Here is a 144179-nt window from a genome sequence, read left to right on the forward strand (position 1 = left end):
AAACCCGGAATACTGACAATCAGTTGATGTTACATTTCCTTTCTGAGAGAAAACAGATGCAAAATAGGAATTTAAAAGTTCAGCCTTCTCAACATCCTTTCTTACTATTTCATCATTTTCATCCTGTCAAAATCCTATTGCTTCTTTGACTTTTCTTTTACTTTTGACATATCTCCAAAATCCTTTTTACTGCTTTTGACGTCTCTTGAAAGCCTTAATTCATTGTCCCCTTTAGCTAATCTGATTTGTGCCCTTAAGGTTCTGCAGACAGCATTATATTCATCTTTAGATATGCCTCCCTCTTTCCATTTGATAAATATTTCTTTCTTCCTTTTTAGCATGTGTTTAAGTTCTGTGTTCATCCATCCTGGTTTCCTTAAATGCTTGGAATTCTTCTCTCTTTTTGGAATTGTTAACGATTGTGCTTTGTAAATCTCATTTTTCAAGATTTCCCATCCTTCCTGGGCATTTTTGTCCTTAGGGATATCCATCTATTGGATCTCTCCGATCCTCTTTCTGAGTCCCTTAAAATCTGCATTTCTGAAATCTAACTCCTGGGTATAAGGTCGGGCAACTAATATGAAACTAGCTGTCCTGCCGGTCTCTGGAGCCAGGCTTGGAGACGATGACTCCCTCGGTGTTCCGGCTACCAGCTTCTGCGCCTTCGAAGGAGGCAGCCTTTTACAGGGCAGAACTCCTTCTGGTTTCCTCTCCTTTTGCTATGACTTCGTTTCTCACTCTCAGCAACGCAATTCCCTTCAATGTCTCTTTTTTTGGATGCTGCTGCATGTGGGGCAGGCACAGCTCCGTGGCCCTCTGTCTAGGCCCACCCCTGTCAGGGACCCACTACCCTGTCAGGGACCCACTACCTGAGCGAAGCCCAGATAGCAGCTCCCTGGGTGAAGCCCAGCCAGCGTCCGCCAGACTGGTGCTGCCTGGGTGAAACCCAGCTCGCTTCTCCCTATTTCCTATCCAGCCCACCAGTTTTACCTGATTGTGAGGAGTGCCCTAATAGATAGGAGCATAGCTCCCCCTGGCAGACTGGAGTGTGAAGTGTGTTGTGTGGTTTGTGATACCTGGTAAAGTGATCTCCTTTATTGCCTTCAGATGTAACATCACTACCCCTGGTGGAAGAATGACATTACTGCAACGACCTGGATCCTGGGGCAAAAATCCAGTACTCCGGGACTGGGAAAAGAAAACAACAATACATTAGCAGAAAGACATGCAATTTTTGAAATGCTATAAAACAAGTTAATTTAACTTTGCTTCCCTTTATGGGAGGTGAGAACACTTGAACGTTGCAAACAATAATATATTTACATTATGCACGCGACTTCAAATCAAGTAGGAAACAATTATTAACTAGCTATGAAACACGATTACCCGTACAGGTATACTATCTACTAAGTGCAAGTACCCTCTAAGAGTATACTATAAAACCTCAAAGTGCAAATCAACATTTTCTTTATTCTTATACACATGCAGGACTATCTATCAACCCCCACGGGCTCACTGCATCTTCCTTCAATTTATTCTACCCATCATTCATCTTAACCTCAATTTTATTCAAAGTACATCATTTCAAACTATGTCCTATTCTACATACTATCGGCTATGTAAACGTTATTACTATCTAAATTTAAATTAATTCTTTCTCTTTATTGCATAGTGAGTTACACATATAGTGAGTTACACTATCACATTACTTCTACAATATTTCAACTTTTTAGCAAAGCGCAACGAATATACATGCCGTTTAAGGGCAAAGTCAAGTCTTTTTCTGAGGTAGTGCAAAGCATTAATCACATCATCAATATTCAAGTCAATTTAACCCCTTCATGACCCAGCCTATTTTGACCTTAAATACCTTGCCGTTTTTTGCAATTCTGACCAGTGTCCCTTTATGAGGTAATAACTCAGGAACGCTTCAACGGATCCTAGCGGTTCTGAGATTGTTTTTTCGTGACATATTGGGCTTCATGTTAGTGGTAAATTTATTTGTGATAAAAACGGAAATTTGGCGCAAATTTTGAAAATTTCGCAATTTTCACATTTTGAATTTTTATTCTGTTAAACCAGAGAGATATGTGACACAAAATAGTTAATAAATAAAATTTCCCACATGTATACTTTACATCAGCACAATTTTGGAAACAACATTTTTTTTGCTAGGAAGTTATAAGGGTTAAAATTTGACCAGCGATTTCTCATTTTTACAACGAAATTTACAAAACCATTTTTTTTAGGGACCACCTCACATTTGAAGTCAGTTTGAGGGGTCTGTATGGCTGAAAATACCCAAAAGTGACACCATTCTAAAAACTGCACCCCTCAAGGTACTCAAAACCACATTCAAGAAGTTTATTAACCCTTCAGGTGCTTCACAGCAGCAGAAGCAACATGGAAGGAAAAAATGAACATTTAACTTTTTAGTCACAAAAATTATCTTTTAGCAACAATTTTTTTATTTTCCCAATGGTAAAAGGAGAAACTGAACCACGAAAGTTGTTGTACAATTTGTCCTGAGTACGCGGATACCTCATATGTGGGGATAAACCACTGTTTGGGCGCACGGCAGGGCTTGGAAGGGAAGGAGCGCCATTTGACTTTTTGAATGAAAAATTGGCTCCACTCTTTAGCGGACACCATGTCACGTTTGGAGAGCCCCCGTGTGCCTAAAAATTGGAGCTCCCCCACAAGTGACCCCATTTTGGAAACTAGACGCCCCAAGGGACTTATCTAGATGCATAGTGAGCACTTTGAACCCCCAGGTGCTTCACAAATTGATCCGTAAAAATGAAAAAGTACTTTTTTTTCACAAAAAAATTCTTTTAGCCTCAATTTTTTCATTTTCACATGGGCAACAGGATAAAATGGATCCTAAAATTTGTTGGGCAATTTCTCCTGAGTACACCAATACCTCACATGTGGGGGGTAAACCACTGTTTGGGCACATGGTAAGGCTCGGAAGGGAAGAAGCGCCATTTGACTTTTTGAATGAAAAATTATCTCCATCGTTAGCGGACACCATGTCGCGTTTGGAGAGCTCCTGTGTGCCTAAACATTGGTGCTCCCCCACAAGTAACCCCATTTTGGAAACTAGACCCCCAAGGAACTTATCTAGATGCATATTGAGCACTTTAAACCCCCAGGTGCTTCACAGAAGTTTATAACGCAGAGCCATGAAAATAAAAAATAATTTTTCTTTCCTCAAAAATGATCTTTTAGCCTGGAGTTTCCTATTTTGCCAAGGGTAATAGGAGAAATTGGACCCCAAATGTTGTTGTCCAGTTTGTCCTGAGTACGTTGATACCCCATATGTGGGGGTAAACCACTGTTTGGGCGCACGGCAGGGCTCGGAAGGGAAGGCACGCCATTTGGCTTTTTAAATGGAAAATTAGCTCCAATCATTAGCAGACACCATGTCACGTTTGGAGAGCCCCTGTGTGCCTAAACATTGGAGATCCCCCAGAAATGACCCCATTTTGGAAACTAGACCCCCAAAGGAACTAATCTAGATGTGTGGTGAGGACTTTGAACCCCCAAGTGCTTCACAGAAGTTTATAACGCAGAGCCATGAAAATAAAAAATAAAAAAATATTTTCTCAAAAATGATCTTTTAGCCTGCAATTTTTTATTTTCCCAAGGGTAACAGGAGAAATTTGACCCCAAAAGTTGTTGTCCAGTTTCTCCTGAGTACGCTGATACCCCATATGTGGGGGTAAACCACTGTTTGGGCACATGCCGGGGCTCGGAAGTGAAGTAGTGACGTTTTGAAATGCAGACTTTGATGGAATGCTCTGTGGGCGTCACGTTGCGTTTGCAGAGCCCCTGATGTGGCTTAACAGTAGAAACCCCCCACAAGTGACCCCATTTTGGAAACTAGACCCCGAAAGGAACTTATCTAGATGTGTGGTGAGCACTTTGAACACCCAAGTGCTTCACAGAAGTTTATAATGCAGAGCCGTGAAAATAATAAATACGTTTTCTTTCCTCAAAAATAATTATTTAGCCCAGAATTTTTTAATTTTCCCAAGGGTAACAGGAGAAATTTGACCCCAATATTTGTTGTCCAGTTTCTCCTGAGTACGGTGATATGTGGGGGTAAACTACTGTTTGAGCACATGCCGGGGCTCGGAATTGAAGTAGTGACGTTTTGAAATGCAGACTTTGATGGAATGCTCTGCGGGCGTCACGTTGCGTTTGCAGAGCCCCTGATGTGGCTAAACAGTAGAAACCCCCCACAAGTGACCCCATTTTGGAAACTAGACCCCGAAAGGAACTTATCTAGATGTGTGGTGAGCACTTTGAACCCCCAAGTGCTTCATAGAAGTTTATAATGCAGAGCCGTGAAAATAATAAATACGTTTTCTTTCCTCAAAAATAATTATTTAGCCCAGAATTTTTTATTTTCCCAAGGGTTACAGGAGAAATTGGACCCCAAAAGTTGTTGTCCAGTTTCTCCTGAGTACGCTGATACCCCATGTGTGGAGGTAAACCACTGTTTGGGCACACGTCGGGGCTCAGAAGGGAAGTAGTGACTTTTGAAATGCAGACTTTGATGGAATGGTCTGCGGGCGTCACGTTGCGTTTGCAGAGTCCCTGGTGTGCCTAAACAGTAGAAACCCCCCACAAGTGACCCCATTTTAGAAACTAGACCACCAAGGAACTTATCTAGATATGTGGTGAGCACTTTGAACCCCCAAGTGCTTCACAGACGTTTACAACGCAGAGCCGTGAAAATAACAAATAATTTTTCTTTCCTCAAAAATTATGTTTTAGCAAGCATTTTTTTATTTTCACAAGGGTAACAGGAGAAATTGGACCCCAGTAATTGTTGCGCAGTTTATCCTGAGTATGCTGGTACCCCATATGTGGGGGTAAACCACTGTTTGGGCACACGTCGGGGCACGGAAGTGAGGGAGCACCATTTGACTTTTTGAATACGAGATTGGCTGGAATCAATGGTGGCGCCATGTTGCGTTTGGAGACCCCTGATGTGCCTAAACAGTGGAAACCCCTCAATTCTACCTCCAACACTAACCCCAACACACCCCTAACCCTAATCCCAACTGTAGCCATAACCCTAATCACAACCCTAACCACAACCCTAATTCCAACCCTAACCCTACGGCTATGTGCCCAAGTTGCGGATTCGTGTGAGATTTTTCAGCATCATTTTTGAAAAATCCGCGGGTAAAAGGCACTGCGTTTTACCTGCGGATTTTCCGCGGATTTCCAGTGTTTTTTGTGCGGATTTCACCTGCGGATTCCTATTGAGGAACAGGTGTAAAACGCTGCGGAATCCGCACAAAGAATTGACATGCTGCGGAAAATACAACGCAGCGTTTCCGCGCGGTATTTTCCGCACCATGGGCACAGCGGATTTGGTTTTCCATAGGTTTACATGGTACTGTAAACCTGATGGAACACTGCTGCGAATCCGCAGCGGCCAATCCGCTGCGGATCCGCAGCCAAATCCGCACCGTGTGCACATAGCCTAATTCTAAAGGTATGTGCACACGCTGCGGAAAACGCTGCGGATCCGCAGCAGTTTCCCATGAGTTTACAGTTCAATGTAAACCTATGGGAAACAAAAATCGCTGTACACATGCTGCGGAAAAATTGCACGGAAACGCAGCGGTTTACATTCCGCAGCATGTCACTTCTTTGTGCGGATTCCGCAGCGGTTTTACAACTGCTCAAATAGAAAATCGCAGTTGTAAAACCGCAGTGAAATGCGCAGAAAAAACGCGGTAAATCCGCCATAAATCCGCAGCGGTTTAGCACTGCGGATTTATCAAATCGGCAGCGGAAAAATCCGCAGAGGACCAGAATACGTGTGCACATACCGAAACCCTAACCCTAGCCCTAACCCTAGCCCTAACCCTAGCCCTAGCCCTAACCCTACCCCTAACCCTAACCCTAGCCCTAACCCTAACCCTACCCCTAACCCTAACCCTATTCTGACATTAGTGGAAAAAAAAAATTCTTTATTTTTTTATTGTCCCTACCTATGGGGGTGACAAAGGGGGGGGGGGTCATTTATTATTTTTTTTATTTTGATCACTGAGATATAATCTATCTCAGTGATCAAAATGCACTTTGGAACGAATCTGCCGGCCGGCAGATTCGGCGGGCGCACTGTGCATGCGCCTGCCATTTTGGAAGATGGCGGCGCCCAGGGAGAAGACGGACGGACCCCGGCAGGATCGGTAAGTATGATAGGGTGGGGGGAAGCACGGGGGGGGATCGGAGCATGGGGGGGTGGATCGGAGCGCGGGAGGGGTGGAACGGAACACGGGGGTGGAACGGAGCACGGGGGGTGGAACGGAGCACGGGGGGGTGGAACGGAGCACGGAGGGGGGTGGATCGGAGTGCAGGGGGGGTGATTGGAGCACGGGGAGGGTGATTGGAGCACGGGGGGAGCGGACAAGAGCACGGGGGGAGCGGAGCACAGGACGGAGGGGAGCCGGAGCAGTGTACCGGACAGATCGGAGGGCTGGGGGGGCGATCGGTGGGGTGGGGTGGGGGCACATTAGTGTTTCCAGCCATGGCCGATGATATTTCAGCATCGGCCATGGCTGGATTGTAATATTTCACCAGTTATAATAGGTGAAATATTACAAATCGCTCTGATTGGCAGTTTCACTTTCAACAGCCAATCAGAGCGATCGTAGCCACGGGGGGGTGAAGCCACCCCCCCCTGGGCTAAACTACCACTCCCCCTGTCCCTGCAGATCGGGTGAAATGGGAGTTAACCCTTTCACCCGATCTGCAGGGACGCGATCTTTCCATGACGCCACATAGGCGTCCTGGGTCGGATTGGCACCGACTTTCATGACGCCTACGTGGCGTCAAAGGTCGGGAAGGGGTTAAAGGCGACGTGATGCGAGGGACCCGTGACGAACCCCCAACGTTGGTCTTGGGTGGGCTACAAGACGTGTATCCTGACCCGGAATTCTGCCACACCAACGGGTTTTTCTTCAGGTCTGTAAAGCAAAGTAATTTTTACAGCAAGTTTAACAGCAGTTTCTGCTAAGAGGCAGTCTCTGTAAAAGCCCCCTTTTGTAAAACCAGTAGGAAGCACCTTTAAGAAGGTGCAAACTATTTACAAGCAGTTCAGGAATCATTCACAGTCCATGATCCTGCAGTCTTTAAGGCAACGATGAACTTGTGCAAAACTTAGGATCCCCCTTTAAGTAGGAGATCCCTTTAAAAGTTAACCCTGGACGGGTTCAAAGGCAGACAAAATAAATGATTTTAAGAACTATTTACAATCTTCAGTGTTCTTTTATAGTAGGTTTCAAGGCATCAGTCGGTAGCGAACACTTCCTGGCCTGGGAAGGCCTGTATCATAGTTCTCATCTGATGCTGTATCGACGTCATTGGTTTGTCTCTCAGGTGTGGTCAAGTCATTATTTGTCTAGGTACGAGTGTCAGCATCTGCTACCGCGGCAGGTCCAGTAGCAGAAATGATGCACACAGTAGTAGTAGTTTTGGTTTGAGGACCCACTAGTTCAGGGACTGGGGGAGTAATGTCATTAGTCTTAGTTGTGGCAGCAGATGGCGCTACTGCAGGTTCACATCGTTTAACATCCTTGGCGTATAGTCCTTTTTCTTTAATAAAGCCCCATCCTCCTTGGAGTTTAAAGGCTGCTACTGTGTCCTGCTTACGCGGGGCCTGGTTAGTGGTGCGGTCCTTGCGGGCCTGGGCTTTGACTGCTAGATCACGCTTATCAAAAGCTTTGCGTTGGGCCTGATGTCTCTCCTCCTTTTCCTCCCACTTGTGGGCAAGCTGGGCCTGATAGTCCTCCAACTCAAAACTTCCACAGTCTCTCCTTTCTTTTTGTCTTCCCCGGGGAACCCCATAAAGTCTGATCCGGGATTCACCCAGCGGTACACAGTCCGCTCTGCATATACCTCACCCGGCAGGGTGGTGGGCGCGATTGGGGCCTGCAAGAACTGCTCCATCCCCGTGGCCCGGTCCCAAGGTTCCAGATGCTGCAGGCGGTGGGTACCGCGAGGAGGTGGTGCTGCTACGGGGCCTATCAGCAGGTCTTCTGTCACCGGGGCAGGGTCAGCGTTCTTACCTGCCGCAGCAGTGTCCTCGATGTCGGCTAGCTCTGCTGGCGGCGGCGTCTGCAGCGGTGCTGGCAGCGGCTCCTGGAGCAGTGTCGGTGGCGGTGCCGGTGGGTCATCCGCAGGCACTGTCCGGTGTGCGGCCTTGGTATTTACCCGCAGCTGTAGGAGCTGGTCAATCAACTCTTCAATCCCAGCCTGCAGGAAGTCAGCGCCAACTGTGCCTGGTCGCAGTGCCTCTCCAGGTGGCTGGGGGAGTCCTCTGCTCCGACCTCACGCTCTGGTTCCGGGCAGCTGGCCATGGCGTCCTCCACGTGGCTGGCTCTTTCCTCATCCTTTTCCCGCTCTCTCCTCCGTGGGCGGTTTCATTTTTTTTTTCTCTGCCCGCTATTGAGGATCAGGAGGCGGATCTTGGCTGCCGACGGACATGTCCTCATGGTACAGAGATATTTAGACTGGGCGGCCATTATTTTTAGCGCTTCTCAGTTCGTTTACGCCCACAATGCCACGCCCTTCTTCTTCTCTTGCACTCCTCGTGGTGCTGTAATGGCGGCAGTTTTGGAGGGAATTTTGGCGGCAAATGGCAATACACAGTCCTTAAGTAAATCACAGTTCAAATACAGTTCTGGCACAGTTCTTAGGCGCACATGACCCGATTTTCAGGCTTAAGTAGATCCTGTTCGTGACGCCAAAGATTGGAGCTCCCCCAAGGGCAAGGGGATACTCGATACCGGGCCCTTCATTTCTCAGGGGGATGTCACGGTGGCTGACCCGGTCCGTGGCCCTAGGGGCATCCATTGTTAAAGGGGAAAGGTCTTTAAAGGGATCCTGTTCGTGACACCAAAGTTCAGAGCACCCCCGTTAGGGCAGTGGGGTACTTGGAGCCGGGCCCTTCGGTTCTCAGGGGGATGTCACGGTGGCTGACCCGGTCTGTGGCCCTAGGGGCGTCCGTTGTAAATGGGGGAATGGTCTTTAAAGGGATAATATTCGTGACGCCACCTGTGGTATTCTGTCAGGGTGACCGACGCTACTTAGGGGTCCGTTGGGGTGATGTTATGGCAGCTGGATGGTATACCTTCCCACAGGTGAAGTATGTCCCCAGGACTTCCCAGTGTGTGGAGGGTGGATGGTGTGAGGTGCAGTGAAGAACGAGGACACAAGGTTGCAGTCTCTTTATCTTTACTGAAGGCTCCAGCGTTCACAGTCCAGAGCACTAGATCACAGGGCAGGCAGAGTCCGGCCGGTCTGAAGGCAAATCCAGAGTCCCCTTATTCAGATGGAAATCAGTAGCCTTCCTCTAGCGCTAAGGTGTTGTAGTACCTCCCTGCTGTGCGTCTCGGTAAGGTCCTCACAACTGTTGTAGATGTTCTAGATGTTATGTCTCTTTCTCTCTCTGTCCCCGTGATGGATAGGATAGGACAAACCCATATGACTGATGGCCTGAGGCTTTTTACAGGGACTCTATCACGCCCCGGCCCCCACAGTTGCCACCGTGCCTCCTGGGTATAAGGTCGGGCAACTAATATGGAACTAGTTGTCCTGCCGGTCTCTGGAGCCAGGCTTGGAGACGATGACTCCCTCGGTGTTCTGGCTACCGGCTTCTGTGCCTCAGAAGGAGGCAGCCTTTTACAGTGCAGAACTCCTTCTGGTTTCCTCTCCTTTTGTTATGACTTTGTTTCTCACTCTCGGCAGCGCAATTCCCTTCAATGTCTCTTTCTTTCTTTGGATGCTGCCACACGTGGGGCAGGCGCAGCTCTGTGGCCCTCTGTCTAGGCCTCTGACAGGATCCCACCCCTGTCAGGGACCCACTACCTGAGCGAAGCCCAGATAGCAGCTCACTGGGTGAAGCCCAGTCAGCATCCGCCAGACTGATACTGCCTGGGTGAAACCCAGCTCGCTTCTCCCTACTTCCTGTCCAGCCCACCAGTTTTACCTGATTGTGAGGAGTGCCCTAATAGATAGGAGCATAGCTCCCCCTGGCAGACTGGAGTGTGAAGTGTGTTGTGTGGTTTGTGATACCTGGTAAAGTGATCTCCTTTATTGCCTTCAGACGTAACATCACTCCCCCTTGTGGAAGAATGACATTAATGCAACGACCAGGACCCTGGGGTTCAGAGGCGTAGCTAGAGCTTTTGCCGCCCGGGGCTGTTCCCGAGTTTGGCGCCCCCCCCCCCCCCCCCCCCCCCCGGCTCAATACACACAAAGGTTACCAAAAACGGTTTTCCTGTTTTGTAGAACTTAAACTGGGCCTAATGGTGTCACCCCCACATGCCACACCTGTGACTTAATACCACCACACCATGACCAGGCCACATAGTGACCGAATAATACTACATACAAGGGACAAATACCACAACACCATTTCCAGACCACATATTACCACCACATAGTGACTGAATACTACAATACTGATCAGTAATAAAAAAAAAACCACAATACTATCACCATAAGTGCCAGTATTCACAGGAGATCTGTACTTAGTATGCAGTGTCTGTGTAGAGGTAATACAGAGATCACTGGTGACATTATACACAGGACCTCTATATAGTATACAGTGTATAGTGTCAGTGTATAGGTAACACTGACTCACCAGTGACGTCTCTAGGTGAAGTCCTTCATCTTTCATCCAGCACAGACCGCCATCATTCCTTCCAGCCAGGACTCGTTTCTGCAGGAAATAACACAGTTATCTCGAGCTCCGCTTGCAGAACACATTACTTAATTTTTCACAACTTCTACATTACATCACATGAAGAAAAAAAGGTGATATAGTGTCACTCTGCACAGTAACAGGACCGCCCCCCCATTTAAAACAGTATACTCAAAAAATAAAATAAATACATCACTGCAGTAATAATATCCCTTAATTAGCCCCTATGGTAATAATATTCCCCACCCTGGCCCCGTTTCTCATTCCTGGCTCCAGCCATGTGTTCTCGCATCCTGCCCTCATGAGTATCCATTCTACCCCATATGATCTCCACATCCTGCCCCACCAGCCTCCATCGTATCCGTCCTGCCCCATGATCCAATCCTGCCCCGTGTCTCCAATCATGCCCTGTATCTACATTCTGCCCATGCCTCAAGTCCTGCCCCCAGTGTGTCCAGCATATTACCCCCATGTTGTCCAGCAATCTGCCCCATGTTGTCCAGCAATCTGCCCCAGTGTGTCCAGCATATTACCCCCAGTGTGTCCAGCAATCTGCCCCAGTATGTCCAGCACTGCCCCCAGTGTGTCCAGCAATCTGCCCCAGTGTCCAGCCTTTCCCCAGTGTGTCCAGCAGTCTGCCCCAGTGTGTCCAGCATATTACCCCCAGTGTCCAGCATTGCCCCAGTGTGTCCAGCATATTACCCCCAGTGTGTCCAGCAATCTGCCCCAGTGTCCAGCATTGCCCCAGTGTGTCCAGAAGTCTGCCCCAGGGTCTCCAGCATTGCCTCAATGTGTCCAGAAATCTGCCCCAGGGTCTCCAGTATTGCCCCAGTGTGTCCAGCAATCTGCCCCATGGTCTCCTGTATTGCCCCAGTGTGTCCAGCATTCTGCCCCATGGTCTCCAGTATTGCCCCGGTGTATCCAGCAATCTGCCCCATGGTCTCCTGTATTGCCCCAGTGTGTCCAGCATTCTGCCCCATGGTCTCCAGTATTGCCCCGGTGTGTCCAGCAATCTGCCCCATGGTCTCCAGTATTGCCCCAGTATGTCCAGAAGTCTGCCCAGGGTCTCCAGCATTGCCTCAATGTGTCCTGAAATCTGCCCCATGGTCTCCAGTATTCAGTGTGTCCAGCAATCTGCCCCATAGTCTCCTGTATTGCCCCAGTGTGTCCAGCATTCTGCCCCATGGTCTCCAGTATTTCCCCAGTGTGTCCAGCATTCTGCCCCATGGTCTCCAGTATTGCCCCAGTGTGTCCAGCAATCTGCCCCATGGTCTCCTGTATTGCCGCAGTGTGTCCAGCATTCTGCCACATGGTCTCCTGTATTGCCCCAGTGTGTCCAGCATTCTGCCCCATGGTCTCCAGTATTGCCCCAGTGTGTCCAGCATTCTGCCACATGGTCTCCTGTATTGCCCCAGTGTGTCCAGCATTCTGCCCCATGGTCTCCAGTATTGCCCCAGTGTGTCCAGCAATCTGCCCCATGGTCTCCTGTATTGCCCCAGTGTGTCCAGCAATCTGCCCCATGGTCTCCTGTATTGCCCCAGTGTGTCCAGCATTCTGCCACATGGTCTCCTGTATTGCCCCAGTGTGTCCAGCAATCTGCCCCATGGTCTCCTGTATTGCCCCAGTGTGTCCAACATTCTGCCACATGGTCTCCTGTATTGCCCCAGTGTGTCCAACATTCTGCCCCATGGTCTCCAGTATTGCCCCAGTGTGTCCAGCAATCTGCCCCATGGTCTCCTGTATTGCCCCAGTGTGTCCAGCAATCTGCCCCATGGTCTCCTGTATTGCCCCAGTGTGTCCAGCATTCTGCCACATGGTCTCCTGTATTGCCCCAGTGTGTCCAGCAATCTGCCCCATGGTCTCCAGTATTGCCCCAGTGTGTCCATCAATCTGCCCCATAGTCTCATGTATTGCCCCAGTGTGTCCAGCAATCTGCCCCATGGTCTCCTGTATTGCCCCAGTGTGTCCAGCAATCTGCCCCATAGTCTCCTGTACTGCCCCAGTGTGTCCAGCATTCTGCCCCATGGTCTCCAGTACTGCCCCAGTGTGTCCAGCAATCTGCCCCATGGTCTCCAGTATTGCCCCAGTGTGTCCAGCATTGCCCCAGCCCCAGACAGTCAGACATAAAGAAAAAAAAAAAAAAGTAAAATCCTCACCTCTCCCGTTCCTAGCGCAGGTCCGGTGCAGCCAGTCAGCGTCTCTCCGGCTCTGCGACGCTCAGGACAGAGAGGCAGAGCGGCGCGCACAGTAGTGACGTCATCGCGCCCTCTGCTCTGAGACGTCGCAGAGTCAGAGGACGCTGCAGCTGCCGGCGCCGCAGGAACCAGGAGAGGTGAGTATAGAGCGGGGGGCGGGGTCCGGTGGTGGGGGGAGCTGGCCCTGGTCGTGGCGGCGGACGGCGCCGCCCGAAGATTTAAAGGGGCGTCTTTTTTTTTTTTTTTTTTTTCTTCTCCTGCAGCGCCGGCCGCCCCCCGCATTGTGCCGCCCGGGGCGGACCGCCCCCCCCGCACCCCCAAGTTTCAGTGATTCAAATGACATCATATTTCTTCTCCAGTGCTAGTAGTTCCAATTCTCCTTGCTTGTTGCCCATGCTTTGTGCATTTGTATAGAAATATTTTAGTTTGCGATTGGTTTCTCTTCCTCCAATAGTTTTATTATTTAGATTTTTTTGTCTTTGTTCTTCCTTTCCACGTCTAATAGCAGAGTTCTCAATAGTATTTGTCAGGTGTAAGACTTTTTCTGTCCTTTTGCTTCCCTTCCCACATTGTTCTAGTTTAAAGCCATAAGAGGATCTGTCCTATGTGGTGTAGTATATAGAGGATGTGTCCCGTGTTGGGTAGTATATAGAGGATCTGTCAGCTTTCCTGTGTGGTGTAGTATAGGGAGGATCCAGGGGCGGATTATCAGAGGGTCAATATGGGCGGTAGCCCAGGGCCCTGTGGTCTGGGGGGGCCCTGGGCTACCGCAGAGATCGACCCTCTGCTAATCATCTGTGAATGCCGTCGCCGGCATTTATGTGCTCATGCCGTAACCGGTGGGCAGAGAGAGGGGGCCCGCATCGGGCCCCTTCTCATCTGCTCACCGGGCCCCTTCCGGCGCTGCGGCGGTTTCCTATTGACGTGCGGGCGCGCGCCCGCACGTCAATAGTTAACACCAGCCGCCAGCCAATTGGAGGCTGGCGGCTGATGTCGGCCGCGCGCACACGTCGCCGGCGTCTGACGTCATTGTCAGTCGCCGGCGAGTGTGCTCTGTTGGAGGGAGCTCACCGCGGCGCTGGAGCGAGGACAGGTGAGGAGTTTTTTTTTTTTTTTTTTATAACGGCGGACACACACTGAGGGCAGATGGCTGGAGGACGGACACGGAGGGCAGATGGCTGGAGGACGGACACTGAGGGCAGATGGCTGGAGGACGCACACTGGGGGCAGATGGCTGGAGGACGCACACTGGGGGCAGATGGCTGGAGGACGGACACTGGGGGCAGATGGCTGGAGGACGCACACTGGGGGCAGATGGCTGGAGGACAGACACTGGGGGCAGATGGCTGGAGGACGGACACTGAGGGCAGATGGCTGGAGGACGCACACTGGGGGCAGATGGCTGGAGGACGCACACTGGGGGCAGATGGCTGGAGGACGGACACTGGGGGCAGATGGCTGGAGGACGCACACTGGGGGCAGATGGCTGGAGGACAGACACTGGGGGCAGATGGCTGGAGGACGCACACTGGGGGCAGATGGCTGGAGGACGCACACTGGGGGCAGATGGCTGGAGGATGGACACTGGGGGCAGATGGCCGGAGGACGCACACTGGGGGCAGATGGCTGGAGGACAGACACTGGGGGCAGATGGCTGGAGGACGCACACTGGGGGCAGATGGCTGGAGGACGGACACTGAGGGCAGATGGCTGGAGGACGGACACTGGGGGCAGATGGCTGGAGGACGGACACTGGGGGCAGATGGCTGGAGGACGGACACTGAGGGCAGATGGCTGGAGGACGCACACTGGGGGCAGATGGCTGGAGGACGGACACTGAGGGCAGATGGCTGGAGGACGGACACTGAGGGCAGATGGCTGGAGGACGCACACTGGGGGCAGATGGCTGGAGGACGCACACTGGGGGCAGATGGCTGGAGGACGCACACTGGGGGCAGATGGCTGGAGGACGGACACTGGGGGCAGATGGCTGGAGGACGGACACTGGGGCAGATGGCTGGAGGACGGACACTGGGGGCAGATGGCTGGAGGACGGACACTGGGGGCAGATGGCTGGAGGACGGACACTGGGGGCAGATGGCTGGAGGACGGACACTGGGGGCAGATGGCTGGAGGACGGACACTGGGGGCAGATTGCTGGAGGACGGACACTGGGGGCAGATTGCTGGAGGACACACTGGGGGCAGATTGCTGGAGACAGTGGGGCGGATTGCTGGAGACAGTGGGGCGGATTGCTGGAGACAGTGGGGCAGATTGCTGGAGACAGTGGGGCAATGCTGGAGACATTGGGGCAGATTGCTGGAGGACACACTGGGGGCAGATTGCTGGAGACAGTGGGGCAATGCTGGAGACAGTGGGGCAGATTGCTGGAGGACACACTGGGGGCAGATTGCTGGAGGACACACTGGGGGCAGATTGCTGGAGGACACACTGGGGGCAGATTGCTGGAGGACACACTGGGGGCAGATTGCTGGAGGACACACTGGGGGCAGATTGCTGGAGGACACACTGGGGGCAGATTGCTGGAGGACACACGGGGGCAGATTGCTGGAGGACACACTGGGGCAGATGATTGCTGGAGACACTGGGGCAGATGATTGCTGGACACACTGGGGCAATGCTGGATACACTGGGGCAGATGATTTCTGGACACACTGGGGCAATGCTGGAGACACTGGGCCAGATTGCTGGACACACTGGGGGTAATATGCTGGACACACTGGGGGCAGGACTGGAGGCATGGGCAGAATGTAGGCACGGGGCATGATTGGAGACATGGGGCAGGATTGGATCATGGGGCAGGATGGATACGATGGAGACAGATGGGGCAGGATGTGGAGATCATATGGGGTAGAATGGATACTCATGAGTGCAGGATGGGAGAACATATGGCTGGAGCCAGGAATGAGATAAACGGAGCCAGGGTGGGGAATATTATTACCATAGGGGCTAATTAAGGGATATTGTTACTGCAGTGATGTATTTATTTTATTTTTTGAGTATACTGTTTTAAATGGGGGGGCGGTCCTGTTATTATGCAGAGTGACACTATATCGCCTTTTCTTCTTCATGTGGTGTAATGTAGAAGTTGTGAAAAATTAAGTAATGTGTTCTGCAAGTGGAGCTCGAGATAACTGTGTTATTTCCTGCAGAAACGAGTCCTGGCTGGAAGGAATGATGGCGGTCTGTGCTGGATGAAAGATGAAGGACTTCACCTAGAGACGTCACTGGTGAGTCAGTGTTACCTATACACTGACACTATACACTATATACTATATAGAGGTCCTGTGTATAATGTCACCAGTGATCTCAGTATTACCTCTACACAGACACTGCATACTAAGTACAGATCTCCTGTGAATACTGGCACTTATGGTGATAGTATTGTGTTGTTTTTTTTATTACTGATCAGTATTGTAGTATTCAGTCACTATGTGGTGGTAATATGTGGTCTGGAAATGGTGTTGTGGTATTTGTCCCTTGTATGTGCTATTTGGTCACCAAGTGGTAATATGTGGTCTTGACATGGTGCGGTGGTATTTGTTCCTTGTATGTGATATTATTCGATCACTGTGGTTGTAATATGTGGTCTGGTCACGGTGCGGTTGTATTTGTTCCTTGTATGTGATATTATTGGTCAAGCTATACCTAAATTGTATTGCAGATTTTAACAAATATTTAATAGGTTACAGTAGAGTAGGGCCCGGCCATTTTTCTGGTATAATCTGGTTCGGGTATATCATGACCCCCGTCACATGACCCCTGTCACATGACCCCCGTCACATGACCGGGGGGGCACACAGTGTGTGAACAGCCCGGGGCCCTGGCTACCCTTAATCCACCCCTGGGAGGATCTGTCGGCTCTCCTGTGTGGTGTAGTACAGGGGTGTCAAACTGCATTCCTCGAGGGCTGCAAACAGGTCATGTTTTCAGGATTTCCTTGTACTGCACAGGTGATAATTTAATCACCAACTCATTATTTGTGTAGGTGATTAAATTATCACCTGTGCAGTACAAGGAAATCCTGAAAACATGACCTGTTTGCAGCCCTCGAGGAATGCAGTTTGACACCCCTGGTGTAGTATATAGAGGATCTGTCAGCTCTCCCGTGTGGTGTAGTATATAGAGGATCTGTCAGCTCTCCTGTGTGGTGTAGTATATAGAGGATATGTCAGCTCTCCTGTGTGGTGTAGTATATAGAGGATCTGTCAGCTCTCCTGTGTGGTGTAGTATATAGAGGATCTGTCAGCTCTCCTGTGTGGTGTAGTATATAGAGGATCTGTCAGCTCTCCCGTGTGGTGTAGTATATAGAGGATCTGTCAGCTGTCCTGTGAGGTGTAGTATATAGAGGATCTGTCAGCTCTCCTGTGTGGTGTAGTATATAGAGGATCTGTCAGCTCTCTTCTGTGGTGTAGTATCGTATATAGAGGATCTGTCGTCTCTCCTGTGTGGTGTTGTATACAGAGAACTTATCAGCTCTCCTGTGTGGTGCAGTATAAAGAGGATCTGTCAGCTCTCTTGTTTGGTGGAGTATACAGAGGATCTGCCCTGTGTGGTGTGGTATTTTTACATAACTGCATGGTGGGCCCCAAGAATGATTTTTCTCTGGTGGGCCCAAGGTAGTCCAGTCCGACGCTGCACACAGGCAAAAGAAAAACCATAGATGTCCATGAATTGTTATGTGTAAGAATGATATGCAAATTGCCTCTTCAGAGAAGGCTATGTGCACACGATGTGGATCCGCTGCGGATGCGCAGCAGATTTTTCCGCGCAGAAACGCTGCAGATCTGCACTGTGATTTACAGTACAATGTAAATCAATGGGTAAAAAAAACATCGTGCAGATGGTGCGGAAAAATCAGTGCGGAATTGCTGCGGATGTAAAAGAAGTGCATGTCACTTCTTTTGTGCGGATCTGCAGCGTTTCTGCACCCCTCCATAATAGAAATCCGCAGTGGCAAAAACTGCATAAAATCCGCACAAAATCCGAGGCAAATCCGCACAAAATCCACAGCAAATTCGTAGCTGCGGATTCTGCCAGGAGATGCGGATTTTGTGCAGAAAATTCTGCACCACATTTCCTACGTGTGCACATAGCCAAAAAGAGGACTTGAACTCTATAGTGCCACCTGTTGGAAGTAGCGATCCTACAAGTCACAATCAACCTTCTAACAAGACTTGCAATGTGACCTCTTACCCCTTGGACTTCAGTCCAGAGCCTCCAGAGCCTCTCACCTAGCCAAATTCGTTCTCATGCTTCGCACTGACGACTGAACAGCCCGAAACATCGTGTCTGCGAATTGAGATACTGATTTGGCTTTTATCCTAAGTCATATTGCAAGACTCGTTAAAGGGTTGATTGTGACTTGTAGGATCGCTACTTCCAACAGGTGGCAATTTGCATATTAAATTTCCCAGAGGAGCATTGCACTGCGAATAAGCCTCCTTACCTTGACAAGCCAGAGCTGGTATGTCACTCTCCACAGGAAGAAACCTTACCCCTGAGACCTGAGTGTAATAATGAGAAATGACACAGGGAAAAAGTATTGAACATTACACACTAACTGAAATGTAGTTAACACTTTTTTACAAAAGCCTTTGTTGATGACAGCTTCAAGATGCCTCCTGTTCAGACAAACTAGTTGCAGGCATTACTCGGGTGTGATTTTTCCCCATTCTTCCACACAAACTCTCTTGAAAATCCTGAAGATCCCGTGAGCTCATTCTACGAACTCTGCGCCTTTAGTTCCTTCCATAAATTTTCTTTTTGTTCAGCGATGGAGTCTTAAGTGGTGAGCGTGCATAAAGGTTTCGAGGCTGAGGTCACTACTTATAGTTTTAATTTAAACAGTTGTAGTTGTTCATTCTAGGTCTTTCTGTAGCTTTCCCCAGGTGGTCCTTGGCTCTAGAACAGACAGTTGAAACCAGAAGTTTACTTACACTATGTAGAAAAAATATATGCATGTTTATGTAAATATCTGACAAGAAATCAGAATAAACCTTTCCTGTTTTAGGTCAATTAGGATTACCATAAGCTTTCTATATTATTTCAAAACACTCTTTTTTGGTGATTACTTTGTATCTCCATTCATACTGCACCCATACACTCAAATGATACACCATTTGAAAGGTAAACTTGCCCCCTTCAGCAAGAAAATAACCAAACAAACCACACATCCACGATGTGATCACAAAATAGACTTTAAACACAAATTTTCATAAACCTGTAGTAAGGAAAAATGACCTGCAGGTGGCACCACACTACCCCAAACATACTAATACAAAGCTGAAACAAATCCTAACATTTGCCTTTTAGGCTTTCCAGCTTGCCGAACTCATTGCCCAGCCAATTTCAGGCAGGTACATATAAAATATTTGCTACATATGTGGAAGTAGAATAAAAGTAAAACTTTACCTGTTTAAGACTTCAGCTTGAAAACTGAAGATATAAATGAATGCAGCCTAAGGCTATATGCACACGTATTTTGGAGGTCTGCGGATTTTTCCGCAGTGGATTTCAAAAATCCGCAGGTAAAAGGCACTGCGTTTTACTGCGGATTTTATGCTGATTTTGTGCGGATTCCACTTGCGGTTTTACACCTGCGGATTCCTATTATGGAGCAGGTGTAAAACGCTGCGGAATCCGCACAAAGAATTGACATGCTGTGGAATGTAAACCGCTGCGTTTCCACGCTTTTTTTTCCGCAGCATGGACACAGCGGTTTCTGTTTTCCATAGGTTTACATGGTACTGTAAACTCATGGAAAACTGCTGCGGACCCGCAGCTGCGGATCTGCTAGCGAGCCGCAGCAAAATCCACAACGTGTGCACATAGCCTCAAAGGGACTGGACAGGTTCTGAACCATTAGATTTTCCGTATTATTGGACAGTCATTGAAAAGTCTATCTTCCTTCTAAGGTTATACACCTATAAGTTGAAAAGAGCATAGGGCCCCATAATAGACCAAGTCTAATTAATTCAGATAGAAATATAAAATAGATAAACTTTATTAAGCAAAAAAATATAATACACCACAAGTACAATAATAAGTAATAAGGATAGAGTATGTGACGACACTAAAGGACAGACACACTGGAGTACGTCCATACATCAAAGTATAGGCGCAGCAAGAGCACATGGGGAAGATAATAAATAGCATCAACTAGTAATAAGGTGCCAAGAGTTCAAATGTATGTAAACTGGGTAAATGATACAAAAGACAAGGGAAGAGTGAACAGCCCTAGTGGGTATGCCCCATGTCCCTGGATACACTCACCCACATAACAGCCTGCTCATGCACTATAGCACACAAAACATAGCCCTAGATCCGCTGATTGCTTACCCATGAACGTAACCTCCAATGTGCGCTGTCCCACCGAAAGCCCCGACGCGCGTTTCGCGTTTAAAAGTGCTTCCTCGGGGGGCTGTGTGGTTTATGGCAAATATCCGGTTTTTATATCATGCCCGCAGCTGAGGCAAATGAGCCGCAGGAGCACTACGGCGCATGCGGGCGGGTCCGGCGGTCGGCAACGCGCCACTTCCGGCTTTCCCAGGGATGCCCAGAGAGGAGGGAAATCCCTCTTGACGTCACCAAGTCTGGGCGTCCCTGTTACGGAAGCCTTACAGAGGCGCGGCTCGGCCGAGGGCCCACAGCGCACGCGCACCACCCCGGCGGAAGAGGGAAAGTGTACTGGCAACATGACAGCAGGTAACTGGAACCATTTACAATAATAAAAAACAAAGCAAGTGTAGGTGGACCGCGTCCAGCAGGGCGGTGTTGTCCCAAAGGATGTGGATATGTCCGCAACAAGTCTCTCATTGTAATATTCTAGATAGCCTTTTCAGACGTCCACACCTCACCATAAAAGTGCTGCCTCAATAGGATGACGCTGTATATCTTTCAGATGGTGCCTTCCAAAGAAAAACGTCAGCTGCACGAATGTCTGTATTATTGGACAGTCATTGAAAAGTCTATCTTCCTTCTAAGGTTGCAGCTTATTGGTGACCTGGAGTCACCTCTGGTTCCAGGTGAAAAACTGCAGTGTTGACATAACTCAGACTGTATATTGTTTCCCGAAGGGAGAGATTGATAGAAACAACTTTGCAAAAATTGAAAAAAAAATCCAACCGTAGGGGAAAAAAAGGTCAAAATTATCTGCAGATATTACTTTTTTTTTTTTAATGGGATATTCCCAATTATTATACAATTGTGTAAATATGCTCAGTTATGGGGTCAATTCTCCATCATTTTTACTGTCAAAGTGGCACTGCTGTACAGGGAGCTGCTCCGTTCACATACATATGGCTGTGTTGGGCTATGTGCACATGTTGCGGATTTTGCTGCGGATCTGCAGCTGTTTTCCATGCATTGTACAGTACCATGTAAACGTATGGAAAACGCTGCCGAAAAAAATGTGCGGAAATGTAGCGTTTTTTTCTGCAGCATGTAAATTCTTTGTGCGGATTCCGCAGCGGTTTACACCTGCTCCGAAATAGGAAGTCGCACGTGGAATCCGCACAAAAACTACGGTTTACCTGCAGATTTTGAAAGAACAATGCGGAAAAATCCGCACGCCAGTCCGCAACGTGTGCACATAGCCTTACATTTCCCTACACTGCAGAAAAAATGCTGCTTCCCCTGTTCTTTTGCAAGGTCCTGACAATCAGACCTCTTCTGATCAGAAAGTAAAATACCATTATGTTTAACCCCTTCATGACCCAGCCTATTTTGACCTTAAAGACCTTGCCGTTTTTTGCAATTCTGACCAGTGTCCCTTTATGAGGTAATAACTCAGGAACGCTTCAACGGATCCTAGCGGTTCTGAGATTGTTTTTTCGTGACATATTGGGCTTCATGTTAGTGGTAAATTTAGGTCAATAAATTCTGCGTTTATTTGTGATAAAAACGGAAATTTGGCGAAAATTTTGAAAATTTCGCAATTTTCACATTTTGAATTTTTATTCTGTTAAACCAGAGAGATATGTGACACAAAATAGTTAATAAATAACATTTCACACATGTTTACTTTACATCAGCACAATTTTGGAAACAAATTTTTTTTTTGTTAGGACGTTATAAGGGTTAAAATTTGACCAGCGATTTGTCATTTTTACAACGAAATTTACAAAACCATTTATTTTAGGGACCACCTCACATTTGAAGTCAGTTTGAGGGGTCTATATGGCTGAAAATACCCAAAAGTGACACCATTCTAAAAACTGCACCCCTCAAGGTACTCCAAACCACATTCAAGAAGTTTATTAACCCTTCAAGTGCTTCACAGCAGCAGAAGCAACATGGAAGGAAAAAATGAACATTTAACTTTTTAGTCACAAAAATTATCTTTTAGCAACAATTTTTTTATTTTCCCAATGGTAAAAGGAGAAACTGAACCACGAAAGTTGTTGTCCAATTTGTCCTGAGTACGCTGATACCTCATATGTGGGGGTAAACCACTGTTTGGGCGCACGGCAGGGCTTGGAAGGGAAGGAGCGCCATTTGACTTTTTGAATGAAAAATTGGCTCCACTCTTTAGCGGACACCATGTCACGTTTGGAGAGCCCCCGTGTGCCTAAAAATTGGAGCTCCCCCACAAGTGACCCCATTTTGGAAACTAGACGCCCCAAGGAACTTATCTAGATGCATAGTGAGCACTTTGAACCCCCAGGTGCTTCACAAATTGATCCAAAAAAATGAAAAAGTACTTTTTTTTCACAAAAAAATTCTTTTAGCCTCAATTTTTTCATTTTCACATGGGCAACAGGATAAAATGGATCCTAAAATGTGTTGGGCAATTTCTCCTGATGACGCCGATACCTCATATGTGGGGGTAAACCACTGTTTGGGCACATGGTAAGGCTCGGAAGGGAAGGAGCGCCATTTGACTTTTTGAATGAAAAATTATTTCCATCGTTAGCGGACACCATGTCGCGTTTGGAGAGCTCCTGTGTGCCTAAACATTGGCGCTCCCCCACAAGTGACCCCATTTTGGAAACTAGACCACCCAAGGAACTTATTTAGATGCCTAGTGAGCACTTTAAACCCTCAGGTGCTTCACAAATTGATCTGTAAAAATGAAAAAGTATTTTTTTTCACAAAAAAATTCTTTTCGCCTCAATTTTTTCATTTTCACATGGGCAGTAGGATAAAATGGATCATAAAATTTGTTGGGCAATTTCTCCCGAGTACGCCGATACCTCATATGTGGGGGTAAACCACTGTTTGGGCACACGGCAGGGCTCAGAAGGGAAGGCGCGCCATTTGACTTTTTGAATGGAAAATTAGCTCCAATTGTTAGCGGACACCATGTCGCGTTTGGAGAGCCCCTGTGTGCCTATGCATTGTAACTCCCCCACAAGTGACCCCATTTTGGAAACTAGACCCCCCCAAGGAACTTATCTAGATGCATATTGAGCACTTTAAACCCCCAGGTGCTTCACAGAAGTTTATAACGCAGAGCCATTAAAATAAAAAATAATTTTTCTTTCCTCAAAAATTATTTTTTAGCCTGGAATTTCCTATTTTGCCAAGGATAATAGGAGAAATTGGACCCCAAATATTGTTGTCCAGTTTGTCCTGAGTACGGTGATACCCCATATGTGGGGGTAAACCACTGTTTGGGCGCACGGCAGGGCTCGGAAGGGATGGCACGCCATTTGGCTTTTTAAATGGAAAATTAGCTCCAATCATTAGCGGACACCATGTCACGTTTGGAGAGCCCCTGTGTGCCTAAACATTGGAGATCCCCCAGAAATGACCCCATTTTGGAAACTAGACCCCCAAAGGAACTAATCTAGATGTGTGGTGAGGACTTTGAACCCCCAAGTGCTTCACAGAAGTTTATAACGCAGAGCCATGAAAATAAAAAATAAAAAATTATTTTCTCAAAAAATGATATTTTAGCCTGCAATTTTTTATTTTCCAAAGGGTTACAGGAGAAATTTGACCCCAAAAGTTGTTGTCCAGTTTCTCCTGAGTACGCTGATACCCCATATGTGGGGGTAAACCACTGTTTGGGCACATGCCGGGGCTCGGAAGTGAAGTAGTGACGTTTTGAAATGCAGACTTTGATGGAATGCTCTGTGGGCGTCACGTTGCGTTTGCAGAGCCCCTGATGTGGCTTAACAGTAGAAACCCTCCACAAGTGACCCCATTTTGGAAACTAGACCCCGAAAGGAACTTATCTAGATGTGTGGTGAGCACTTTGAACCCCCAAGTGCTTCATAGAAGTTTATAATGCAGAGCCGTGAAAATAATAAATACGTTTTCTTTCCTCAAAAATAATTATTTAGCCCAGAATTTTTTATTTTCCCAAGGGTTACAGGAGAAATTGGATCCCAATATTTGTTGTCCAGTTTCTCCTGAGTATGCTGATACCCCATATGTGGGGGTAAACCACTGTTTGGGCACATGCCGAGGCTCGTTATTGAAGTAGTGACGTTTTGAAATGCAGACTTTGATGGAATGCTCTGTGGGCGTCACGTTGCGTTTGCAGAGCCCCTGATGTGGCTTAACAGTAGAAACCCCCCACAAGTGACCCCATTTTGGAAACTAGACCCCGAAAGGAACTTATCTAGATGTGTGGTGAGCACTTTGAACCCCCAAGTGCTTCACAGAAGTTTATAATGCAGAGCCGTGAAAATAATAAATACGTTTTCTTTCCTCAAAAATAACTATTTAGCCCAGAATTTTTTAATTTTCCCAAGGGTAACAGGAGAAATTTGACCCCAATATTTGTTGTCCAGTTTCTCCTGAGTACGGTGATACCCCATATGTGGGGGTAAACTACTGTTTGGGCACATGCCGGGGCTCGGAATTGAAGTAGTGACGTTTTGAAATGCAGACTTTGATGGAATGCTCTGCGGGCGTCACGTTGCGTTTGCAGAGCCCCTGATGTGCCTAAACAGTAGAAACCCCCCACAAGTGACCCCATTTTAGAAACTAGACCCCCCAAGGAACTTATCTAGATATGTGGTGAGCACTTTGAACCCCCAAGTGCTTCACAGACGTTTACAACGCAGAGCCGTGAAAATAAAAAAATCATTTTTCTTTCCTCAAAAATGATGTTTTAGCAAGCATTTCTTTATTTTCACAAGGGTAACAGGAGAAACTGGACCCCAGTAATTGTTGCGCAGTTTATCCTGAGTATGCTGGTACCCCATATGTGGGGGTAAACCACCGTTTGGGCACACGTCAGGGCTCGGAATTGAGGGAGCACCATTTGACTTTTTGAATACGAGATTGGCTGGAATCAATGGTGGCGCCATGTTGCGTTTGGAGACCCCTGATGTGCCTAAACAGTGGTAACCCCTCAATTCTAACGCCAACACTAACCCCAACACACCCCTAATTCTAATCCCAACTGTAGCCATAATCCTAATCACAACCCTAACCCCAACACACCCGTAACCCCAACACACCCCTAACCCTAACCACAACCCTAATTCCAACCCTAACCCTAAGGCGATGTGCCCACGTTGCGGATTCGTGTGAGATTTTTCAGCATCATTTTTGAAAAATCCGCGGGTAAAAGGCACTGCGTTTTACCTGAGGATTTTCCGCGGATTTCCAGTGTTTTTTGTGCGGATTTCACCTGCGGATTCCTATTGAGGAACAGGTGGAAAAACGCTGCGGAATCCGCACAAAGAATTGACATGCTGCGGAAAATACAACGCAGCGTTTCCGCGCGGTATTTTCCGCACCATGGGCACAGCGGATTTGGTTTTTCATATGTTTACATGGTACTGTAAACCTGATGGAACACTGCTGCGAATCCGCAGCCAAATCCGCACCGTGTGCACATAGCCTAATTCTAAAGGTATGTGCACACGCTGCGGAAAACGCTGCGGATCCGCAGCAGTTTCCCATGAGTTTACAGTTCAATGTAAACCTACGGGAAACAAAAATCGTTGTACACATGCTGCAGAAAAACTGCACGGAAACGCAGCTGTTTACATTCCGCAGCATGTCACTTCTTTGTGCGGATTCCACAGCGGTTTTACAACTGCTCCAATAGAAAATCGCAATTGTAAAACCGCAGTGAAATGCGCAGAAAAAAACGCGGTAAATCTGCCATAAATCCGCAGCGGTTTAGCACTGCGGATTTATCAAATCCGCAGCGGAAAAATCTGCAGAGGACCAGAATACGTGTGCACATACCGAAACCCTAGCCCTACCCCTAACCCTACCCCTAACCCTACCCCTAACCCTACCCCTAACCCTAACCCTAACCCTACCCCTAACCCTAACCCTATCCCTATTCTAACATTAGTGGAAAAAAAAAAATTCTTTATTTTTTTATTGTCCCTACCTATGGGGGTGACAAAGGGGGGGGGTCATTTATTATTTTTTTTATTTTGATCACTGAGATATAATCTATCTCAGTGATCAAAATGCACTTTGAACGAATCTGCAGGCCGGCAGATTCGGCGGGCGCACTGCGCATGCGCCCGCCATTTTGGAAGATGGCGGCGCCCAGGGAGAAGACGGACGGAGCCCGGCAGGATCGGTAAGTATAATGGGGTGGGGGGGAGCACGGGGGGGGGGATCGGAGCATGGGGGGGGATCGGAGCATGGGGGGGAATCGGAGCGCGGCAGGCGTGGAACGGAGCACGGGGGACGTGGAACGGAGCACGGGGGGGCTGGAACGGAGCACGGGGGGGTGGAACGGAGCACGGGGGGTGGATCGAAGTGCAGGGGGGGTGATTGGAGCACGGGGGGGTGATTGGAGCAAGGGGGGAGCGGACAAGAGCACGGGGGGAGCGGAGCACTGGACGGAGGGGAGCCGGAGCAGTGTACCGGCCAGATCGGGGGGCTGGGGGGGGCGATTGGTGGGGTGGGGGCACAGTAGTATTTCCAGCCATGGCCGATGATATTTCAGCATCGGCCATGGCTGGATTGTAATATTTCACCCGTTATAATAGGTGAAATATTACAAATCGCTCTGATTGGCTGTTGAAAGTGAAACTGCCAATCAGAGCGATCGTAGCCACGAGGGGGTGAAGCCACCCCCCCTGGGCTAAACTACCACTCCCCCTGTCCCTGCAGATCGGGTGAAATGGGAGTTAAGCCTTTCACCCGGCCTGCAGGGACGCGATCTTTCCATGACGCCACATAGGCGTCATGGGTCGGATTGGCACCGACTTTCATGACGCCTACGTGGCGTCATGGGTCGGGAAGGGGTTAACATTGGGGGATCTCCTTTAGGCTATGTGCACACGTTGCGGATTAGCCTTAGGAATTTCTGGTGCGGATTCTGCCTCTCCTGGCAGAAAACGCAGCTGCGGATTTGTCGCGGTTTTTGTGCGGATCTGCATAGTTTTTTGTGCGCTTTTACTGCGGTTTTTGTGCGGATTTACTGCGTTTTTTACCCCTGCAGAATTTCGATAATGGAATGGGTACAAAAACGCTACAGATCTGCAAAAAAGAAATGTGTCATGCTACTTCTTTTAATCTGCAGCGTTTCCGCACTGGATTTTCCGCAACGTGTGCACAGCTTTTTTTTTTTCTCATTGATTTACACTGTACTGTAAATCAATTGCGGATCTGCAGTGTTTCTGCAACTCAAAAAACTCTGCGAATCCGCAGAGATCCGCAACATGTGCACATACCCTTAGGCTGGAGTCACACACAACTTTTAAAACTTTTCTGTTTTTTTCACGGACGAGAATCGCAGAAATGTTCCCTGAACAGTGATCCGCATGTCATCCGTGTGCAATGCAAGGATACGATTTTCTCGCATGTAAGCATCCGTGTGACATCTGTATGGCCAGCTTGCAAAATGGACATAAAATGGATCCATGGACTCAAATATTCGTGAAAACATATATATATATATATGTATATATATATATATATATATATACATATATATATATATATATACTGTATATATATATATATATATATATATATATATATATACTGTATATGTCAGTGACACACATACCTCTCTATTCATCATCTCATTAAATACATTTATATTTGACTAGCTTAATTTTCCTGAAATTGCCTGCGCCCCCGACAACCAATGTGCGAAAATATCCCACGGGCCACCTAGTTATTAATATTTGCCATATGACAATAATGAGAATGTTTTAAGGCATTTTTATTACTTACTGCAAAGTCAAAAGTTTACATACACTAAGATTACTGTGCCTTTAAACAATTCTGGACTGCCCATATAATGATGTCATGTGTTTGGAAGCTTCTTTTTTTGGCAAAATCTGAGTTAATTAGAGACACCTGTGGATGTATTTTAATGCACACCTGAAACATACTGCTTCTATGTGTAGCTTCATGGGAAAGTTTCAAGAAATCAGCCAAGATATCAGGAAGAGAATTGTGGACTTAAACAATTCTGGCTCATCCTTGGGTATAATTTGAAGATACTTGAAGGTGCCTCGTTCAGCTGTACAAACAAATATATGTAAGTACAAACAAGATGGGAATGTCTATCCATCATACCTCGCAGGAAGGAGGTGAGCTCTGTTTCCCAGAGATGAACATGCTTTTGTCCGACATGTGCATATCAACCCAAGGACAAAAGCAAAAGACCTTGTAAGGTGTTGTGCACACTTTGCGGATTTTGATGCGGATCTGCAGCGTTTTTAGATGCGCGAAATTGCATCAAATCCGCAGTATAGTGCACAAGCAATGTTAGTCTATGTGAAATTGACATTTGGTGTGCACATGCTGCGGGAAAAATTGCAGCTTTTTTTTCCCGTAGCATGGCAGTTCTTTTTGCGGATCCGCAGCGTTTCTGCACTTCCATTGTGTCAGACCAATCCGCAGGTTTAAAAAATATCTGCGGTTTTGCTGCGGATGTGCCTTGCGAGAAATGCTGCAGATTGGGAGGGGGAAGAGTGTGTGGGTGGAGTGTGGGCGGATATGGAGAGCCCATTCAGGGCAGTGGGGTACTTGGTACCGGGCCCTGCGGTTCACAGGGGGATGTCACGGTGGCTGACCCGGTCCGTGGCCCTGGGACGTCTGTGTAAAAGGGAAAGGTCTTTAAAAGGATAACGTTTATGTTCGTGATGCCCCCTGTGGTACTCGGTCAGGGTGACCGACGCTGCTTTAAGGGGTCCACTGGGGTGATGTTATGGCAGCTAGATGGTATACCTTCCCACAGGTGAGGTATATCCCCAGGGCTTCACCGTGTATAGATGGTGAATGGTGAGTGGGGCAGAGAAGAACGAGGACACAAGGTTGCGGTCTCTTTACCTTTACTGAAGACTTCAGCATCTACAGTTCAGAGCACCAGACCACAGGGCAGGCAGGGTGCGGCCGGTTTGGTGGCAAGTCCAGAGTCCGCTTGTCCAGGTGGAGAATAATAGCCTTTCCTCTAGCGCCATGGTCGTGTAGTCCCTTACTGCTAAGCTTCTCATAAGGTCCTCACAGATGTTCTCTCTCTCTCTGTCCCCCGGTTTGAATAGGACATACCCGTATGACTGGTGACTTGAGGCGGTTTATAGGGACTCTAGCACGCCCCAGCCTCTAAGGTTGTCACCGTGCCTCCTGGGTGTTAGGTCGGACAGGTAACGTAGAGTTCAGCTGTCCTGCCGGTCTCTGATGTAAGTCATAGAGGTCCTTACAAGCTCGGTGTTCCGGCTACCGGTCTCTGCGACTCAGAAGGAGGCAGCCTGCTCGGGGCTGGTCCCCTTCTAGTATCCTCTCCTGTGCTTCCTCTCCTGCATGCTCGCTGCAAACAATTCGGCCTTCAAAATGTCTCTTTCTGGGAGCTGCAGCTCTGTGGGCATGCACAGCTCCGTGAACCCTCTCTTCTGTCCTCTGACAGGAATTCGCTCCTGCCAGGAACAGCTTCTCTCAAGGACTGACTGACTTTCCCTACAGACTACCAGTTATACATATCTGGGGAGTCACCTAGTAAATAGGATCAGAAGCTCCCCCTGGTGGCCTGGAGTGTGAAGTGTTGCATGTTTGTGGTACCTGGATGCAGTTATCCTTCCTTGCCTCCAAACGTAGCATCACTCTCCCCGGGAGGAAAGCTGCACTACTGCAACGACCAGGACCCTGGGCCACCGCAGATACTGTGTGTGTGTGGGCAGAGACTGTGTGGAGAAGATGTGCGGGTGTTTGTGTGTGTCTGCGGGGATCGGCAGGGGTCTACGGGACTGTAAGCGTTGGTCTGAGGGGCTGTGTGCGTGTGCGGGGCTATATGTGTGTGTGTGCGGGGCTATGTGTGTGTCTCTATGTAGGCACGTATCGTCCGATGGGACTACTAGTCCCATCTAGCAATGCCTGCTACAGTGACAGGTAGCCAGATGATGGGACGGCAGTAGTCCCATCATCCGACTACTGTGTTCAAATGTGGAAAAACAAAAACAAAACACATACACACATATACAGTACATACATGTAGACATACAGTACATGTAACATATAGTACATACTCATCATACAGCTAATCCCCGAAGCCCTCGATCACCTGTAAAAAAATTAAAAATAATAAACCAACAGTATACTCCCTGTTCCGATGTAATCCATTTAATAACGAATGTCCCACGACGATCTCCCGTGGAGAGCGGTCACATCGGCAGATGCGAACACTCTTCAGGGGCTCCAGGATACAATGATGGAAGGTATCCTTCCGCACTGTATCCCTCCGCTGCTGTGAGTGCAGAGTTCATACTGTCACTTGCGGCACCGCTGCGTGGGAAAATTCTCACGAAGCAGTGCCATAAAGTGAACCCTCAGTGATAACACTGCAGGAGCCATTGTCTCCTGTCAGTGTGTCACTGGAGGCCTATAGAGCTGTCACATCTCCTCTATAGGGGAGATCGTCGTGGGACACTTGTTATTATATGGACTGCGTCGGACCAGGGGGTATTTGTGTTGGTTTATTATTTTTTTCTTTTTTTTTTCCAGGAGATCAAGGGCGTTGCGTGGATTGGCAGAAAAATAAAGATGACAAAACTGTGTGGTGTTTTATTTCATAAAAATACTTCATTCTGCATGTGTGTGTTTATTTAACCAATTAACAACTATAGGATTAGTAATGGATCGGTGACTTATTGACGCCTTTCCATTACTAAGCCGGCTTGATGTCACCTTACAATTCAAAGGTGACATTAACCCCCTATTACCCCATATACCACCTCTATAGGGCAGTGGGAAGAGAAAGGCTAAGTGCCGGAATTGGACCATCTTACAGAAGTGCCATTTCTGGGGTGGCTGAGTTCTGGTGTTTTTTTAGCCGGGGGGGGGGGCAATATCCATGGTCCCTTCCTAGGCTATGAATATCAGCCTGCAGCTGTCTGCATAGCCTCTTCTGGCTAATAATTATAGCAGGACCACACATCGTTATTTGGGGGGGTCCCCCTATTTTAATAGCCAGTAAAGGCTAAAAATACAGCTGTGGGCTGATATTCATAGCCTGGGAAGAACCATCGGTATTAACCCCTTCCCAGGCTATAAACATTGGCCCCTAGTCGCTGGCTTTTCCATTCTGGCGCAGAAAATTGCGCAATTTTTTTTCAATCTTTTTTATAACTTAAACAGATATTGCGTTTAAGGCCAGGGTCACACTTGTGAGAAACTCTGTTGTGAATTCTGCTCTTGGGTTCCCTCCAGTGGTTGTAGGTGGGAATGCAGTTGTCTCTGAGTCACAGTCCTGGCCAGGTGTATCTGCTGATTGCTGTTCTGACTGGGATATTTAAGTGTGCAGGATTCATTAGCCCTTGCCAGTTGTCAATGTTTCTTCTGAAGTGTTGGATCACTTTCTGGCTTCTCCTGCTCAGCTGTCAATTCAGCAAAGATAAGTGTCTGGTTTTTGTTCCTGTGGCACACATGCAGTGTGCTTAAATTCTGTGCTATTCATTTGTTTTTCTCTTGTCCAGCTTAGACTGTGTCAGTGTTTTCTCGGTCTTGTTGGATTCTCTGGAGATGCAGATATACGCTCCACATCTTTAGTTAGATGGTGGAGTTTTTGTATTTTCTGCTGTGGATATTTTTGGGAGGATTTTTAATACTGACCGCTTAGTATCCTGTCCTATCCTTTCCTATTTAGCTAGTGTGTGCCTCATTTGCTAAATCCTGTTTTCTGCCTACGTGTGTCTTTTCCTCTACTACTCACAGTCAATATTTGTGGGGGGCTGCCTATCCTTTGGAGTTCTGCTCTGAGGCAAGGTAGAAATTCCTATTTCCATCTATAGGGGTATTTAGTCCTCCGGTTGTGTCGAGGTGTTTAGGTTTTGTTAGGTTCACCCCACGGCTACTTCTAGTTGCGGTGATAAGATCAGGGTTTGCGGTCAGTATAGTTACCACCTACTCCAGTGAAAGTTTTCATGCTGCTCCAAGGTCACCTGATCATAACAAAGCTCGCACGAGTCTCTCGCATCAATACCCAGCACTGCCGCCGGAGCTCAGGACCGGAGCGTGCGGCTGCATGTATTTCTATGCAGCTGAACGCTCTGTGTTATGACCTGGTGGTCAGGACAATAATGGACCTGGTGGTTAAGAGCACACGGAATGACCTGGTAGTTACTGATAATAAGGACGAGCTCTGGGACGTGGGAACTCTGCTGACCGCAATCCCTAATCCTATCACACACACTAGAAATAGCCGTGGATTGCTCCTAACGCTCCCTATGCAACTCGGCACAGCCTAAGAAACTAGCTAGCCCTGAAGATAGAAAAATAAAGCCTACCTTGCCTCAGAGAAATTCCCCAAAGGAAAAGGCAGCCCCCCACATATAATGACTGTGAGTAAAGATGAAAATACAAACACAGAGATGAAATAGATTTAGCAAAGTGAGGCCCGACTTACTGAACAGACCGAGGATAGGAAAGGTAGCTATGCGGTCAGCACGAAAACCTACAAAAAGACCACGCAGAGGGCGAAAAAAGATCCTCCGCACCGACTCACGGTGCGGAGGCGCTCCCTCTGCGTCCCAGAGCTTCCAGCAAGCAAGACAACAACAAAATAGCAAGCTGGACAGAAAAATAGCAAACCAGAGAAAAACAAGCAGGACTTAGCTTCTACTGGGAAGACAGGTCACAAGAACGATCCAGGAGTGAACAAGACCAATACTGGAACATTGACAGGTGGCATGGAGCAAAGATCTAAGTGGAGTTAAATAGAGCAGCCAGCTAACGAATTAACCTCGTCACCTGTGGAAGGAAACTCAGAAACACCCACAGCCACCAGAGGAATTCCATGGATAGAACCAGCCGAAGTACCATTCATGACCACAGGAGGGAGCCCGACAACAGAATTCACAACAGCTCTGGTCCCGAGTGCGGATTTTGTGTGTGTGTATGTGTCTTTATTTAACTCTTCATGTACCATTTTATTATGTTTATTACTAAACATCGGGCTTGGAATTTATCTATCTACAGATATACAGTATCTATCGATAGATATATCTAGATAGATGGATATCTATAGATAGATATAGAGAGAGATAGATAGATAGATAGAAATAGAGAGCTACATGTAAATATAAACATCCGAACATTACAGTGGAGGAATCTAGAGCATTGAAGGAGCTTGTCCATGATGGCGACATCATCATTAAACCCGCGGATAAGGGTGGTGCTGTCGTCATCATGGACAGGCATAAATATGTTGCAGAGATTGAGAGTCAATTAGGAGATGATAAAGTATATCACAAATTGGATGGTGATCCTAAGTTCAATATTATGGCTGAAATTAAAAAATGTCTAGAAGAAGCGGTAAAAAAGAATGTAATAGACCAAGAGCTTATGGACTATTTATATATAGAATTTCCGAGAACGCCTGTAATGTATACGACCCCAAAAATCCACAAAACACTGATGAACCCCCCAGGACGACCCATAGTGTCAGGGGTGGACTCAGTGTTTAGTAGGATGGGAACATTCCTTGACAAGATCCTTAACCCGATTGCCAAAAAAAGCAAATCTTATATCCAAGACACAACAGATTTTTTAAAAAAATTGGAAGGCGTAAAACTAGAGGGGGAGGTGATTTTGGCATCTTATGATGTCGTTTCACTTTATACGTCAATTGAACACCAGACCGGATTAAAAGCTGTAGAAAAGAAACTGGATACAATAGAAGTGTCTATGGAAGGAAAAAAAATTGTATTAAAATTATTGGAAATTATTTTGGGGCGGAGCTATTTTCTTTTTGGGGATACGTTTTATTCACAACAACGCGGTACAGCAATGGGGGCCAGCATGGCCCCCGCCTATGCAAATCTTGTAATGAGCGTCCTGGAGGAGGATCTTGTCTATGTGTCCCACCACTTCCGGCATGTGCTGGTGTGGTGGCGATACATAGACGACATCTTCCTCCTATGGACAGGAACAGATAAAGAACTTGAGTATTTCCATGAGTACTTAAATATAATAGATAGAACCATTAAATTTACATTAATCTCTTCAAGGTCAAGTATACAGTTCTTAGATGTTTTGATAAAACAGGAAAATGGGGAACTTAATACAACTCTATTTGTAAAAGAAACGGACAAAAATAACCTCCTAATGTTCAACAGCCAACATCCCCGCGTGATGGTGAGGTCTATACCCCTCAGCCAAATGCTGAGGATACGTAGAATAGTAAAAGAAGAAAATGAAATTGGGGGAGTAGTAGATAATTTGGCAAAAAAATTTCTACAGAGAGGATACCCGAAGGAATTACTTAACAGAGTGAAACACAGGACTCTCAGTATAAATAGAAGGGCACTAATTGAGAAAAATACAGAGAAAAAAATGTTAAGTAGAATCCCGTGTGTAATGACATATACGGAAGAGAGCGGACCAGTCTCGGAGGTGATTAGGAAACATTGGGGCATGCTGGGCAAATGCCTACCAAATATTAAGGAATTTAGGGAACCCCCACTCTTCTCATACCGCAGAGATAAAAATCTTGGCGACCATATGGTAAAATCAGATATTGGTTCCTTTAAAAACATTGTTCAACCCACAATTACAGGTAATAAACAACATGGTTGTTTTCCATGTCTATCATGCGTAAATTGTAAACACATGCTGAAGGGATCTAGCTTTAACCATCCAGTTACGAACAAACAATATACAATCCGGGATTACCTTACGTGTAACTCGGACTATGTCATATATTTATTGGAATGTCCATGTAAATTGTGGTATGTTGGGGAAACGACATGTGAATTCAAAACCCGTATAAACAACCACCGTCACTCAATTAGGAAGAGAAGACAAGATCTTCCGGTCTCGAAACATTTTCTAGACTTTAATCATACGGAAAAAGATCTAAAATTCAGAATAATAGATAGAGTTCCAGCCCAAAGAAGAGAGGGAGACAGAATGAGTCTTTTAAAGAAATTGGAACTCCGTTGGATCTATGAGTTAGACACACTAAAGCCGAAAGGCTTAAATGTAGAGTTTAAGATCCATCCACTAATGGTCCTACCTTAAAGGGGAATGCTCATTTGAATTCGTTGTATATACACTCCGGTTGTTATTACGGATCATGCAGAATGAAGACTGTTCTACTGCTCCTATTTTAATAAGTGTTATGTTTGTATTTTTTTAGATGTATCTCCACTCCCAGTGAAAAGGTCCTTGCCCTGCTGTTAATGGATTGGAAGCTCACAGAGGAGGACACAGTTATGAATATACTTTAATTTCTACATATATTCTAGTTTTTTTATATAAAATTATTTTTCCCATATTCACTTGATGTAGTTTTGCTGGCCAGTTGAGATTGTCTATATTTGAATAAATAAATATGAAATTAGCATTTAACTCTGTGTATATTGGAAGGAAGTTTCTTTCTAATAGAGATACTGGGCATAATAAGAGTACACTTATATGGGTCTTACTACGGAGACTGTGTGATCTGAATAGGTCACAGGTCAAGGTAGAAGCCCATCAGCAGCAGGAGACAGCCTGAATAAGGTGTCGTCCTGCTAGCTGAAAGTGGTTTATAATAATGACCCAATGAGTATCCATATACATAAAAATAACTTAACATAAAAGCGCTGAAGAACATTTATGAAAGAGCTCCGCTGTATAACACAGAGGTCGGCGCTGCCACAACTAAGATGGAGGTGTGGGGCAGACATAGCTCCTATGCGCACGCGCAGGTAGAAGGAAGTAACGCTTGTAGTCTCACTGGCTGGCTCCACACCACGTGGATATGGGAGGTTCTGACATGCGCAGTAAACTTTAGAGAACGCCGAATTTAGCCGCGATACAGTCCTCCATGTGACTCAATCTGTCCAGCGGGGTAAGCGCTATGTTTTATTAATATCAGCAGATATGAATCATTATATATATATTAGAGAATGAAATATAAACAGCCGTAAAAGCAGAAATATCAATGGGAATGTGGAAGTAAGAGGAGTCTTAAGCACTTTAGCACATTGCACTTTTATACACCAAGGTAACACATGGAGCGTTTATTAAGTATAATGTAAAATTATCACAATGACTGTAAACATATATATGGCTATTTACTATGTAAATGATTGAATGGTATATGTATATAAGGACACAATTTGTTACCACCCACTGCTTGAGAAAGGCTCAATGCGAGCCGAAACGTCGCGAGATGTGGGTCTGAAATAAACTTCACAGCTTTTTCACCTTCATAATCTATTGGAGTGCTGCCTTCCTTTTTTTGTTTGATATAGATAGATATAGATAGATTTATCTATCTATAGATCTAGCTGTCTATAGATCTATCTATCATCTATCTATAGATCTATCTATCTTTCTGTGTGTGTAAACATTATTCTTCAATGGAGTATGTAAATGAAGAGGTTGGACAAGAAATGGCATCATAATTCTTTTTTTTTTTTGTTCAAAAATAGGTCTTCATTTATGTCACGGATCCCTTCTCCGTGGTGTCACTTATTCGTCACGTGTCCGCTCTCACATGTGACTTGGGGTTGTGCCTGCAAGGGTTAATCTATCTCCCCACTCTCAGTCCAGCATTCAATCTCTGTCCTATGCTGTAATGGGAGCATAAATCACACACCGACCCAGGCCACACACCCGCTCATACACGCTGCCACCACTCACCGAATACACGGGCGATGAGTCCTGGAACTAACAATACTAATAAAAATATGTCTATCACTCATAAGGCTCACACACCTTAGGCTATGGATTCTTTTAGAACATTCAAGGTTCAACTTGTTAAAGTTTTATACTTTAATAACAAAAGGTTCAATGCTTACAATAAGAAAAAGGTATAAAAATATGATCATAAAAAGACATGCAAAACAGTATCAAAATAAACAGGAGAAACTTACAGAAATTATCTAACTGGTAGTTGCTTCTGCTCCCTGAGGGTAGGACGAATGTAGATTGGATCACACCAGCTTCTCAGGCTGCCCCCATCATGTGAACACAATTCTCTGTCTGCAGCCTAAATTTACAACTTTGGTCTGAGGTCAGGTTTCTAGACCGGCCCCCCCAGGTTAATATCATAATTGCGGTCTGTTTGATTGGGCACGGCCACTCTACTAATGAATATATATTATTTTCCTCTGGAGACCCTTGTGAGATGGTTCCCAGGAATAGCTAACCTCAGGCCGCAATTAGCATCTCCCCTCCAAGCACTAGGGGGTGTCAAGTGTTCCTTTCTTCTTGGCCTTAGCTAGACCTCCTAGTGAGATATGGAGACACAATTTCTACTAGTCCCAAGGAAGTACCTATTAACACCTAGGTGCGACTTGCCTTCAGGACAGATGTTACATTATCACTAGTCACACATATAACCCTAGACATATGTCACTACACACATATAGATATATATACACATATTTCATCACACATTATCACTAGTCACACATATAACCCTAGACATATGTCACTACACACATATAGATATATATACACATATTTCACCACAATTTAGCTTTCAAAAACGCATACAAAGCCGCATGAAAATCCGCATAAAAAACATGCAGATTTTTTCCTGCATTTTCTACATACAGTAAAGATGATGACGGAAGCTGGTAAGATTGTGTCAATCAGGGCTGCCACTAGAAATTTCGGGGCCCCATACTGGAAAAATTTTCGGGGCCCCTTTGAGACTCCGCCCATAGTCCACCCCAGCCCCGCCTCCACGCTCCACCCCTCAAACTGTCCACAGTCCCACCGCTCTCTCTTGGAAAAACTCCACTTCTCACCTATCACACATTAACAGTTCCCATCACCAGATCATATACATAGCCAGCAGCTTTTGTTTTGGCCAAAAGATTTTTTAAGCCGCCACCATAACACGGTAGACACTTTTGGCCGGGCCATACTCTACTGTAACCTATTAAATATTTTTTAAAATATGCAATACAATTTAGGTATATTTTTATTTATTTTTCAATTTTTAAAATGACCAATAATATCACATAAAAAGAACAAATACCGCTACACCATGACCAGATGACATATTACCACCACAGTGATCGAATAATATCACATACAAAGAACAAATACCGCTACACCATGACTAGATGACATATTACCACCACAGTGATCGAATAATATCACATACAAAGAACTAATACCGCTACACCATGACCAGACCACATATTACCACCACATAGTGACTGAATACTACAATTCTGATCAGTAATTAAAAAAAGCACCATACGATCACCATAAGTGCCATTATGCACAGGAGATCTGTACTTAGTATGCAGTGTCTGTGTACATATAATACAGTGATCACTAGTGAAATTATACACAGGAGCTCTGTATATAGTATACAGTGTATAGTGTCAGTGTATAGGTAACACACTGACTCACCAGTGACGTCTCTAGGTGAAGTCCTTCATCTTTCATCCAGCACAGACCGCCATCATTTCATCCAGCCAGGACTTCTCTCTGCAGGAAATAACACAGTTATCTCGAGCTCCGCTTGTAGAATACATTACTTAATTTTTCCCAACTTCTACATTACACCAGATGAAGAAAAAGCGGCAACATAGTGTCACTCTACACAGTAACAGGACCGCCCCCCATTTAAAACCGTGTCCTCAAAAAATAAAATAAATACGGTACATCACTGCAGTAATAATATCCCTAAATTAGCCCCTATGGTAATAATATTCCCCATCCTGGCCACCGTGTGTCTCATTCCTGGCATCAGCCATATGTTCTCCCATCCTGCCCTCATGAGTATCCATTCTGCCCCATATGATCTCCCCATCCTGCCCCATATGATCGCCCCATGTGATCTCTCCATCCTGCCCCATCTGTCTCCATCATATCCATCCTGCCCCATGATCCTGCACGATCTGTCTCCAATTCTGCTCCCAGTGTCTCCAATCATGCCCCATGTCTCCATTCTGCCCATGTCTGCAATCCTGCCACTTGTCTCCAATCATGCCTCCTGTGTCTCCATTCTGCCCCATCTGTCTCCAATCCTCCCCCATCTGTCTCCAATCATGCCCCGTATCTCCATTCTGCCCCGTGTCTCGCATTCTGCCCCAATGTCCAGCATTCTGCCCCAATGTCCAGCATTCTGCCCCCGGGTCTCACAGTCTGCCCCTGTGTCCAGCATTCTGCCCCTGTCACTGTGTCCAGCATTCTGCCCCTGTCACTGTGTCCAGCATTCTGCCCCAGTGTCTCCAGCATTCTGCCCCTGTGTCTCCAGCATTCTGCCCCTGCGTCTCCAGCATTCTGCCCATGTGTCTCCAGAATTCTGCCCCCAGTGTCTCCAGCATTCTGCCCCCAGTGTCTCCAGCATTCTGCCCCCAGTGTCTCCGGTGGTCCCCCGCGGCCGCTTGCCTCTTCTCCGCCGTCTGGTCCTCCGCCGATCCCCCTCTGCCGCCTGTCTCTTCTGCTCCCTCCGCCGTCTGCTCCTCCGCCATCCGCAGGCGCAGCCACGTGGTGGCACATCGCACGCTGCTCTGCTCCGGAATGAGGAAGTGGAGCAGGGCAGCGTGTGACGTCACAAACTTGCGACCCATGATGCACCGCGGGCCCGGCCGCCTTAAAGCTACAGGGCTCATTTAGGCACAGTGGCAGCCGCGCAGCTGCAGCCTGAATAAAAATGTCAGGGGGGGCCCGAGCAGAGCGCGGACCGGACCGGCTGCCAGCGTGCTCGCTCGGGCCCCCCTTTTTGCTCCTCATCACCGGGCCCCATACTGCAGTGATGCCTGTAATGGCGGCCCTGGTGTTAATATCCACAGTGAAACGAGTACTGTATCAACATGGGCTGAAAGGCCATTCTGCAGGGAAGGAGCCATTACTCCAAAATAACATAAAAAAGCCAGATCAAAGTTTGCAAATGGACACAGGAACAAAGACCTTAATTTTTGGAGACCTGTCCTGTGGTCTGATGAAAATAAAATTGAACTTTTGGGGCATAATGACCATCGTTATGTTTTGAAGAAAAAGAAGCTTGGAAGCCTAAGAACACCATCCCAACTGTGAAATACGGGGGTGTCAGCATCATGTTGTGGGGTTGTTTTGCTGCAGGACGGACTTGTGTACTTCACAAATAAGATGGCATCTTTAGAAAACAAGATTATGTGGCAATACTGAAGCAACATCTCAAGACATCAGCCAGGAAATTAAAGCTTGGACAGAAATGGGTCTTCCAAATGACCCGAATCATACTGCCAAAATTGTAACAAAGTGGCTTAAGGATATCCTAAGGATAGGTCATCAGTGTAAAAGTAGTGGATAACATCTTAAATTTATGGACATCTATGGTTTGATATCTTTGCCTGTGTGGATTGGATTGGTTATTATCAGCATCTGGTGACAATTTCAGAAAATTGGCGACGTGTTCAATACTTATTTCACCTACTGTGTATATGTATGTGTGTGTATGTATATGTGTGTTTATACCGACTTGCCAAGTGACAGCCTCAAAATCTTAATGATTTAGAGATGATCTGCAAAGAGGAGTGGACTAAAATTCCCCCTGACATGTGCGCAAACCTCATCATCAACTACAAAAAACGTCTGACTGCTGTGCTTGCCAATAAGGGTTTTGCCACCAAGTATTAAGTCTTGTTTGCCAGAGAGATCCAATACTTATTTCTCACTGCAAAATGCAAATTAATTTATATAATTTATACAATGTGATTTTCTGGATATTATTTTTAATATTCTATCTCTCAATGTTAAAATTAACCTACCCTTAAAATTACAGACTCTTCATGTCTTTGTCAGTGGGCAAACTTACAAAATCAGCAAGGGATCAAATACTTATTTCCCCCACTGTATATGAACACACACACATGCACTCCATGTCCTGGCGATCTGCATGTAGTGCTGATTGTATTGTGGGTATTATGACATTATCCCCGCATTACTGCACAACTCTCTGAAACTGAATCTATTAAACTATCTAATCCTGCTATTCTCCTTCTGCGATAATAGCATTCCCCTCTCTCTTGGGGTTATGTATGATTTGCCTCTATTCTCCCACCTATGCTCTAAAATGAATATCCTACACAATCCAAACCTCCTACTCTTGTATTGAAATTTTGTGCTGCACCAGTTCTCTAGAATGCTCTATCCCAGGAAATTAGATTTATTTTCTTCAGGTTTTTAGCCTTTAGGTGCTTACAAGAATGTTTCCATTCACTGACAGCAGAACTTTTCATTACACGATGCTTCACATGCTGCCACCATGCAGAGATTTGTCATGTAAATTGCCGAATACAGTCGTCTAGCAGCAGTTGCTCCCATTTGATGCACCCTACCCCCCAAACAGTTGGTGACTGGGTTGACATCAGTGCTTGGCGCCTCCACAGTTCAGGCAGATGGTGGTAATAATAACACAGTTCTGCGGTCCTTGCAATTCATGATGCCACATAATTTCACATGCTTCGCTTCACCATAGAGCCATTGTTCTAAACCATGTTGTGTTTTCCTTGTCCAAGTCCAGCATGGTCTTCTCAATGCCAACAGCAGAAGCAGGAGGCCTGAGGGGTGAACAGGAGGTAGAAATCTGACTTGTCCTTCTGAAAATATATATTTTTGTATTTATTTGTTTCTGGGAAAGCTGGGTGACCATCAAGATGGCAGTCACCCAGATTTTGGTGCAGAGTTGTATCACAGCCTTAATCGAGCAAATTAGTCATTCGGGTTACAGGAAAAATGTGAAAAATGATCTTGCCCAATGATGGTAATTGGAGAATGTGTGAGGATTGAAGGGTGGAATTGGGGCTGTAATGTCAGCAGATCAACAGCAGGGGGCAGTGTCATGCAGTGAACGGTCAGCTGAACATTTGCAACCAGCAGGGGGCGGTGAATGTGTTGCAGAGCTGACATCTAATTCTGTGAGCAGTAATTCAGTGCAATGTCTATGACTAGCTCCTAAAGCTCACAATCTAGCAATGTTTTTACAGATGCTTCTTCAAATGAAAGACATATATCCAAAAGCTCATGAGCTATGGAACAAAGGTTTAGCCTGTGTCGGTCCACCTCTACCGTGCATGAGTGGTGTATCAAAATGGACAACATACACTAATATTACCAGTAATACTAGTGTACAAGGCCCAGATGATGTCGCCATAGTGTGACCACTATATAGTGACTCTATAATATTACCATACAGATACTGTACAAAATGCACTATATATTGGACATGACCAGCATCATACAGGGTCTGTATAAAGGAGGGGTATGGTGTGGGGTCTGGTCTGCAATATTTATAAAGGTGTGGTCTGGTTTGTGATCTTTATAATGGAGAGGTCTATGTAAAGGAAATATTTGGTTTGGGGTCTGTATATAGGGAGTCTGGTCTGATATCTTTGTAAAGGAGGGGTTCTGGCTTGGGGTCTGCATAAATGGTCTGATCTTTGATCTTTATAAAAGGAGGAGTTTGTGTAAAGGAAAGATCTGGTTTGGGGTCTATAAAAAGGAGTGTCTGGATTGAGGTGTAAATAAAAGGAGAGATTTGTGTTCGTGTAAAGCAGGGTATCAGCTGGTCTGACCGCCATCAGGGCATTATTGCTCTTACTGGTGTCTGGGTCCTGGTGAGCAGAAGCAAACAGGGGGAACCAAATCCAGTCTGAGTCCACCACCTCTTTTGTTCTGCTCACTGGGTCCCAGGGGCAGGGGTGAGTTGTGGCGCAGAAACCGGCGAAAGGAGCTTTTCTGGAGCTCCATGGTGGTCAAATCAGAACGGCAGCACAGTTCCAGTGGAGCTCCATCCTCATCATCTGTGACGTGCTGGTGACCGCCCCTATGCTACCAGAAGTGGAGCTGCAGGGGATCGTATGAGAGGTAAGTAGGAAAAACATTCATTTCATTAAAGGGAACCTGTCAGCAGCATTGTGCTCAGTAACCTTACACACACTGTCAGGTCGGCACCGTTATACTGATTACAATGATACCTTGGTTGATGAAATCCGTCTTGTGCTTCTTTTTTTAATCCTTATTTATAGTTTTTAGTTAATGAGATTCTCGTGCCCAAAGGGGGGGGGGGGGAAGAGGGGCTGTCACCTCAAACTATAAGTGACATGCTGTGGCAGAACAGGGAGAATCGATCTCCCTGCACTGCTGCCGGCTGCTATGGGGCCCCAAAGCAGGCGGTGGGGGGGGGGGGGGGGGAAAGGTTTTGGGGGGCGGTGCCAGCAGTGGGCCCCTTGCCCGTCAATCGCAAATTCAACTGTATCGGCTAGATGCCAAAACAGCTGGCTGCATTCATGAGAGAAGGAGCGTTATGCTCCATCATCCCCCATCATCCCCCTCTCAGCGTCTGACATCACCGACGCTGACACTGACAGTGGGCGCAATGACTTCACCACTACTTGGCGCCTGCGGTCTGGAAATGTGCGGGTGCACGGAGCAGCGGAGGAGCCAGGAGGAAGAGAGGTGAGTATTTTTTTATGGGGGTGCATTATGCTATAGAGGCTGACTATGGGGGTGCATTATACAATATAGAGTCTACCTATGGGGGTGCATTATGCTATACAGAGTCTACTTATGGGGGTGCATTATATTAGGGCCACATTACACTATAGAGTCTGCTTATGGGGGTGCATTGTACTATATAGTCTGCCTATGGTAAGTGCATCATGCTATAGAGTCTGCCTATGGGGAGTTCATTACACTATAGAGTATGCCTATGGGGGGTACATTATACTATAGAGTCTGCCTATGGGGAGTGCAGTATACTACATGGAGACCTATGGGGAGTACATTGTACTATAAATAGAGTCTTCCTATGGGGAATGCATTATACAATATAGTCTGTCTATGGGGAGTGCATTATACTATATGTAGACCTATGGGGAGTGCATTATACTATATTGAGGACTATCTGATGTATTATGCTATATGGAGGCTATCTAGGAGGGCCATCATACAGTGTGGAGATTACAGTGAGATGTCCATCATACAGTGTTGGAGCCATTAAACAGTTTGGGGGATATTAAGGGGTCAGTATATATAAAGTGAGGGGGCATTATACTGTATATAAGAGAGCATCATACTGTGTATATGGGAGCTGTACAGGGGGAGACTCGGGACATTATTAACTGTAAAGAGGACACTTATTGTTATAGAGGAACTCAGCTTACTGTGACTGTCAAAGGGGCGCACAGAGGGCATCATTACTTTTTAGGGGACAAAATATGGGCACTGTTTTCTAGGGCACTTGCACCCAGCATTACTATATTCTAGAGGGATACTTAAGAATTTAGAGGGCACAGAGAACAACACAGCAGGGGCAGAAATAGGGACACATATGGTGGCAGCAGCTGCTCAGTATTGGGGTATCAGCAGGATGAGGAGTTTGTGCAGGTTGGGAATAGTTCCATTGGGGACACTGCTAAAAATATAAGAAATGAAATGTATCTTTGTTGTATTCTCTGCAGCCAGTCCTGGGTGGAAGAAGTTGTCATGTCGGTCTGGGCCAGATGGAAAAGACGGGAAAAGTGACGATTCCATCATAAAGAACGTCAGCAGTAAGTCATTATCTGTAACTGTGCTGTGATCTCGTATATGTTCTGTAGGACTGGTATCTACCACTGACCAAATGGCGGTAATATCCATGTTGGTAGGTGTGATTGATTTTGGACATGGTGCAGAAGTGGAGTTTTTCTATGAGTGGGCAGTGGGACTGTAGAAGGTTTGAGGGGTGGAGCCTGAGCAAAGTGTCAAAGGGGTCTGAAAATATTGCCAGTATAGGGCTCTGACATTCCTGACAGCCCTGGTTGTAGGTGTGTTTTGCATATTTAGTAGAATAGTGACCTCGTTGTATCAGGCTGTTCTTAATCTCCCTGGCATGTGTGATGATGTCATGTCTCCGTGATGTCAGACACTACATTACCACACATTATAGGTGTAGGCCGGAGTGTCTCACCCCTGCCACCCATACTGGCAGTAAAGACATGATTTGCTTTTTCTGCAGCTACCAGCAGAGGGCACCATCACTGCACAGTGGACAGCAGATGGTGTCAGCACTTTGATGTGGGCAGCCAGTGGGTATTGTAAACACTATATCGGCAATGTGCTTCTATATTGGTACAGTATTGCATAGTGACCACGCTGGCATTATGTGGACATATATGACACTAATTTAGTACTAGGTATGCACAGTTTGGCACTATATGGGCCCTATGCTGGAAAAGTATGGCACTTTTTGAGCAATGTTGCCCTACAACCCTCCCCTTTATTGATATTGCATGATACTAACAAGACAAGGTATTAGACTCTTGGCACTGTAATATTCATGGTAATAACGTATGGCATTTGTGGGTGTGGTCTGGGCACAATATAAGGTACTAATGGATGCTGTCTGAGCACCTTAGTATATGAGGCATTAACATATGGCACTGATGAGTGCAGTCTGAGCAATATGTTAACAGATGAAACAGATGGGTGCAGTTTGTGCACTTTAATATTTGTGGTACATAAGGCACTGATAGACGCAGATACAGTACCAGGGCCCAGGGTGTAACATGCACCCTGATTAAGCTACGCTGAAACGTGCGTTGGGCACCTGGGCCACACAGCAACTATCCAATTTCTTTATGACTAGATGCAAGTGTTGTCTGTAAAACCAGCATGCTATTTTATTTTGTAGTGTTCATAGGCATATACCCTGTAGGCACTGGCATACATACCTATCTACTTAATAACTTCTATTACCTTTGGTACTCATTTGCTTTTGGTGTTCCTCCATGGGGCTACTCTGCCTTGTTATTTTATGGTTGTTTATACTTGAGTCAAATAATTGTATCTGAGACTTTAAAGCACTGTTTTATTTGGTTGGTATTCATAGTTATCAGGTGTAACTCATTGATTGTTTATTGTTATAAGCTCAGCTTTTTGTTAGTATTAACCCCTTAGCGACCGCCGATACGCCTTTTAACGGCGGCCGCTAAGGGTACTTAAACCACTAACGGCGCTGTGGAAAAAGTGAATAGCGCCCCCCAGAATCGGATTTTCTCCGGGGTCTCGGCTGCTGGGGTAGCCGAGACCCCAGAGAACATGATTCGGGGTTTTTTTTACCCACCCCGCATTTGCGATCGCCGGTAATTAACCGTTTACCGGCGATCGCAAAAAAAAACAAAAACGCGATCTCTTTTTAATTTCTCTGTCCTCCGATGTGATCGCACATCGGAGGGCAGAGAAAAGGGGTCCCAGGTAGCCCCCCAATACTCACCTATCTCCCCCGGTGCTCCTCGTGGCTCCCGGTGGGCGCCGCCATCTTCAAAATGGCGGGCGCATGCGCAGTGCGCCCGCCGGCCGGCACCGGGGGAATCTTTGGGGTATCAGCTGCCGGGGGTAGCCGAGACCCCAAAGAACATGATCGGGGTCGGTTTTACCGACCCCTGTTTTGCAATCGCCGGTAATTAACTGTTTACCGGCGACCGCAAAAAAAAAAAAAAGTAAAGTGTAATTCTCTGTCCTCTGATGTGATCGCACATCAGAGGACAGAGACATAGGGGGATTCGGGGACCCTAGCATACTCACCTGTGTCCCTGGGTCCTCCTGCTGCTCCTCCTGGCTGCCGGGGAAAAGAAAATGGCGGGCGCATGCGCAGTGCGCCCGCCATCTGTCTCCATCTGCTGGCCGGCAGGAGAACAGCAGTTGGGGCTAAAATTAGGGGTAGGGTTAGGGGTAGGGTTAGGGGTAGGGTTAGGGGTATGGCTAGGGTTAGGGGTAGGGTTAGGGGTAGGGTTAGGGCTAGGGTTAGGGCTAGGGGTAGGGTTAGGGGTAGGGTTAGGGCTAAATTTAGGGTTGGGGCTAAATTTAGGGTTAGGCTTCTTTCACACTTACGTCGGTACGGGGCCGTCGCAATGCGTCGGCCCGAAATACTGACGCACGTTGTGAAAATTGTGCACAACGTGGGCAGCGGATGTAGTTTTTCAACGCATCTGCTGCCCAATCTATGTCCTGGGGAGGAAGGGGCGGAGTTACGGCCACACATGCGCGGTCAGAAATGGCGGATGCGACGTACGGGCACATTTGCAGGATCCGTTTCCTGTCCAAAACTACGGATAGCGACGGATGCCAAACGACGCAAGTGTGAAAGTAGCCTTAGGGCTAGGGTTAGGGTTGGGGCTAAAGTTAGGGCTAGGGTTGGGGCTAAAGCTAGGGTTAGAGTTGGGATTAGGGTTAGGGTTGGCATTAGGGTTACGCTTGGGATTAGGGTTAGGATTGGGATTAGGGTTAAGGTTAGGGTTGTGATTAGGGGTATATTGGGATTACGGTTAGGTTTGAGGTTAGGGTTGAGATTAGGATTAGGGGTGTGTTGGATTTAGGGTTTTGATTAGGGTTATGGTTAGGGTTGACATTAGGGTTGTTTTGGGGTAAGGGTTGTGATTATCGTTAGGGTTAGTGATTAGGATTATGGATCAGGTTGGGATTAGGGTTAGGAGTGTGTTGGAGTTGGGTTGGAGCTAGAATTGGGGGGTTTCCACTGTTTAGGTACATCAGGGGGTCTCCAAACACAACAGCCAATTTTGCGCTCAAAAAGTCAAATGGTGCTCCCTCCCTTCTGAGCTCTGCCGTGCGCCCAAACAGTGGGTTACCCCCACATATGGGGCATCAGCGTACTCAGGATAAATTGGACAACAACTTCTGGGGTCCAATTTCTCTTGTTACCCTTGTGAAAATAAAAACTTGGGGGCTACAAAATCTTTTTTGTGGAATTTTTTTTTTTTTTTTTTTTTTATGACTCTGCATTATAAACTTCTGTGAAGCACTTGGGCATTCAAAGTTCTCACCACACATCTAGATAAGTTCCTTGGGGGGTCTAGTTTCCAAAATGGGGTCACTTGTGGGGGGTTACTACTGTTTAGGTACATCAGGGGCTCTGCAATCGCAACATAATGCCCACAGACCATTCTATCAAAGTCTGCATTCCAAAACGGCGCTCCTTCCCTTCCGAGCTCTGCCGTGCACCCAAACAGTGGTTTACCCCCACATATGGCACATCAGCGTACTCGGGATAAATTGGACAACAGCTATTGCAGTCCAATTTCTCCTGTTACCCTTGTGAAAATAAAAACTTGGGGGCTACAATATCTTTTTTGTGGAAAAAAAAAATATTTTTTATTTTCACGACTCTGCATTCCAAACTTCTGTGAAGCACTTGGGCATTCAAAGTTCTCACCACACATCTAGATAAGTTCCTTGGGGGGTCTAGTTTCCAAAATGGGGTCACTTGTGGAGGGTTTCTACTGGTTAGGTTCATCAGGGGCTCTGCAAACGCAACATAATGCTCGCATACCATTCTATCAAAGTCTGCATTCCAAAACGGCGCTCCTTCATTCCGAGCTCTGCCGTGCGCCTAAACAGTGGTTTACCCCCACATATGGGGTACCAGCATACTCAGGACAAATTGGACAACAACTTTTGTGGTCCAATTTTTCTTGTTACCCTTGTGAAAATAAAAACTTGGGGGCTAAAAAATCTTTTTTGTGGAAAAAAAAAAATATTTTTTATTTTCACGACTCTGCATTCCAAACTTCTGTGAAGCACTTGGGCATTCAAAGTTCTCACCACACATCTAGATAAGTTCCATGGGGGGTCTAGTTTCCAAAATGGGGTCACTTGTGGGGGATTTCTACTGTTTAGGCACATCAGGGGCTCTCCAAACGCGACATGGCGTCCGATCTTAATTCCAGGCAATTCTACATTGAAAAAGTAAAACGGCACTCTTTCTCTTCCAAGCTCTGCGGTGCGCCCAAGCAGTGGTTTACCCCCACATATTGGGTATCGACGTACTCAGGAGAAATTGCATAACAACTTTTGTGGTCTAATTTCTCCTGTTACCCTTGTGAAAATAAAAATTTGTGGGCAAAAAGATCATTTTTGTAGAAAAAATGCAATTTTTTTTTTCAGGGCTCTACGTTATAAACTTCTGTGAAGCACATGGGGGTTCAAAGTGCTCACCACACATCTAGATAAGTTCCTTAAGGGGTCTAGTTTCCAAAATGGTGTCACTTGTGGGGGGTTTCCACTGTTTAGGCACATCAGGGGCTCTCCAAACGCGACATGGCGTCCGATCTCAATTCCAGCCAATTCTACATTGAAAAAATAAAACGGCACTCCTTCTCTTCCAAGCTCTGCGGTGCGCCCAAACAGTGGTTTACCCTCACATATGGGGTATCGACGTATTCAGGAGAAATCGCACAACAACTTTTGTGGTCTAATTTCTCCTGTTACCCTTGTGAAAATAAGAATTTGTGGGCGAAAAGATCATTTTTGTGTAAACATTTTATTTTCACGGCTCTACGTTATAAACTTCTGTGAAGCACTTGGGGGTTCAAAGTGCTCACCACACATCTAGATAAGTTCCTTAAGGGGTCTAGTTTCCAAAATGGTGTCACTTGTGGGGGGTTTCCACTGTTTAGGTACATCAGGGGCTCTCTAAACGTGACATGGCGTCCGATCTCAATTCCAGCCAATTCTGCATTGAAAAAGTCAAACGGCGCTCCTTCACTTCTAAGTTCTGCGGTGCGTCCAAAAAGTGGTTTACCCCCACATATGGGGTATTGGCGTATTCAGGAGAAATTGCATAACAAAATTTATGGTTACATTTCTGTTTTTACACATGTGAAAATAAAAAAAATGGTTCTGAATTAAGATGTTTGCAAAAAAAAGTTAAATGTTCATTTTTTCCTTCCACATTGTTTCAGTTCCTGTGAAGCACGTAAAGGGTTAATAAACTTCTTGAATGTGGTTTTGAGAACCTTGAGGGGTGTAGTTTTTAGAATGGTGTCACACTTCGTTATTTTCTATCATATAGACCCCTCAAAATGACTTCAAATGTGATGTGGTCCCTAAAAAAAAATGGTGTTGTAAAAATGAGAAATTGCTGGTCAACTTTTAACCCTTATAACTCCCTAACAAAAAAAAAATTTGTTTCCAAAATTGTACTGATGTAAAGTAGACATGTGGGAAATGTTATTTATTAACTATTTTTCGTGACATATCTCTCTGATTTAAGGGCATAAAAATACAAAGTTTGAAAATTGCAAAATTTTAAAAATTTTCGCCATATTTCCGTTTTTTTTCATAAATAATCGCAAGTAATATCGAAGAAATGTTACCACTAACATGAAGTACAATATGTCACGAAAAAACAATCTCAGAATCAGCGGGATCCGTTGAAGCGTTCCAGAGTTATAATCTCATAAATTGACAGTGGTCAGAATTGCAAAAATTGGCTCGGTCATTAAGTACCAAATTGGCTCTGTCACTAAGGGGTTAATGCTGTCTGTGTACTGCAGCATACTCGTACATGGTACTAACATATGTCACTGATGGGTGCAGTCTGGGTATTGTAGTGTGTGACACTGGTGGGTGCAGTCTGGGCACTGTAGAATGTGGCACTGATGGGTACAGTCTGGGTATTGTAGTATGTGACACTGATGGATACAGTCTGGGCACTGTTTAATTTGGCACTGATGGGTTAAGAATGTGGCACTGATGGGTGCAGTCTGGGCACTGTAGTATGCGGCACTGATGGGTGCAGTGGCGGCACTGTAGTATGTGGCTCTGATGGGTACAGGCACTATAGTATGTGGCACTGGTTGCCGTCTGGGCACTGTACAATGTGGCACTGATGTGTGCAGTCTGGGCATTGTAGTATGTGGCACTGATTTGTGCAGTCTGGGCACTGGGTGAAATCAGGGATCTAAAGTGTGGCATTGATAGATGTAGTCTGGACACTATAGTATGGGGAACTGTTGGGTGTAGTCTGGGCACTGGAGAATGTGGTAGTGATGGAATCTGTGCACTGTAATATGCAGGGCCGGCATTGTGGGCAGACAGACTAGGCATCTGCCTAGGTCACCCACTATGGGGCTCGTGAGTCAGAGGGGCCCGGTGCTAGCGCCTCCACCTGCATCACACATTCAACTGTATGCAACTCAAAGCAATGATAGAGGATAGGGCGTCACCTCCCATTATCCCCTCTGCCTCTGATGCAGCTGACACAATGACGTCACTTCATCGCGCACCACGCTGTGTCGGGCAGTTGAGCTGCTGAGTCATGCTGCAGCAAGGAAACGAGTGAAAGTGAGTATTGTATTTATTTTTGCTTTAAATCAGTGAGTATGTGGTGGCCATAATACTGTAAAAATGGGGGGCTGCATTATACTCCTATGGGGGGCAGAATTATACTCCTATGGGGGGGCTGCATTATACTCCTATTGGGGGCTGCATTATACTCATATGGGATAGCTGCATTGAACTCCTATAGGGGGACTGCAATATACTACTATGGGGTGGCTGCATTATACTCCTATGGGGGACATCATTATAATCCTATGGGGTGGCTGCATTATAATCCTATGGGGTTATTGCATTATACTCCTATGGGGTGGTTGCATTATACTCCTATGGGGTGGTTGCATTAAACTCCTATGAGGCGGTTGCGTTATACTCCTGTGGGTGGCTGCATTATACTCATATGGGGGACTGCATTATACTCCAATGGGGGAGCTGCATTATGCTCCTTTTGGTTGCTGCATTACACTCCTATGTAGGGCCTGTTCTATACTTCTATAGGGTGGCTTCATTATATCCCCATGGGGTGCTGCATGATACTCCTATGGGTGATGCATTATACTCCTATAGGGTGACTGCATTATACTTCTGTGGGGTGGCTGCATTACACTCCTATGGGGTGGCTGCATTACACTCCTATGGGGTGGCTGCATTCTACTCCTATATGGTGACTGCATTCTACTCCTATGGGTTGCTGCATTCTACTCCTATAGGGTGACTGCATTATACTCCTATGGGGGGCTGTATTATACTCCTATGGGGTGGTTGCATTATACTCCTATGGGGTGGTTGCATTATACGCCTATGGGGTGTCTGCATCATACCCCTATGGGAGGGACTGAATTGTAATCCTATGGGGGCTGCATTATACTCCTATGGGGGCAGCATTATATTCTTATGGGGAATGCATTATACATTATGGAGGCTGCAATATACTCTATGGGGAGGCTGCATTATACTTTTAATAGAGTGGCTGCATTATAATCCTATGGGGGATTGCATTATACTCCTATGGAGGGTGCTGCATTATACTCCTATGGGGGCTGTATTATACTCCTATGGGGGTTGCTTTATACTCCTGTGGGGGCTGCTCTATACTCCTATGGGGTGGATGCATTATTATCCCTATGGGGAGCTGCATTATACTCCTATGGGGGCTTCTTTATGCTCCTAATAGATTGGCTGCATTATACTCCTATGGGGTGGCTGCATTATACTCCTATTGGGGGACTGCCAGTAGCATAGCTACCAGGGGGGCAGAGGGTGCGGCTGCCCCGGGCCCACCACTCACAGGGGCCCACCTGGAGCTACACTACACTTAATTATATCAGCGTGCACAGCCCGCTGATATAGTTAATCCCCATGCTCCCTTGTAGTGCAGGGAGACACAATCTCCCTGCACTACCGCGGGCAGTGATCGGGGAGAGCCAGAGGAACTCATGCACAGGGCTGCCACTAGAAATTTCGGGGCCCCATACTGGCAAAATTTTCGGGGCCCCCTTGAGACTCCGCCCAGGCTCCACCCCAGCCCCGCCTCCAGGCTCCACCCCACGAACTGTCCACAGTCCCACCGCTCTCTCTTGGAAAATCTCCACTTCTCACCTATCACACATTGACAGTTCCCATCACCAGATCACACATATAGCCGGCAGCTTTTGTTTTGGCCAAAAGATTTTTTAAGCCGCCACCAGAACACGGTTGACACTTTTGGCCGGGCCCTACTCTACTGTAACCTACTAAATATTTGTTAAAATATGCAATACAATTTAGGTATATTTTTATTTATTTTTCAATTTTTAAAATGACCTATAATACTACATACAAGGAACAAATACCACAGCACTATGACCAGATGACATATTACCACCACAGTGATTGAATAATATCACATACAAGGAACAAATACCGCTACACCATGACCAGACCGCATATAACCAACAATGACTGAATACTACAATACTGATCAGTAATAAAAAAAAAAAAACCACAATACTATCACCATCAGTGCCATTATGCACAGGAGATCTGTAATTAGTAAGCAGTGTCTGTGTACAGGTAATACAGTGATCACTGGTGACATTACACACAGGAGCTCTGTATATAATATATAGGTAATACAGTGATCACTGGTGACATTGTACACAGGACCTCTGTATATAGTATACAGTGTATAGTGTCAGTGTATAGGTAACACTGACTCACCAGTGACGTCTCTAGGTGAAGTCCTTCATCTTTCATCCAGCACAGACCGCCATCACTTCATCCAGCCAGGACTCGTCTCTGCAGGAAATAAAACAGTTATCTCGAGTTCCGCTTGTAGAACACATTACGTAATTTTCCCAACTTCTACATTACACCACATGAAGAAGGCAACATAGTATCACTCTACACAGTAACAGGACCGCCCCCCCATTTAAAACAGTATACTCAAAAAATAAAATAAATACATCACTGCAATAATAATATCCCTTAATTAGCCCCTATGGTAATATTCGCCATCCTAGCCCCCATGTGTCTCATTCCAGGCTCCAGCCATATGTTCTCCCATCCTGCCCTCATGAGTATCCATTCTGCCCCATATGATCTCCCCATCATGCCCCATCTGTCTCCATCGTATCCATCCTGCCCCATCTGTCTCCATTCTGCCCCATCTGTTTCCAATCCTGCCCCATTTATGTCCAGCACTCTGCCCCATCTGTGTACAGCACTCTGCCCAGCACTCTGCCCCATCTCTGTCCAGCACTCTGCCCCATCTCTGTCCAGCACTCTGCCCCATCTCTGTCCAGCACTCTGCCCCATCTCTGTCCAGCACTCTGCCCCATCTCTGTCCAGCACTCTGCCCCATCTCTGTCCAGCACTCTGCCCCGTGTCCAGCTTTCTGCCCCCCATGTGTCCAGCTTTCTGCCCCCCCCCGTGTCCAACTTTCTGCCCCCTCTGTGTCCAGCTTTACTGCCCCCTCTGTGTCCAGCCTTCTGCCCCCCGTGTCCAGCTTTACTGCCCCCCTGTGTCCAGCGGCCTTCTGCCCCCCCTGTGTCCAGCTTTACTGCCCCCTCTGTGTCCAGCCTTCTGCCCCCCCTGTGTCCAGCTTTACTGCCCCCCTGTGTCCAGCCTTCTGCCCCCCCTGTGTCCAGCTTTACTGCCCCACTGTGTCCAGCGGCCTTCTGCCCCCCTGTGTCCAGCTTTACTGCCCCCTCTGTGTCCAGCCTTCTGCCCCCCGTGTCCAGCTTTACTGCCCCCCTGTGTCCAGCTTTACTGCCCCCCTGTGTCCTGCGGCCTTCTGCCCCCGTGTCCAGCTTTACTGCCCCCTCTGTGTCCAGCTTTACTGCCCCCTGTGTCCAGCCTTCTGCCCCCCGTGTCCAGCTTTACTGCCCCCCTGTGTCCAGCGGCCTTCTGCCCCCCCTGTGTCCAGCTTTACTGCCCCCCTGTGTCCAGCGGCCTTCTGCCCCCTCTGTGTCCAGCCTTCTGCCCCCCCTGTGTCCAGCTTTACTGCCCCCCTGTGTCCAGCGGCCTTCTGCCCCCTGTGTCCAGCTTTACTGCCCCCCTGTGTCCAGCGGCCTTCTGCCCCCTCTGTGTCCAGCTTTACTGCCCCCCTGTGTCCAGCGGCCTTCTGCCCCCCGTGTCCAGCTTTACTGCCCCCCTGTGTCCAGCGGCCTTCTGCCCCCCCTGTGTCCAGCTTTACTGCCCCCGTGTCCAGCGGCCTTCTGCCCCCGTGTCCAGCTTTACTGCCCCCTCTGTGTCCAGCTTTACTGCCCCCTGTGTCCAGCTTTACTGCCCCCTGTGTCCAGCTTTACTGCCCCCTCTGTGTCCAGCCTTCTACCCCCCCTGTGTCCAGCTTTACTGCCCCCCTGTGTCCAGCGGCCTTCTGCCCCCCCTGTGTCCAGCTTTACTGCCCCCCTGTGTCCAGCGGCCTTCTGCCCCCTCTGTGTCCAGCCTTCTGCCCCCCCTGTGTCCAGCTTTACTGCCCCCCTGTGTCCAGCGGCCTTCTGCCCCCTCTGTGTCCAGCTTTACTGCCCCCCTGTGTCCAGCGGCCTTCTGCCCCCTCTGTGTCCAGCCTTCTGCCCCCCCTGTGTCCAGCTTTACTGCCCCCCTGTGTCCAGCGGCCTTCTGCCCCCTCTGTGTCCAGCTTTACTGCCCCCCTGTGTCCAGCGGCCTTCTGCCCCCCCTGTGTCCAGCGGCCTTCTGCCCCCCCTGTGTCCAGCGACCTTCTACCCCCCCCTGTGTCCAGCGGCCTTCTGCCCCCCCTGTGTCCAGCCTTCTGCCCAAACCCCCCCCCCCACCCCCCGATCGCCGCTCTCAATAAAAATAAAAAAAAGTTCTACTTACCTGCCGCGCTCCTCTCTCCACGCAGCTGCACCGTGCACTCGCCGGCAACTGACAATGACGTCAGACGCCGGCGACCTGCACGCTGCGGCTGGCGGCTGTTAACTATTGACGTGCGGGCGCGGGCCCGCACGTCAATAGCGTACAGCTGTAGCGCCGGCCACCGCTAAGGGCCCGGTTCAGCCTGCGGCTGCCGGTAGGGGCCCGGTGAGCAGGTAAGAGGGGGCCTGATGCGGGCCCCCTCTGCTCACCGGGCCCCTTACGCCAGTCACGGCTGTAGTGCCCTGATGGCGGCCCTGCTCATGCATGAGGGAGGAGGATAGGTGCCGGCACTGTACCTGTCTGCTGGCTCCAGTATACAGCAGACAGTCACGCCCACATTGCACGCTGTGTGTGTCTGCTCTGCTGCAGAGAGGTCAGGAGGACTATGGCACTGCTTCTGTGAGTGTCCAGAGAAGAGCAAGAGAGACAGTCACAGGACAGTGGTGCTGTTAGTAACAGTAGCAGTACGGATTTCTGCAGGTACTGGCCGGAGATGTCTGCACCGTGCAGTGAGGATGTGGCAGGACACGGCTCCCCTCCTGATAAGACCCGGCCTTGTGCTGTATATCTGCAGTCTATATCTGAGGCACTGTAGATTTATGGCGGCTGCTGGAACTAGGGGTCAAATCTATAAGTGCACATTACTGACCTGTCTTGTCAGTATATATACACCCTGCATTCACTGATATGAGATCACACAAACACTCGTCTGATTGGACCCTGACCCCGGCTATAAGATATCTATCCATCCATCCTATAGCAAAGGTCAGGATCCTATCAGTACAGTGTCTGCGTGATCTCATATCAGTAAATCCAAGGTAGTAAACATGAAAACCCCATTATGAATCCTTGTATTAAAAATAAAAAAGTTGATGCTGAATATATATGAGATATAGAAAGACAGAAGAAAATAGAAACAGCAAATAGGTGCGTATAGGAGATCATATATCGGTGCAGGACCCTGAACAAATACTCTGTCTACACAGCAAGACCCCCAAAGGGGGAAAAGCAACAGACTAACCAGGGGGTGTACTTCTTTAGATTGGTAATATTCTACCTCCCTCTCTTTCTTCTGGTTGCCTTCCTTTCCGTTTCCCTCTCTGGGTTCTTGTCCAGACAAGAGTATTCCTTTAGGGTTACCTGGATACATTCAGGGAGCTATGCCCATATGCTGGACTCTCTACGGACCCACTGGCTCTTTCTATTTTCTTCTATTTAGCTCTTTGTCATATATATCAGAGCTGTGCAAGTATTAGCCCACAGAATCCAAAGAGTGGGAGCTATTGCGAGGGTCATTATACAACATGAGAGCTATTGCGGGTACCATTATACAGCATGGGAGCTAATACGGAGTCATTATACAGCGTGAGAGCTAATACAGAGTCATTATACAGCGTGAGAGCTAATACAGAGTCATTATACAGCGTGAGTGATAATGCAGGGGTCATTATACAGCATTGGAGCTAATACGGAGTCATACAGCATTGGAGCTAATACGGAGTCATTATACAACATGGGAGCTAATACGGAGTCATTATACAGCATTGGAGCTAATACGGAGTCATTATACAGCGTGGGAGATAATGCAGGGGTCATTATACAGCATTGGAGCTAATACGGAGTCATTATACAGCATGGGAGATAATGCAGGGGTCATTATACAGCATTGGAGCTAATACGGAGTCATTATACAGCATGGGAGATAATGCAGGGGTCATTATACAGCATTGGAGCTAATACGGAGTCATTATACAGCATGGGAGCTAATACGGAGTCATACAGCATTGGAGCTAATACGGAGTCATTATACAGCATTGAAGCTAATACGGAGTCATTATACAACATGGGAGCTAATACGGAGTCATTATACAGCATTGGAGCTAATACGGAATCATTATACAGCATGGGAGCTAATACGGAGTCATTATACAGCATTGGAGCTAATACGGAGTCATTATACAGCATTGGAGCTAATACGGAGTCATTATACAGCAAGGGAGCTAATACGGAGTCATTATACAGCATTGGAGCTAATACGGAGTCATTATACAGCGTGGGAGATAATGCAGGGGTCATTATACAGCATTGGAGCTAATACGGAGTCATACAGCATTGGAGCTAATACGGAGTCATTATACAGCATGGGAGCTAATACGGAGTCATTATAAAACATGGGAGCTAATACGGAGTCATTATAGAGCATTGGAGCTAATACGGAGTCATTATACAGCGTAAGAGCTAATATGGAGTCATTATACAGCATGGGAGCTAATACGGAGTCATTATAAAACATGGGAGCTAATACGGAGTCATTATAGAGCATTGGAGCTAATATGGAGTCATTATACAGCGTAAGAGCTAATACGGAGTCATTATACAGCATGGGAGCTAATACGGAGTCATTATACAGCATGGGAGCTAATACGGAGTCATTATACAGCATTGGAGCTAATACGGAGTCATTATACAGCATGGGAGATAATGCAGGGGTCATTATACAGCATTGGAGCTAATACGGAGTCATTATACAGCATGGGAGATAATGCAGGGGTCATTATACAGCATTGGAGCTAATACGGAGTCATACAGCATTGGAGCTAATACGGAATCATTATACAGCATTGGAGCTAATACGGAGTCATTATACAGCATGGGAGCTAATACGGAGTCATTATACAGCATGGGAGATAATGCAGGGGTCATTATACAGCATTGGAGCTAATACGGAGTCATTATACAGCATTGGAGCTAATACGGAGTCATTATACAGCATGGGAGATAATGCAGGGGTCATTATACAGCATTGGAGCTAATACGGAGTCATTATACAGCATGGGAGATAATGCAGGGGTCATTATACAGCATTGGAGCTAATACGGAGTCATACAGCATTGGAGCTAATACGGAATCATTATACAGCATTGGAGCTAATACGGAGTCATTATACAGCATGGGAGCTAATACGGAGTCATTATACAGCATGGGAGATAATGCAGGGGTCATTATACAGCATTGGAGCTAATACGGAGTCATTATACAGCATTGGAGCTAATACGGAGTCATTATACAGCATTGTAGCTAATACGGAGTCATTATACAGCATGGGAGATAATGCAGGGGTCATTATACAGCATTGGAGCTAATACGGAGTCATTATACAGCATGGGAGATAATGCAGGGGTCATTATACAGCATTGGAGCTAATACGGAGTCATACAGCATTGGAGCTAATACGGAGTCATTATACAGCATTGGAGCTAATACGCAGTCATTATACAGCGTAAGAGCTAATACGGAGTCATTATACAGCATGGGAGCTAATACGGAGTCATTATACAGCATTGGAGCTAATACGGAGTCATTATACAGCGTAAGAGCTAATACGGAGTCATTATACAGCATGGGAGCTAATACGGAGTCATTATACAGCATGGGAGCTAATACGGAGTCATTATACAGCATTGGAGCTAATACGGAGTCATTATACAGCATTGGAGCTAATACGGAGTCATTATACAGCATGGGAGCTAATACGGAGTCATTATACAGCGTAAGAGCTAATACGGAGTCATTATACAGCATGGGAGCTAATACGGAGTCATTATACAGCATTGGAGCTAATACGGAGTCATTATACAGCATGGGAGCTAATACGGAGTCATTATACAGCGTAAGAGCTAATACGGAGTCATTATACAGCATTGGAGCTAATACGGAGTCATTATACAGCATGGGAGCTAATACGCAGTCATTATACAGCGTAAGAGCTAATACGGAGTCATTATACAGCATGGGAGCTAATACGGAGTCATTATACAGCATTGGAGCTAATACGGAGTCATTATACAGCATTGGAGCTAATACGGAGTCATTATACAGCATTGGAGCTAATACGGAGTCATTATACAGCGTAAGAGCTAATACGGAGTCATTATAAAACATGGGAGCTAATACGGAGTCATTATACAGCATTGGAGCTAATACGCAGTCATTATACAGCGTAAGAGCTAATACGGAGTCATTATACAGCATGGGAGCTAATACGGAGTCATTATACAGCATTGGAGCTAATACGGAGTCATTATACAGCATTGGAGCTAATACGGAGTCATTATACAGCATTGGAGCTAATACGGAGTCATTATACAGCATGGGAGCTAATACGGAGTCATTATACAGCATGGGAGCTAATACGGAGTCATTATAAAACATGGGAGCTGATACGGAGTCACTATACAGCATTGGAGCTAATACGGAGTCATTATACAGCGTAAGAGCTAATACGGAGTCATTATACAGCATTGGAGCTAATACGGAGTCATTATACAGCGTAAGAGCTAATACGGAGTCATCATACAGCATTGGAGCTAATACGGAGTCATTATACAGCATGGGAGCTAATACGGAGTCATTATACAGCGTAAGAGCTAATACGGAGTCATTATACAGCATGGGAGATAATGCACGGGTCATTATACAGCATTGGAGCTAATACGGAGTCATACAGCATTGGAGCTAATACGGAGTCATTATACAGCATTGGAGCTAATACGCAGTCATTATACAGCGTAAGAGCTAATACGGAGTCATTATACAGCATGGGAGCTAATACGGAGTCATTATACAGCATTGGAGCTAATACGGAGTCATTATACAGCGTAAGAGCTAATACGGAGTCATTATACAGCATGGGAGCTAATACGGAGTCATTATACAGCATTGGAGCTAATACGGAGTCATTATACAGCATTGGAGCTAATACGGAGTCATTATACAGCATTGGAGCTAATACGGAGTCATTATACAGCATGGGAGCTAATACGGAGTCATTATACAGCGTAAGAGCTAATACGGAGTCATTATACAGCATGGGAGCTAATACGGAGTCATTATACAGCATTGGAGCTAATACGGAGTCATTATACAGCATGGGAGCTAATACGGAGTCATTATACAGCAAGGGAGCTAATACGGAGTCATTATACAGCATTGGAGCTAATACGGAGTCATTATACAGCGTGGGAGATAATGCAGGGGTCATTATACAGCATTGGAGCTAATACGGAGTCATACAGCATTGGAGCTAATACGGAGTCATTATACAGCATGGGAGCTAATACGGAGTCATTATAAAACATGGGAGCTAATACGGAGTCATTATAGAGCATTGGAGCTAATACGGAGTCATTATACAGCGTAAGAGCTAATATGGAGTCATTATACAGCATGGGAGCTAATACGGAGTCATTATAAAACATGGGAGCTAATACGGAGTCATTATAGAGCATTGGAGCTAATATGGAGTCATTATACAGCGTAAGAGCTAATACGGAGTCATTATACAGCATGGGAGCTAATACGGAGTCATTATACAGCATGGGAGCTAATACGGAGTCATTATACAGCATTGGAGCTAATACGGAGTCATTATACAGCATGGGAGATAATGCAGGGGTCATTATACAGCATTGGAGCTAATACGGAGTCATTATACAGCATGGGAGATAATGCAGGGGTCATTATACAGCATTGGAGCTAATACGGAGTCATACAGCATTGGAGCTAATACGGAATCATTATACAGCATTGGAGCTAATACGGAGTCATTATACAGCATGGGAGCTAATACGGAGTCATTATACAGCATGGGAGATAATGCAGGGGTCATTATACAGCATTGGAGCTAATACGGAGTCATTATACAGCATTGGAGCTAATACGGAGTCATTATACAGCATGGGAGATAATGCAGGGGTCATTATACAGCATTGGAGCTAATACGGAGTCATTATACAGCATGGGAGATAATGCAGGGGTCATTATACAGCATTGGAGCTAATACGGAGTCATACAGCATTGGAGCTAATACGGAATCATTATACAGCATTGGAGCTAATACGGAGTCATTATACAGCATGGGAGCTAATACGGAGTCATTATACAGCATGGGAGATAATGCAGGGGTCATTATACAGCATTGGAGCTAATACGGAGTCATTATACAGCATTGTAGCTAATACGGAGTCATTATACAGCATGGGAGATAATGCAGGGGTCATTATACAGCATTGGAGCTAATACGGAGTCATTATACAGCATGGGAGATAATGCAGGGGTCATTATACAGCATTGGAGCTAATACGGAGTCATACAGCATTGGAGCTAATACGGAGTCATTATACAGCATTGGAGCTAATACGCAGTCATTATACAGCGTAAGAGCTAATACGGAGTCATTATACAGCATGGGAGCTAATACGGAGTCATTATACAGCATTGGAGCTAATACGGAGTCATTATACAGCGTAAGAGCTAATACGGAGTCATTATACAGCATGGGAGCTAATACGGAGTCATTATACAGCATGGGAGCTAATACGGAGTCATTATACAGCATTGGAGCTAATACGGAGTCATTATACAGCATTGGAGCTAATACGGAGTCATTATACAGCATGGGAGCTAATACGGAGTCATTATACAGCGTAAGAGCTAATACGGAGTCATTATACAGCATGGGAGCTAATACGGAGTCATTATACAGCATTGGAGCTAATACGGAGTCATTATACAGCATGGGAGCTAATACGGAGTCATTATACAGCGTAAGAGCTAATACGGAGTCATTATACAGCATTGGAGCTAATACGGAGTCATTATACAGCATGGGAGCTAATACGCAGTCATTATACAGCGTAAGAGCTAATACGGAGTCATTATACAGCATGGGAGCTAATACGGAGTCATTATACAGCATTGGAGCTAATACGGAGTCATTATACAGCATTGGAGCTAATACGGAGTCATTATACAGCATTGGAGCTAATACGGAGTCATTATACAGCGTAAGAGCTAATACGGAGTCATTATAAAACATGGGAGCTAATACGGAGTCATTATACAGCATTGGAGCTAATACGCAGTCATTATACAGCGTAAGAGCTAATACGGAGTCATTATACAGCATGGGAGCTAATACGGAGTCATTATACAGCATTGGAGCTAATACGGAGTCATTATACAGCATTGGAGCTAATACGGAGTCATTATACAGCATTGGAGCTAATACGGAGTCATTATACAGCATGGGAGCTAATACGGAGTCATTATACAGCATGGGAGCTAATACGGAGTCATTATAAAACATGGGAGCTGATACGGAGTCACTATACAGCATTGGAGCTAATACGGAGTCATTATACAGCGTAAGAGCTAATACGGAGTCATTATACAGCATTGGAGCTAATACGGAGTCATTATACAGCGTAAGAGCTAATACGGAGTCATTATACAGCATTGGAGCTAATACGGAGTCATTATACAGCATGGGAGCTAATACGGAGTCATTATACAGCGTAAGAGCTAATACGGAGTCATTATACAGCATGGGAGATAATGCACGGGTCATTATACAGCATTGGAGCTAATACGGAGTCATACAGCATTGGAGCTAATACGGAGTCATTATACAGCATTGGAGCTAATACGCAGTCATTATACAGCGTAAGAGCTAATACGGAGTCATTATACAGCATGGGAGCTAATACGGAGTCATTATACAGCATTGGAGCTAATACGGAGTCATTATACAGCGTAAGAGCTAATACGGAGTCATTATACAGCATGGGAGCTAATACGGAGTCATTATACAGCATTGGAGCTAATACGGAGTCATTATACAGCATTGGAGCTAATACGGAGTCATTATACAGCATTGGAGCTAATACGGAGTCATTATACAGCATGGGAGCTAATACGGAGTCATTATACAGCGTAAGAGCTAATACGGAGTCATTATACAGCATGGGAGCTAATACGGAGTCATTATACAGCATTGGAGCTAATACGGAGTCATTATACAGCATGGGAGCTAATACGGAGTCATTATACAGCGTAAGAGCTAATACGGAGTCATTATACAGCATTGGAGCTAATACGGAGTCATTATACAGCATGGGAGCTAATACGCAGTCATTATACAGCGTAAGAGCTAATACGGAGTCATTATACAGCATGGGAGCTAATACGGAGTCATTATACAGCATTGGAGCTAATACGGAGTCATTATACAGCATTGGAGCTAATACGGAGTCATTATACAGCATTGGAGCTAATACGGAGTCATTATACAGCGTAAGAGCTAATACGGAGTCATTATAAAACATGGGAGCTAATACGGAGTCATTATACAGCATTGGAGCTAATACGCAGTCATTATACAGCGTAAGAGCTAATACGGAGTCATTATACAGCATGGGAGCTAATACGGAGTCATTATACAGCATTGGAGCTAATACGGAGTCATTATACAGCATTGGAGCTAATACGGAGTCATTATACAGCATTGGAGCTAATACGGAGTCATTATACAGCATGGGAGCTAATACGGAGTCATTATACAGCATGGGAGCTAATACGGAGTCATTATAAAACATGGGAGCTGATACGGAGTCACTATACAGCATTGGAGCTAATACGGAGTCATTATACAGCGTAAGAGCTAATACGGAGTCATTATACAGCATTGGAGCTAATACGGAGTCATTATACAGCGTAAGAGCTAATACGGAGTCATTATACAGCATTGGAGCTAATACGGAGTCATTATACAGCATGGGAGCTAATACGGAGTCATTATAAAACATGGGAGCTGATACGGAGTCACTATACAGCATTGGAGCTAATACGGAGTCATTATACAGCGTAAGAGCTAATACGGAGTCATTATACAGCATTGGAGCTAATACGGAGTCATTATACAGCATTGGAGCTGATACGGAGTCACTATACAGCATTGGAGCTAATACGGAGTCATTATACAGCGTAAGAGCTAATACGGAGTCATTATACAGCATTGGAGCTAATACGGACTCATTATACAGCATTGGAGCTAATACGGAGTCATTATACAGCATGGGAGCTAATACGGAGTTATTATACAGCGTGAGTGATAATGCAGGGGTCATTATACAGCATTGGAGCTAATACGGAGTCATACAGCATTAGAGCTAATATGGAGTCATACAGCATGGGAGATAAGGCAGAAGTCATTATACAGCATGGGAGCTAATACGGAGTCATACAGCATGGGAGATAATGCAGAACTCCTTATACAGCGTAAGAGCTAATACGGAGTCATTATACAGCGTGGGAGCTAATACGGAGTCATTATACAGCATGGGAGCTAATACGGAGTCATTATACAACATGGGAGCTAATACGGAGTCATTATACAACATGGGAGCTAATACGGAGTCATTATACAGCATGGGAGCTAATACGGAGTCATAAAACATGGGAGGTAATACGGAGTCATTATACAGCATTGGAGCTAATACGGAGTCATTATACAGCATTGGAGCTAATACGGAGTCATTATACAGCATGGGAGCTAATACGGAGTCATTATACAGCATGGGAGCTAATACGGAGTCATTATACAGCGTGAATTATAATGCAGGGGCCATTATACAGTGTGGGGGCCTGTAAAGAGTTTGGGGCTACTGTAAGGGCATAAAGGAGACATTTTCCTATGTAAGGGCACAGTGGTGGTATTACTATGAGAATCAGTATGAGGAGCATTGCTGTTGTTCCACACAGCAGGTGCAGTAATAGGGACACATACGGCAGCGGCTCAGTATTGGGGTGACACAAGGATGAGGAGTTTGTGCAGGTTGAGAATAGTCCCATTGGGGACACTGCTGAAAATGTGAAAAGTGAAATGTGTCTTTGTTGTATTCTCTGCAGCCAGTCCTGGGTGGAAGAAGTCATGTCGGTCTGGTCCAGATGGAAAAGACGGGAAAAATGAACGATTCCATCAAAAAGAACGTCAGCTGTAGGTCACCATCTACAAGTGTACTGTAATCACTTGTATGCATTGTACCACTGGTATCCACCACTATATGGTCACTGTATGGTGGTAATATCAGTGATGGTCTTTTTGGAGATGTTTTTTTACCTACAGCAAGATCATCTGCTGACGTTCTACTATACCCATGATTAGAGTGCACCATCATAGTTGTAATCAGGGGTTAGGGGCCCACTGAGAAGTTTCGCCCCCCCTGAGCTGAACCCCTAGCTACGCCTCTGGGGACTGCAGTTTAATCCTTGACTTTTGGATATGGGATGGACCCCACTCCTTCTTAAAACCACCATAACTACTGTAAACCTAGGTACTAAAATAAATACACAAAACACATTATTTTGGTTGTCAAAATGGCCACAGCTTTTATTCAAATCACAGGATTAAATAATCACAGTAGGAGTCAGGTGGAGTGCTAGTACATTGGGATTCACAAGTACTGCGATATCCCCAGCTGTCTGACATACAGCACCAGGACAGACAGCCATAAAGGGGCGGCACGCACTGGCTTGCCATTCAAGCAGAGCCAGTAAACTTTCAGGGCACCAATGACCCTATTATCCTCACCCTGTGCTTAACCACTGTGCCCGCCCCTGATTGATGTTACCATTACAACGTCCTTGAGGCTGGCCACCAAAGCCGAGCCTGCTCACCACCATGAGGTTTTACATCCTCTATTAGTTAAAATGAGTCCACCTTAACTTGTCTGCAACTTCCACCTGACTCCTAAACCGCAAAGCCGTGACGGGTTATAAATTCCAAGTCTCATTTGACACTTTTTTTTTTTTTTTTTTTTTTATAATTAAATCATTTTTGCAAACTTAAAAATTAGGAGTCCCTGCAAAAGCATTAAAGGGACTCTGTCACCTGAATTTGGCGGGACTGGTTTTGGGTCATATGGGCGGAGTTTTTGGGTGTTTGATTCACCCTTTCCTTACCCGCTGGCTGCATGCTGGCTGCAATATTGGATTGAAGTTCATTCTCTGTCCTCCATAGTACACGCCTGCGCAAAGCAATCTTGCCTTGTGCAGGTGTGTACTATGGAGGACAGAGAATGAACTTCAATCTAATATTGCGGCCAGCATGCAGCCAGCGGGTAAGGAAAGGGTGAATCAAACAACCGAAAACTCCGCCCATATGACCCAAAACCAGTCCCGCCAAATTCAGGTGACAGGTTCCCTTTAATGGGACTAAACATGGCAAACCCCCGACTCACAAAGAGTCATCCTACAGCGCTCAGGAGAGGAAAAACCCCCTGTGGAGGAAACCTCCAGGGAACCATGGCTGAAGGATTGCCCTTCCCTTGGGCTTAGAAGGTTGCCACAAATAATAACTCTTTATAGCCAATATACAATTGAACCTGGTACAAGATATACAATGACAAATTCAAAAATACAATAAAGCATTTATCATTATACAAGCAATAATTAAAAAGTGTAAGGACAGAGATTATAAACAGGGCGGGAGGGCGGGTAATGTTTCCTCCTGTCCATCTTGTGAGAGAAAGAGGGAGAGCCAGAGTTGCCTCCCCTATATAAGCCCCACCCTCCTCACAGTAATACACCAGGCACAAACATCTAAACTCCTTCCTCTTAAAGCAACATCACTCTTGTTTTAAATCTACACTGCAATACAAACAAAGGCTGCAGGAGTTCTCAGTCCACCCCTCCCCAAGTCATGTCCACCTCCGTCTAGTCTCCGGTGGTTTCTTGACTTTTGGATATGGGATGGACCCCACTCCTTCTTAAAACCACCATAACTACTGTAAACCTAGGTACTAAAATAAATACACAAAACACATTATTTTGGTTGTCAAAATGGCCACAGCTTTTATTCAAATCACAGGATTAAATAATCACAGTAGGAGTCAGGTGGAGTGCTAGTACATTGGGATTCACAAGTACTGCGATATCCCCAGCTGTCTGACATACAGCACCAGGACAGACAGCCATAAAGGGGCGGCACGCACTGGCTTGCCATTCAAGCAGAGCCAGTAAACTTTCAGGGCACCAATGACCCTATTATCCTCACCCTGTGCTTAACCACTGTGCCCGCCCCTGATTGATGTTACCATTACAACGTCCTTGAGGCTGGCCACCAAAGCCGAGCCTGCTCACCACCATGAGGTTTTACATCCTCTATTAGTTAAAATGAGTCCACCTTAACTTGTCTGCAACTTCCACCTGACTCCTAAACCGCCACCAGCGAGGCCATTTGACACCTTGAATGGACTCGACCCCCATCACCCATGCCTAATAAAGTCATCAACCAGATCTGCATGCTATGGAAAGACTGTGCATATAAGGAACAAAATTCCAGGACTGCAACAGATTAATTTTAACAATGCAACACTACCAAATTATGATCGATAATATGGTAACTACAGCAAAATAACAGCCGCTAAACACCCTGCAATGTGGATCCTATAATAGGGAATGCAGAAACTAAACCATAACAAAGGGGTAGCCACAGTCTGACTACCTGTATAATGACATCTGTGATGCCTCAAAAACTATTATACTGCATGTATTGTAGCCAGCTCTAATAACTCACTAATTCACAGATTTCAGTTCAAGAAACCACCATTACATACAGTAGCTGGGCTGTGCAGTAACCAATTCTTAAACCCACTTACTATTACTACCCAAAAAGTGATGAGTGTATATAAAGAGAAAGATACTATAAACAAGGAGTAATTAAAAGCCATACACAATATAAAATCGACATTATAACCGATCATTAAATAATTTAAATAATTTCTGCAATATTTGGACATGGTAAATGAAATAAGCCTATTGCAGAAAAGTCTACAAAGACATTATTAATAACCTTGCCACGCCATTGTTAATTGCTTTACAGGCACTTGATAACATATACCATTAACCTTCTCCAACTGGGACAAAGGCATTGGGAATAGGCACATTGCCCTTCGTGTCAATGCACTTGATGTCTTCACCCCTAGCCGCTCCCACTGGCTAAAGGGCATCGGGATGCATTTTATTACTTTTCTCTTAGTCACTCCCACTGACTCCAGGGCATCCATATTAGGTACATTGCTCTTCAGTTTGATGCCCCAGATTACTGCATTCTCCAGACAACAACCTTGAAAGAAATAGGAGTTGGTCAATATAAACAGTCAAAATCAGTGCCTCAGCATTCTCAAGTCACAGGTACTATTCAGGACCTCGTCCAACACACCAGGCATATGACCTGTCCAGGTGCTATTCAGGACGTCAGTCCAACACCCCAGGCATATAACCTGTCCAGGTGCTATTCAGGACATCAGTCCAACATCCCAGGCATATAACCTGTCCAGGTGCTATTCAGGACATCAGTCCAACACCCCAGGCATATGACCTGTCCAGGTGCTATTCAGGACGTCAGTCCAATACCCCAGGCATATGACCTGTCCAGGTGCTATTCAGGACGTCAGTCCAATACCCCAGGCATATAACCTGTCCAGGTGCTATTCAGAACATAGTCCAACACCCCAGGCATATGACCTGTCCAGGTACTATTCAGGACCTCGTCCAACACCCCAGGCATACTAACCCAATTTGTATGCATGTAGAATATGATTGCCATGACCACAGGGACTTTACCCTAACAGGGTCTTGTAAGATATAAATGCTTCTGGAGACCAGGGGGCCATACCGTGATGGTCACTACTCCACACCAGGGGGCCATACCAAAGATGGTTACATCTCCATTCCACGGGGTCATACTATGATGTACACCCCTCCATCCAGGGGCCACACCCGAGATGTTTACTCCTCCACACAAGGGGTGATACTATGATGAACACCCCCCCCTAAACAGAGGGTCCATACCTGAGATGGTTACCCCTACTGACCAAATTATAATTAGCTTCAAGGACCCACTAAAAAAAGAAACAAATAAGTGCTTTTTTTTTTTTTTTTTTTTTTTAATACACACCTTTATTAATACAAACATACAATAACCCAACAAAGCATAAATAACCTTAGCTAGCTGGGAGGAGTCCTTGAAGCTCATAAGATCTGGAGATTACCAAGCATAAAGTGAACATAAAATGTACCAACAATTACTCCCAGCCGTTACCCCACTGGCTCGGGAGCACCATAACCACAGGGTTCCAATGTTCACTTGAACTTCCTGAGGATCCGACAAACCTTTGCCGAAACTCCCCTCCACATTTCACCAGATCAGAACCATATTTAATACCAAAAGGAAGAATCCATATCCCAATGGATCCCCCAGACCAATTTGTAACGAACTTCAAGGAACCCCCCAACTGCCCGGCTCCAGGTAATCCACTTAGTCTGTGCTATCCACCATCTTAGGTAATATAAAATTTAGCACTCAGTGGATATACACCATTCCTGCAAATATATGAAGGGGACAATATAAGAATTAAAAACAGCATACAATAAAACATCAAAGCATAAAGAACATTAACATGCTGGGAGGAGTCCTTGAAGCTCATAAGATCTGGTGATTACCAAACAAAAAGTGAACATAAAATGTACCAACAATTACTCCCAGCCGTTACCCCACTAGCTCGGGAGCACCATAACCACAGGGTTCCAATGTTCACTTGAACTTCCTGAGGATTCAACAAACCCTTGCTGAAAATCCCCTCTACCATTCACCAGATCAAGAACCAAATTAAATTCCAAAAAGAGGAATCCATATCCCAATGGATCCCCCAGACCAATTTATAACCAACTTCAAGGACCCCTCCCCCCCAACTGCACAAGATGTGGGATAAGTGAAGATGAAAACACCATGTAAGTTTACAACCAAGGTATATTACAGGTTGATCCTGGAAAATGTCCCATCATAAGGTCAGATACATTCGATGATGGGCAATGCTGTTATATGCTGTAACAATAAAGAAGCCGCCTGCTCCTCTACAGCAGTTACAGACAGGCTCTCTAACCACCAGCTGCACATACATCATAAGAAAATATAATATGTAGATCTAGTATAAGCTGCCTGCAGCCATAAGTGTATGTGCAGAAAATGGCAAGGTCTGTGTCCCCAGTCAGTCACACTACCTACATACAATAGACGAGAGACAGGGCTGAAAACTGGGCCCATGATGTGTTCTCCAGAGCAAGGTGCAGCATCACACTAGGAGTGCCCACTCACTGCCCGCCATGTGCTGAGTTATTAGTGCCCACTCACTGCCCCCGCCATGTGCTGAGTTATTAGTGCCCACTCACCACCCCACCATGTGCTGAATTACTCCCCGAATAATTATTGACACCTGATAAAATATATATAGTAAGGCTCCAGGTAATCCACTCAGGCTTCAGGCTTGTGATAAGCTGCCTGCAGCCATAAGTATATACAGAAAAAGGGGTGGATATATCAGGCAGGACAGCATGCAACATAATAGGACTAAAGGCTGCCTTATCTCCAGAAATAAAGCACGGATTTGGAAGTCATGTACAGATTATATGTGCAGCAAGGAAAATAACCTGGAGACCCAGGATCTAACATGTACTCAAAGTCTGTATACATGATAAGCATGCTGCGCAGAGATGGAGCCTTTTCTCATATATCACATATAGATAGTGAGAGTAACCTGGTTATCACCCAGCATCATCAGACTGTACTGCAGCAGAGATGAGGTCACATGCAGGTCACCAGACTCCATAAATGGGAAGGGGGGAATCAGCAGACAGCAGCATGCAATGCACAGACAAGAAGTGCAGCCTCTTACCCTCATATATATATAAGGTATATATATACCATCCCTTTACTGCTCCCTCTCACCAGTGACTAGTCCCTGCAACTGTCCAGCTCCACGCTCCCAATAGCAGACACTGTATGTGTCAATGCTCTGACCCATCACACAGATACACAAAACTCATGAAGACTCTGCACAATACAGCAGAAATAAGACACAACAGCCATGTCTGTAAGCAGGTCACACAGGAGCTGTCTCTGCAGTGTGTGAGGCAACTTGTAACAGACCCATGAGGGAACATGGCAGCTACATGAATCTCTGAGGTAATATTACTCCCAAATAAGATGTAAGAGCTGAGACTACACTAATACATAATGAATGTGGATAGTATATCAGCCATGTCTGCAGGGAGGTACACATTAGGGAACATGGCGGCTACATGAATTTCTGAGGAAAAATTGATCCCATATATGATGTAGGAGCTGATACTACACTAATATATGATGTGTGAAGTGAATGTACTCCTATCAGCTATAATGTGAGGCGATAACCCCAGTATTATACTCCCTGAGACTGCAGACATGTTTCCTCCTGTCCATCGTGTGAGAGAAAGAGGGAGAGCCAGAGTTGCCTCCCCTATATAAGCCCCACCCTCCTCACAGTAATACACCAGGCACAAACATCTAAACTCCTTCCTCTTAAAGCAACATCACTCTTGTTTTAAATCTACACTGCAATACAAACAAAGGCTGCAGGAGTTCTCAGTCCACCCCTCCCCAAGTCATGTCCACCTCCGTCTAGTCTCCGGTGGTTTCTATAGGGTGGCTGCATTATACTCCTATGGGGTGTCTGCATTATACTCTATGGGGTGGCTGCATTATACTCTATTGGGGGGCCGCTTTATATTCTATGGGAGGCTGCATTATACTCCTAATAAAGTGGTTGCATTTTACTCCAATGGCGTGGCTGCATTATACTCTATTGGTGGGCCACTTTATACTCTATGGGAGGCTGCATTATACTCCTAATAAAGTGGTTGCATTTAACTCCAATGGCGTGGCTGCATTATATGCTATGAGGTGGCTAAATTATTCTCCTAATAGTGTGGCTGCATTATACTACTATGGGGGGATTGTATTATACTCTTATCGCGTAGTTCCATTATACTCCTACGGGGACTGCATTATAGTCCTATTGGGTGGTTGCATTATACTGCTATTGGGTGACTGCACTATACTCTGTGAGGACCGCATTGTACTCTATGGGGTGGCTGCATTATACTCTATTGGGGCTGCTTTATACTCCTAATAAAGTGGCTGCATTATACTTCTATAGAGGGGCTGCATTATATTATACTCCTATGGGATGGCTGCATTATACTCCTATGGGGGGCTGCATTATACTCCTATGGGAGGCTGCATAATATTCCTTTGGAAAAACTGCATTATATTCCTGTGGAGGGCTGCATTACACTCCTATTGTGGAGCTGCATCATACTCCTATGAGGGGCTGCATTATACTCCTATTGGGGAACTGCTCTGAATAGAGTGGCTTCATTATAGTCCTATGGGGGGCTGTATTACACTCCTATGGGGGGCTGCATTATACTCCTATGGGGGGCTGCTCTATACTCCTATGGGGTGGCTGCATTATACCCCTATGGAGGGCTACATTATATTCCTATGGGGGCTGCATTATATTCCTATGGGGGCTGCATTATAATCCTATTATGGGCTGCATCATACTCCTATCCTTCTGACGAAGGACTAAAGTTCCGAAATGCGCGTCGGGGTGTGCACCGCACTGTAAACTTGGGACCTCCACTGGACCACCATCAGGTAACAGCCTCTGGTCACATACTATCCTTATATATATTTCTCATTATTTCATTCTTGAGATTGTGGCCATTCCTGGTATTTATGGGTGCATAGGTGTCAGTATTTGGCCTCATTTTCTCTTGGTACTACACTATGTTCCAAATTATTATGCAGATGACATTTTTCTCGGATTTTCCTAAATAGTCGGTGCAAATGACAGTCAGTCTAATAAAAGTCATCACCCGTTGGAGTATACATCAAATTTTATTGATGAAACCTCCCAATGATAACAGTATAATCTCCAAAATGAATAAAAACTCAAAATGCACTGTTCCAAATTATTAGGCACAGTAGAATTTCTAAACATTTGATATGGTTTAAAGAACTGAAAATGCTCATTTGTGGAATTTGCAGCATTAGGAGGTCACATTCACTGAACAAAAAAGCGATTTAACGCCAAAACATCCTAACAGGCCAAGTTACATGTTAACATAGGACCCCTTCTTTGATATCACCTTCACAATTCTTGCATTCTTGAGTTTTTGGAGAGTTTCTGCTTGTATTTCTTTGCATGAAGTCAGAATAGCCTCCCAGAGCTGCTGTTTTGATGTGAACTGCCTCCCACCCTCATAGATCTTGTGCTGGATGATACTCCAAAGGTTTTCTATAGGGTTGAGGTCAGGGGAAGATGGTGGCCACACCATGAGTTTATCTCCTTTTATCCCCATAGCAGCCAATGACTCAGAGGTATTATTTGCAGCATGAGATGGGGCATTGTCATGCATGAAGATGATTTTGCTCCTGAAGGCACGTTTCTGCTTTTAGACCATGGAAGAAAGTTGTCAGTCAGAAACGCTATTTACTTTATAGAGGTCATTTTCACATCTTCAGGAACCTTAAAGGGCCCCACCAGCTGTTTCCCCATGATTGCGGCCCAAAACATGATTTCTCCACCTCCTTGCTGACGTTGCAGCCTTGTCGAGACATGGTGGCCATCCATCAACCATCCACTACTCCATCCATCTGGACCATCCAGGGTGGCTCGACACTCATCAATAAACAAGACTGTTTGAAAATTAGTCTTCATGTATGTCTGGGTCCACTGCAACCGTTTCTGCTCATGAACACTGTTTAGGGGTGGCCAAATAGTAGGTTTATGCACCACAGCAAGCCTTTGAAGTATCATACACCTTGAGGTTCGAGGGACTCCTGAGGCACCAGCAGCTTTAAATAACTGTTTGCTGCTTTGCAATGGTATTTTGGCAGCTTCTCTCTTAATCCAATGAATTTGTCTGGCAGAAACCTTCCTCATTATGCCTTTATCTGCATTAACTCTGTCTGTGCTCTGTTTCAGTCACAAATCTCTTCACAGTATGATGATCACAAAGTTTTTGTGAAGTATCTAATTTTTTCATACCTTGTCCAAGGCATTGCACTATTTAATGCTTTTCAGCAGCAGAGAGATCCTTTTTATTTCTCATATTGCTTGAAACCTTTGGCCTGCTTAATAATGTGGAACATCATTTTAAAGTAGTTTTCCTTTAATAAGAATCACCTGGAAAACTAATTATCACATGTGTTTAAGATTGATTTGAGTTATCTATTGAGCCCTGAGACACAATACCATCCACAAGTCTATTTGAAAAACAAAACAATTAAATCTTTATGACACTTAAATCCAATTTGCATTATAATTTGGAACACAGTGTATATACACCATGTTAGGCTAATTACCATTTTGCCTTTCATTGTATATCATATGCCAAAGATGTTTAATTACTTGATTTTTTGTAACTATATTATGCAATTGTTGAGCATTAGTTTACAATTTGATGCAGATATTCTAGTATATTATTTTTTACAAATTTTTGTACATTACTCATTATGAGAATAATGATTTTGCACCCATGGATATAGATTTTCCAATGTAATAAGGTTCATAAAATTTTCTATCGAGGTCGCCTTTTCTGTTCTACTCTTATGTTGTATGTTGTATGTTGTCATGATTTTATTGCTCTACATTTTTTAACCATTTAGCGTGTGGGCACTGTTGCATACAGTGCCTATTGTTGGCATTCACTGTCAATAAAGTAATTTTTTTATCATCTATATTGTCCCTATATTGATTTTTTACTTTTATCCATTTTTGTAGGTTTTATCGGTTCTCCTATGGGTGGCAGCATTTTATTACTTTGGGGGAACTGCATGATACTCCTATGGGGGGCTGCATTATACTCCTATGAGGGGCTGCATTATACTATTATTGGTGGCTGCATTATACTCCTATTGGGTGGCTGCATTATACTTCTATTGGGGGGGCTACATTATACTCCTATTGGGGGGCTGCATTATACTCCTATGGGGTGGCTGTATTATACTCTGTGGGGTGGCTACATTATACTGCTAATAGAGTGGCTGCATTATATTCTATTGGGGGGCTGCATTATACTCCTAATAGAGTGGTTGCATTATACTCCTATGAGGGGCTGAAACATACTCCTATTGGGTGGCTGTATTATACTCTATTGGGGGGCTGCATTATACTCCTAATAGAGTGTCTGCATTATACTCCTATGGAGGGGCTGCATTATACTCGTTTTGGGGGGCTGCATTATACTCCTATGGGTGGCTGCATAATATTCCTTTGATGAACTGCATTATACTCCTATTGGGGGGCTCTGCATTATAATGGTGGGGGGCTGCATTATACTCTATAGGGGCTGCATTATGCTCTATGAGGAGGCTACATTATACTCTGAATAGAGTGGCTGCATTTTACTCCTATGGAGGGGACTGCATTATAGTTATATGAGGGCTGCTCTATACTCCTATAGGGTGGCTGCATTATACGCTTATTGGGGGCTGTATTATCCTCCTATAGGGTGGCTGCATTATAATTTATGGGGTGGCTTCATTATACTCCTATAGGGTGGCTGCATTATATTCCTATGGGGGTGGGACAGCATTATACTCTATGGGTGGCTGCATTATACTCTATTGGGGGCTGCATTATACTCTATTGGGGGCTGCATTATACTCTATGGGGGGCTGCATTTTACTCCTAATAAAGTGGCTGCATTATACTCCTATTGGGGGCTGTGTTATACTCCTATGGGGTGGTTGCATTATAGTCCTATTGGGTGGATGCATTATACTCTATGGGGGCTGCATTGTACTCTATGGAGTGGCTGCATTATACTCTATTGGGTGGATGCATTATACTCAATGGGGTGGCTGCATCATACTCCTATGGGGGACTGCATTATACTCCTAATAGAGTATAGAGTAACTGTATTATACTATGGGATGGCTCAATTATACTATGAGGTGGCTGAATTATGTTTATATTAGGGGGCTGCATTATAATCCTATAGGACGGCTGCATTATACTCATATGCGGTGGTTGCATTATACTCTATGGGGTGGCTACATTATACTCTAAGGGGTGGCTACATTATACTCCTGATAGAGTGGCTGCATTATACTCCTGGGGGGGCTGCATTATACTCCTATTGGGTGGTTGCATTATACTCCTACTGGGTGGTTACATTATACTCTCTGGGGTGGCTGCATTATACTGTATTGGGGCTGCATTTTACTCCTAATAAAGTGGCTGCATTATACTCCTATGGGGCTGCATAATACCCCTATGGGGGATAACGTTATACTCCTATGGAGGGGCTGCATTATACTCCTATTGGATGGCTGCAGTATTCTCCTATAGTGGGCTGCATTATACTCTGAATAGAGTGGCTGCATTTTACTCCTATGGAGGGGGCTGCATTATACTTATATAGGGGGCTGCTCTATACTCCTATAGGGTGGCTGCATTATATGCTTATTGGGGGCTGTATTATCCTCCTATAGGATGGCTGCATTATAATTTATGGCAGTGACATATTCCTGTACATCATGATTTACCCCAGACCACCAAAAACGCCGAATGAGAAGGTCTGTAGTAACTTTACTTCCAGGGTGTCTGGCCAGGACTGAATCATGATGTTCATTAATGACCCTAAGACGAAGATTAGCAGGAACATAAAGTTTACCTAAACGACAGGCTGTTGGGGCGTCCCCCTGCACCTCTAGGACCTCTCTCTCAAGATCCGAATTAATTGCAGCGACAATTACACCCTTCTGAAGTATAGGACCTGGCTCACAATTATCCCCACCCCCTGGAAAACAACGGGATAACACATCAGCCTTGACATTCTTGCTTCCTGGTCTACACGTAATGTAGAAATTGAAACTGGCGAAAAACAGAGACCACCTAGCTTGCCTAGGTGTGAGACGCTTCGCAGATTCTAGATACAACAGATTCTTGTGATCTGTGATCACCATGACTGGGTGAAGTGCTCCCTCCAAAAAATGGCGCCATTCCTCAAATGCCCATTTAAATGCCAACAGCTCCCTGTTACCAATATCATAATTCCTCTCAGTAGGAGATAATTTTTTTGAGAAAAATGCACATGGACTCCACTTACACTGAGAAATCCCCTGAGACAATACAGCTCCCACTCCCACCTCAGAGGCATGCAACTCTACCACAAATGGCTGCGTGATGTCAGGCTGTATTAGTATGGGTGCAGTGGAAAAACACTTCTTCAAAGTCTCAAAAGCCTGGCAGGCCGTACTGGACCAGACAGAGAAGTCCGTGCCTCTCTTGGTCATGTCTGTTAAAGGTTTGGCTACTACTGAAAAGTATTTCATAAATTTGCGATAGTAGTTTGCAAAACCTAAAAACCTCTGTAAGGCCTTAAGGTCCTCAGGACACTCCCACTCCAAGACCTGTTGTGAATTCCGCTCTTGGGCTCCCTCCGGTGGTTGTAAGTGGCACTTTTGTGAGTTCTGCTCTTGGGCTCCCTCTTGTGGTTTCTAGTGGTATGGCTGGTCCTTGGAGTTAGTTGTCATCAGCTGCCTCCACTTATCTTCTCCTCTGCTCGGCTATTTAGGTCTGGCTCTGTCTTCAGCCAGTGCCACTTGTAAATGGTTCCTGGTTGGATTCACATCTCTTTGGAGTTCCCTGTTATCCTGACCAGTTCAGCTAAGCTAAGTTTTTGCTTGCTCTTTTCTGTCCATAGATTGTGGACTTATCCATTCTGTGCTTTCTATGTTTGTCCAGCTTATCAGTGTGTATTAATTCTGTCTTGCTGGAAGCTCTGGGAGGTAGATTTGCCGTCCACACATTTAGTCAGGTGTGGAGTTTTTTTTTGTAAACTCTGCGTGGATTTTTGTAGTGTTTTATACTGACCGCACAGTATTCCATCCTGTCCTATCTATTTAGCTAGACTGGTCTACTGTGCTCATCCTGGTTTCATTCTGTGTATGTCTTTTCCCTCTCCACTCACAGTCATTATTTGTGGGGGGCTAATCTATCCTTTGGGGATTTTCTCTGAGGCAAGATAGTTTTCCTGCTTCTTTCTTTAGGGGTAGTTAGCTCTTAGGCTGTGACGAGATGCCTAGGGAGAGTTAGGAGCATTCCACGGCTACTTCTAGTGTTGTGTTGAGCTTAGGGACTGCGGTCAGTACAGTTACCACGTCCTTCAGAGCTCGTTCCATGTTGCTCCTAGACCACCGTATCATAACAGTACAAGTGGCCAAAAATGAATTAAATGCATCTCAAAAGAAGGAAAAGAAAGTTCTGAACCATTTTTTTTTCTGTGCTTTGGTTTTCTTTTTTTTTTCCTCTTGATATCTGGGTGGTTCAGGATATATGCTTTGGCATGGATGTTCAGGGTTTGTTTTCTCGTGTGGATCAACTTGCTGCAAGAGTACAGAGTATCCAGGACTATGTTGTCCAGACTCCGGCTTTAGAGCCCAGCATTCCTACTCCTGATTTGTTTTTTGGGGACAGATCCAAGTTTTTGAACTTTAAAAATAACTGCAAATTGTTTTTTTGCTTTGAAACCACGTTCTTCTGGTGATCCCATTCAGCAAGTAAAAATCATCATATCCTTGCTGCGTGGTGACCCTCAAGACTGGGCTTTTTCTCTTGAGATAGGGGATCCGGCATTATTGAATGTAGATGCATTTTTTCAAGCGCTCGGATTATTGTATGATGAACCTAATTCTGTGGATCATGCAGAAAAAACCCTGTTGGCCTTGTGTCAAGGTCAGGAAGCAGCAGAGTTATACTGACAGAAATTTAGAAAATGGTCTGTGCTCACTAAATGGAATGAAGAGGCTCTGGCTGCTATTTTCAGAAAAGGTCTTTCTGAAACCCTTAACCCTGCTGTTCTGTTGGTCAAAAATGACCGACTTTGAACTTCAATATTCTTTAAAATATTCAAGATGTGGCTCTGAAACCCGTGGCCGACCAACCCATCCTCATTTAAGTCAATCAACCACAAGTTTCAGAACCGCATCTTGAACACCCCAAAAAATACCAAAGTTCAAAATAGGTCTCCCCAGACCGAACAGAACAGCAGGGTTAAAGATGTTATGGTGGGCTTTCCCACGCCTGCCGGTTTGAGCGAGTCTATGTCTCTAGCCATTCAGATTGATCGGCGTCTGTGCGAGCGCAAAGCTGTGCACCATATGGCAGTATCCTCTGAGCAAAGTCCTGAACCTATGCAATGTGATAGGATTTTGACTAGAATAGAACGGCAGCAATTCAGACGTCAGAATAGGCTGTGTTTTTACTGTGGTGATTCGGCTCATGTTATCTCTGATTGCCCTAAGCGTACTAAGAGAGTCGCTAAGTCTGTTACCATTAGTACTATACAGCCTAAATTTCTCTTATCTGTGACCCTGATTTGCTCATTGTCGTCCTTTTCTGTTATGGCATTTGTGGATTCAGGAGCTGCCCTGAACTTAATGGACTTAGAATTCGCCAGGCGTTGTGGTTTTTCCTTGCAGCCTTTGCAGAGCCCTATTCCTTTGAGGGGCATTGATGCTACACCCTTGGCCAAGGATAAACCTCAGTACTGGACACAGATGACTATGTACATGGCTCCTGCACATCAGGAAGATTGCCGTTTTCTGGTGTTGCATAACCTGCATGATGTTGTTGTACTGGGATTTCCATGGTTACAGGAACATAATCCGGTGCTGGATTGGAAAACTATGTCGGTGACTAGTTGGGGTTGTCGAGGAGTACATAGTGACGTTCCTTTGATGTAAATTTCCTCTTCCCCCACTTCTGAGGTCCCTGAGTTTTTGTCGGATTTCCAGGATGTATTTGATGAGCCCAAGTCCAGTTCCCTTCCTCCACATAGGGACTGTGATTGTGCTATTAACTTGATTCCTGGTTGTAAGTTCCCTAAGGGCCGACTTTTCAATCTGTCTGTGCCAGAGCATGCCGCCATGCGGAGCTATGTTAAGGAATCTTTGGAGAAAGGGCATATTCGGCCCTCTTCGTCACCATTGGGAGCGGGTTTCTTTTTTGTTGCTAAGAAGGATGGCTCCTTGAGACCCTGTATTGATTATCGTCTTCTTAATAAGATCACGGTCAAATTCCAATACCCCTTGCCTTTGCTTACTGATTTGTTTGCTCAGATTAAGGGGGCTAGTTGGTTTACTAAGATTGACCTCCGAGGGGCATATAATCTTGTTCGTATTAAACAGGGTGACGAATGGAAAACTGCATTTAATACACCCGAAGGCCATTTTGAATACCTAGTGATGCCATTTGGGCTCTCTAATGCTCCATCTGTGTTCCAGTCTTTCATGCATGATATTTTCCGCAATTATCTTGATAAATTCATGGTCGTATATTTGGATGATATTTTGATTTTTTCCAATGATTGGGAGTCTCATGTGAAGCAGGTCAGGATGGTGTTCCAGATCCTTCGTGATAATGCTTTATTTGTGAAGGGGTCTAAGTGCCTATTCGGAGTTCAGAAGGTCTCTTTTTTGGGTTTTATTTTTTCTCCCTCGTCTATAGAAATGGATCCTGTTAAGGTCCAAGCTATTCATGACTGGATCCAACCCACATCTGTGAAGGGTCTTCAAATATTTTTGGGCTTTGCTAATTTCTATCGCCGTTTCATTGCCAATTTTTCCAGTGTGGTTAAGCCCCTTACTGATTTGACGAAGAAAGGCGCTGATGTGACTAATTGGTCCCCTGAGGCTGTTGAGGCCTTTCAGGAGCTTAAACGCCGATTTACTTCTGCCCCTGTGTTGCGTCAACCGGATGTTTCTCTTCCTTTTCAGGTGGAGGTTGACGCTTCTGAGATTGGGGCAGGGGCCGTTTTGTCTCAGAGGGAGTCTGATGGTTCTTTGATGAAACCGTGTGCTTTTTTTTCCAGAAAGTTTTCGCCTGCGGAACGCAATTATGATGTCGGCAATCTGGAGTTGTTGGCTATGAAGTGGGCGTTTGAGGAGTGGCGACATTGGCTTGAGGGAGCTAAACACCGTGTTGTGGTCCTGACCGATCATAAGAATCTGATTTACCTCGAGTCGGCCAAGCAGCTGAATCCTAGACAGGCTCGATGGTCCCTGTTTTTCTCCCGTTTTGATTTTGTGGTCTCGTATCTTCCGGGATCTAAGAATGTTAAGGCTGATGCCCTCTCTAGGAGTTTTTCGCCTGATTCTCCTGGAGTCCTTGAGCCGGTTGGCATTCTTAAGGAAGGGGTGATTCTTTCTGCCATCTCCCCTGATTTGCGGCGGGTGCTTGAGGAATTTCAGGCTGATAGGCCTGACCGCTGTCCAGTGGGGAAGCTGTTTGTTCCTGATAGATGGACAAGTAAGGTGATTTCTGAGGTCCATTGTTCAGTGTTGGCTGGTCATCCTGGGATTTTTGGTACCAGAGATTTGGTTGCTAGGTCCTTTTGGTGGCCTTCCTTGTCGCGCGATGTGCGTGCTTTTGTGCAGTCCTGTGGGACTTGCGCCCAGGCCAAGCCTTGCTGTTCCCGCGCTAGTGGGTTGCTTTTGCCTTTGCCGGTCCCTGAGAGGCCATTGGACGCATATTTCCATGGATTTTATTTCGGATCTTCCTGTTTCCCAGAAGATGTCTGTTATCTGGGTTGTTTGTGACCGGTTCTCTAAAATGGTCCATCTGGTACCTTTGCCTAAGTTGCCTTCCTCCTCAGATCTGGTTCCATTATTTTTTCAGCATGTGGTTCGTTTGCATGGCATTCCGGAGAATATTGTGTCTGACAGAGGTTCTCAGTTTGTCTCTAGATTTTGGCGGGCCTTTTGTGCTACGATGGGCATTGATTTGTCTTTTTCTTCGGCGTTTCATCCTCAGACTAATGGCCAAACTGAGCGAACTAATCAGACCTTGGAGACTTATTTGAGATGCTTTGTGTCTGCTGATCAGGATGATTGGGTGGCTTTCTTGCCGTTGGCCGAGTTTGCCCTTAACCCCTTCATGACCCAGCCTATTTTGACCTTAAAGACCTTGCCGTTTTTTGCAATTCTGACCAGTGTCCCTTCATGAGGTAATAACTCAGGAACGCTTCAATGGATCCTAGCGGTTCTGAGATTGTTTTTTCGTGACATATTGGGCTTCATGTTAGTGGTAAATTTAGGTCAATAAATTCTGTGTTTATTTGTGATAAAAACGGAAATTTGGCGAAAATTTTGAAAATTTCGCAATTTTCACATTTTGAATTTTTATTCTGTTAAACCAGAGAGTTATGTGACACAAAATAGTTAATAAATAACATTTCCCACACGTCTACTTTACATCAGCACAATTTTGGAAACAAAATTTTTTTTTGCTAGGAAGTTATAAGGGTTAAAATTTGACCAGCGATTTCTCATTTTTACCATTACCATTTTTTTTAGGGACCACCTCACATTTGAAGTCAGTTTGAGGGGTCTATATGGCTGAAAATACCCAAAAGTGACACCATTCTAAAAACTGCACCCCTCAAGGTGCACAAAACCACATTCAAGAAGTTTATTAACCCTTCAGGTGCTTCACAGCAGCAGAAGCAACATGGAAGGAAAAAATGAACATTTAACTTTTTAGTCACAAAAATGATTTTTCAGCAACAATTTTTTTATTTTCCCAATGGTAAAAGGAGAAACTGAACCACGTACGTTGTTGTCCAATTTGTCCTGAGTACGCTGATACCTCATATGTGGGGGTAAACCACTGTTTGGGCGCACGGCAGGGCTTGGAAGGGAAGGAGCGCCATTTGACTTTTTGAATGAAAAATTGGCTGCACTCTTTAGCGGACACCATGTCACATTTGGAGAGCCCCCGTGTGCCTAAAAATTGGAGCTCCCCCACAAGTGACCCCATTTTGGAAACTAGACGCCCCAAGGAACTTATCTAGATGCATAGTGAGCCCTTTAAACCCCCAGGTGCTTCACAAATTGATCCGTAAAAATGAAAAAGTACTTTTTTTTCACAAAAAATTTATTTTCGCCTCAATTTTTTCATTTTCACATGGGCAATAGGATAAAATGGATCCTAAAATTTGTTGAGCAATTTCTCCCGAGTACGCCGATACCTCATATGTGGGGGTAAACCACTGTTTGGGCACACGGCAGGGCTCGGAAGGGAAGGCGCGCCTTTTAACTTTTTGAATGGAAAATTAGCTCCAATTGTTAGCGGACACCATGTAGCATTTGGAGAGCCCCTGTGTGCCTATGCAATGGAGCTCCCCCACAAGTGACCCCATTTTGGAAACTAGACCCCCCAAGGAACTTATCTAGATGCATACTGAGCACTTTAAACCCCCAGGTGCTTCACAGAAGTTTATAATGCAGAGCCATGAAAATAAAAAATAATTTTTCTTTTCTCAAAAATGATTTTTTAGCCTGGAATTTCCTATTTTGCCAATGGTAATAGGAGAAATTGGACCACAAATGTTGTTGTCCAGTTTGTCCTGAGTATGCAGATACCCCATATGTGGGGGTAAACCATTGTTTGGGCGCACGGCAGGGCTCAGAAGGGAAGGCACGCCATTTGGCTTTTTAAATGGAAAATTATCTCCAATCATTAGCGGACACCATGTCGCGTTTGGAGAGCCCCTGTGTGCCTAAACATTGGAGATCCCCCACAAATTACCCCATTTTGGAAACTAGACCCCCAAAGGAACTAATCTAGATGTGTAGTGAGCACTTTGAACCCTCAAGTGCTTCACAGAAGTTTATAACGCAGAGCCATGAAAATAAAAAAAAAAAATTATTTTCTCAAAAATGAATTTTAGCCCGCAATTTTTTATTTTCCCAAGGGTAACAGGAGAAATTTGACCCCAAAAGTTGTTGTCCAGTTTCTCCTGAGTACGCTGATACCCCATATGTGGGGGTAAACCACTGTTTAGGCACATGCTGGGGCTCGGAAGTGAAGTAGTGACGTTTTGAAATGCAGACTTTGATGGAATGCTCTGTGGGCGTCACGTTGCGTTTGCAGAGCCCCTGATGTGGCTAAACAGTAGAAACCCCCCACAAGTGACCCCATTTTGGAAACTAGACCCCGAAAGGAACTTATCTAGATGTGAGGTGAGCACTTTGAACCCCCAAGTGCTTCACAGAAGTTCATAACACAGAGCAGTGAAAATAATAAATACGTTTTCTTTCCTCAAAAATAATTTTTTAGCCCAGAATTTCTTATTTTCCCAAGGGTTACAGGAGAAATTGGACCACAAAAGTTGTTGTCCAGTTTCTCCTGAGTACGCTGATACCCCATGTGTGGGGGTAAACCACTGTTTGGGCACACGTGGGGGCTCAGAAGGGAAGTAGTGACTTTTGAAATGCAGACTTTGATGGAATGGTCTGCGGGCGTCACATTGCGTTTGCAGAGCCCCTGGTGTGCCTAAACAGTAGAAACCCCCCACAAGTGACCCCATTTTGGAAACTAGACCCCCAAAGGAACTTATCTAGATGTGTGGTGAGCACTTTCAACCCCCAAGTGCTTTACAGAAGTTTATAACGCAGAGCCGTGAAAATAATAAATACGTTTTCTTTCCTCAAAAATAATTTTTTAGCCCAGAATTTTTTATTTTCCCAAGGGTTACAGGAGAAATTGGACCACAAAAGTTGTTGTCCAGTTTCTCCTGAGTACGCTGATGCCCCATGTGTGGGGGTAAACCACTGTTTGGGCACACGTGGGGGCTCAGAAGGGAAGTAGTGACTTTTGAAATGCAGACTTTGATGGAATGGTCTGCGGGCGTCACGTTGCGTTTGCAGAGCCCCTGGTGTGCCTAAACAGTAGAAACCCCCCACAAGTGACCCCATTTTGGAAACTAGACCCCCCAAGGAACTTATCTAGATATGTGGTGAGCACTTTGAACTCCCAAGTGCTTCACAGACGTTTACAACGCAGAGCCGTGAAAATGAAAAATCATTTTTCTTTCCTCAAAAATGATGTTTTAGCAAGCAATTTTTTATTTTCTCAAGGGTAACAGGAGAAATTGGACCCCAGTAATTGTTGCGCAGTTTGTCCTGAGTATGCTGGTACCCCATATGTGGGGGTAAACCATTGTTTGGGCACACGTCGGGGTTCGGAAGTGAGGGAGCACCATTTGAATTTTTGAATACAAGATTGGCTGGAATCAATGGTGGCGCCATGTTGCGTTTGGAGACCCCCTGAAGTGCCTAAACAGTGGAAACCCCTCAATTCTACCTCCAACACACCCCTAACCCTTATCCCAACTGTAGCCGTAACCCTAATCACAACCCTAACCCCAACACACCCCTAACCACAACACTAACCCCAACACACCCCTAACCCTAACCACAACCCTAATTCCAACCCTAACCCTAAGGCTATGTGCCAACGTTGCGGATTCGTATGAGATTTTTCAGCATCATTTTTGAAAAATCCGCGGGTAAAAGGCACTGCGTTTTACCTGTGGATTTACCGTGGATTTCCAGTGTTTTTTGTGCGGATTTCACCTGTGGATTCCTATTGAGAAACAGGTGTAAAACGCTGCGGAATCCGCACAAAGAATTGGCATGCTGCGGAAAATACAACGCAGCGTTCCCGCGCGGTATTTTCTGCACCATGGGCACAGCGGATTTGGTTTTCCATATGTTTACATGGTACTGTAAACCTGATGGAACACTGCTGCGGATCCGCAGCGGCCAATCCGCACCGTGTGCACATAGCCTAATTCTAAAGGTATGTGCACACGCTGCGGAAAACACTGCGGATCCGCAGCAGTTTCCCATGAGTTTACAGTTCAATGTGAACCTATGGGAACCAAAAATCGCTGTACACATGCTGCGGAAAAACTGCACGGAAACGCAGCGGGTTACATTCCGCAGCATGTCACTTCTTTCTGCGGATTCCGCAGCGGTTTTACAACTGCTCCAATAGAAAATCGCAGTTGTAAAACCGCAGTGAAATGCGCAGAAAAACCGCGGTAAATCCACGATAAATCGGCAGCGGTTTAGCACTGTGGATTTTTCAAATCCGCTGCGGAAAACTCCGCATAGGACCAGAATACGTGTGCACATACCGAAACCCTAACCCTAGCCCTAACCCTACCCATAACCCTACCCCTAACCCTACCCCTAACCCTAGCCCTAACCCTACCCCTAACCCTACCCCTAACCCTAACCCTACCCCTAACCCTACCCCTAACCCTAACCCTAGTTCTTACCCCAACCTTAGTGAAAAAAAAAAAATTCTTTATTTTTTTTATTGTCCCTATCTATGGGGGTGACAAAGGGGGGGGGGTCATTTACTATTTTTTTTATTTTGATCACTGAGATAGGTTATATCTCAGTGATCAAAATTCACTCTGGAACGAATCTGCCGGCCGGCAGATTCGGCGGGCGCACTGCACATGCGCCCGCCATTTTGGAAGATGGCGGCGCCCAGGAAAGAAGACGGACGGACCTTGGGCGGCCAGGTAAGTATAAGGGGGGGAAGATCAGGGCACGGGGGGGGGGCGTCGGAGCACGGGGGGGTGGATCGGATCATGGGGGTGGGTGGATCGGAACACGGGAGGGAGGATTGGAGCACGGGGAAGGATTGGCGCACGGGGTGAGGGATCGCTGTGCGGGGGGGTGGATCGGAGCACGGGGGGGTCGCTGTGTGCGGGGGGGGGATCGGAGTGCGGGGGGGTTTGATTGCAGCACAGGGGGTGTGATTGGTGCACGGGGAAGCGGACAGGAGGACGGGGGAGCGGAGCACAGGACGGAGGGGAGCGGACCACAGATCGGGGGGCTGGGGGGGCGATCGGAGGGGTGGGGTGGGTGCACATAAGTGTTTCCAGCCATGGCCGATGATATTGCAGCATCGGCCATGGCTGGATTGTAATATTTCACCAGTTTTTTAGGTGAAATATTACAAATCGCTCTGATTGGCAGTTTCACTTTCAACAGCCAATCAGAGCGATCGTAGCCACGAGGGGGTGAAGCCACCCCCCCTGGGCTAAACTACCACTCCCCCTGTCCCTGCAGATCGGGTGAAATGGGAGTTAACCCTTTCACCCGGCCTGCAGGGACGCGATCTTTCCATGACGCATATGCTGCGTCATGGGTCGGAATGGCACCGACTTTCATGACGCAGCGTATGCGTCAAAGGTCGGGAAGGGGTTAATAATCGGGCTAGTTCGGCTACTTTGGTTTCGCCTTTCTTTTGTAATTTTGGTTTTCATCCTCGTTTTTCTTCTGGGCAGGTTGAGCCTTCTGATTGTCCTGGTGTTAATTCTGTGGTGTACAGGCTGCAGCAGATTTGGACTCATGTGGTGGACAATTTGACGTTGTCTCAGGAAAGGGCTCAACGTTTTGCTAACCGCTGTCGGTGTGTTGGTCCCCGGCTTCGTGTGGGGGATTTGGTTTGGTTGTCTTCTCGTCATGTTCCTATGAAGGTTTCTTCTCCTAAGTTTAAGCCTCGGTTTATTGGTCCTTATAAAATTTCTGAAATTATTAATCCGGTGTCTTTTCGTTTGGCTCTTCCTGCCTCTTTTGCCATTCATAATGTTTTCCATAGATCTTTGTTGCGGAGATATGTGGTGCCCGTTGTTCCCTCGGTTGACCCTCCTGCCCCGGTGTTGGTTGAGGGAGAGTTGGAATATGAGGTTGAGAAGATTTTGGATTCTCGTTTTTCGAGGCGGAGGCTTCAGTATCTTGTCAAGTGGAAGGGCTATGGCCAGGAGGATAATTCTTGGGTTGTTGCCTCCGATGTCCATGCCACCGATCTGGTTTGTGCTTTTCACTTGGCTCGTCCTGATCGGCCTGGGTGCTCTGGTGAGGGTTCGGTGACCCCTCCTCAAGGGGGGGGGGGGTACTGTTGTGAATTCCGCTCTTGGGCTCCCTCCGGTGGTTGTAAGTGGCACTTTTGTGAGTTCTGCTCTTGGGCTCCCTCTTGTGGTTTCTAGTGGTATGGCTGGTCCTTGGAGTTAGTTGTCATCAGCTGCCTCCACTTATCTTCTCCTCTGCTCGGCTATTTAGGTCTGGCTCTGTCTTCAGCCAGTGCCACTTGTAAATGGTTCCTGGTTGGATTCACATCTCTTTGGAGTTCCCTGTTATCCTGACCAGTTCAGCTAAGCTAAGTTTTTGCTTGCTCTTTTCTGTCCATAGATTGTGGACTTATCCATTCTGTGCTTTCTATGTTTGTCCAGCTTATCAGTGTGTATTAATTCTGTCTTGCTGGAAGCTCTGGGAGGTAGATTTGCCGTCCACACATTTAGTCAGGTGTGGAGTTTTTTTTTGTAAACTCTGCGTGGATTTTTGTAGTGTTTTATACTGACCGCACAGTATTCCATCCTGTCCTATCTATTTAGCTAGACTGGCCTCCTGTGCTCATCCTGGTTTCATTCTGTGTATGTCTTTTCCCTCTCCACTCACAGTCATTATTTGTGGGGGCTAATCTATCCTTTGGGGATTTTCTCTGAGGCAAGATAGTTTTCCTGCTTCTTTCTTTAGGAGTAGTTAGCTCTTAGGCTGTGACGAAATGCCTAGGGAGAGTTAGGAGCATTCCACGGCTACTTCTAGTGTTGTGTTGAGCTTAGGGACTGCGGTCAGTACAGTTACCATGTCCTTCAGAGCATGTTCCATGTTGCTCCTAGACCACCGTATCATAACAAAGACCGCCTTGACCTTAGCCAGATCCATACGAAATCCTGTGGAGGATAAGAAATAACCCAAAAACGGAATCTCTTTGACCGCGAACATGCATTTCTCAAGTTTGGCAAACAGTTTATTGTCCCTGAGTACCTGAAGGACCTGCCGTACATGATCCTGATGGGACTCGAGGTCAGGGGAATAAATTAAGATGTCATCGAGATATACCACCACAAACCTACCTATTAGGTGACTAAGTATATCATTGACAAAGTGTTGAAACACAGCAGGAGCATTACTTAACCCAAGAGGCATAACCAAGTTCTCGTAATGTCCCTCTGGAGTATTAAACGCCGTCTTCCATTCATCCCCCTCCTTCATCCGAATGAGATTATATGCCCCCCTGAAATCTAATTTGGAGAACCATTTAGCCCCCACAATTTGATTAAATAGGTCTGGAATAAGAGGGAGCGGGAAAGAATCCCAGACTGTAATTTGGTTTAATTCACAGAAGTCTAAGCATGGGCGTAAACCCCCGTCCTTCTTCTTAACAAAGAAGAACCCGGCAGCAATGGGTGATGACGAGGGTCTGATATGACCCTTGGCCAGACTCTCCGTGATATAGTCCTTCATGGCCTGTCTCTCTGGGGCAGAGATGTTGTATAGCCTACTCTTAGGCAGTTTAGCACCAGGAATGAGATGTATGACGCAATCATAAGGACGGTGTGGAGGTAGCTCTTGACTTCCCTCCTCAGAGAATACATCCTCAAAATCTGAGATGAACTCTGGCAAAACCTGAGAACTCAAACCGGCCAGCCGAGTGCCCAGGCAATGTTCCTGACATAACTCACTCCATCTAGTAATCTCCCGAGTCTGCCAGTCTGACACCGGGTTGTGTAAAGTGAGCCATGGTAAACCGAGAACTCTCAGGCGACGGCAAACCCCCCCAACACATAACAATCTATTGACTCAGAGTGCAATGCCCCTATTTGTAGGCTCACCCCACGGACGATCTGAGTGAAAGTCCCCTGGCTCAAAGGTGCAGAATCAATAGCAATTGTAGGTATGTGTCTAGACAACTCTTGCGATTTAAGCCCATCTGCCTGAACAAACCCAGCAACAATTAAATTAAACCCTGCCCCAGAGTCCAGAAAGGCAGAGATATTGAACCTACTTTCACCAAGACAAATCTCGGCTGGTAGGAAAAATTGTGGTTTACCTAAGGGGGAAACTAGTACACCCGAGTTGCCAACCTCCCCACAACCCGGGCTCAATAGTTTTCCAGCGGTTGTCTTCTGCCACAAAAAAACATGCACTTCCCTTACGCCGTACTACTGCAGCCCCCTTAGAACGAGAAGCGCCACCCAACTGCATAGGTTCTCCCAGAGACTCAGATTCTGGTGAGTCCAAATCTGAATTACCCTTGAATAGCGGCGATTCATTAAGTCTCTGGTGCAGGCGGCGGTCCACACGGATCGCAAGAGACATAGCTGCCTCCAGTGTGGTTGGTGTCTCGTGTAGGGTGAAGGCATCTTTTGTTTTATCAGATAGGCCCTGATAAAATTGACTGCGGAGTGCAGAGTCATTCCACATTGTGTCAGTAGCCCGTCTCCGAAACTCAGAGCAGTACTCCTCCACTGGCCGGTCTCCCTGTGTAAGATGGCGTATTGTGGATTCAGTGAGGGAGACGCGGTCAGGATCATCATACACTTGACCTAAGGCTCGAAAAAACTCCTCCACAGTCCGTAACGGCAAAGGGTCAGCAGGAAGTGAAAATGCCCAGGCCTGAGTATCACCTTGTAGGAGCAATACTACAATTCCAAACCTCTGCTCCTCTGAACCTGAAGTGTGAGGACGCAACCTAAAATACAAATTACAGGCCTCCCTGAATGTAACAAATTTGTTGCGCCCCCAGAGAACCTGTCATGTAACGCAATTTTAGGCTCCAGCGAGGCATGTGGAGGTGTAGCAACCCCTGCAGTGGCCAATGGAGTGCGCTGTACAAGCGCCAAGCGGAGGTCAGCCACCTCTAGACTGAGTTGCTGCAATTGTCCAGCTAAAGCAGCAATGGGGTCCATATTGGACCAAGAAAATGTTTAAGGTCAGTGATACTGTCACTCCGCACCTGTCCCTGCCACTATAATGGCGCCCTGGCTTTCCCTTATCTCAGGGGTACCTATAATGGTTAGGAGGCCTGAGCCGCCGGCATATCCCTGTCTCCTGTGCAGACCCTATCAGTGGCCCCCTCTCCCCCCAAGGGAGGTGGACTGCACCAGTGTATAAATACGATAATTAAACAGGGTATGCAGACAAGGTAACTAAAAAGTCTCAAACTCACCAAATGCTCACACAACCACAGAGGGAACACAGAGAAGGGAAGAGAAGGAAAAAACTAGGAAGGAAAACAGGTTAAACATGCAACCAAAACAGCAGATACCAATCTCTGTAAATAAACCTCCAAGCTCCTAATACTACGCTCCTTCTCACTCCAAGCCAGGCAGCAGAACTGATCACTGACAACAGTTGTAGACAAAGCTGAGTCTATATAGGAGCAGAGATTACCGAAACCAAATCAGCTGAGAGACATAGCTCTCAGTAACTTCAGTAACAAGGTTTAACTCCTGCCCTGCTGGCAAGACAGCCAGGTCAGAATTCAGGAGAAGAGCTTCTGTTCATCGTGTTTGAACGAGGCCCAGAGCGTTGCGGTTCTCTGGAACCTCTCTGTTGCGGTAGCCCTGTGACAGCTGCATTATACTCTATTGGGTGGATGCATTATACTCCTATGAGGTGGCTGAATTATACTTCTAATGGGTGGCTGCATTATACTCTATGGGGGGCTGCGTTATACTCCTATGGGGTGGTTGCATTATAGTCCTATTGGGTGGATGCATTATACTCTATGGGGGGCTGCATTGTACTCTATGGAGTGGCTGCATTATACTCTATTGGGTGGCTGCATTACACTCTATGGGGTGGCTGCATTATACTCCTAATAGAGTATAGAGTGACTGTATTATACTATGGGATGGCTCAATTATACTATGAGGTGGCTGCATTATACTTCTATTAGGGCGCTACATTATACTCCTATTATGGGGCTGCATTATAATCCTATAGGGCGGCTGCATTATACTCCTATGGGGTGGTTGCATTATACTCTATGGGGTGGCTGCATTATACTCCTATGGGGGCTGCATTATACTCTTATTGGGTGGTTGCATTATACTCCTACAGGGTGGTTGCATTATACTCTATGGGGTGGCTGCATTATACTCTATTGGGGGGCTGCATTTTACTCCTAATAAAGTGGCTGCATTATACTCCTATGGGGCTGTATAATACTCCTATGGGGGATAACATTATACTCCGATGGAGGGGCTGCATTATACTCCTATGGGATGGCTGCATTATACTCCTATAGGGGGCTGCATTATACTCCTATGGGGGCTGCATTATACTCTTATTGGGTGGTTGCATTATACTCCTACTAGGTGGTTGCATTATACTCTATGGAGTGGCTGCATTATACTCTATTGGGTGGCTGCATTACACTCTATGGGGTGGCTGCATTATACTCCTAATAGAGTATAGAGTGACTGTATTATACTATGGGATGGCTCAATTATACTATGAGGTGGCTGCATTATACTTCTATTAGGGCGCTACATTATACTCCTATTATGGGGCTGCATTATAATCCTATAGGGCGGCTGCATTATACTCCTATGGGGTGGTTGCATTATACTCTATGGGGTGGCTGCATTATACTCCTATGGGGGCTGCATTATACTCTTATTGGGTGGTTGCATTATACTCCTACAGGGTGGTTGCATTATACTCTATGGGGTGGCTGCATTATACTCTATTGGGGGGCTGCATTTTACTCCTAATAAAGTGGCTGCATTATACTCCTATGGGGCTGTATAATACTCCTATGGGGGATAACATTATACTCCGATGGAGGGGCTGCATTATACTCCTATGGGATGGCTGCATTATACTCCTATAGGGGGCTGCATTATACTCCTATGGGGGCTGCATTATACTCTTATTGGGTGGTTGCATTATACTCCTACTAGGTGGTTGCATTATACTCTATGGAGTGGCTGCATTATACTCTATTGGGTGGCTGCATTACACTCTATGGGGTGGCTGCATTATACTCCTAATAGAGTATAGAGTGACTGTATTATACTATGGGATGGCTCAATTATACTATGAGGTGGCTGCATTATACTTCTATTAGGGCGCTACATTATACTCCTATTATGGGGCTGCATTATAATCCTATAGGGCGGCTGCATTATACTCCTATGGGGTGGTTGCATTATACTCCTATGGGGGCTGCATTATACTCTTATTGGGTGGTTGCATTATACTCCTACTGGGTGGTTGCATTATACTCTATGGGGTGGCTGCATTATACTCTATTGGGGGGCTGCATTTTACTCCTAATAAAGTGGCTGCATTATACTCCTATGGGGCTGTATAATACTCCTATGGAGGATAACATTATACTCCGATGGAGGGGCTGCATTATACTCCTATGGGATGGCTGCATTATACTCCTATAGGGGGCTGCATTATACTCTATGAGGGGCTGCATTATACTCTGAATAGAGTGGCTGCATTTTACTCCTATGGAGGGGGCTGCATTATACTTATATGGGGGGCTGCTCTATACTCCTATATAGTGTCTGCATTATACGCTTATTGGGGGCTGTATTATCCTCCTATAGGATGGCTGCATTATAATTTATGGCGTGGCTGCATTATACTCCTATGGGGTGGCAGCATTATACTCCTATGGGGTGGCTGCATTATTCTCCTATGTGGGTGGTACTGTATTATATTCCTATGGGGTAGCTGCATTATACTCCTATGGGGGGTTGCATTATACTCCTATGGGGTGGTTGCATTATACTCCTATGGGGTGGCGGCATTATACTCCTATGGGGTGGTTGCATTATACTCTAATGTGGGTGGGACCACATTATATTCTTATGGGGTAGCTGCATTATACTCCTATGGGGTTGCATTATACTCCTATAGGGTGGTTGTGTTATACTCCTATGGGGTGGTTGCATTATAGTCCTATTGGGTGGATGCATTATACTCTATGGAGTGTCTGCATTATACTCTATGGGGTGGCTGCATCATACTCTATGGAGCTGCATTATACTCTATGGGGGGCTGCGTTATACTATTGGGGGGGCTGCATTATACTTCTAATAGAGTGTAGAGTGACTGCATTATACTACTATGGGGTGGCTCAATTATACTCCTGTGGTGTGGCTGCACTATACTCCTTTGGGGAGCTGCATTATACTCTATGGGTTGGCATCATAAGACTCTAAGGGCGTCAGCATTATACTCCTAATAGAGTTTCTGCATTATAATCCTATGGGGGTCTGCATTATACTCCTATTGGGGTACTGCATCAATCTCCTATGGGGAGACTGCATTATACTCCTATGGGGTGCCTGCATGATACTCTATGGGGGTACTGCATTATAGCATTATACTCTATGGGATGGCTGCATTATACTCTTTGGGTTGGCTGCATTATACTTTATGGGGGGCTGCATTATACTCTATGACAGTGTTCCCCAACTCTGGTCCTCGAGAGCCACCAACAGGTCATGTTTTCAGGATTTCCTTAGTATTGCACAGATGATTGAATGCTTGCCTGTCCAGGTGATGCAATTATCACCTGTGCAATACTAAGGAAATCCTGAATACATGACTTGTTGGTGGCTATTGAGGACCAGAGATGGGGAACACTGCTCTATGGGGAGGCTGCATTATACTTCTATAGGGTGGCTGAATTATACTGCTAAAGGGTGGCTGCGTTATACTCTATGGGGGCTGCATTATACTCCTTTTGGGTGGTTGCATTATACTCCTACTGGGTGGTTGCATTAGACTCTATGGGGTGGCTGCTGTCACGCCATTTACGACGATAAAGGGGCAGGATGGCGTACTGGGACCCGCACCTGTCCCTGCCACTATAATGGTGCACTGCATCAATCTCCTATGGGGAGACTGCATTATACTCCTATGGGGTGCCTGCATGATACTCTATGGGGGTACTCCATTATAGAATTATACTCTATGGGATGGCTGCATTATACTCTTTGGGTTGGCTGCATTATACTTTATGGTGGGCTGCATTACAGTATACTCTGACAGTGTTCCCCAACTCTGGTCCTCAAGAGCCACCAACAGGTCATTTTTTCAGGATTTCCTTAATATTGCACAGGTGATTGAATGCTTGCCTGTCCAGGTGATGCAATTATCACCTGTGCAATACTAAGGAAATCCTGAAAACATGACCTGTTAGTGGTTATTGAGGACCAGAGTTGGGAACACTGCTCTAAGGGGAGGCTGCATTATACTTCTATGAGGTGGCTGAATTATACTGCTAATGGGTGGCTGCGTTATACTCTATGAAGTGGCTGCATTATACTCTATGGGGGGCTGCATTATACTCCTAATAGAGTGGCTGCATTATACTCCTATGGGGTGGTTGCATTATCCTTATATGAGGTAGCCGCATTATACTCCTAATAGAGTGGCTGCATTGTACTGCTATGGGGTGGCTGCATTATACTTAATATGGGGTGGCTGCATTATACGCTTAATAGATTGGCTGCATTATTCTCCTATGGGGCTGCATTATACTCCTATGGGGTGTTTGTATTGTACTCCTATGAGGTGGCTTCATTATACTCCTATGGGGGCTGCATTATACTTTTATTAGGTGCCTTCATTATACTTCTATGGGGTGGCTGTATTATACTTCTATGGGAGACTGCATCATACGCCTATAGGGGGCTGCATTAAACTACTTTTGGGGGCTGCATTATGCTCCTATGGGTGGGTCTGCATTATAGTCCTATGGGGGCTGCATTATACTCCTATGGGGGGCTGCATTATACTCCTATGGGATGGCTGATTTAACACTAGGACTACTGGACTCGTGACCCTGACTAGAACTACTGAAGTGCAAGTAGTCAAAATGACTATACCAGTAGTCCTAGTGTTATAGTCCTATTGAGTGGCTGCATTATACCCCTATGGGGGGCTGCATTATACTCCTATGAAGGGCTTCATTACTTCATTATACTCCTATGGGGGGCTGTATGATACTCCTATGATGTGGCTGCATTATTCTTCTATTGGGCGGCTGCATTATACTCTATGGGGTGTATGCATTGTACTCCTATGGGGTGGTTGCACTATACTCCTATGGCAGCTGCATTATACTCCTATTGGTGGGCTGCATTATACCCTTCCTTATGGGAGGCTGTATTATACTGATATGAAAAGCTGCATTATACTACTAATAGAGTGGCTGCATTGTACTCCTATGGAGAGTCTCCATTATACTCCTATGTTGTGGCTGCATTATTCTCCTTATAAAGTGACTGCATTATACTCCTATTGGGCTACTGGATTATTCTCCTACGGGAGGCTGCATTATACTCCTAATAGAGTGGCTGCATTGTACTTCTACGGGGTGGTTGCACTATACTCCAGTGGGGTGGCTGCTTTATACCATCTGGGGGGCTGCATTATAATCTATGGGGTTGCTGCAATATACTCTAAGGCAGGGGTGGGGAATCTTTTTTCTGTCAAGGGCCATTTGGATATTTATACAATCCTTTAGGGGCCATACAAACTCCGCCCAGAAAGTACATCCTGACTGTGGCACTGGTTTCAGGACATAATCTTTCATTGCATGCCCTTCAGTGTTCAGGAGTGAACATTGCATGTGTGTGCTAACAAAGCAAGAAGAAATTAATGAGCTGGTTGTAATCAAAATACACCTTCATGCCCATGAATGTGGTCCCTGTGAATCTGCTTGGGTGCCTGATAAAAGGTCAGCGAGGGCCGTAAATGGCCCTGTGGCCTGAGGTTCCCCACTCCTGCTCTAAGGGATGGCTGCATTATATTCCCTACGGGGTATGCATTATACTCCTATGGAGCATCTGCATTATACTCATATGGGGGACTTAATTATACTCCTATTGGGTGGCTGCATTATACTCTTATGGGGTGGCTGCATTATACTCATATAGGGTGGCTGCATTATACTCCTCTGGAGTGTCTGCTTTATACTCTATGGGTTTGCTGCATTCAATTCCTAATAAAGTGACTGCAATATACTCCTATGGGGGTCTGCATTATACTCCTATGGGGTGCTGCATTATCCTCCTATTGGGGTACTGCATTATTCTCCTATGGGAGGCTGCATTGTACTCCTATTGGTGGCTCTATTATACTCTATGGGGTGGCTGCATTATACTCTATGGGAGGCAGCATTATACTCTATGGAGGGCAGCATTATACCCCTATTGGAGGCTGCATGATACTCCTATAGGGGCTTCATTATACTCCTATGGGGTGGCTGAATGCAACTCCTATGGGGTGGCTGCATTGTACTCCTATAGGGCAACTGCATTATACTTCTATGGGGTTGCTGCATTATACTCCTATGGAGTGGCTTCATTATACTCCTATGGGGTGGCTGCATTCTACTCCTAATCGAGTGGCTGCATTATACTCCTATTGGGTGGTTGCATTATACTCCTATGGGTTGGTTGTATTATACTCCTATGGGGGTTGCATTAAACTCTATTGGGGGTGTATTATACTCTATGGGGGAGCTGCCTTATACTTTTAATAGAGTGGCTGCATTATACTCCTATGGGGGAGCACTTCATACTCCTATGCAGGGGGCTGCATTATATTCCTATGGGGAGCTGTATTATGCTCCTACTGGGGGCTGCATTATACTCCTATAGGGTGGCTGCATTATACCCCTATGTGAGGCTACATGATACTCCTATTGGCGCTTCATTATACTCCTATGGGGTGGCTGCATTCTACTCCTAATCGAGTGACTGCATTATACTCTTATGGGAGGTGGCTACATTATACTCCTATTGGGTGGTTGCGTTATACTCCTATGGGGGTTGAATTAAACTCTGTGGGGGGTGCATTATACTCTATGGGTGCAGTCTGGGCACTGTAGTATGTGGCACTGATGGGTTCAGTCTGGGCATTGTAGTATGTGGCTCTGATGGGTGCGGTCTGGACACTGCAGTATGTGTCACTGATTTGTGCAATCTGGGTGCTCTAGTATGTGGCACTGATGGGTGCAGACTGGGTGCTGTGCTGTGTGGCACTGATGGGTTCAGTCTGGGCACTGTAGTATGTGTCACTGATTTCTGGATTCTGCAATCTGGGTGCTTTAGTATGTGGCACTGATGGGTGCAGTCTGGGTGCTGTGCTATGTGGCACTGATGGGTGCAGTCTGGGTGCTGTAGTATGTGGCACTGATGGGTGCAGTCTGGGTGCTGTAGTATGTGGCACTGATGGGTGCAGTCTGGGCTCTGTATTATTATTATTATTTATATAGCACCATTGATTCCATGGTGCTGTACATGAGAAGGGGTTACATACAAATTACAGATATCACTTACGTAAGCAAACTAACAATTACAGACTGATACAGAGGGGCGAGGACCCTGCCCTTGCAGGTTTACATTCTACATGTGGTACTGGTGGGTGCTGTACTATGTGGCACTGATGGGTGTAGTCTGGGTACTGTAGTATGTGGCATTGATGGGTGTAGTCTGGGTACTGTAGTATGTGGCATTGATGGGTGCTGTAGTATGTGGCACTGATGGGTGCAGTCTTGGCACTCTTGGACGTCTTTGTCCCTGTAAATGCCCTCTGTGGTTATTCATAGAGAATTGGTCCATACCGTGGTGTATTTTGGCTGTTCATGGCAGCGGCGACTCGGGGGGAAGGCACCATCCGCTGAATCTGTGGCTGACTCAGAGGCAGAAATCCTCCGCCGTGGCACACACTGGAAAGTCTGACTGTACCCACACGTCACGCCCCTCCGCCCTCCTCTCTGGGTCTGGCCAGTATTTTGGGTCGCCAGGCAACGTACTGTAAAGACAACATGAGTCACGGGCAGGATCTGCGGCACCGTATTATCGTGGCCGGATAAGATGAATAATGATTAAACCGGGACAGAGACGAAATCTCCACAGGAAGGAAAGAAAACGCTTAGATAGCAACTCCCTGATCTATTATCTCCCCCTAATAAGTGAGATGTGGAGAAAGCTCATTCCTGCGACTGGTCAGCAGACACGGACACCGTGCGGTCCGTAATTGTCATCTCTGCATTACTCCTTTGTGTGTCACTACGCAGCCTGAAAAATGGTACAATGACAATCCCTACACATCGCCCTGTGATGTCAGACGTGACATTGGTCTCGGACCACAGATCAAGAGGAATTGCTATGTGAGCGATTGCCCGACTCCTAGAACGTTCATTAATGCAATTACATAGTGGACATAGCGGGGCCAGGCACACTGTGGGGCGAGTAGCCCTCGGGGTGCAGGAAGCTGTGGTACAGGGGTTTACATGTGGTGCCTCCTCTGAGGTAAATTTTGGGGCCGTGTCACCCCCACACCTCAGTCTCTGGCTGTTCCCTCCATATTATGTGTAATGTCCCAGAATACGTCAGCTCTTCTCTGGTAATTACAGGCTGGGGTGAGGGTCTCGCAGCATATGAAGGAATCCCCAGGAATCCTGAGCGTAACCACAGAACAAAAATATTCCGGCATCCCTGGCCACAGTGAAACCAAGGAAACCAGCAAAATAAACAGCAGCCAACACTGGGGACGCTGCTCTGATCATTGGGTGGTCTCCAATACATGGGGCTGCACCGAGCTCCAGGGAGTGGGAAGACAGGGGCCCAAAATATTCCGAGTAGGAAAACGAGTGCAGGACAATAAAGAATGATGACGCTGACTCTCGGAGTAAGGGATAATGACGCTGACACTCGGAGTACAGGATAATGACGCTGACACTCGGGGTACGGGATAATGACGCTGACACTCGGGGTACGGGATAATGACGCTGACACTCGGAGTAAGGGATAATGACGCTGACACTCGGAGTAAGGGATAATGACGCTGACACTCGGAGTAAGGGATAATGACGCTGACACTCGGAGTAAGGGATAATGACGCTGACACTCGGAAAAAGGGATAATGACGCTGACACTCGGAGTAAGGGATAATGACGCTGACACTCGGTACAGGATAATGACACTGACACTCGGGGTACAGGATAATGACACTGACACTCGGGGTACAGGATAATGACACTGACACTCGGGGTACACGACAATGACACTGACACTCGGGGTACGGGATAATGACGCTGACACTCGGAGTAAGGGATAATGACGCTGACACTCGGAGTAAGGGATAATGACGCTGACACTCGGAGTAAGGGATAATGACGCTGACACTCAGGGTACAGGATAATGACACTGACACTCGGGGTACAGGATAATGACACTGACACTCGGGGTACGGGATAATGACGCTGACACTCGGAGTAAGGGATAATGACGCTGACACTCAGGGTACAGGATAATGACACTGACACTCGGGGTACGGGATAATTACGCTGACACTCGGGGTACGGGATAATGACGCTGACACTCGGAGTAAGGGATAATGACGCTGACACTCGGGGTACAGGATAATGACACTGACACTCGGGGTACGGGATAATTACGCTGACACTCGGAGTAAGGGATAATGACGCTGACACTCGGAGTAAGGGATAATGACGCTGACACTCGGAGTAAGGGATAATGACGCTGACACTCAGGGTACAGGATAATGACACTGACACTCGGGGTACAGGATAATGACACTGACACTCGGGGTACGGGATAATGACGCTGACACTCGGAGTAAGGGATAATGACGCTGACACTCAGGGTACAGGATAATGACACTGACACTCGGGGTACGGGATAATGACGCTGACACTCGGGGTACGGGATAATGACGCTGACACTCGGAGTAAGGGATAATGACGCTGACACTCGGGGTACAGGATAATGACACTGACACTCGGGGTACGGGATAATTACGCTGACACTCGGGGTACGGGATAATGACGCTGACACTCGGGGTACGGGATAATGACGCTGACACTCAGGGTACAGGATAATGACGCTGACACTCGGAGTAAGGGATAATGACGCTGACACTCGGAGTAAGGGATAATGACGCTGACACTCGGAGTAAGGGATAATGACGCTGACACTCGGAGAAAGGGATAATGACGCTGACACTCGGAGTAAGGGATAATGACGCTGACACTCGGTACAGGATAATGACACTGACACTCGGGGTACAGGATAATGACACTGACACTCGGGGTACAGGATAATGACACTGACACTCGGGGTACACGACAATGACACTGACACTCGGGGTACGGGATAATGACGCTGACACTCGGAGTAAGGGATAATGACGCTGACACTCGGAGTAAGGGATAATGACGCTGACACTCGGAGTAAGGGATAATGACGCTGACACTCAGGGTACAGGATAATGACACTGACACTCGGGGTACAGGATAATGACACTGACACTCGGGGTACGGGATAATGACGCTGACACTCGGAGTAAGGGATAATGATGCTGACACTCAGGGTACAGGATAATGACACTGACACTCGGGGTACGGGATAATTACGCTGACACTCGGGGTACGGGATAATGACGCTGACACTCGGGGTACGGGATAATGACGCTGACACTCAGGGTACAGGATAATGACGCTGACACTCGGAGTAAGGGATAATGACGCTGACACTCGGAGTAAGGGATAATGACGCTGACACTCGGGGTATGGGATAATGACGCTGACACTCAGGGTACAGGATAATGACGCTGACACTCGGAGTAAGGGATAATGATGCTGACACTCGGGGTACGGGATAATGACACTGACACTCGGGGTACGGGATAATGACACTGACACTCGGGGTACGGGATAATTACGCTGACACTCAGGGTACGGGATAATGACGCTGACACTCGGGGTATGGGATAATTACGCTGACACTCGGGGTACGGGATAATTACGCTGACACTCGGAGTACGGGATAATGAGGCTGACACTCAGGGTACAGGATAATGACTGACACTTGGGGATGGGATAATGGTGCTGACAATTGGAATACAGGATAATCACACGAGGTATGTAATAATGACGCTGATACTCAGAGTACAGGATAGGGTACAGGATAATGGCTCTAACACTCTGGGTGTGTGATAATGGCGCTGACACTCAAGGTACGGGATAATGACACTGACTCTCAGGGTACGGGATAATGACACTGACTCTCAGGGTACGGGATAATGACACTGACACGCGGGGTACAGGATAACGGTACTGACACTCGGTACAGGATAATGGCACTGATACGCGGGGTAAGGGATAATGGTGCTGACACTCGGGGTATGGGATAACTACGCTGACACTCGGGGTACAGGATAATGGCGCTGACACTTGGGGTACAGGATAATGACACTGACACTCGGGGTACGGGATAATTACGCTGATACTCGGGGTACGGGATAATGACGCTGACACTCGGGGTACAAGATAATGATACTGACACTCGAGGTACGGGATAATGACGCTGACACTGGGGGTACAGGATAATGACACTGACACTCGGGGTACGGGATAATGACGCTGACACTCAGGGTACAGGATAATGACGCTGACACTCGGGGTACGGGATAATTATGCTGATACTCGGGGTACGGGATAATGACACTGACACTCGGGGTACGGGATAATTACGCTGATACTCGGGGTACGGGATAATGACGCTGACACTCGGAGTACAGGATAATGATACTGACACTCGGGGTACGGGATAATGACGCTGACACTGGGGGTACGGGATAATGACACTGACACTCGGGGTACGGGATAATGGCGCTGACACTTGGGGTACGGGATAATGACACTGACACTCGGGATACGGGATAATTACGCTGACACTTGGGGTACAGGATAATGACGCTGACACTCGGAGTAAGGGATAATGACGCTGACACTCGGGGTACAGGATAATGACGCTGACACTGGGGGTACAGGATAATGACGCTGACACTCGGGGTACGGGATAATGACGCTGACACTCGGGGTACGGGATAATTACGCTGATACTCGGGGTACGGGATAATGACACTGACACTCGGGGTACGAGATAATTACGCTGATACTCGGGGTACAGGATAATGACGCTGACACTCGGAGTAAGGGATAATGACGCTGACACTCGGGGTACGGGATAATGACGCTGACACTGGGGGTACGGGATAATGACACTGACACTCGGGGTACGGGATAATGACGCTGACACTCAGGGTACAGGATAATGACGCTGACACTCGGAGTAAGGGATAATGACGCTGACACTCGGGGTACGGGATAATGACACTGACACTCGGGGTACGGGATAATGACACTGACACTCGGGGTACGGGATAATGACACTGATACTCGGGGTACGGGATAATGACGCTGACACTCGGGGTACGGGATAATGACGCTGACACTCGGGGTACGGGATAATGACGCTGACACTCGGGGTACGGGATAATTACGCTGATACTCGGAGTACAGGATAATGATACTGACACTGGGGGTACAGGATAATGACACTGACACTCGGGGTACGGGATAATGGCGCTGACACTTGGGGTACAGGATAATGACACTGACACTCGGGGTACGGGATAATTACGCTGATACTCGGGGTACAGGATAATGACGCTGACACTCGGAGTAAGGGATAATGACGCTGACACTCGGGGTACGGGATAATGACGCTGACACTGGGGGTACAGGATAATGACACTGACACTCGGGGTACGGGATAATGACGCTGACACTCAGGGTACAGGATAATGACGCTGACACTCGGAGTAAGGGATAATGACACTGACACTCGGGGTATGGGATAATGACACTGACACTCGGGGTACGGGATAATGACACTGATACTTGGGGTACGGGATAATTACGCTGACACTCGGGGTACGGGATAATGACGCTGACACTCGGGGTACGGGATAATGACGCTGACACTCGGGGTACGGGATAATTACGGTGACACTCGGGGTACGGGATAATTACGCTGACACTCAGGGTACAGGATAATGACTCTGACACTTGGGGATGGGATAATGGTGCTGACAATTGGAATACAGGATAATGACACGAGGTATGTAATAATGACGCTGACACTCGGAGTACAGGATAGGGTACAGGATAATGGCTCTAACACTCTGGGTGTGTGATAATGGCGCTGACTCTCAGGGTACGGGATAATGACACTGACACGCGGGGTACAGGATAACGGTACTGACACTCGGTACAGGATAATGGCACTGATACGCGGGGTAAGGGATAATGGTGCTGACACTCGGGGTATGGGATAATTACGCTGACACTCGGGGTACGGGATAATGGTGCTGACACTTGGGATACAGGATAACGACACTGACACTCGGGGTATGGGATAATTACGCTGATACTCGGGGTACGGGATAATGACGCTGACACTCAGGGTACGGGATAATGACGCTGACACTCGGGGTACGGGATAATTACGCTGACACTCGGGGTACGGGATAATTACGCTGACACTCGGGGTACGGGATAATTACGCTGACACTCGGAGTACGGGATAATGGCGCTGACTCGCTGGGTACAGGATAATGAGGCTGACACTCGGGGTACAGGATAATGACTCTGACACTTGGAGATGGGATAATGGTGCTGACAATTGGAATACAGGATAATGGCTCTGACACTCGGGGTACGGGATAATTACGCTGACACTCGGGGTACGGGATAATTACGCTGACACTCGGAGTACGGGATAATGACGCTGACACTCGGAGTACAGGATAATGACATTGACACTCGGGGTACAGGATAATTACGCTGACTCTTGGGGTACGGGATAATGACACCGACACTCGGGGTACGGGATAACACCGACACTCGGGGTACGGGATAAAGACACCGACACTCGGGGTACGGGATAATGACACCAACACTCGGGGTACAAAATAAGGACGCTGACACTCGGGGTACGGGATAATGGCATGGACACTCGGGGTACAGGATAATGACGCTGACACTCGGGGTACAGGATAATGACTCTGACACTTGGGTATGGGATAATGGCGCTGACACTCGGGGTACGGGATAATGACACCGACACTCGGGGTACAAGATAATGACACCGACAATCGGGGTACAAGATAATGACGCTGACACTCGGGGTACGGGATAATAGCACGGACACTCGGGGTACGGGATAATAACTGACACTTGGGTACGGGATAATGGCGCTGACACTCGGGGTACGGGATAATGACACCGACACTCGGGGTACGGGATAATTACGCTGACACTCGGAGTACGGGATAATGGCGCTGACTCGCTGGGTACGGGATAATGAGGCTGACACTCGGGGTACGGGATAATGACGCTGACACTCAGGGTACGGGATAATGACGCTGACACTCGGGGTACGGGATAATTACGCTGACACTCGGGGTACGGGATAATTACGGTGACACTCGGGGTACGGGATAATTACGCTGACACTCGGAGTACGGGATAATGGCGCTGACTCGCTGGGTACGGGATAATGAGGCTGACACTCGGGGTACAGGATAATGACTCTGACACTTGGGGATGGGATAATGGTGCTGACAATTGGAATACAGGATAATGGCTCTGACACTCGGGGTACGGGATAATTACGCTGACACTCGGGGTACGGGATAATTACGCTGACACTCGGAGTACAGGATAATGACGCTGACACTCGGAGTACAGGATAATGACATTGACACTCGGGGTACAGGATAATTACGCTGACTCTTGGGGTACGGGATAATGACACCGACACTCGGGGTACGGGATAACACCGACACTCGGGGTACGGGATAAAGACACCGACACTCGGGGTACGGGATAATGACACCAACACTCGGGGTACAAAATAAGGACGCTGACACTCGGGGTACGGGATAATGGCATGGACACTCGGGGTACAGGATAATGACGCTGACACTCGGGGTACAGGATAATGACTCTGACACTTGGGTATGGGATAATGGCGCTGACACTCGGGGTACGGGATAATGACACCGACACTCGGGGTACAAGATAATGACACCGACAATCGGGGTACAAGAAAATGACGCTGACACTCGGGGTACGGGATAATAGCACGGACACTCGGGGTACGGGATAATAACTGACACTTGGGTACGGGATAATGGCGCTGACACTCGGGGTACGGGATAATGACACCGACACTCGGGGTACGGGATAATGACACCAACACTCGGGGTACAAAATAAGGACGCTGACATTCGGGGTACGGGATAATGGCGCTGACACTCGGGGTACGGGATAATGACACTGACAGTCGGGGTACAGGATAATGACACTGACACTCGGGGTACAGGATTATGGCTCTGACACTCAGGGTACAGGATAATAACACTGGGGTACAAGATAATGACGCTGACACTCGGGTACGGGATAATGGCACTGACACTCGGGGTACGGGATAATGGCACAGACTCTTGGGGTACGGGATAATGGCGCTGACACTCGGGGTACAGGATAATGGTACTGACACTCAGGGTACAGGATAATGGTACTGACACTCGGGGTACGGGATAATGGTGCTGAATCGCTGGGTACGGGATAATGACGCTGACACTCAGGGTACAGGATAATGACTCTGACACTTGGGGACGGGATAATGGTGCTGACAATTGGAATACAGTATAATGACGCTGACACACGGGGTGCGGGATAATGGTGCTGACACTTGGGGTATGTAATAATGACGCTGACACTCGGGGTACAGGATAATGCCTCTGACACTCAGGGTACAGGATAATGGCTCTAACACTCAGGGTGTGTGATAATGGCGCTGACACTCAGGGTACGGGATAATGACACTGACTCTCGGGGTACGGGATAAGGACACTGACACGCGGGGTACAGGATAATGGCACTGATACGCGCGGTAAGGGATAATGGTGCTGACACTCGGGGTATGGGATAATGACGTTGACACTCGGGGTACAGGATAATGACACTGACACTCGGGGTACAGGATAATGGCTCAAACACTCGGGGTGTGTGATAATGGCGCTGACACTCGGGGTATGGGATAATGGTACTGACACGCGGCGTAAGGGATAATGGTGTGGACACTCAGGGTATGGGATAATGACGCTGACACTCAGTGTACAGGATAATGGATCTGACACTCAGGGTACAGGATAATGGCTCTAACACTAAGCGTGTGGGATAATGGCTCTGACACTCGGGGTATGGGATAATGGTGCTGAAGTTAGGGGGACGGAATAACGATGCTGACACTCGGACAGGATAATGACGCTGACGCTCAGAAGAAGGGACAATGACGCTGACGCTCAGGAGAAGGGACAATGATGCTGACTCTCGGGGGACAGGATAATGACACTTGGGGTACAGGATAATTACATTTGAGGTGCTGGATAGGCGTTTTTCAGTTTGGTTCAGGGTGACTAAAGAAGGACGTTGTCTGGGACCCCCCTCTCCCCCGTCACACATTACCATATTACATTCACATATTATACACAAATATATAAAGTACACAACTGTTTTTTTTTGTAATTGCTACAGGTCAGAGGCCGCCATGTTTGTATTTTAATCCCTCTACTGATGGTATTTCTGTGCTGCACGTGAGACGACTGGAAGCTTTTCTTATACCTCATATTTACATTCATTACCTTTTTTCACAATGTTTACATTATGTTTTTATATGAGGCCCCATGCTTTGTTTCTGATAGACAAGCTGTAGTGTTTTTGCCGCCATTTTGCCATCACAAACGTAACTTAAAACCAATTGTGGCATTTTTATTTCTGCCATGTAGCAATCACCATGGAGAAAGCGTTCAGTGTATTGTGCAAGATGACACGAAATGTTTCTGTGGTATTTATTATTCTGTCATTTATTTAATAAGTGTATAAAAATGTGATTATTGTACTTGTTTCTGTGCAGTTACTTTTAGTAAATTGGGGAGGGAAGGGGATGCATCTTTCATTTTCTTCACCTATATTTTAGCAGTGTGTACAGATAGCGCACAATATAGCGGTAAAGTATGCCTTCATAGAAGAGGACAGACACTCAGATCTTTAGGCAGGAGGAAAAAAAATTCTCTCATTGACTTCAGTGCAGGCTGTGGCTCACTGATAGTGTTTCTGCCTCTGGCACTAAAAAAAACTGTCATAGACCAGAAGAAACAGCCCAGAAATTCCATGTATAAATTCACGAGTTGTGGGCCACCCATGGGGTGTATTCACCAGGGACTCTCGGCTCTGCTACATCTTATAACTACCCCCACCCAGTCCATGGCACCCCCCAATATGTCATCTCAGGGTACAGCTTTGTTTCTTCCCCAATGTCCGCAGCCACACGTCATGAGAGAAACAACTCTTTGCTTTACGTCTAGTGGTCACAGTGACTCCTCTTGTACTTATTATAGCCCTGACTGCTGGATTTAAACGCTTCACAGACACGTAATGACAGGACCTACATATTAAAATATCACCCCTCCCCACACTCCCATCACACCATGCAAATATAGGTAAATAATGAAAAAATGCAAAATCGTAACAGACGGGAAGATAAGCCGTGTATCTAAACCTGTCCTGTGTGTCAAAGCAATCAGCTGCCAAGTTGTATTTACTTTCATGCAGGGCAGAGATGAAGCAGCATTCTGATTGGTTGCTACACTGTACTATGATATGCAGTATAGGAAGAAACTTTTGGGATCAGCTCATGCAGACTAAATCTTCCCAGGACATAAATAGCAGCAGGACTCATGTTACAGGATGGAGAGCCCATGTATACACCAAGGATTGTCCAGACATGTCTGCAGGAGGAAGAGCGAGTGTACTAAGCAAGAGGAATGATATTGCGGTATATGTATACAGAATAATACAGATACTGAGAATTACACCCAGTATACAGGACAGGAGAAGTGGTACTGTGCAGTGTATATATACAGAATAATACAGATACTGAGAATTACACCCAGTATACAGGACAGGAGAAGTGGTGCTGTGCAGTGTATATATACAGAATAATACAGATACTGAGTATTACACCCAGTATACAGGACAGGAGAAGTGGTACTGTGCAGTGTATATATACAGAATAATACAGATACTGAGAATTACACCCAGTATACAGGACAGGAGAAGTGGTACTGTGCAATGTATATATACAGAATAATACAGATACTGAGAATTACACCCGGTATACAGGACAGGAGAAGTGGTACTGTGCAGTGTATATATACAGAATCATACAGATACTGAGAATTACACCCAGTGTACAGGACAGGAGAAGTGGTACTGTGCAGTGTATATATACAGAATAATACAGATACTGAGAATTACACCCAGTATACAGGACAGGAGAAGTGGTACTGTGCAGTGTATATATACAAAATAATACAGATACTGAGAATTGCACCCAGTATACAGGACAGGAGGAGTGGTACTGTGCAGTGTATATACACAGAATAATACAGATACTGAGAATTACACCCAGTATACAGGACAGGAGAAGTGGTACTGTGCAGTGTATATATACAGAATCATACAGATACTGAGAATTACACCCAGTATACAGGACAGGAGAAGTGGTACTGTGCAGTGTATATATACAGAATAATACAGATACTGAGAATTACACCCAGTATACAGGACAGGAGAAGTGGTACTGTGCAATGTATATATACAGAATAATACAGATACTGAGAATTACACCCGGTATACAGGACAGGAGAAGTGGTACTGTGCAGTGTATATATACAGAATCATACAGATACTGAGAATTACACCCAGTGTACAGGACAGGAGAAGTGGTACTGTGCAGTGTATATATACAGAATAATACAGATACTGAGAATTACACCCAGTATACAGGACAGGAGAAGTGGTACTGTGCAGTGTATATATACAAAATAATACAGATACTGAGAATTGCACCCAGTATACAGGACAGGAGGAGTGGTACTGTGCAGTGTATATACACAGAATAATACAGATACTGAGAATTACACCCAGTATACAGGACAGGAGAAGTGGTACTGTGCAGTGTATATATACAGAATCATACAGATACTGAGAATTACACCCAGTATACAGGACAGGAGAAGTGGTACTGTGCAGTGTATATATACAGAATAATACAGATACTGAGAATTACACCCAGTATACAGGACAGGAGAAGTGGTACTGTGCAATGTATATATACAGAATAATACAGATACTGAGAATTACACCCGGTATACAGGACAGGAGAAGTGGTACTGTGCAGTGTATATATACAGAATCATACAGATACTGAGAATTACACCCAGTGTACAGGACAGGAGAAGTGGTACTGTGCAGTGTATATATACAGAATAATACAGATACTGAGAATTACACCCAGTATACAGGACAGGAGAAGTGGTACTGTGCAGTGTATATATACAAAATAATACAGATACTGAGAATTGCACCCAGTATACAGGACAGGAGGAGTGGTACTGTGCAGTGTATATACACAGAATAATACAGATACTGAGAATTACACCCAGTATACAGGACAGGAGAAGTGGTACTGTGCAGTGTATATACAGAATAATACAGGTACTGGGAATTACACCCAGTATACAGGACAGGAGAAGTGGTACTGTGCAGTGTATATATACAGAATAATACAGACACTGAGAATTACACCCAGTATACAGGACAGGAGAAGTGGTACTGTGTAGTGTATATATACAGAATAATACAGATACTGAGTATTACACCCAGTATACAGGACAGGAGAAGTGGTACTGTGCAGTGTATATATACAGAATAATACAGATACTGAGAATTACACCCAGTATACAGGACAGGAGAAGTGGTACTGTGCAATGTATATATACAGAATAATACAGATACTGAGAATTACACCCGGTATACAGGACAGGAGAAGTGGTACTGTGCAGTGTATATATACAGAATAATACAGGTACTGAGAATTACACCCAGTATACAGGACAGGAGAAGTGGTACTGTGCAGTGTATATATACAGAATAATACAGATACTGAGAATTACACCCAGTATACAGGACAGGAGAAGTGGTACTGTGCAGTGTATATATACAGAATAATACAGATACTGAGAATTACTCAATATACAGGACAGAAGAGGTACTGTGCAGTGTATATATACAGGATAATACAGATACTGAGAATTACACCCAGTATACAGGACAGGAGAAGTGGTACTGTGCAGTGTAAATATACAGAATAATACAGACACTGAGAATTACACCCAGTATACAGGACAGGAGAAGTGGTACTGTGCAGTGTATATATACAGAATAATAGAGATACTGAGAATTACACCCAGTATACAGGACAGGAGAAGTGGTACTGTGCAGTGTATATCTACAGAATAATACAGATACTGAGAATTACACCCAGTATACAGGACAGGAGAAGTGGTACTGTGCAGTGTATATATACAGAATAATAGAGATACTGAGAATTACACCCAGTATACAGGACAGGAGAAGTGGTACTGTGCAGTGTATATATACAGAATAATACAGATACTGAGAATTATACCCAGTATACAGGACAGTAGAAGTGGTACTGTGCAGTGTATATATACAGAATAATAGAGATACTGAGAATTACACCCAGTATACAGGACAGGAGAAGTGGTACTGTGCAGTGTATATCTACAGAATAATACAGATACTGAGAATTACACCTAGTATACAGGACAGAAGTGGTACTGTGCAGTGTATATATACAGAATAATACAGACACTGAGAATTACACCCAGTATACAGGACAGGAGAAGTGGTACTGTGCAGTGTATATATACAGAATAATACAGATACTGAGAATTACACCCAGTATACAGGACAGGAGAAGTGGTACTGTGCAATGTATATATACAGAATAATACAAATACTGAGAATTACACCCGGTATACAGGACAGGAGAAGTGGTACTGTGCAGTGTATATATACAGAATAATACAGGTACTGAGAATTACACCCAGTATACAGGACAGGAGAAGTGGTACTGTGCAGTGTAAATATACAGAATAATACAGACACTGAGAATTACACCCAGTATACAGGACAGGAGAAGTGGTACTGTGCAGTGTATATATACAGAATAATACAGATACTGAGAATTACACCCAGTATACAGGACAGGAGAAGTGGTACTGTGCAATGTATATATACAGAATAATACAGATACTGAGAATTACTCAATATACAGGACAGAAGTGGTACTGTGCAGTGTATATATACAGGATAATACAGATACTGAGAATTACACCCAGTATACAGGACAGGAGAAGTGGTACTGTGCAGTGTAAATATACAGAATAATACAGACACTGAGAATTACACCCAGTATACAGGACAGGAGAAGTGGTACTGTGCAGTGTATATATACAGAATAATACAGATACTGAGAATTACACCCAGTATACAGGACAGGAGAAGTGGTACTGTGCAGTGTATATCTACAGAATAATACAGATACTGAGAATTACACCCAGTATACAGGACAGGAGAAGTGGTACTGTGCAGTGTATATATACAGAATAATACAGATACTGAGAATTACACCCAGTATACAGGACAGGAGAAGTGGTACTGTGCAGTGTATATATACAGAATAATACTGTCACGATATGGTATGAAATATCATAAGTAGTTCTTTTGCTAGCCTGAGTGGGCTAAGCCCCCCCTTCTTGGAGTAACAGTTGTAGCTGCAAATTCCTGGCTTTCCTTCTCAGAGAGTGTGGGGGTTAGAAGTTTTATGGCCGAACGGAATTTACGACTGGCATTTCCTGTGTAAGCTCTTGTCCAGCTAGAACAGGAAAAATGGCTCCAAAAATCCATGAAAGATTCTTTGTTTAGTTTTTGTTAGATATTAGGCAAACGATTTAAGCTAGAAATACGAAAATATATATTCGTAGTCCCACTCGGTGTAGCTACACATCTCATGACACTCGGGTTTCTAACTCCATCTGGTAAAGAAGTAGGGTTTTCTCTGTAAATATGTATCCCAGATAGGACATATTTGATCTCATTAGAATGCTCACGTTAATCCGAGATGAATTATGGGTTTGGTATGACTCTGTCATGTTTTGTAGTGAAGTTATAGAAATTAGAGAGAATAGTTTAAAGTTTAGGCAGAATGTAGAGAGAGGAGGGTCTGGATAAGCCAGCCTTTCTGTGATGTCACAGCCTTAATGTTTTAAGTGTCTGGCAGGCTCTGAGGAGTCACTTTCTGCTGATTTCTCCTTCTGGACTGCTTTGTCCTGTTGTCCTGGAAGAGCTGGTACATCCCATGGACTGGGATGTATGGAAACTGCACTAGCCTGGATGCCTGCAATGCTTTTAAATGTGAGTGTTATCTTTTCTCATTTATTCCCTTTATGTTATAATTACCCTTGTACATATTTGCAATTGTCTCATGTATAACATCTTTATAAACTATTTTTAATAACGCACTGCCTAGTTATTTTGAATGGGATATACTATTATATATTAGTTCGTTCTCCTGCTCTAAACCGTACCCTAAGTCTCTTGAAGGGAAAATACGCTACTGTTACTGTTGTGTTGGGTTAGCTTCGGACCCGTTTAATCGAAGCTGGTGGCAGCGAAAGTGTGCTGACGGTTGGATTATGCTGAAGCAACTGCGGGTTTGATAATTATTGTTCCTGCCTGTGTGGGAGTAGTTATCGCGTCGCTGCAGCGTGCCCAATAGCCAGTACATAGCAGGCAGCCTTTCTGGCGACTAATTACCCAGGGTGCAGTACCTAATCTGACCTGAGAGTAAGGGGGCGCCAGAGAGCTGCAAGCGTTAAGTGGAACTGTAAGCGGGATATACATAAATCCCTGCAGTTCGTGGTATATAGAAAAGCAGTGGGATACCTAGAATAAGCCCCTGCTGTAAACTAAGAGGTCAATAGCCTTGTGTGTGGTTTTTCATCACATTGTTAGCAGTGGAGGGATAACTAAGATAAGCCCCCCTGCACATGTGATAGCCGTCTGTTGGCCTAAAGTCACCCTGATCCGTGACGTAGGGGTGACGGTCACGGTGTGAATCCTGACCCAGTGGTGACAGCGGTCAGGGGAATCGTGACAATTGGTGGCAAGGCGGTGGGATATCTTAGAGCATTAGTGATTTGGTTTGAGTAATCATTCCTCTCACTAAAAACTTGCAGAAAGTTCTTGCGAGGACTCTGCGCAAATAAGTTTGGAGAACGAACTCAGTGCTTTTTAGTTGTGAGACAATTGCGTACTGGTAATTATCCCCTCCCTTTCTCTTCGTTTTTCTATCCTATCTTTTATTTGGCAACCATGGTTGGGCTGGGAGAAACCTTTTATGAGCAGCAGACCAGAGACACCCTTGTTGCCTTATGCAAGTCACAGCACATTGACTCTGCAAGCAAAAACAAAGCCCAACTGGTCGCAGATCTGGTGCAATGGGAAGCCGCTCGAGACCAATCTCAGAGCTCAGAGGCCGCAGAAGCCAGCACCAGCGAACATGGTGCTGCAGCAGAGGTCCAACCACTGAATGCTGGCCCTGTTAGCGATCCGGGCGAATTGGACCCCGACCTGCAGGCGGCCTTGAAAGAATTCCCCACTGACGACCATGAGGGACGTCGGCAGCTGATTCAGCAATACCGGCAAGAGGCCCGAGCCGAGCGGCAAGCTGAGCGGGAGTACCAGCTGCAGATGGCCCGGCTGCAAATGCAGGGGTCGTCCCAGTCCAGCCGTGAGCACAGCAGCGCTCAGATACCTAAGCCCCGACCCGATCACTTTCCTGTTATGGAGAAGGACGGGGACTTGGACACTTTTCTGCGGGCCTTTGAGAAAGCCTGCAGACAGTACCGGCTGCCTACAGATGAATGGGCCCGATACCTGACACCAGGGCTGAAAGGTAAAGCTCTGGAGGCGTTTGCTGCCCTCCCTCAAGAACAAGATGGAGACTATGAGGCCATCAAGCAGGCTCTGATAGCCAAGTACCAGCTTACACCCGAGGTGTACCGTAGAAAGTTCCGGACCCTCCAACGTGGCCCACACGACAGTTACAGTGATGTGGTGCATGGACTGGGGACCCACTTTGACCAGTGGACCCAAGGACTGTCAGTGACCACCTTTGCACAGCTGCGAGACCTGATGATCAAAGACCAGTTTTTTCATCTTTGCCCAGCTGAGGTGCGACAGTTCGTGATGGACAGAGAACCCAAAGACGTGACGAAAGCAGCGCAGATTGCCGATGCCTATGAGGCCAACCGTAGATCGGAAGCGCGGAAGCCAGTCACCACCAGCTGGAGAGGGGGTAAGCCTGCAACCAACGCCAGTACCCCTGCCAGCCAACACACCAGAGGTCCTGTCCCTGTGGCCAACAGCACCAGACCTACCACCGAACCTCGCGCGTGTTACACCTGCAAGCGGCCTGGGCATATCAGTACCTTCTGTCCAGACAGGCCGAAGAACCCCCCAGCCAAGGCCCCAGGGCCTAATGCAGCAGTTCTTTTTGTGGGTGGTGTGGTTGGGAGGGTGTGTGACAACGTACAGCCCGTCACTGTGGGAGGCCATGTTGCTACAGGCCTCAAGGACACCGGGGCTGAACGAACCCTCATCCGACCCGAACTGGCGGCCCCTGAAGAAATCATTCCGGGGAAAACCCTAACTGTCACTGGGATTGGGGGCATCAGCTGTCCCTTACCAATGGCCCGGGTTTTTATTGATTGGGGTGCTGGGAGCGGGGTGAAGAAAGTGGGGCTGTCTGATAATTTGCCCACTGATGTTTTGTTGGGGACTGATTTGGGGAGGATGTATGCATACTACGTTCCTGACACCCCTCCCCAATCTACTAATGAGGGTAAAGTTAACCCTGATGATGATGATGATGGGAAATCGCATGTGTTACCTGACCATGCTTTATCTTGTGTTGATGCATCTACTAATGATTTTTTCCCTAGGATTGATGGTGAAAATGTTGTACCTGTGCCAGCTGAACCTGATAATGATTTTTCTGTGAAGGTTAATGTGTCCATAGGTACAGGTGTGCCCAGCCACGTCGCTCTGCGGAGTGAGACGGCTGAGGAACCCCTAACAGGGGCAAGTGTCGGTGCTACAGGAAATGGGGAGATGCATGGGAACCGTGAGGAAGGTGACGCCATGAAAGTGACCAGTGCCACCGAGGAAGGTAACTGGCCCATAAGTAGCCCAGCCCCTGGAGTGTTGGGGGTGGATGGGGAGGTAGAGCCCATAGCAGCGCCGGCTGATGGGCCTGTAGAAATCCCCGGGGAGACAGCCTACGTAGCTGCTGTCACCCGCAGTCAGAGTGCCCGGAACGCAGATAACTGTCTGCCTTCCGGACCCTCCTCAGTCCCCACTGTGACTGAACCAGAGGTGGACCCAGAGCAGGTCCAAGAGGGTTCCCGTGGGGAAGGGACCCTGACGTCGCTTTTGGCTTCCCCTAGCCAGGAGTTTCAGGCCGCTCTGCACACCGATGCGAGCCTAGAGAGTTTGAGACAACTCGCCGGGACGCGCTTCTCCGAGACTGATAAGGAGAAGGTGTTCTGGGAACGAGGAAGGTTGTACCGGGAGACAGTACCCGGAGAATCACAAAAGGAGTGGTTGAGGGAAAGACAGCTGGTCGTCCCGCAGCAATTCCGGGGTGAGTTGTTGCGGATTGCCCATGAGATCCCGCTAGCTGGACACTTGGGGATCAGCAAAACTAAGGCCCGGCTGTCTCAACACTTCTATTGGCCTAAGATGGGGACAGATGTGTCAAACTACTGCCGCTCCTGTGTCACCTGTCAAAGAGTGGGGAAGGCGGGGCCTGCTCTTAAGGCTCCCCTGATCCCTTTGCCAGTGATAGAGGAGCCTTTCCAGAGGATCGCGGTGGACATTGTGGGCCCGCTGGCCGTCCCCAGCAGCTCTGGAAAGCAATACATCCTTACTGTGGTAGACTACGCTACCCGGTACCCAGAGGCAGTAGCTCTGTCCTCTACTAGGGCAGATAAGGTGGCAGATGCCCTGTTGGCCATCTTTTCACGTGTAGGATTTCCCAGGGAAATGCTTACTGATCAAGGGACCCAATTTATGTCTCGCCTAATGGAGGCTCTCTGTAAGAAAATGCAGGTGAAGCACCTGGTATCGAGTGCGTACCACCCACAGACCAATGGCTTGTGTGAACGCTTCAATGGTACCCTCAAACAGATGCTACGCATGCTGGTTGAGACTCAAGGGCGCGACTGGGAGCGGTACCTCCCACACCTGCTGTTCGCTTACCGAGAGGTTCCGCAGGCCTCGACGGGGTTCTCCCCCTTCGAGCTCCTGTACGGCAGGCGAGTTCGGGGACCCCTTGGGTTGGTAAGAGAATCCTGGGAAGAGGAGCCGAACCCTTCTGAAGTGTCCATAGTGGAGTATGTCATGCGCTTCCGTGACAAGATGCAGACCTTGACGCAGTTGGTGCATGACAACATGACGCAGGCTCAGGCTGATCAGAAGCACTGGTACGACCAGAACGCCCGGGAGCGGACCTACCACGTGGGTCAAAAGGTGTGGGTGCTGGTCCCCGTACCAACGGATAAGCTTCAGGCAGCCTGGGAGGGCCCGTACGTCGTCCACCAACAGCTCAACCCGGTCACTTACGTGGTCACGCTTGACCACGCTCGGGGTAGGCGAAAGGCCTTTCACGTCAACATGATGAAGGCTCATCACGAACGTGAACCTTTCGTCCTACCGGTCTGCAGCTTGCCCGAAGACGGTGGGGAAGACACCCTCCTGGACTTGCTGGCCCAAGCCAAGGCCAATGGGTCCATCGAGGATGTGGAGGTAAGCGCCTCGTTAACTGAACCCCAGCGGGTGCAGTTGCAAACCACCCTGGAACCTTTCCGGGTCGTGTTCTCCAACCGACCTGGGAGGACTGAGTTAGCAGTCCACGAGGTGGACACCGGGAATCACGCCCCACTACGGCGAACACCCTATCGAATCTCTGACCAGGTGCAGCAGACTATGCGCCAAGAGATCGATGAGATGTTACAGCTGGGGGTGATTCGGCGGTCAAAGAGCGCATGGGCATCACCTGTAGTTCTCGTGCCAAAGAAGGACCGGACCACCCGGTTCTGCGTGGACTACAGGGGGCTCAACGCCATCACAGCCTCGGATGCGCACCCAATGCCGCGCATGGAGGACCTGCTTGAGAAGTTAGCTGTCGCAGATTATCTAACAATAATGGATCTGAGTCGAGGATACTGGCAGATTCCCCTGAGCCCCGAGGCGCAGGAAAAGTCCGCCTTTATCACACCCTTTGGACTGTACGAGTCCACGGTCATGCCCTTCGGCATGAAGAATGCCCCTGCCACTTTCCAGCGGATGGTCAACCTCCTGCTTCAGGGACTGGAGACGTACGCCGTGGCGTACTTGGATGACATTGCCATTTTCAGTCCCTCCTGGAAGGAACACCTGCAGCATCTCGAGGAGGTGCTCAGGCGAATTCACCAAGCAGGACTGACTATCAAGCCGGGAAAGTGTCAAATGGGCATGAGGGAGGTTCACTACCTGGGGCACCGGGTAGGCGGGAACACCCTGAAGCCAGAGCCTGACAAAGTGGGAGTGATCGTGAACTGGCCCACTCCCGTGACCAAGAAACAGGTGATGTCCTTCTTGGGCACTGCAGGGTACTATAGGCGCTTCGTAAAGCACTATAGTAGCCTGGCAAAACCTTTGACGGACCTCACCAGGAAGAAGCTACCTCACATTGTCAACTGGACAGATGGCTGTGAGGGGGCCTTCCAGGCGTTGAAAACCGCACTGTGCAACGCCCCTGTGTTGAAAGCAGTCGACAGCAGTCGACCGTTCTTGGTGCAGACCGACGCCAGCGAGTTTGGCCTTGGTGCTGTGCTCAGCCAGGTTGACTCGGAGGACCAAGAGCACCCCGTGTTATACCTGAGCCGGAAACTTTTGCCGAGGGAAGTGGCCTACTCCACAATTGAGAAGGAGTGCCTGGCCATAGTCTGGGCCCTGCAGCGCTTGCAGCCCTACTTGTATGGTCACACTTTCACTGTGGTGACCGACCACAACCCTCTTCGCTGGCTAAACGCCATGTGTGGAACCAACGGCAGGTTGCTACGCTGGAGCCTTGCCCTTCAGCAGTTTGACTTCACCATTGAACACAAAACGGGCAAAGAGCATGGGAATGCAGATGGACTCTCCTGCCAGGGTGAACCTACTGAGGTGCCCATGGAGGCATACCGTGGGGTACTGCCTCCCTAGCGCACACCAAAAGGGGGAGGTGTCACGATATGGTATGAAATATCATAAGTAGTTCTTTTGCTAGCCTGAGTGGGCTAAGCCCCCCCTTCTTGGAGTAACAGTTGTAGCTGCAAATTCCTGGCTTTCCTTCTCAGAGAGTGTGGGGGTTAGAAGTTTTATGGCCGAACGGAATTTACGACTGGCATTTCCTGTGTAAGCTCTTGTCCAGCTAGAACAGGAAAAATGGCTCCAAAAATCCATGAAAGATTCTTTGTTTAGTTTTTGTTAGATATTAGGCAAACGATTTAAGCTAGAAATACGAAAATATATATTCGTAGTCCCACTCGGTGTAGCTACACATCTCATGACACTCGGGTTTCTAACTCCATCTGGTAAAGAAGTAGGGTTTTCTCTGTAAATATGTATCCCAGATAGGACATATTTGATCTCATTAGAATGCTCACGTTAATCCGAGATGAATTATGGGTTTGGTATGACTCTGTCATGTTTTGTAGTGAAGTTATAGAAATTAGAGAGAATAGTTTAAAGTTTAGGCAGAATGTAGAGAGAGGAGGGTCTGGATAAGCCAGCCTTTCTGTGATGTCACAGCCTTAATGTTTTAAGTGTCTGGCAGGCTCTGAGGAGTCACTTTCTGCTGATTTCTCCTTCTGGACTGCTTTGTCCTATTGTCCTGGAAGAGCTGGTACATCCCATGGACTGGGATGTATGGAAACTGCACTAGCCTGGATGCCTGCAATGCTTTTAATATGTGAGTGTTATCTTTTCTCATTTATTCCCTTTATGTTATAATTACCCTTGTACATATTTGCAATTGTCTCATGTATAACATCTTTATAAACTATTTTTAATAACGCACTGCCTAGTTATTTTGAATGGGATATACTATTATATATTAGTTCGTTCTCCTGCTCTAAACCGTACCCTAAGTCTCTTGAAGGGAAAATACGCTACTGTTACTGTTGTGTTGGGTTAGCTTCGGACCCGTTTAATCGAAGCTGGTGGCAGCGAAAGTGTGCTGACGGTTGGATTATGCTGAAGCAACTGCGGGTTTGATAATTATTGTTCCTGCCTGTGTGGGAGTAGTTATCGCGTCGCTGCAGCGTGCCCAATAGCCAGTACATAGCAGGCAGCCTTTCTGGCGACTAATTACCCAGGGTGCAGTACCTAATCTGACCTGAGAGTAAGGGGGCGCCAGAGAGCTGCAAGCGTTAAGTGGAACTGTAAGCGGGATATACATAAATCCCTGCAGTTCGTGGTATATAGAAAAGCAGTGGGATACCTAGAATAAGCCCCTGCTGTAAACTAAGAGGTCAATAGCCTTGTGTGTGGTTTTTCATCACATTGTTAGCAGTGGAGGGATAACTAAGATAAGCCCCCCTGCACATGTGATAGCCGTCTGTTGGCCTAAAGTCACCCTGATCCGTGACGTAGGGGTGACGGTCACGGTGTGAATCCTGACCCAGTGGTGACAGCGGTCAGGGGAATCGTGACAAATACAGATACTGAGAATTACTCAATATACAGGACAGAAGTGGTACTGTGCAGTGTATATATACAGGATAATACAGATACTGAGAATTACACCCAGTATACAGGACAGGAGAAGTGGTACTGTGCAGTGTAAATATACAGAATAATACAGACACTGAGAATTACACCCAGTATACAGGACAGGAGAAGTGGTACTGTGCAGTGTATATATACAGAATAATAGAGATACTGAGAATTACACCCAGTATACAGGACAGGAGAAGTGGTACTGTGCAGTGTATATCTACAGAATAATACAGATACTGAGAATTAAATCCAGTATACAGGACAGGAGAAGTGGTACTGTGCAGTGTATATATACAGAATAATACAGATACTGAGAATTAAATCCAGTATACAGGACAGGAGAAGTGGTACTGTGCAGTGTATATATACAGAATAATACAGATACTGAGAATTACACCCTGTATACAGGGCAGGAGAAGTGGTACTGTGCAGAGTATATATACAGAATAATACAGATACTGAGAATTACACCCAGTATACAGGGCAGGAGAAGTGGTACTGTGAAGTATATATACAGAATGATACAGATACTGAGCATTACACCCAGTATACAGGACAGGAGAAGTGGTACTGTGCAGTGTATATATACAGAATAATACAGATACTGAGAATTACACCCAGTATACAGGACAGGAGAAGTGGTACTGTGCAGTGTATATATACAGAATAATACAGATACTGAGAATTACACCCAGTATACAGGACAGGAGAAGTGGTACTGTGCAGTGTATGTATACAGAATAATACAGATACTGAGAATTACACCCAGTATACAGGGCAGGATAAGTGGTACTGTGCAGTGTATATATACAGAATAATACAGATACTGAGAATTACACCCAGTATACAGGACAGGAGAAGTGGTACTGTGCAGTGTATATATACAGAATAATACAGATACTGAGGAATATACCCAGTATACAGGACATAAGTGGTACTGTGCAGTGTATATACAGAATAATACAGATACTGAGAATTACACCCAGTATACAGGACAGGAGAAGTGGTACTGTGCAGTGTGTATATATACAGAATAATATAGATACTGAAAATTACACCCAGTATACAGGACAGGAGAAGTGGTACTGTGCAGTGTATATATACAGAATAATACAGATACTGAGAATTACATCCAGTATACAGGACAGGAGAAGTGGTACTGTGCAGTGTATATATACAGAATAATACAGATACTGAGAATTACACCCAATATACAGGACAGGAGAAGTGGTACTGTGCAGTGTATATATACAGAATAATACAAATACTGAGAATTACACCCAGTATACAGGGCAGGAGAAGTGGTACTGTGCAGTGTATATATACAGAATAATACAGATACTGAGAATTACACCCAGTATACAGGACAGGAGAAGTGGTACTGTGCAGTGTATATATATACAGAATAATACAGACACTGAGAATTACACCCAGTATACAGGACAGGAGAAGTGGTACTGTGCAGTGTATATATACAGAATAATACAGATACTGAGAATTACACCCAGTATACAGGACAGGAGAAGTGGTACTGTGCAGTGTATATATACAGAATAATACAGATACTGAGAATTACACCCAGTATACAGGACAGGAGAAGTGGTACTGTGCAGTGTATATATACAGAATAATACAGATACTGAGAATTACACCCAGTATATAGGACAGGAGAAGTGGTACTGTGCAGTGTATATATACAGAATAATACAGATACTGAGAATTAAATCCAGTATACAGGACAGGAGAAGTGGTACTGTGCAGTGTATATATACAGAATAATACAGATACTGAGAATTACACCCTGTATACAGGGCAGGAGAAGTGGTACTGTGCAGAGTATATATACAGAATAATACAGATACTGAGAATTACACCCAGTATACAGGGCAGGAGAAGTGGTACTGTGAAGTATATATACAGAATGATACAGATACTGAGCATTACACCCAGTATACAGGACAGGAGAAGTGGTACTGTGCAGTGTATATATACAGAATAATACAGATACTGAGAATTACACCCAGTATACAGGACAGGAGAAGTGGTACTGTGCAGTGTATATATACAGAATAATACAGATACTGAGAATTACACCCAGTATACAGGACAGGAGAAGTGGTACTGTGCAGTGTATGTATACAGAATAATACAGATACTGAGAATTACACCCAGTATACAGGGCAGGATAAGTGGTACTGTGCAGTGTATATATACAGAATAATACAGATACTGAGAATTACACCCAGTATACAGGACAGGAGAAGTGGTACTGTGCAGTGTATATATACAGAATAATACAGATACTGAGGAATACACCCAGTATACAGGACATAAGTGGTACTGTGCAGTGTATATACAGAATAATACAGATACTGAGAATTACACCCAGTATACAGGACAGGAGAAGTGGTACTGTGCAGTGTATATACAGAATAATACAGATACTGAGAATTACACCCAGTATACAGGACAGGAGAAGTGGTACTGTGCTGTGTATATATACAGAATAATACAGATACTGAGAATTACACCCGCTATACAGGACAGGAGAAGTGGTACTGTGCAGTGTATATATACAGAATAATACAGATACTGAGAAATACACCCAGTATACAGGACAGGAGAAATGGTACTGTGCAGTGTATATATACAGAATAATACAGATACTGAGAATTACACCCAGTGTACAGGACAGGAGAAGTGGTACTGTGCAGTGTATATATACAGAATAATACAGATACTGAGAATTACACCTAATATACAGGACAGGAGAAGTGGTACTGTGCAGTGTATATATACAGAATAATACAGATACTGAGAATTACACCCAGTATACAGGACAGGAGAAGTGGTACTGTGCAGTGTATATATACAGAATGATACAGATACTGAGGATTACACCAGTATACAGAACAGGAGAAGTGGTGCTGTGCAGCGTATATACGGTATACAGAATAATACAGATACTGAGAATTACACCCAGTATACAGGACAGGAGAAGTGGTACTGTGTAGTGCATATACAGAATAATACAGATACTGAGAATTACACCCAGTGTACAGGACAGGAGAAGTGGTACTGTGTAGCGTATATATACAGAATAATACATATACTGAGGATTACACCCGGTATACAGGACAGGAGAAGTGGTACTGTGCAGTGTATATATACAGAATAATACAGATACTGAGAATTACACCCAGTATACAGGACAGGAGAAGTGGTACTGTGCAATGTATATATACAGAATAATACAGATACTGAGAATTACACCCAGCGTATAGGATAGGAGAAGTGGTACTCTGCAGTGTGTATATACAAAATAATACAGATACTGAGAATTACACCCAGTATACAGGGCAGGAGAAGTGGTAATGTGCAATGTATATATACAGAATGGTACAGATACTGAGAATTACACCCAGTATACAGGACAAGAGAAGTGGTACTGTGCAGTGTATGTATACAGAATAATACAGATACTGAGAATTACACCCAGTATACAGGACAGGAGAAGTGGTACTGTGCAGTGTATATATACAGAATAATACAGATACTGAGAATTACACCCAGTATACAGGACAGGAGAAGTTGTACTGTGTAGCGTATATATACAGAATAATACATATACTGAGGATTACACCCGGTATACAGGACAGGAGAAGTGGTACTGTGTAGTGCATATACAGAATAATACAGATACTGAGAATTACACCCAGTGTACAGGACAGGAGAAGTGGTACTGTGTAGCGTATATATACAGAATAATACATATACTGAGGATTACACCCGGTATACAGGACAGGAGAAGTGGTACTGTGCAGTGTATATATACAGAATAATACAGATACTGAGAATTACACCCAGTATACAGGACAGGAGAAGTGGTACTGTGCAATGTATATATACAGAATAATACAGATACTGAGAATTACACCCAGCGTATAGGATAGGAGAAGTGGTACTGTGCAGTGTGTATATACAAAATAATACAGATACTGAGAATTACACCCAGTATACAGGGCAGGAGAAGTGGTAATGTGCAATGTATATATACAGAATGGTACAGATACTGAGAATTACACCCAGTATACAGGACAAGAGAAGTGGTACTGTGCAGTGTATGTATACAGAATAATACAGATACTGAGAATTACACCCAGTATACAGGGCAGGAGAAGTGGTACTGTGCAGTGTATATATACAGAATAATACAGATACTGAGGATTACACCAAGTATACAGGACATAAGTGGTACTGTGCAGTGTATATACAGAATAATACAGATACTGAGAATTACACCCAGTATACAGGACAGGAGAAGTGGTACTGTGCAGTGTATATACAGAATAATACAGATACTGAGAATTACACCCAGTATACAGGACAGGAGAAGTGGTACTGTGCAGTGTATGTATACAGAATAATACAGATACTGAGAATTACACCCAGTATACAGGGCAGGAGAAGTGGTACTGTGCAGTGTATATATATACAGAATAATACAGATAGTGAGAATTACACCCAGTATACAGGACAGGAGAAGTTGTACTGTGCAGTGTATATATACAGAATAATACAGATACTGAGGATTACACCCAGTATACAGGACATAAGTGGTACTGTGCACCTTATATACAGAATAATACAGATACTGAGAATTACACCCAGTATACAGGGCAGGAGAAGTGGTACTGTGCAGTGTATATATACAGAATAATACAGATACTGAGAATTACACCCAGTATACAGGACAGGAAAAGTGGTACTGTGCAGTGTATATATACAGAATAATACAGATACTGAGAATTACACCCAGTATACAGGACAGGACAAGTGGTACTGTGCAGTGTATATACAGAATAATACAGATACTGAGAATTACACCCAGTATACAGGACAGGAGAAGTGGTACTGTGCTGTGTATATATACAGAATAATACAGATACTGAGAATTACATCCGCTATACAGGACAGGAGAAGTGGTACTGTGCAGTGTATATATACAGAATAATACAGATACTGAGAATTACACCCAGTATACAGGACAGGAGAAGTTGTACTGTGCAGTGTATATATACAGAATAATACAGATACTGAGAATTACACACAGTATACAGGACAGGAGAAGTGGTACTGTGCAGTGTATGTATACAGAATAATACAGATACTGAGAATTACACCCAGTATACAGGGCAGGAGAAGTGGTACTGTGCAGTGTATATATATACAGAATAATATAGATACTGAGACTTACACCCAGTATACAGGACAGGAGAAGTGGTACTGTGCAGTGTATATATACAGAATAATACAGATACTGAGGATTACACCCAGTATACAGGACATAAGTGGTACTGTGCAGTGTATATACAGAATAATACAGATACTGAGAATTACACCCAGTATACAGGACAGGAGAAGTGGTACTGTGCAGTGTATATACAGAATAATACAGATACTGAGAATTACACCCAGTATACAGGACAGGAGAAGTGGTACTGTGCAGTGTATGTATACAGAATAATACAGATACTGAGAATTACACCCAGTATACAGGGCAGGAGAAGTGGTACTGTGCAGTGTATATATAAACAGAATAATACAGATACTGAGAATTACACCAAGTATACAGGACATAAGTGGTACTGTGCAGTGTATATACAGAATAATACAGATACTGAGAATTACACCCAGTATACAGGACAGGAGAAGTGGTACTGTGCAGTGTATATACAGAATAATACAGATACTGAGAATTACACCCAGTATACAGGACAGGAGAAGTGGTACTGTGCAGTGTATGTATACAGAATAATACAGATACTGAGAATTACACCCAGTATACAGGGCAGGAGAAGTGGTACTGTGCAGTGTATATATATACAGAATAATACAGATACTGAGAATTACACCCAGTATACAGGACAGGAGAAGTGGTACTGTGCAGTGTATATATACAGAATAATACAGATACTGAGGATTACACCCAGTATACAGGACATAAGTGGTACTGTGCAGTGTATATACAGAATAATACAGATACTGAGAATTACACCCAGTATACAGGGCAGGAGAAGTGGTACTGTGCAGTGTATATATACAGAATAATACAGATACTGAGAATTACACCCAGTATACAGGACAGGAGAAGTGGTACTGTGCAGTGTATATATACAGAATAATACAGATAGCGAGAATTACACCCAGTATACAGGACAGGAGAAGTGGTACTGTGCAGTGTATATACAGAATAATACAGATACTGAGAATTACACCCAGTATACAGGACAGGAGAAGTGGTACTGTGCTGTGTATATATACAGAATAATACAGATACTGAGAATTACATCCGCGATACAGGACAGGAGAAGTGGTACTGTGCAGTGTATATATACAGAATAATACAGATACTGAGAATTACACCCAGTATACAGGACAGGAGAAGTTGTACTGTGCAGTGTATATATACAGAATAATACAGATACTGAGAATTACACCCAGTATACAGGACAGGAGAAGTGGTACTGTGCAGTGTATGTATACAGAATAATAGAGATACTGAGAATTACACCCAGTATACAGGGCAGGAGAAGTGGTACTGTGCAGTGTATATATATACAGAATAATACAGATACTGAGAATTACACCCAGTATACAGGACAGGAGAAGTTTTACTGTGCAGTGTATATACACAGAATAATACAGATACTGAGGATTACACCCAGTATACAGGACATAAGTGGTACTGTGCAGTGTATATACAGAATAATACAGATACTGAGAATTACACCCAGTATACAGGACAGGAGAAGTGGTACTGTGCAGTGTATATACAGAATAATACAGATACTGAGAATTACACCCAGTATACAGGACAGGAGAAGTGGTACTGTGCAGTGTATGTATTCAGAATAATACAGATACTGAGAATTACACCCAGTATACAGGGCAGGAGAAGTGGTACTGTGCAGTGTATATATATACAGAATAATACAGATACTGAGAATTACACCCAGTATACAGAACAGGAGAAGTGGTACTGTGCAGTGTATATACAGAATAATAAAGATACTGAGAATTACACCCAGTATACAGGACAGGAAAAGTGGTACTGTGCAGTGTATATATACAGAATAATACAGATACTGAGAATTACACCCAGTATACAGGACAGGAGAAGTGGTACTGTGCAGTGTATATACAGAATAATACAGATACTGAGAATTACATCCGCTATACAGGACAGGAGAAGTGGTACTGTGCAGTGTATATATACAGAATAATACAGATACTGAGAATTACACCCAGTATACAGGACAGGAGAAGTTGTACTGTGCAGTGTATATATACAGAATAATACAGATACTGAGAATTACACCCAGTATACAGGACAGGAGAAGTGGTACTGTGCAGTGTATGTATACAGAATAATACAGATACTGAGAATTACACCCAGTATACAGGGCAGGAGAAGTGGTACTGTGCAGTGTATATATATACAGAATAATACAGATACTGAGAATTACACCCAGTATACAGGACAGGAGAAGTGGTACTGTGCAGTGTATATATACAGAATAATACAGATACTGAGGATTACACCCAGTATACAGGACATAAGTGGTACTGTGCAGTGTATATACAGAATAATACAGATACTGAGAATTACACCCAGTATACAGGACAGGAGAAGTGGTACTGTGCAGTGTATATACAGAATAATACAGATACTGAGAATTACACCCAGTATACAGGACAGGAGAAGTGGTACTGTGCAGTGTATGTATACAGAATAATACAGGTACTGAGAATTACACCCAGTATACAGGGCAGGAGAAGTGGTACTGTGCAGTGTATATATATACAGAATAATACAGATACTGAGAATTACACCCAGTATACAGGACAGGAGAAGTGGTACTGTGCAGTGTATATATACAGAATAATACAGATACTGAGGATTACACCCAGTATACAGGACATAAGTGGTACTGTGCAGTGTATATACAGAATAATACAGATACTGAGAATTACACCCAGTATACAGGACAGGAGAAGTTGTACTGTGCAGTGTATATATACAGAATAATACAGATACTGAGAATTACACCCAGTATACAGGACAGGAGAAGTGGTACTGTGCAGTGTATGTATACAGAATAATACAGATACTGAGAATTACACCCAGTATACAGGGCAGGAGAAGTGGTACTGTGCAGTGTATATATATACAGAATAATACAGATACTGAGAATTACACCCAGTATACAGGACAGGAGAAGTGGTACTGTGCAGTGTATATATACAGAATAATACAGATACTGAGGATTACACCCAGTATACAGGACATAAGTGGTACTGTGCAGTGTATATACAGAATAATACAGATACTGAGAATTACACCCAGTATACAGGACAGGAGAAGTGGTACTGTGCAGTGTATATACAGAATAATACAGATACTGAGAATTACACCCAGTATACAGGACAGGAGAAGTGGTACTGTGCAGTGTATGTATACAGAATAATACAGGTACTGAGAATTACACCCAGTATACAGGGCAGGAGAAGTGGTACTGTGCAATGTATATATATACAGAATAATACAGATACTGAGAATTACACCCAATATACAGGACAGGAGAAGTGGTACTGTGCAGTGTATATATACAGAATAATACAGATACTGAGGATTACACCCAGTATACAGGACATAAGTGGTACTGTGCAGTGTATATACAGAATAATACAGATACTGAGAATTACACCCAGTATACAGGACAGGAGAAGTGGTACTGTGCAGTGTATATACAGAATAATACAGATACTGAGAATTACACCCAGTATACAGGACAGGAGAAGTGGTACTGTGCTGTGTATATATACAGAATAATACAGATACTGAGAATTACACACGCTATACAGGACAGGAGAAGTGGTACTGTGCAGTGTATATATACAGAATAATACAGATACTGAGAATTACACCCAGTATACAGGACAGGAGAAGTTGTACTGTGCAGTGTATATATACAGAATAATACAGATACTGAGAATTACACCCAGTGTACAGGACAGGAGAATTGGTACTGTGCAGTGTATATATACAGAATAATACAGATACTGAGAATTACACCCAGTATACAGGGCAGGAGAAGTGGTACTGTGCAGTGTATATAGATACAGAATAATACAGATACTGAGAATTACACCCAGTATACAGGACAGGAGAAGTGGTACTGTGCAGTGTATATATACAGAATAATACAGATACTGAGGATTAAACCCAGTATACAGGACATAAGTGGTACTGTGCAGTGTATATATACAGAATAATACAGATACTGAGAATTACACCCTGTATACAGGGCAGGAGAAGTGGTACTGTGCAGAGTATATATACAGAATAATACAGATACTGAGAATTACACCCTGTATACAGGGCAGGAGAAGTGGTACTGTGCAGAGTATATATACAGAATAATACAGATACTGAGAATTACACCCAGTATACAGGGCAGGAGAAGTGCTACTGTGAAGTATATATACAGAATGATACAGATACTGAGCATTACACCCAGTATACAGGACAGGAGAAGTGGTACTGTGCAGTGTATGTATACAGAATAATAGAGATACTGAGAATTACACCCAGTATACAGGACAGGAGAAGTGGTACTGTGCAGTGTATGTATACAGAATAATACAGATACTGAGAATTACACCCAGTATACAGGGCAGGATAAGTGGTACTGTGCAGTGTATATATACAGAATAATACAGATACTGAGAATTACACCCAGTATACAGGGCAGGATAAGTGGTACTGTGCAGTGTATATATACAGAATAATACAGATACTGAGAATTACACCCAATATACAGGACAGGAGAAGTGGTACTGTGCAGTGTATATATACAGAATAATACAGATACTGAGGATTACACCCAGTATACAGGACATAAGTGGTACTGTGCAGTGTATATACAGAATAATACAGATACTGAGAATTACACCCAGTATACAGGACAGGAGAAGTGGTACTGTGCAGTGTATATACAGAATAATACAGATACTGAGAATTACACCCAGTATACAGGACAGGAGAAGTGGTACTGTGCTGTGTATATATACAGAATAATACAGATACTGAGAATTACACACGCTATACAGGACAGGAGAAGTGGTACTGTGCAGTGTATATATACAGAATAATACAGATACTGAGAATTACACCCAGTATACAGGACAGGAGAAGTTGTACTGTGCAGTGTATATATACAGAATAATACAGATACTGAGAATTACACCCAGTGTACAGGACAGGAGAATTGGTACTGTGCAGTGTATATATACAGAATAATACAGATACTGAGAATTACACCCAGTATACAGGGCAGGAGAAGTGGTACTGTGCAGTGTATATAGATACAGAATAATACAGATACTGAGAATTACACCCAGTATACAGGACAGGAGAAGTGGTACTGTGCAGTGTATATATACAGAATAATACAGATACTGAGGATTAAACCCAGTATACAGGACATAAGTGGTACTGTGCAGTGTATATATACAGAATAATACAGATACTGAGAATTACACCCTGTATACAGGGCAGGAGAAGTGGTACTGTGCAGAGTATATATACAGAATAATACAGATACTGAGAATTACACCCTGTATACAGGGCAGGAGAAGTGGTACTGTGCAGAGTATATATACAGAATAATACAGATACTGAGAATTACACCCAGTATACAGGGCAGGAGAAGTGCTACTGTGAAGTATATATACAGAATGATACAGATACTGAGCATTACACCCAGTATACAGGACAGGAGAAGTGGTACTGTGCAGTGTATGTATACAGAATAATAGAGATACTGAGAATTACACCCAGTATACAGGACAGGAGAAGTGGTACTGTGCAGTGTATGTATACAGAATAATACAGATACTGAGAATTACACCCAGTATACAGGGCAGGATAAGTGGTACTGTGCAGTGTATATATACAGAATAATACAGATACTGAGAATTACACCCAGTATACAGGACAGGAGAAGTGGTACTGTGCAGTGTATATATACAGAATAATACAGATACTGAGGAATACACCCAGTATACAGGACATAAGTGGTACTGTGCAGTGTATATACAGAATAATACAGATACTGAGAATTACACCCAGTATACAGGACAGGAGAAGTGGTACTGTGCAGTGTATATACAGAATAATACAGATACTGAGAATTACACCCAGTATACAGGACAGGAGAAGTGGTACTGTGCTGTGTATATATACAGAATAATACAGATACTGAGAATTACACCCGCTATACAGGACAGGAGAAGTGGTACTGTGCAGTGTATATATACAGAATTATACAGATACTGAGAATTACACCCAGTATACAGGACAGGAGAAGTGGTACTGTGCAGTGTATATATACAGAATAATACAGATACTGAGAATTACACCCAGTGTACAGGACAGGAGAAGTGGTACTGTGCAGTGTATATATACAGAATAATACAGATACTGAGAATTACACCCAATATACAGGACAGGAGAAGTGGTACTGTGCAGTGTATATATACAGAATAATACAGATACTGAGAATTACACCCAGTATACAGGACAGGAGAAGTGGTACTGTGCAGTGTATATATACAGAATGATACAGGTACTGAGGATTACACCAGTATACAGAACAGGAGAAGTGGTGCTGTGCAGCGTATATACGGTATACAGAATAATACAGATACTGAGAATTTCACCCAGTATACAGGACAGGAGAAGTGGTACTGTGTAGCGTATATATACAGAATAATACATATACTGAGGATTACACCCGGTATACAGGACAGGAGAAGTGGTACTGTGTAGTGCATATACAGAATAATACAGATACTGAGAATTACACCCAGTGTACAGGACAGGAGAAGTGGTACTGTGTAGCGTATATATACAGAATAATACATATACTGAGGATTACACCCGGTATACAGGACAGGAGAAGTGGTACTGTGCAGTGTATATATACAGAATAGTACAGATACTGAGAATTTCACCCAGTATACAGGACAGGAGAAGTGGTACTGTGCAATGTATATATACAGTATAATACAGATACTGAGAATTACACCCAGCGTATAGGATAGGAGAAGTGGTACTGTGCAGTGTGTATATACAGAATAATACAGATACTGAGAATTACACCCAGTATACAGGGCAGGAGAAGTGGTAATGTGCAATGTATATATACAGAATGATACAGATACTGAGAATTACACCCAGTATACAGGACAAGAGAAGTGGTACTGTGCAGTGTATGTATACAGAATAATACAGATACTGAGAATTACACCCAGTATACAGGACAGGAGAAGTGGTACTGTGCAGTGTATATATACAGAATAATACAGATACTGAGAATTACACCCAGTATACAGGACAGGAGAAGTGGTACTGTGCAGTGTATGTATACAGAATAATACAGATACTGAGAATTACACCCAGTATACAGGGCAGGAGAAGTGGTACTGTGCAGTGTATATATACAGAATAATACAGATACTGAGGATTACACCAAGTATACAGGACATAAGTGGTACTGTGCAGTGTATATACAGAATAATACAGATACTGAGAATTACACCCAGTATACAGGACAGGAGAAGTGGTACTGTGCAGTGTATATACAGAATAATACAGATACTGAGAATTACACCCAGTATACAGGACAGGAGAAGTGGTACTGTGCAGTGTATGTATACAGAATAATACAGATACTGAGAATTACACCCAGTATACAGGGCAGGAGAAGTGGTACTGTGCAGTGTATATATATACAGAATATAACAGATACTGAGAATTACACCCAGTATACAGGACAGGAGAAGTGGTACTGTGCAGTGTATATATACAGAATAATACAGATACTGAGGATTACACCCAGTATACAGGACATAAGTGGTACTGTGCACTGTATATACAGAATAATACAGATACTGAGAATTACACCCAGTATACAGGGCAGGAGAAGTGGTACTGTGCAGTGTATATATACAGAATAATACAGATACTGAGAATTACACCCAGTATACAGGACAGGAGAAGTGGTACTGTGCAGTGTATATATACAGAATAATACAGATACTGAGAATTACACCCAGTATACAGGACAGGAGAAGTGGTACTGTGCAGTGTATATACAGAATAATACAGATACTGAGAATTACACCCAGTATACAGGACAGGAGAAGTGGTACTGTGCAGTGTATATACAGAATAATACAGATACTGAGAATTACACCCAGTATACAGGACAGGAGAAGTGGTACTGTGCAGTGTATGTATACAGAATAATACAGATACTGAGAATTACACCCAGTATACAGGGCAGGAGAAGTGGTACTGTGCAGTGTATATATATACAGAATAATACAGATACTGAGAATTACACCCAGTATACAGGACAGGAGAAGTGGTACTGTGCAGTGTATATATACAGAATAATACAGATACTGAGGATTACACCCAGTATACAGGACAAAAGTGGTACTGTGCAGTGTATATACAGAATAATACAGATACTGAGAATTACACCCAGTATACAGGACAGGAGAAGTGGTACTGTGCAGTGTATATACAGAATAATACAGATACTGAGAATTACACCCAGTATACAGGACAGGAGAAGTGGTACTGTGCAGTGTATGTATACAGAATAATACAGATACTGAGAATTACACCCAGTATACAGGGCAGGAGAAGTGGTACTGTGCAGTGTATATACAGAATAATACAGATACTGAGAATTACACCCAGTATACAGGACAGGAGAAGTGGTACTGTGCAGTGTATGTATACAGAATAATACAGATACTGAGAATTACACCCAGTATACAGGGCAGGAGAAGTGGTACTGTGCAGTGAATATATATACAGAATATAACAGATACTGAGAATTACACCCAGTATACAGGACAGGAGAAGTGGTACTGTGCAGTGTATATATACAGAATAATACAGATACTGAGGATTACACCCAGTATACAGGACATAAGTGGTACTGTGCACTGTATATACAGAATAATACAGATACTGAGAATTACACCCAGTATACAGGGCAGGAGAAGTGGTACTGTGCAGTGTATATATACAGAATAATACAGATACTGAGAATTACACCCAGTATACAGGACAGGAGAAGTGGTACTGTGCAGTGTATATACAGAATAATACAGATACTGAGAATTACACCCAGTATACAGGACAGGAGAAGTGGTACTGTGCTGTGTATATATACAGAATAATACAGATACTGAGAATTACATCCGATATACAGGACAGGAGAAGTGGTACTGTGCAGTGTATATATACAGAATAATACAGATACTGAGAATTACACCCAGTATACAGGACAGGAGAAGTTGTACTGTGCAGTGTATATATACAGAATAATACAGATACTGAGAATTACACCCAGTATACAGGACAGGAGAAGTGGTACTGTGCAGTGTATGTATACAGAATAATACAGATACTGAGAATTACACCCAGTATACAGGGCAGGAGAAGTGGTACTGTGCAGTGTATATATATACAGAATAATACAGATACTGAGAATTACACCCAGTATACAGGACAGGAGAAGTGGTACTGTGCAGTGTATATATACAGAATAATACAGATACTGAGGATTACACCCAGTATACAGGACATAAGTGGTACTGTGCAGTGTATATACAGAATAATACAGATACTGAGAATTACACCCAGTATACAGGACAGGAGAAGTGGTACTGTGCAGTGTATATACAGAATAATACAGATACTGAGAATTACACCCAGTATACAGGACAGGAGAAGTGGTACTGTGCAGTGTATGTATACAGAATAATACAGATACTGAGAATTACACCCAGTATACAGGGCAGGAGAAGTGGTACTGTGCAGTGTATATATATACAGAATAATACAGATACTGAGAATTACACCAAGTATACAGGACATAAGTGGTACTGTGCAGTGTATATACAGAATAATACAGATACTGAGAATTACACCCAGTATACAGGACAGGAGAAGTGGTACTGTGCAGTGTATATACAGAATAATACAGATACTGAGAATTACACCCAGTATACAGGACAGGAGAAGTGGTACTGTGCAGTGTATGTATACAGAATAATACAGATACTGAGAATTACACCCAGTATACAGGGCAGGAGAAGTGGTACTGTGCAGTGTATATATATACAGAATAATACAGATACTGAGAATTACACCCAGTATACAGGACAGGAGAAGTGGTACTGTGCAGTGTATATATACAGAATAATACAGATACTGAGGATTACACCCAGTATACAGGACATAAGTGGTACTGTGCAGTGTATATACAGAATAATACAGATACTGAGAATTACACCCAGTATACAGGGCAGGGGAAGTGGTACTGTGCAGTGTATATATACAGAATAATACAGATACTGAGAATTACACCCAGTATACAGGACAGGAGAAGTGGTACTGTGCAGTGTATATATACAGAATAATACAGATAGCGAGAATTACACCCAGTATACAGGACAGGAGAAGTGGTACTGTGCAGTGTATATACAGAATAATACAGATACTGAGAATTACACCCAGTATACAGGACAGGAGAAGTTGTACTGTGCTGTGTATATATACAGAATAATACAGATACTGAGAATTACACCCAGTATACAGGACAGGAGAAGTGGTACTGTGCAGTGTATGTATACAGAATAATACAGATACTGAGAATTACACCCAGTATACAGGGCAGGAGAAGTGGTACTGTGCAGTGTATATATATACAGAATAATACAGATACTGAGAATTACACCCAGTATACAGGACAGGAGAAGTGGTACTGTGCAGTGTATATATACAGAATAATACAGATACTGAGGATTACACCCAGTATACAGGACATAAGTGGTACTGTGCAGTGTATATACAGAATAATACAGATACTGAGAATTACTCCCAGTATACAGGACAGGAGAAGTGGTACTCTGCAGTGGTTATACAGAATAATACAGATACTGAGAATTACACACAGTATACAGGACAGGAGAAGTGGTACTGTGCAGTGTATATACAGAATAATACAGATACTGAGAATTACATCCGCTATACAGTACAGGAGAAGTGGTACTGTGCAGTGTATATATACAGAATAATACAGATACTGAGGATTACACCCAGTATACAGGACATAAGTGGTACTGTGCAGTGTATATACAGAATAATACAGATACTGAGAATTACACCCAGTATACAGGGCAGGAGAAGTGGTACTGTGCAGTGTATATATATACAAAATAATACAGATACTGAGAATTACACCCAGTATACAGAACAGGAGAAGTGGTACTGTGCAGTGTATATACAGAATAATACAGATACTGAGAATTACACCCAGTATACAGGACAGGAGAAGTGGTACTGTGCAGTGTATATATACAGAATAATACAGATACTGAGAATTACACACAGTATACAGGACAGGAGAAGTGGTACTGTGCAGTGTATATACAGAATAATACAGATACTGAGAATTACATCCGCTATACAGTACAGGAGAAGTGGTACTGTGCAGTGTATATATACAGAATAATACAGATACTGAGAATTACACCCAGTATACAGGACAGGAGAAGTTGTACTGTGCAGTGTATATATACAGAATAATACAGATACTGAGAATTACACCCAGTATACAGGACAGGAGAAGTGGTACTGTGCAGTGTATGTATACAGAATAATACAGATACTGAGAATTACACCCAGTATACAGGGCAGGAGAAGTGGTACTGTGCAGTGTATATACTGTATATACAGAATAATACAGATACTGAGAATTACACCCAGTATACAGGACAGGAGAAGTGGTACTGTGCAGTGTATATATACAGAATAATACAGATACTGAGGATTACACCCAGTATACAGGACATAAGTGGTACTGTGCAGTGTATATACAGAATAATACAGATACTGAGAATTACACCCAGTATACAGGACAGGAGAAGTGGTACTGTGCAGTGTATATACAGAATAATACAGATACTGAGAATTACACCCAGTATACAGGACAGGAGAAGTGGTACTGTGCAGTGTATGTATACAGAATGTTACAGGTACTGAGAATTACACCCAGTATACAGGGCAGGAGAAGTGGTACTGTGCAGTGTATATATATACAGAATAATACAGATACTGAGAATTACACCCAGTATACAGGACAGGAGAAGTGGTACTGTGCAGTGTATATATACAGAATAATACAGATACTGAGGATTATACCCAGTATACAGGACATAAGTGGTACTGTGCAGTGTATATACAGAATAATACAGATACTGAGAATTACACCCAGTATACAGGACAGGAGAAGTGGTACTGTGCAGTGTATATACAGAATAATACAGATACTGAGAATTACACCCAGTATACAGGACAGGAGAAGTGGTACTGTGCTGTGTATATATACAGAATAATACAGATATTGAGAATTACACCCGCTATACAGGACAGGAGAAGTGGTACTGTGCAGTGTATATATACAGAATAATACAGATACTGAGAATTACACCCAGTATACAGGACAGGAGAAGTTGTACTGTGCATTGTATATATACAGAATAATACAGATACTGAGAATTACACCCAGTATACAGGACAGGAAAATTGGTACTGTGCAGTGTATATATACAGAATAATACAGATACTGAGGATTACACCCAGTATACAGGGCAGGAGAAGTGGTACTGTGCAGTGTATATAGATACAGAATAATACAGATACTGAGAATTACACCCAGTATACAGGACAGGAGAAGTGGTACTGTGCAGTGTATATATACAGAATAATACAGATACTGAGGATTACACCCAGTATACAGGACATAAGTGGTACTGTGCAGTGTATATACAGAATAATGCAGATACTGAGAATTACACCCAGTATACAGGACAGGAGAAGTGGTACTGTGCAGTGTATATACAGAATAATACAGATACTGAGAATTACACCCAGTATACAGGACAGGAGAAGTGGTACTGTGTAGTGCATATACAGAATAATACAGATACTGAGAATTACACCCAGTGTACAGGACAGGAGAAGTGGTACTGTGCAGTGTATATATACAGAATAATACAGATACTGAGAATTACACCCAGTATACAGGACAGGAGAAGTGGTACTGTGTAGTGCATATACAGAATAATACAGATACTGAGAATTACACCCAGTGTACAGGACAGGAGAAGTGGTACTGTGTAGTGTATATATACAGAATAATACATATACTGAGAGTTACACCCAGTATACAGGACAGGAGATGTGGTACTGTGCAATGTATATATACAGAATAATACAGATACTGAGAATTACACCCAGTATACAGGACAGGAGAGGTGGTACTGTGTAGCGTATATATACAGAATAATACATATACTGAGGATTACACCCGGTATACAGGACAGGAGAAGTGGTACTGTGTAGTGCATATACAGAATAATACAGATACTGAGAATTACACCCAGTGTACAGGACAGGAGAAGTGGTACTGTGTAGCGTATATATACAGAATAATACATATACTGAGGATTACACCCGGTATACAGGACAGGAGAAGTGGTACTGTGCAATGTATATATACAGAATAATACAGATACTGAGAATTACACCCAGCATATAGGATAGGAGAAGTGGTACTGTGCAGTGTGTATATACAGAATAATACATATACTGAGAATTACCCCCAGTATATGGGACAGGAGAAGTGGTACTGTGCAATGTATATATACAGAATAATACAGATACTGAGAATTACACCCAGCGTATAGGATAGGAGAAGTGGTACTGTGCAGTGTGTATATACAGAATAATACATATACTGAGAATTACACCCAGTATACAGGACAGGAGAAGTGGTACTGTGCAATGTATATATACAGAATAATACAGATACTGAGAATTACACCCAGTGTACAGGACAGGAGAATTGGTACTGTGCAGTGTATATATACAGAATAATATAGATACTGAGAATTACACCCAGTATACAGGACAGGAGAAGTGGTACTGTGCAATGTATATATACAGAATAATACAGATACTGAGAATTACACCCAGTATACAGGACAGGAGAAGTGGTACTGTGCAATGTATATATACAGAATAATACAGATACTGAGAATTACACCCAGTATACAGGACAGGAGAAGTGGTACTGTGCAGTGTATATATACAGAATAATACAGATACTGAGAATTACACCCAGTATACAGGACAGGAGAAGTGGTACTGTGCAGTGTATGTATACAGGATAATACAGATACTGAAAATTACACCCAGTATACAGGACAGGAGAAGTGGTACTGTGCAGTATATATACAGAATAATACAGATACTGAGAATTACACCCAGTGTACAGGACAGAAGTGGTACTGTGCAGTGTATATATACAGAATAATATAGATACTGAGAATTACACCCAGTATACAGGACAGGAGAAGTGGTACTGTGCAATGTATATATACAGAATAATACAGATACTGAGAATTACACCCAGTATACAGGACAGGAGAAGTGGTACTGTGCAGTCTATATATACAGAATAATACAGATACTGAGAATTACACCCAGTATACAGGACAGGAGAAGTGGTACTGTGCAGTGTATGTATACAGGATAATACAGATACTGAGAATTACACCCAGTATACAGGACAGGAGAAGTGGCACTGTACTGTGTATATATACAGAATAATACTGTCACGATTCCCCTGACCGCTGTCACCAATGGGTCAGGATTCACACCGTGACCGTCACCCCTACGTCACGGATCAGGGTGACTTTAGGCCAACAGACGGCTATCACATGTGCAGGGGGGCTTATCTTAGTTATCCCTCCACTGCTAACAATGTGATGAAAAACCACACACAAGGCTATTGACCTCTTAGTTTACAGCAGGGGCTTATTCTAGGTATCCCACTGCTTTTCTATATACCACGAACTGCAGGGATTTATGTATATCCCGCTTACAGTTCCACTTAACACTTGCAGCTCTCTGGCGCCCCCTTAGTCTCAGGTCAGATTAGGTACTGCACCCTGGGTAATTAGTCGCCAGAAAGGCTGCCTGCTATGTACTGGCTATTGGGCACGCTGCAGCGACGCGATAACTACTCCCACACAGGCAGGAACAATAATTATCAAACCCGCAGTTGCTTCAGCATAATCCAACCGTCAGCACACTTTCGCTGCCACCAGCTTCGATTAAACGGGTCCGAAGCTAACCCAACACAACAGTAACAGTAGCGTATTTTCCCTTCAAGAGACTTAGGGTACGGTTTAGAGCGGGAGAACGAACTAATATATAATAGTATATCCCATTCAAAATAACTAGGCAGTGCGTTATCAAAAATAGTTTATAAAGATGTTATACATGAGACAATTGCAAATATGTACAAGGGTAATTATAACATAAAGGGAATAAATGAGAAAAGATAACACTCACATATTAAAAGCATTGCAGGCATCCAGGCTAGTGCAGTTTCCATACATCCCAGTCCATGGGATGTACCAGCTCTTCCAGGACAATAGGACAAAGCAGTCCAGAAGGAGAAATCAGCAAAAAGTGACTCCTCAGAGCCTGCCAGACACTTAAAACATTAAGGCTGTGACATCACAGAAAGGCTGGCTTATCCAGACCCTCCTCTCTCTACATTCTGCCTAAACTTTAAACTATTCTCTCTAATTTCTATAACTTCACTACAAAACATGACAGAGTCATACCAAACCCATAATTCATCTCGGATTAACGTGAGCATTCTAATGAGATCAAATATGTCCTATCTGGGATACATATTTACAGAGAAAACCCTACTTCTTTACCAGATGGAGTTAGAAACCCGAGTGTCATGAGATGTGTAGCTACACCGAGTGGGACTACGAATATATATTTTCGTATTTCTAGCTTAAATCGTTTGCCTAATATCTAACAAAAACTAAACAAAGAATCTTTCATGGATTTTTGGAGCCATTTTTCCTGTTCTAGCTGGACAAGAGCTTACACAGGAAATGCCAGTCGTAAATTCCGTTCGGCCATAAAACTTCTAACCCCCACACTCTCTGAGAAGGAAAGCCAGGAATTTGCAGCTACAACTGTTACTCCAAGAAGGGGGGGCTTAGCCCACTCAGGCTAGCAAAAGAACTACTTATGATATTTCATACCATATCGTGACACCTCCCCCTTTTGGTGTGCGCTAGGGAGGCAGTACCCCACGGTATGCCTCCATGGGCACCTCAGTAGGTTCACCCTGGCGGGAGAGTCCATCTGCATTCCCATGCTCTTTGCCCGTTTTATGTTCAATGGTGAAGTCAAACTGCTGAAGGGCAAGGCTCCAGCGTAGCAACCTGCCGTTGGTTCCACACATGGCGTTTAGCCAGCGCAGAGGGTTGTGGTCGGTCACCACAGTGAAGGTGTGACCGTACAAGTAGGGCTGCAAGCGCTGCAGGGCCCAGACTATGGCCAGGCACTCCTTCTCGATGGTGGAGTAGGCCACTTCCCTCGGCAAAAGTTTCCGACTCAGGTATAACACGGGGTGCTCTTGGTCCTCCGAGTCAACCTGGCTGAGTACAGCACCAAGGCCAAACTCGCTGGCGTCGGTCTGCACCAAGAACGGTCGACTGCTGTCGACTGCTTTCAACACAGGGGCGTTGCACAGTGCGGTTTTCAACGCCTTGAAAGCCCCCTCACAGCCATCTGTCCAGTTGACGATGTGGGGTAGCTTCTTCCTGGTGAGGTCCGTCAAAGGTTTTGCCAGGCTACTATAGTGCTGTACGAAGCGCCTATAGTACCCTGCAGTGCCCAAGAAGGACATCACCTGTTTCTTGGTCACGGGAGTGGGCCAGTTCACGATCGCGCCCACTTTCTCCGGCTCTGGCTTCAGGGTGCCTCCGCCTACCCGGTGTCCTAGGTAGTGAACCTCCCTCTTGCCCATCTGACACTTCCCCGGCTTGATAGTCAGTCCTGCTTGGTGAATCCGCCTGAGCACCTCCTCGAGATGCTGCAGGTGTTCCTTCCAGGAGGGACTGAAGATGGCAATGTCATCCAAGTACGCCACGGCGTACGTCTCCAGTCCCTGAAGCAGGCGGTTGACCATCCGCTGGAAAGTGGCAGGGGCATTCTTCATGCCGAAGGGCATGACCGTGGACTCGTACAGTCCAAAGGGTGTGATAAAGGCGGACTTCTCCTGCGCCTCGGGGCTCAGGGGAATCTGCCAGTATCCTCTACTCAAATCCATTATTGTCAGGTATTTTGCGCCAGCTAACTTCTCAAGCAGCTCCTCGATGCGCGGCATTGGGTGCGCATCCGAGGCTGTGATGGCGTTGAGCCCCCTGTAGTCCACGCAGAACCGTGTGGTCCGGTCCTTCTTTAGCACGAGGACTACAGGCGATGCCCACGCGCTCTTTGACCGTCGAATCACCCCCAGCTGTAACATCTCATCGATCTCTTGGCGCATAGTCTGCTGCACCTGGTCAGAGATTCGATAGGGTGTTCGCCGTAGTGGGGCGTGATTCCCGGTGTCCACCTCGTGGACGGCTAACTCAGTCCTCCCAGGTCGGTTGGAGAATACGACCCGGAAGGGTTCCAGTGTGGTTTGCAACTGCACCCGCTGGGGTTCAGTTAACGAGGCGCTTACCTCCACATCCTCGATGGATCCATTGGCCTTGGCTTGGGCCAGCAAGTCCAGGAGGGTGTCTTCCTCACCGTCTTCGGGCAAGCTGCAGACCGGTAGGACGAAAGGTTCACGTTCGTGATGAGCCTTCATCATGTTGACGTGAAAGGCCTTTCGCCTACCCCGAGCGTGGTCAAGCGTGACCACGTAAGTGACCGGGTTGAGCTGTTGGTGGACGACGTACGGGCCCTCCCAGGCTGCCTGAAGCTTATCCGTTGGTACGGGGACCAGCACCCACACCTTTTGACCCACGTGGTAGGTCCGCTCCCGGGCGTTCTGGTCGTACCAGTGCTTCTGATCAGCCTGAGCCTGCGTCATGTTGTCATGCACCAACTGCGTCAAGGTCTGCATCTTGTCACGGAAGTGCATGACATACTCCACTATGGACACTTCAGAAGGGTTCGGCTCCTCTTCCCAGGATTCTCTTACCAACCCAAGGGGTCCCCGAACTCGCCTGCCGTACAGGAGCTCGAAG

At 45.3% G+C, this 144179-nt stretch overlaps 1 long non-coding RNA gene across 1 annotated transcript; it reads right to left on the reverse strand.

The window, feature by feature from the left end:
• Positions 1 to 18515: 18515 nt before the first annotated feature.
• On the reverse strand, positions 18516 to 98927 carry LOC138641030 (uncharacterized). The gene is made up of 2 exons (XR_011313776.1): positions 98793 to 98927; positions 18516 to 18855 (listed from the first exon to the last, which is right to left on the reverse strand). It is a non-coding gene; the product is annotated as an uncharacterized lncRNA (long non-coding RNA).
• Between the last annotated feature and the right edge of the window lie 45252 nt (positions 98928 to 144179).

Source organism: Ranitomeya imitator, chromosome 1, assembly GCF_032444005.1.
Source record: "Ranitomeya imitator isolate aRanImi1 chromosome 1, aRanImi1.pri, whole genome shotgun sequence".
NCBI lineage: Eukaryota > Metazoa > Chordata > Amphibia > Anura > Dendrobatidae > Ranitomeya > Ranitomeya imitator.